The 144,179-nt window shown below is 38.6% G+C and overlaps 1 protein-coding gene across 3 annotated transcripts; it reads right to left on the minus strand.

The window, feature by feature from the left end:
• Nucleotides 1-14,396: 14,396 nt before the first annotated feature.
• On the minus strand, nt 14,397-102,768 carry ADAMTS20 (ADAM metallopeptidase with thrombospondin type 1 motif 20). 3 transcript variants are annotated; one of them, XM_061361186.1, is made up of 39 exons: nt 102,557-102,768; nt 101,905-102,251; nt 89,564-89,720; nt 85,832-86,091; nt 78,940-79,023; nt 78,091-78,215; nt 77,588-77,628; nt 77,177-77,282; nt 75,985-76,131; nt 75,202-75,343; nt 73,788-73,892; nt 64,196-64,341; nt 62,716-62,897; nt 62,483-62,619; nt 61,276-61,369; nt 57,371-57,466; nt 55,949-56,115; nt 55,712-55,841; nt 54,513-54,639; nt 53,617-53,827; nt 52,933-53,097; nt 52,133-52,297; nt 51,454-51,576; nt 50,252-50,359; nt 49,358-49,522; nt 48,843-49,133; nt 48,359-48,520; nt 47,192-47,368; nt 28,189-28,356; nt 26,976-27,149; nt 24,294-24,464; nt 23,716-23,916; nt 23,452-23,581; nt 23,200-23,294; nt 23,008-23,102; nt 22,481-22,614; nt 21,669-21,760; nt 16,787-16,891; nt 14,397-16,150 (listed from the first exon to the last, which is right to left on the minus strand). In XM_061361186.1, the coding sequence occupies exons 1-39, from the start codon at nt 102,645-102,647 to the stop codon at nt 16,061-16,063; spliced, it is 5,706 nt and encodes a 1,901-aa protein (XP_061217170.1). In that variant the 5' UTR covers nt 102,648-102,768; the 3' UTR covers nt 14,397-16,060. The 3 variants fall into 3 exon arrangements, 2 of the variants coding, with proteins under 2 accessions (XP_061217170.1, XP_061217169.1); XM_061361185.1 differs by having other exon boundaries at nt 61,252-61,369; XR_009726639.1 differs by having other exon boundaries at nt 16,011-16,150; nt 21,669-21,737; nt 61,252-61,369.
• Between the last annotated feature and the right edge of the window lie 41,411 nt (nt 102,769-144,179).

Genomic DNA, 144,179 nt, shown 5'->3' on the forward strand with positions numbered 1-144,179 from the left:
TGAATAAAAATTCCCACTACTTGTCACAGTGTTTTATGTAAGCAAATCAAGCCAACACAGCATTTTCCTACACGACTACAGCACAGCTCCCCATCATTCCCATTAGTTGTATTAGTCTGGATTTACACTGCTGTCACAACTACCTAGCACTGATCACCTGACAGCAAAGCAAATATTTAAGTCTGGGTTGGTTGCAGATTTGCAGTTGGGCTGTTCTTCTCAGTTATAGTTCGTAAAATGAATGCTGCCCTTTCTGACAAGGAAGGTCTGATGACATTTTCAGGTTACCTTCCTGTGGCATTTCTCTCTGTGTTTGCTCTCCATACCCTGGCTGGTTTTACAGCTACTTCCAGCAGCAGCAGAGTGGACAAGACCATACACCGTCAGTAGGCTTGCATTTCATATTGGATGTTCAGTTTTCCAGGTTGAAGATCTGTAGAATTCCCTCTGTGTATCTGGATTTACCCACACAGCTATTTGTAAAGATTATGTCTGTCCTGGTTGGGACTGAGCCAAATATCCAAAAATCCCAAACCTTTCCTGAGCAGCATGAAACAGCAGAGCCTTTGTTTCAGTCAGTTCACTACAGAAGGCCAGAGGAAATTCAATTAGGAGAAAAATATTCCTTGTGCTTGTGTATCATCATCATATATTTGTCTTCTTCCTCCTGTTCTACCAATTGCTATGGGCTATGCTGGTATACAAGCTATACACCAGCTGAGGATTTGTTTTAGTAAATCCCTTTTGGGTTTACACTCCAGCAGGGCCTGTGCCAGTGACTATCTCTGACAGGCCAGAAGAGATAGGAACTGTAATTGATTGTACCCCTGAGAGCTTTTCTTCCTGTTTGTCTGGGTGTGTGTGTGCGAGAATGAGAGAGAGACTGTCTTTTATCTTTTGCCAGAAGTGGCTTTAATCCAGCACTGAGATTTTCTTCTTCACTCATGCTCCCAAATGCAGCAACATTTCATATTTGCAGGGTGGGATCGGCAAAAGGCAGCCTCAGAGAACATCTTGCTCTGGAAATTTCAGAAGGCAGCCCTTTTCCTTTACAAGAGAGGTGAGGGAGGCAGCAGAAGCAATGGCAGAGCTCAGTTCTGAAGGCACAGAGGGAACGGCACTGCCACACCTAGCTGTGACTCTGCCATGATCATAGAATCATAGAATAGTTAGGGTTGGAAAGGACCTGAAGATCATCAAGTTCCAACCCCCCTGCCATGGGCAGGAGCACCTCGCTCTAAACCATGTTACCCAAGGCCTCGTCCAGCCTGGCCTTGAACACTGCCAGGGATGGAGCATTCACAACCTCCCTGGACGACCCATTCCAGTGCCTCACCACCCTAACAGGAAAGAATTTTTCCTTATATCCAATCTAAACTTCCCCTGTTTAAGTTTGAACCCCTTACCCCTTGTCCTATCACTACAGTCCCTAATGAAGAGTCCATCCCCAGCATCCCTATATGCCCCCTTCAGATACTGGAAGGCGATGAAGGGCTCTGGCAGCAGAGCTCTGCCAGATCCTGCTGAGGTAGCTGGAGAGGTCACAGCTCACCCCCTCTCTGCTCCTCTAATTTCCTTTTCCCTCCGGAAGTCCCCATCCCAGCCTACAGGATGCTGGGAACGGAGCAGGCTGCTTTCACACCCAACCTGCGAGATGGTATGAGGAGGGTGGTCTTCTCTCCATGCTGCAAAGTGCAGTGGAAGGATGTGAGCTGATTCCCCTCTGCTGTGTCTGCCCCAGAGGCCATGGTGTTTGGAGAGGTGTGCCATCCCTCATCCCATCCCTGCTCTCCTCACCATCGTTCCCTGAAGCTTGGAGGCTGCAGTTGCCTGTTGGCTTGCAAAAGAAGCTCATAACATGTATCCCCCAGACTGTAGATGTCTGTCTTCCTCTTCTAGTTGGATTATTCTTGTTAGCAATTTGTAGCCCAAGCAGATCTGTGCTGACAGAAACCGATATGAGGAATACCATCTGCGGGAAGTGAACAGACTATGTATTATGCTGTCTTACAGTGGGAAAGGAATAATGGTCAAAAAATATTTGGCCACATTTTTGGATAAAGTAGTGGCACAGAACTCAGGACATTCATGTCTTTTCCTGATTCTGGTCCAATTTTACTCTATAGTTGTCTTAAAATCTCACAAACTGAGTAATTACAAATCACACATTCTTAGTGCCTGTAGATTAGGATCACAGAATCAGTCTTAGCATAGCCCAGATTGGAAGGGACTTAAAGGATCATCTGGTCCAGCCTTCTATGGGAAAGGCTGACTAGATGAGATTATCTAGCACCCTGTCCAATTGCGTCTTGAAAACCTCCAGTGATGGGGACTCTACCATGTCCTGGAGAGGTTTTTCCAGTGAACGATTGTTCTCACTGTAAAAAGTGTCTTCCTTATATCAATATAAAAACTCTCCTGGTGCCAGTTGTACCTGTTGTCCCTTGGCCCTGTTTTACCCTGTGGCTCCTCAAGGAGAAAGAGCCTCCAGCCTCCATTCTCTTTGCAGTTGCTCTTTAAGTACTGGAATATTGTGATGAGGTGCTAACCCACACTGAGCTGTGTCTTCTTAAGGGAGCACTTCTCAAGTGCTTTCATTCCCATTATCCAGATCATACTGAAAAGGCTGAACAGGAATATTAAGAGTTGCTTCCAGGGTGGACGAATGTGGATGGTGACCAGCAAGAGTAAGGATTGTGAGCAATAAGGCAAGATCCATCCAGTGTCTAGTAAATAGACACTGGATGGATCTTTAAGTAAACTTAAACAGGGGAAGTTTAGATTGGATATAAGGAGGAAATTCTTTCCTGTTAAGGTGGTGAGGCACTGAAATAGGTTGCCCAGGGAGGTTGTGAATGCTCCATCCCTGGCAGTGCTCAAGGCCAGGTTGGACAAGGCCTTGGGTGAGATGGTTTAGTGTGAGGTGTCCCTGCCCATGGCAGGGGGGTTGGAACTTGATGATCTTAAGGTCCTTCCCAACCCTAACTATTCTATGATTCTATGATTCTAATAGTGGCATCTTCAAGGACCAACACCAAACCAATGCACTTCAGCATCTTTATTAAAAGTCTGGATAACTGAATGAGATGGGCTCTTATAGGTCTACAGATATCAATTTCCCTTATATTCGGTACTTGTGAAACTAGGTTTGATGTACTTTGTTCGGTTTCGGTCCTTTTCAGTACAAGAAAGACGTTGTCAAAGTTAAGCAAGTGGAGTGGAGCCACTAAGCTGCTCAGGGGCTATAGCATGATGTATATAAGGAGACACTAGGGGAGCTGGGCTTGTTCACTCCAGGGAAGAGATGGCTTTATGGGGACCTTAATGTCTACAAAAACTTAATGGGGGTATAAAGAAAAAGAAACCATACTCTTTTTGGAAGTATGTAAGGCAGCAGACACAGATTGCAATACAGAATATTCAAATTAGATAGTAAGATATGTAGAGTTTCCCCACTATGAGGGTAGTTAAACTCTGAAAAAGGGTGCCCAGAGACTGTAGAACCTCCATGGTCTTAAGGTTTTTTCCAACCCTAACCATTCTATGATTGTATGTTCAAAACTCAACTATGGGATGAGATCCTGAGCAACCTGATCTAGTTGGCCTTCTATTTAGAAAGACAGCTAAGATTGGGGGGATGGGGTTCTGCATTTTCTGTGCAATTTTTCATTCATAGATGAAGATTTTTCCCCCTCATTGCTGTATAGGGCCAAAAAAACCAGTCCCTGTGGGGCCTGACTCAGTCATCTGAGGATGTTTTTTCTTCTACAATAACATTTTATTGCTTCTGTTAATGAAGAAAACCCCCACAATGAGTGTGTTAAATGCCCTGCAGAGGCCTAAATAAATTTTATCAGTCTTCAAACATTTATCAACCAACCTCATTTTGTTTAAACATCCGTGTTAAAATAGCTTGAAAAATGATGCTAGGTGAGTCTGACAAGCCATTTTCCATAAAACCCTATCAACTAGCATGGCTGATACCATTCTGCTGCAAAGAGAACTCTTTATCAGTAACTCTGATGTTTTGCCAAGGGTTGACACTAAGCCCAGAAGCCTGTTTTCAGATCACTGTATTTATGCCTTTAAAATAAGGGCACACAAATGAGCTTACTTGCAGGCTTCTGGAAACGTAAGCCAAAACTTTCCCAGTTGAGTGCCAAAGACCGCACGTTTGAATAATGTCTGCAAAGGCCATGGGAATGGCAGATGCTTAAAATTAGGTCATGTTTATTTATACGTTGAACATGGGTTTAGGCATCTAACTTCTTATATGAAAATTATGTAAGTGTGAAAAGCCCACTTCCAGACAAACACGGTTCTGCTTGTGATCATCTGCTTTGCTTATATGTAAAAACCTGCCAAAAGTGGGTGTAGGCAGCAGGAACTCGTTCAACACGACCATGCCGGCAGGGAAGGGCAGGGTTTCCTCCACCGCCAAGTGTCAAAGGCAGCATCAGACAAGAGCAGAGGTGTGGAACAATGTGCAACATGAAGATACACCTGCATGGGAATTTGCCACGGAGCAGGTCTGGTATGGCATTTGAAGAAAGAGACAGAGAGGGAGAGATGGTGACAGGGAGAATAACCCTTAAAATCAGAATTCAAGTGGTAAGTCCTGCCAAGTCCTACTAAACTACTGCTGCTAAGGGTAGGGCTGTCTCTGAGTTCAAAGAATCTCACCTGCTGCCATCAAAGTGTGCTGTTCCAACAGGCTACATCCCATCTCCCAGAGTAGGAGCTAAACCCTTCTATAAGAAATCCAACTGAATCTCATATGTGGTATTACAAATCACAAGTGCGTCCTAATCAGCCTGTGTCAGCTGTGGCCAAAACCCATAGGAAAGAATTTCATAGCAAATATCTTTGTAGTCCTGAGGTCCAGAGGTGAGATTTTGAAGACAAATCTATCTAAGTACATGCCTCAGCAGGACTGATTTTCCTGGGCTGTCTGGTGTGCTCATGTGGGTGCATCATGTCTAATAGCCAAACAGGCTTGTTCAAAACAAGCTGGGCGTCCCTGCACAGCCCTGCTTTATCACATAAGCTTTGCATCTAACACTAGCTCCTGAATGTGTAAGTAATTTTTAAATGATACTTCTGGCCAGAAATGGAACATATTTAGACACCAAATTAAGATTTAAACCACTGGGAATTAGATGTCTAAACACCTTTGAAAATCTGGTCCTGTCTTTCAAGTCACCGAAAGACATGTGTAACTCTTAGCCAAAGGACTAGTCTGATCTTGCCATCTATTGATAGAAACCCACAGCTACAGCTGGGAATGTATTTTCTTTACTATCTCTTCCAAGCACCTGAAAGGCTGGAGCCATTCAGTCTTATAGAAATCAGCTCCTGTCTTCACCAAAATGAAGAGCTGGTATTTACAGGGCATTTGTATTGTGCCTTGACAGGCTAGAAAAAAACAGGCTTTGTCTCCTTTATTGTTTCTAAAACAATAGAAGCAACTGTTTCTAATATTGAACAGTACATTCACTCTTCAAACACAAGCAGTTTATAATGTGGGATGTCCGCTCCATCTCCAGGGCCCAGTTTGAGGGCACAATTCTTCAGTGCAGGCCACTTTCAGGTTTCTCGACTCAATTGCTCAAAGAAGCAAGCAGCCCAAACTGATAATAGTTAAGGGAAAAAGAAAAAAAAAGAAAAAGAAAGGAAGTCTAATAAACTATTATGCAACTAAGGGTAGGGGAGGTGGTTCCCAGCCCTCCTGGGCTTCCCAGGCTTCAGTTCTTCCCTACCATATTTGTTCCTGGCCTTGCCTCTGGAGAGCATGCACCTGCTCTACAGTGGTCACCTTTCTTATGCCTAAGTTTCCAAGCCGTTTTTTTCATGCTTACTTCAGAAAGGAAAAAAAGATGGACTATAAGACCTCACACACAAAAAAATCATTGATGGAGGGAGAAGAAGCAGTCTGGCAAAGGGATGGATCAGAAGGAATAAAAATGCTTTTCCTTCTCCAACATCCTAGGGAACTTGTGACTCCTAATGTGGGAGGACTGAAACTTGCTATGGAGTCCTGAAGTTAATTTAAAATGGAATCGGCAAAGTACTTGAAAGAATGAACCTCTGCCAAACAATTAAGTTATTAAAATATGGCCCAAGTACGTTATACAAGCAGAGTTTAATACAACTGCATGGTAAGAAAATATATGGAGTCGCTAAGTCTGCATGTACTACAAATCAAAGGCTGTGTAATTAGAATTATTTTGTCACCATCTTGTGGGACATTAGGGTAACATCTGGCGTGCTCCTGATTTTAGCTTGTGGGTCCAATATGTGCTGAAGAAAAAGGTGAGGAAGTGATTGCTCTGAATATTACACTGGTGTCAGCCCACACAGTACTGTAAAATGGGCATTATAAAGCTCCTGAAGTTTTACTGTGCTGCTGAGCAAACCTTCCCTTTTGCAGGCCAAATATTGCTCCCAAAGGCTGTATGCAGATTCTCACGAAAGTTGGCGCAATGAAGGGGGAAAAGAAATCAGATTGCTGACATAAACAGTTATGTCTTCTCTGAGAATGTCTCTGTTTCAGCCATCTGATTTCAGATGGTTTCCTTAAGCCCTCATTTATTACTTCAAGTTCAGAAACTGCGCCTAGTCTGAAGATGATTGGGAAATAAACTCCCTCTCTCCATCGGTCCAAGCAGTTGGTGTCTGATGCAAACTTTTCTGGGTAAATGTGAACCAGATGTTCCCCAGTCCTAACTTGTGAACTTCTGTCCCGGGTTTCTAACCAGAGTTAGTGTGAGCTGATCGGAGAGCTGCACCGCAGCAAGGGGCTCTCTGGGTAGACACTGCTACAGACACAGGTTCAAAGAGCTGCTGCAGAGCTCCTCCCTCCCTCCACCTCCACCAAAGCACAGAGCATGCTCTTTCCAGCACACAAAACAGATCTGTAGTGAACAAACATGCCACACTCTGGGTTCCCAAGAGATGTGCCGAGCCTGCACAGGCTCATCATGGCAATCTCTCTGTGCCAGCTCTGCCCATGGACACCTTACAACCAGCCCTCCTGCTGATGCCCTGTTAGCCAAGGACGTCGTATCTGAGAGGTCTGTGATAGAGGAATCTGAAGTCAGGTTCTATTTCCCAGCTGTTAATAAAATTTCCCCTGGAATAAAAGTCGAGGAGCTGGCGCCACTTTGTATTATTCAAAACCACAAACTTCCTCTCCCTCACAATCTGCCAAAATTACAGAATCTTTTGCAACTTCTTGAAAATTCAGATGCGTTCCTCACGTGAGCATCCCCCTGCTTCAAAATGCACCCAGGGAAAACCAGTGATCCAATTTAGCGTTGCTGCTAATGAGGAGAGGGAAGGGTGATGGTGCCCCAGCACAACTGCTCCATGCATGGGAACATACTAGTGTTTCATCCTCCCCTGCCTCCCATGTTTCTTGGTATTGTTTTGGCCTGTACAGACAGTATGCAGGCACATTTGGGAGCAGCACGTGCCAGAGGCTCCCTGCAGGAAGCAGCCTTGTCTCAGTGGTTTATACCTATAGACATATGTAGATGGGCTATGCTGTGCCATGAGTTAGTAGGGTAGATGTAGCCATGAAGGCAAGGTTTTATTTGATGTCTGGCAATGCTTGTTTAATATTTCTTGTCTGGATAGCCATATTTCCTTGTTAAGAAGTACCTTTGACTGTAATGTAGGTATGTAGGGAGCTGGATGGGAAATCATCAAACTGGTAATTTGATGATATCATCAAACTTTCATCTAGGTGATCTCCCACTTTTTAATAGCATATGTTACCTTATGCCTTTCACTCTTCAGTGTGTTAGCAGTCATCCTGCCCTGAGGCCTCTGTTTGTATAGGACATTATAAAATAAACCATTGATGTCAGCTGAAGCTTCTTGTTATTACAGTGATGAACTTGTGAAATTTGTTGCAGGTAACAAATGCTAAGAACAGTCAAAACCCCTAAACCAGACATTTTGAGATTTGAAGAAGACATCTCTCATATTTGATTTGCCTTACTATTCCCAGTAGGCTGAAAGGCAGGTGGCTTCTGGACTTCAGCAAGACAGAAGGAGATCTATCCTGTGTAGACACAGCAGACATCCCAGTGCCAAGCTTTGGAGATGCCCTGCCATGTTGTGTGAGCCACAGCTGCACCACGGGACATCCAGGCTTCTTGATGCTCCTGCAGAAAGAGATAGAGCTTGGTTATGAGACTGATAGATCAGGGTTTCTGGGGAACCAGCTACCACATTGCCTCTAGGTGATGGTGAGACATGAGCTCCACACTGACACTGAAATCCACACAGGAGGGAAGCAGCTCCCTCCTTCACTGCTCATGAACAGACGATCAGCATGCTATCACTGGAACAAGGACTGGGTCTATGAGGTGAATGAGGAAAACAAAATCTCCTACCAGCTGAACAAGCAGGGGGTTTATATATGGAAGGGAGATTCATTGACATGGTCCTTAATTCAGCAATTAGGAACATGCTCGTCTTCGGCAGAAGATCTAGGTTTGAGACCATTATCTACTAGTTGCAGCTATATAGGGAGGACTGTCTGCCTTCTGAATGCCAAGAGATTATATTAATGTCCTCATATCTAATATTCTGGTATTTTTAGCCCAAACTTCACATGGCAGTGATCACATCATTTAGCTTTGGCATATATGGTAAAGGCAGTGTGAATTAGCAGCACAGTATACAACTAGATAGATCTTTAAAGCAAAATATGTCCTTAGATTTGCATGCAAATTCTACTTTCAGAGTGATTTTAGTGTAGCTATGGGGAATTTAAAAAGCAGCATTTCCAATACAACAGAAACTCTGAATAGCAACTCCTGGTCAAAAAAAAATGCTATAAAAGTTTCTGTTACAACATTTCTCCCGTATTCCTATTAGTAATAGTATATTATGCAAAATAACCACGTGCTTTGTCCTGGACAAAATACTAGAAGAAGACACATGGCCGGGAACAAACACTCGAAAAACCCCTGAGGTCTCAAGCATGTGGAACTGTATCCCCACCCTAGATCCATGCACCAGTGCAGAATTACACACATATTACTGGGATTCAGTGAAGGGCTAGAAATACACTCTGCTATGGTGACTTGTGGGATCAGAGCCAGAAGTCTTTTATTGCACTGAACAGTGGCCACACCAGTTCACAGAGGGGGTTTTGGTAATGTAACGTAATATACTAAGTTACAAAAAAACCCAGAGCTTTGTGAAGTTGCATCTCATGCTTGTGCCAGCTTCTGCCTTCTGGCATGGAAAATGCCACTGGCTTATAAGGAGTGTGTATGTGGGGAATGGGTAGAAATATTTAAATACGTGGTTGGTTGAATGTGTGTTTCAACAGCAATAACTTACAAATATGATACCTCACTTTGCTCAGCAAGTAAAGCAGAAAGAAGAGATTTTGAAGAACTAAGTTCTCCAGAAGATGGTTGTTTTGGTTAGAACCATCAGGCTCACCCAAAGGTTATTAAACAGTGTTTGTGGTACACAGAGAGAAGACGCTGCACAGAACAGAATTGCCTTTAGATATATTTTTGATTAAAATTCTATCATTCTTACAGCTTCTGTATAATCTGTTCTGGCTGTAACAACACAACAACACTCACGAGGTGTCCCTGCCCATGGCAGGGGGGTTGGAACTTGATGATCTTAAGGACCTTTCCAACCCTAACTATCCTATGATTCTATTCTATGATTCTATAACAAGGGTGGGGGTTTTGGTTGCACCAAGATTTTCGGGTACCCAGAAGCTTGTTTCCATTTTAGAGGTTTTCCTCCCTGTCCCTCTGCTTAACCAAAGCTGTAAGTTACTGCTGGGAAGAGCATTCCAGAGTTCTCTTCCTTCACTCCTATGAAAATATTCTGAACATTGAATTTCATATGAAGCAATGCTGTCGACAGCTGGCCGGGCAAACACATTGCAGGAGGGCGTGCTTCCAACCCAAAGAAAATCTCCCTTTTTTCATGCCTATCTATCTTCATTCTCCATAGATCTATCTCAAAATAATCCCTCTGAGTCAATATTTGACAGCATAATACCAAAAATATACCCAGCCACATAAGAAAGAGCAGCAATGAATATCTAATCCTGGCGTGGGAGGGGGGATGTTAGAAGCAAAATAATGTCCTTTTCCCCTGTGCACTTCCTAGCACTGCTTTTATGTTAACACACACGTTGTGTGTTTTCCCTTTGAGGCAGCAACTATGAATTTACTTTTCTTTTTCCCTTCCCTCCCAGAAGTTGCAAGCAGGAACTTAGTTAACGAACTGGGGACAATTAGTCTTCTAGCAAAAGTAGTAATAAACTCGAGACAGAAAACAATAATTGAAGGGCAAAAGAAATCTGAGTTAAATACCTTGTAAACCCTGATGAAAGGGGCTACTGGTGGCAGCTTGCTTAGCCCTGAGTTGCAGACCTTCCAGGAACACACATACTAACAGGGCTGCTGCTTTCTTTACTGAGGTGTTAAATAAATGTTCCTACAAAAAATCTTGGGTTTTTTTGCAAGACACTTTAAATACAGAGCACTAAAAAGGAACTTTCTGCCCCTTGGTTTTACAAGCCGAATTTCAGTTTGCATTCTGTACAACCACACTTTTAATTACTCCAGCTTCCAGAGGAACATCAAAACACTCCCAGAGAATGATGAACTGACCATGAATGTCATTACCACGATCAATGACTGACCGCCAGAGACAACTGAAGTGCAAAAAAGGGTTTCATGCTACCAGGCATAAATATATGCTGGTGCTATGAATCATTCTAGCCTTTTGCATATAGAAAATTCATGAGCTCTCCTTGAATGTTTATTGCTTCTGTAAATCAAGACTGTAAAATAAGACCATACAGTGATTTCAAAAAGAGTCTTTCAGTATTCATTAATGTAGGGCTTTGCTTTCCAAAATGAAATAGTAATGATGTGCAAGGCAGAAATATCTTGTTTTATTTCAGCTACTCAGAGACAGCGAGTGGTTCTCTGCCATTTACAGCACGGGCTCTCCTTGTTGCATGCTTTGCTTAATTATACAAATCAGATTTGGAAAACATATGTGGACAAGAATATTTTATTGCAGGAACACAGATAAAACACACAGATTAAAGAAGGAAACATTTGTTCATTAAAAAGGAAAAGGTTCTGGATGGCAGCACAGAATCAGACATCAGACAAATGAATGCATGCACAGCTGTTCATGTTTAAAGGCAGAATATAGACATAAATACAGTTAGATCTTTGCTCTGCTCTGCTGCTAGAGTATTTTTATACCATCAATTCAAAGGAATATCTGTCATAAGTGAACACAAGGAGAAATTTATCAGAAACAGAGCACAGATTGCTTCTCTAAAGCCAGGATAAACAAAGCCCAGAGAAGCCTCTCAAGCTATGGTATTGCAAAATAAACTTAATTGTGCAAAAGCAAACCACCTTCTGAGGATGAAAAGATTAAATGTCAGATTCAGCTGCAAGTCAGGTAGCTTGTTCTTCTGTTTGAATAAAACACGGGTGATTTTCCCCTGCTTTCATCACAGTTCCTGCTCTGTCTGAAGGAAAGCCAGTATTGTGAAGCAGGAATGTGCTTCCAAAGCAGTACTTCACTTTTTCTATGATGTAGTCAGCCTATTTCCAAAGCACACCAGAGAGAAGAAGAGAGGCTGATGAGGCCCTGTCAAAGTTTTTTAATGCTTAGATTCAATGAGACCATTCTGAAGATCACGAAGGCTCAGGAAAAGGTGGTCAGGTACTACCGCAGAGCAAAGCAGGTCAAGAGAGAACATGAGCTGTTCATAGGATACAAATGCTTCCCTAGGGTTGAGAATCTGTCGCCTGGAGGGCATCAACTGTATGGATTCTGCCACGTTGATCTCCAGTCATACTTTTAACTGCATTAAGATACCACGTAACTGTTTAAAACACTAGTAAGCCTTTGGTATTTCATGGTTCAATTTCTACAAAAGTAGAAATATGGAAATCTATTCTATCATGATGTTAATTTTTGGAAAAGGTCCTGATGGGCTTCTTTAGAGTGCAGTTGGGAATTGTTCCAATTTATAAATAAGGCCAATATGGATTAACTACCAACACGGAATACTATGAAATATCAACAAAGATCTTTATATATGATGCTCATTTTAATATTCATTCCCTATTTAAATATTCAGGTATCTTTGCACATAGCATTCTTGTTCTCTATTTTTAGAGTTAAGGTTTAAGTATTACAGCATATTTCTGTTCTACTTCTAATTCAAGTTCAGTTTTGATAGCCACAGAACATCAAGTTTTCGCAGATCTATTCTTTATGGAAGCTCTCTTCACTAAACTCATCTAAAGCCCTGCAACACTTGGAGAACAGCAATATTTTACTCATATTCTGAATTTCTCAGGGATCTCAGTGTAATTGCAAAAAATTGCAGAGATGAAACCCCCTCCTTGACTATTTTATTTCAAATAGTCAACAAAACCAAGAAGTTGTGCTAAACATATTCCAGTTTACAGGGGTAAAAGAAAAACCCCAAAGCTTTCCCTCATTTTTTTGAGTATGTCTTGAGTATTATGATCTTTCAGTTAGATAAGAAACATACATGACCATCCACCAGTAACCTGTCTAAACCCATACACGTGCTGAAATCACACAGTCATAGCTCTTTCCATGAGCATAGGGGGATCACCTGTTTGTACAACACACATGTTCTGGCTCAAGCACCTGCTTTTCTCTACAGGAAGAGTGGCACAGCAAAGCATGCCAGGATGAATTCAGCTAGGATGGAGACCTGTTAGTGGATCCAGAGACAGGGTTTCTGGGTTTCCAGCTCCTCTGCTACCTCCAAGATATAAACTTTGGGGAAATGCGGGTAGAAGACATCAAGATCATGTCTTCATCAAGAGATGTCACAAGTACACCATTTCATATCACATCAAGCGACATTTTGTTATGTAAATGTGAGCAACAAGGTCTTATACATGTAGTACATCTTCAGCATTCAATATTCAGATAAACCCTAAATGTGTGTGTGTGTGTGTGTGTGTGTTACACACAAGTAAGCGAGTGCAGTTGTGTCACCTAATATTTGATGATGTCATTAAAGGGATTGAAAATGTCCTAGAAGACGTCTAGCACTGCATTGTTGCAATCATATTTAACTATTACCATTCCCTAATTATTACTTCCTCTGTATGGAATAGTGACAGAACGGTTCAGCATTTCATTTCCTCGGCATCTGCCAAGGGTGGAGAACTCGCTGGGTGCTACCAGCCATGGGCAGCTCTGCACGCTCGGATCCACGAGGTGGAGCTCGCAGCACTCTCATGGAGCACCCTAGTGCTCTGGCAGCATCTCGCCGGCTCAGTGGGACGGAAATCCACAGCAATGTCAGTTAAAGGAGATGGAAACATCATCCTGCGCTGTAGAACCCATGATGCTCATTTTATTGCATGGACCTTGAGCCATGTCAACATCATCAAGTCTTCACCAAATCATCATCAAAATATCATCACATTCTTCAGGACTGATCATCAGGCTCATGTTCTTCTTAAATTGCCCTTGGGATGAAAATAAGTTGAAATGGGGTGACTGACTACACCCTTTTTCTCAACAAAATCAAAATCCTCCCACAAGGAATTCCCAAAATGCCAGAACACACAAGTACTTCCTCCCTACATTAGGGCTGAAACTGCAAAGCAGCAATAAGAGAAAGAAAAGATTGAAAAAACTACAATACAACACAGGGCTGTTTTATGCAGAAGTTGGTGTTGGGCCATGGAGTTTGTTTTCTATACAATTATAGAAAATCGATGTTTACTCAAAAATCACTACCATTACCCAATGAAAACATGTTGTATTCAATATTGGGTTAGAAGTCACTTTTTTGAGTGTCTTTTCAGTAGATTTTCAGACTGATTTTGTGCCAGCAGAGTTAAATGTTTTCTAGCCCTTAACTGGAGTTCAGGGGTGAAGAGAAAATGGTCCTCCTGGGGACGGCAACTGCAGCTCCCCTTCTGCCAAAGTAGGTGTCAAGGGACCGTACTATAAAGGAATTTATCTCAATTTAGCACAAGGAAGATTATTTCAGATTTCTACATTATTTCAGTGAACAATGTACAGGTCAAGCTCCCAGGAAAGGTATAAGTGAATATGGGGGGTCAACTAGAAAGAGCACACAGACATGGAGTTCATACCTCTGAAGTAGGATTTGTTACCATGGAAAATACTCCTGTGACTATAACCTCCTTGTGTGGCAGTTATTCCAGTGTAAATCCATGCATATTACTGTAAAGAGGTACTAAGAATGTACTTATTCTGTGCATAAATGAGTTGAAATGTTTTTATAACATTCTGTACTAAGCATTTCATACCAAAACCAAAGAAACAAAAAAAGGCAAAATACTCTGGTGCCATTCACACAAGCACATTTATTATATAAATATTTTATAAATTACAAGATTTTAATTACAAATGTAAACATTTCTAGGAAAATAACATTTTTGTATTCTTATTAATGTTTACAACTAATAAAAGGCACATAGTGCAAAAATACATTTCTGATGCAGAGATCACAAGATAATTACCTACATGTGTTATCTAAAAAGTAGCTGCTTACACTTCTGTGGTACAGTATTGTTTGTAATTAATACATATTGCTAATTCCTCCCTAACTCTTTGTGGGTAAAAGTACAATATAGCTGCCATTTGACCTACCGATTGTACTGGCATTCAAAACAAGTATTTGGTTTACAGAATGCATATTGTCAGAAGAAGCATGTACAGTTCTCTGGTACATAATTTATGTTATCTTGCATGTAGAAAACTTTGCTCTGAATACCTGAGAGTTGGCCCTGAAATGTATTATCTTTATAGGCATATATTTCTGCACTTCTGAACTGTACAGGAATACAAACCAACAAATTAAAGAGATAGACTGTTTTTTAAACCTTGAAACTTTCCATCTGCTTACTTTTCTGGAAGAAAGAATTTTAACTAGAAGATGTTAGAGCTGTATTTACAAACACTGAAAAATCAAACCGAACCAAAGATGGACACCAAAAATACTGCAGGGCTTGATGCTGCCTCTGCCCAGGGTTTTCACTAAGGTTATTGAAAACCATGTTGAATTGGAATATAAGAGGGGCACACACTACCGCCTTTACTAAGATGCCATTGGCCAGTATAAAGGAGTAAGGTGGAGATAGAAAGTGTCTAAGTAAATATATATTCATAGAACCACATACAAGATGCTACAGTAAACCGAATACACTGCTTTTACAGTATACTTGGACGAGAGAGGAGGATTGAAAATCAGGTTTCCAAGCCAATTGTTTCCTTATTTTCTTTTCCTGTAACCACAACAAAACTAAGCCTAGATGTTTAACATGCTATAGAGACTACAGAGGTTAAACCACACTTCTCGGGATTACTGCTAGTATTTGAGCACCACAAAGAATATAATGAATGGGATAGGGAAAAAATATGCTTTTACTGACAGAGGAACATACAGATCTAGAGAAATTGTCTCAAGTATGTTGGCTATATACTTTCCTGCTGTAAGTCGTTGACAGATAATTCCTAAAAGGTTTCACAAAATTAGAAGTGTTTGAGTGTTTGAGTGCCTTCTCTACATAGCAATAACTCTTCCCTTTCTGTATTTTAGTACAGTTGATCAAGAAAACCAGTAGAGAATAAATTTTACTGAATACTGTAAAAAGAACTGGCACTGATTAGTTGCAGGTGAAATATTAAGATTTTGGTACAATTTAGAGTGTTTCTCATGGTAGTAACCTCAGTGCCATTTACTTGCTAATATATGCTGCACATTGAATGAATGCCTCTCTATTAAAACCTGAAGGTTTGTGATTGTGATTTATGCTCTTGCTAGCCCACAAACAGGTAATACATCCCTGAATAAATACTGAAGAAAACAGGACTCCTTAGTAGTGAGCATTACAGCAATGAGCGTTACAGAGATAAAAGAATTACTATATATATATATATACACAGCACCTACAATTTGCACCTACATGGCAGATGTCCCTCCTTTGATGCTCTTACCACATCTGAGCTCTCACTGTATTTCAAGTTGGAGACCAATAATTGTGTTAGGAATACATTTTCCACAAAATCCTCCACATCTTCCATATATTTTAGTACCATCCTGGGAAACAGAGAGAACAGTCAACCAACAAACGCAACTGAAGTCACAGTTGTGCAAAAAAGCTATTGACAAATTGTACCTACAAATACTAAACCAAAACACTTCATCAGATTAGCCAAACTGACACAAAGGTCCTGTAACGGCACTGCCCTACACCTTCTTTCTCAGCTTACCATCCAATGTTGTCTTAAACTGTGCATACTTCCCATTCTTGAACAATTTGGTTCCCCACACATATCAAGTTGGAGGTAAGCAATCCATAAGGGTACTCTGTAACAGTTTATCTTTAATAAAATGCTTTTGGGGGGTGTGTGGGTTTGGGTTTTTTGTTGGTTTGGGATTTTTTATGTATTATTGATATCTTCAAAACTTCTAATGAATCTGATTAATATAACAATAGGCTCTTAAAATCAGTAAGAGGAGGGCAGGCAGGCAGTGATGATCTGGACTAGATCCTGGGCAGTGTAATTAAACATAGTTTTTTCATTACTTCTGGAAGAAGACTTAGATGAGTCAGAGACCTTGGGCACTACTTTTGGTTCACAATTAGCTTTCACTTGAATCTCATCACCTGCACCTCTGGAGGCATGATATTCAAGTCGTAAGAGCAGGTAAAGGAAAACAACATTGACTTACATGGGATTTGTGTATGTCAGCAGTTGCATAGTTGCCCTGAGCAATCCACCTGACTGTATTGGATAATCTCAGACCCGTACCAGCCAAGTTAATGCTGAACTGTCCCTAATAAAACAAACAAACAAAAAAGGCAGAAGGTAAAATACAGAACTGACAAACAGAGCGCAAAACACTAAAACACTTCACATTGGCATATCTGCACATATCACTAAGGGTATATCTAGATAGACATTAAGTACTCGCAAGTGTGTATTTAATCTGGTTTAGTTAAACTGCACTGTAACCCAGACATATCTGCGGGACAGACACACAAACAAGCCATTCTGTTGCAAGTGCCACTTGTGCATCAGCTGATCTGTAGCATCTGTCTGCAGTCTGAATACAGAAATAACATCAGACAATTCTTTTAGCCTGATGCCTACATATTAAATTTTAGTTTACAAAATGTACAAACTTGCAACATGCAAGAACTAAGTACTTTTACTGAAGTGCCTGAACTTTTTGGACATAAGATGGTAGGGACCTATTTGTGTTTGGAAATTACAGACAATCATTTCTTAGCCATCCAGTTCTCTAATTTTTGCAAGTGCTCTGGCCAAGCATCATCATCACCCATTTCTTTTTGAGTATAACAAATAACATGATTGAACAGGAACATATATGTAGGTTAAAACAAATAAACTCATTGCTAAATGAAATGTTTCACAATGCAAATCACTCATAACAATTTATGGATTCTAAAGTATTTGCATACGCAAAACCACTCTCTTTTAAGATTAGCATTAAAACAGAATCAGTTCATATGAGAATAAGAAATACATTAAAAGCAACATGCATGGTAAATGCCTTGGTAAATCTACTGGGGTACAGAAAATGATGAAATCATGAAACTGCATTCACACCAGTGCAATGCATTGGAAAGAAGTACTGCCTCCACAAACAGCCAAATGGTCAGTTGAGGCAGCACTGCAGTCAGAAAACTGCTGCACGCTTCCATACAATTCACTGAAGGCCTGAATTTCTGTTTCCAAACCTAGTTAAAATTGCCAAATCCTGAGATCAAAGCTTTAGCAAAGATGTTTCTACTACATAAGGTAACTTCTGTATTTTATTGCTCAATATTGTCATAGTCAGATATATTTATATATGAATGTGTATGTGGGTATATGTATGTGTGCATGCATTAAAGTACAGTGTTCAGCCTTTATTCTTGTGATTCACTGGAAATCCTTCATTAAAATAAATCAATATTGTAAGGTTTGATATGGAGATTTGTTTAGAGAGCACTTCAGTGTAAAATTGCTGTGTTTATAGCACTCATATACTCAAGATGAGCTAATATATGGATAGGGTAGGTTGCTCTTCAAGTGCCAAAAAAAGGGGAAGATTTCCATTTAATGAATAAAGCATCTGGAAGAAATTCAGATAAATGGTGTGGAATGCTTTCCACAATTAATAGGACTGAACTCCACTCACAGTGGTATCATTTGGTAAAAATAAATGAGAAGTGCTATGTACAATTATAATAACAGCTTAACAGCTCTCTGACGTGTCATGCAGCATACTCAAGGCCAGGAACAGATTTCAAAGTCTGATAGTGGAGGAATGGAGGCCTTTTTACTGCATTAAAACTGTTAGCTTCAGTGCAGATCTTACAGATGGAAGTGTGTAAGTGCAAAGTCATGTAAGCAGGATGACTTCCCAACAGAAGTAACAGATTGCAAGTAGATTTGTACTGTACTAAGCTCAAAGAATCCGCATGTTGAAGGTATGCAATACTGCAACTGTTTTTTGCCAGGGGTCTGCCTAACTTAGGCACTTCATTTGTAACTAAATTGCACATAAGGATAACAGGAAGGGATTCTATAGGTACGTAGCAAATAAAAAACAGACTAGGGACAACATAGGCCCCCTCAGGAAGCTCTCGGGAGAACTAGCTACACAGGATTTGGAGAAGGCTGAGGTTCTGAATGACTTCTTTGCCTCGGTCTTCACTGGCAAAGGCTCTGACCGCACCACCCAAGTCTTGAAAGGCAGAAGCAGGGCTGTGAGAATGAAGACCTCGGGCCCACTGTAGGAGAGGATCTGGTTCGAGACCATCCTAAGAACCTGAAGGTCCACAAGTCCATGGAACCTGATGAAATCCATCCGCAGGTCCTGAAGGAGCTGGCGAATGAAGTTGCTAAGCCGCTGGCCATCATATTTGAAAAATCATGGCAGTCAGGTGAAGTTCCCAACGACTGGAAAAAGGGAAATATAACCCCCATTTTCAAGAAGGGGAAAATGGATGACCCGGGGAATTACAGACCAGTCAGTCTCACCTCTGTGCCTGGCAAAATCTTGGAGCAGATTCTCCTGGAAGGCATGCTAAGGCACATGAAAAACAAGGTGCTTGGTGACAGCCAGCATGGCTTCACTAAGGGGAAATCCTGCCTGACCAATTTGGTGGCCTTCTATGATGGGGCTACAGAACTGATGGACAGCGGTAGAGCAGTTGATGTCATCTACCTGGATTTGTGTAAAGCGTTTGACACTGTCCCACACGACATCCTTGTCTCTAAATTGGAGAGACATCAATTTGATGAATGGACCACTCAGTGGATAAAGAACTGGCTGGATGGCCGCACACAAAGAGTTGTGGTCAATGGCTCAATGTCCAGCTGGAGACCAGTAACGAGTGGTGTCCCTCAGGGATTGGTGTTGGGACCGGTCTTGTTCAACATCTTTGTCGCTGACATGGACAGTGGGATTGAGTGCGCCCTCAGCAAGTTTGCCGATGACACCAAGCTGTGTGGTTCGGTTGATACGCTGGAGGGAAGGAATGCCATCCAGAGGGACCTTGACACGCTTGTGAGGTGGGCTGATGCCAACCTCATGAAGTTTAACCATGCCAAGTGCAAGGTCCTACACCTGGGTCGGAGCAATCCCAGGCACAGCTACAGGCTGGGCAGAGAAGAGATTCAGAGCAGCCCTGCGGAGAAGGACTTGGGGGTGCTGGTCGATGAGAAAATGAACATGAGCCGGCTTCAGTGTGCACTTGCAGCCCAGAAAGCCAACCGTATCCTGGGCTGCATCAAAAGGAGCGTGACCAGCAGGTCGAAGGAGGTGATCCTGCCCCTCTACTCTGCTCTCCTGAGACCTCACTTGGAGTATTGTGTGCAGTTCTGGTGTCCTCAACATAAAAAGGACATGGAACTGTTGGAACAAGTCCAGAGGAGGGCCACGAGGATGATCAGGGGACTGGAGCACCTCCTGTATGAAGACAGGCTGTTCAGCCTGGAGAAGAGAAGGCTGCGTGGAGACCTCATAGCAGCCTTCCAGTATCTGAAGGGGGCCTATAGGGATGCTGGGGATGGACTCTTCATTAGGGACTGTAGTGACAGGACAAGGGGTAATGGGTTAAAACTTACAGCGGGGAAGTTTAGATTGGATATAAGGTGTAAGTTCTTTCCTGTTAGGGTGGTGAGGCACTGGAATAGGCTGCCCAGGGAGGTTGTGAATGCTCCACCCCTGGCAGTGTTCAAGACCAGGTTGGAAGAAGCCTTGGGTGAGATGGTTTAGTGTGAGGTGTCCCTGCGCATAGCAGGAGGGGTGGAACTTGATGATCTTAAGGTCCTTTCCAACCCTAACTATTCTATGATTCTATAAATCGTCTCTAGCTGCCCTTGAATACATCCACCCCTGTAGCCTGTCTGAAGTTGAAGCACCTAGGATAGATGGACAGCAGGGATTCACTTCTATGCAAGTCTGAGCTAGTCAGTTTTATCCCCCTTTTAAAGGGAGCTACAGAAAAAGAAATATGCACTTCCAGAGGACAGCTGACCTCCCCCTAAGGCATTTAATAGGGTAAGACTAGCCAGACTGCTTTCTAGGACTCCCATTTCTGCCAACGGACTCCAAAGGCCACCTAGGTTGACTGGTTCAGACTAGGGCTATGGCTGCATTTTAGTAAGGACACTGCAGTATGATCATACCTATAAAAGAAAATATTGAGTTAGAAAGCCCAATGTCTGTACACAGGGGGGGTTTACTTTGGACTAACTCTCATCTAGACCCATAGATCAAGTCCGCATTAGCAGTTAGAGTGCCTTAAGATCCTTTTTCTGGAGCTCATTGTTTGGTTTAATTTCATCCAAAAGACATTGTTCATGTTTTTCAAAATTGCTCTGTGATGTGAACCCACAAACAGTAAAATGGGACAATACAGAGATTAATTTAAAAAGCACCATCCAATCCAAACTAAAACACTAATGTAAAGACACTGATGGATGTACGCATTTTAAATTATGCTGCCCAACAGGATTATACTGATAAATAGGTAGCCTTCAGAGATAGGAAACATTGGGAGAGAAACAAAGACAAGAAAAATTCTACAGGATTACAGGAAAGGAATTTTCCTCCTCTTCCTTCCTCACTGGTGGAGAACAAAGATTGAGAAGAGGTTAGGGGAAACAAAGGATACATCAAGTGCAGAGGGAAGGAGAGCAATACAGGAAATACATTGAAAGCCGTGTATACATAGATGAAGCCTAGAGGGAAAGTGTGGACCAAACCACTTCCCTCTCCCCATTACCATTATGTAGGATTGTACATTATTATGTATAATTGTACATTATCTACCCTATTGCATTACATTAATGCTAGGAAATATATTTAATGCATGTACTATGCTTATTATTGTACACCTGGGCATACCCACTAAAGGATGGAGAGATGGTGCAACAGGAGAGAGTAAGGAAAAAAATACCTATTACTGTAGTACACAGATTAGACAGAACAGCATATTGGTTTAGAGCCTTACAGTTCTAAACCAGACACACAGATTATTTCCCCACCCACACTTTTACATGCACATTTCAAGGAGATAAGAAATCATACGTACCTGTGGACATCTGGCAGCACTGTAGCAGTCTCCAGCTGTAGCAAAAGGAACTGCTCTCCCAAGTATAGTCTGAGCAAAAAGAAAATCTGTGGCTAGAAGACAGAAAATTACTCAAAGCTGAATCTGCTGCTTTAGAAGTTCAGGTGAAAACAGTGTGAAAAGGCATAAAGATGGGGAAGGAGGGTTGGTTTGGTTTGCATTGGGTGGTGGGGGTTTTGTTTGTTTTTTGGAGGGGCTTTTTCATGTGTTTTGGTTCAGTTTTTTAGAAACTACATTTTAAATAGTCCATTTTGGTTAATGCGACATCAGTTCAACAAGCCCGGTTCTCTTTCTGAGATAGGAGGGGGATTAAGAGGAGGATGGGTGTGCACATGGACACAGCTCCAAGTGAGCTGGTTGTGGGACACCTTGCCACCTTCAGGGGTGGCAGGGGCTTGAAAGTGCTGCAAGGTTCCCTGTCCATTTAGTCTGTCTGCCAACAACTAAGAAGGGACTAAGTACAGCATAGGAAGACTTTCCCAAGAAATATATTTCAGGGACTAAAAGGAAACAGAGTAATGGTAACAAGACCTTAGAAACTGAGGCTAGATTACATATAAAACATGAATTTGTAAGCTTTGTGACACTTGCCTGCTTGGGACAAACTAACAAGGGAAGAGGCGGCAGTTTCTCTTTCTTTGATTTCCATTTACTTCCTACAGGAAATCAGAATTTACTTTGCCCAAAACTGCACAACTGGATCTATAATTGGGTCAAAGTGGTAATTTGGTATTCATGACCATGAAGTCTCAATAGAATGCCAAAATGCTTACTTTTTATTTGCATGGAAGCTACATCAAGTCTTATTTTGCTAAAAATTGTGAAGCCAGCTGCAAGGTAATCATTCCGACAGGCGCAGTCCTGCCTTCTGCTTCCATTGAAAGGACATTCATATGGATTTTGCAGCCTAAAGAATAGAAAAGATTTTTTTCCTTTTGACATTTTTCCATAACATAACTTTATAGTGGAAAATAATTGCATTGCACTATGCCACATAAGTATACTAAACAGCTACCAAACAAGAAGCTCAGCTATTAATCTTGGCTGAACTGAAACACTAATATGGATTGAAGCCATTTCTACTCTGGTCAAGATAGAATTTTTCAATAATCATTTAGTGCAATTAACACAATTTCAGCTTTGAAGTATTCATATTTCTGCATGTGTGTTTATGTGCCTGAATATTCAAAACAGAAAACCAAGGAAAAAGGTTCTACTCATCTGTTCTCAAAAAAGTATTATTTTATTCTCTTTGGGAGGCATAAATGCACTTCATAAAGTTACAAAGCCACTTTTTTACCTGAGTCCATATACTTCAGAAAAGTTGTCTGCTTCACCTTTTACCAATGTCAAATATTCTTTGGGATTCTCTAAGTGCATGCCTGAGCAATAAATCTGGAAAAGGAAATACAACCCTTAGCAAGATCTTTATTAGAACAGTATTGTTTCATAAAAATATGTGCTCATAAAAAATCATTAATATTAAGATTACCTTTATCATCCTTCCCTTAATGTTAAGTAGGTATTCACCATCCTTTCTAATCCCTTTTTTAATCTGGATATCTTTGCAGGTGGTATGAATTTCACCTTCAAGACGAATGATTAAATCGTATTAATATTTCATGAATAGAACTTAGGTGAGGACTTCATTTTGCATAATTGTTCTCCAAACATATTTATAGCTTTTATAGAAGTAATCCGGAAAAAACATTAATAAGAGCTGAAAATTACAGCTGTCACTTACATTCTTCTTCATGGCAGACCTTTCTGGCATCTGGTTTTAAATGTGCCAGGCACAAGTCACTGGATAAGCCATTTTCAGTCATACATTCTACGGTTCTCTCCTTTACCCCCACTCCACAAGACACTGAGCACTAGACAGAGATAGACATGAACAGTTAGTTTAGAAGGTAGTAAATAATTAACATAATTATGCCAGCAAATTAGTCATGGCATTCATTTCTGTTTAAGGCAACTATCAAAAATGAGCTTGCACATCTATACTCACTTTGGTCCACTTCCCCACTCTCCAGGTAGCTGCTTGTGAACATCCTTTGATATTACATTTGTAAATGTAGGGGGATGGCTCTACTGGGCATTCTCGGTACATTACAGCTTGAAGGCCATGGACGTGCTGATTTTGAACAGAATGGATTCCAACACAGTATGTGAACCTCTGCTGGTAGCCAAGTCCACAGCTGGCTGAGCACTAGAATATATGCACAGTTATTATTTCTATGGAAACTGAAGCTTTCTGCAGCTTTGCAATTACAGATAAGTCAGCTGCGATCCTTGCTTTGGCAAAAACATCTCATCTGATTGATGGGTGCCACCTCGGAGCTGGTACATCGGTGTGCTTCAAAGTGAAGGTCTACAACAGTTATGCAGGTAAGGGGATGGAAAAAGTTTACATACCCATGTTCAGATGAAAATACACTTCTTTGGTTTTGCTCTGCACACAGAGTATACACATTACAATATTAACACTATTGTATTAGCAATATAGCAATATTGCTAATTATTAGCAATATAACATTCATAATTGGAAAGTTATATAAAAGATGTGCAAGCAGTATTTTTTTTTACCTGGGACAGTTCTCCTGTAAACACAACATATTTAGAGGGAGGTATCCTGCAGTTTTTGGTTGATGGAGGCTTTGTGGCAGGATCACAGAAGCTTTCATCTACTTGGAGTTGTTTTTCATCCACACACTTCACCTTGCGGTATATTTCCTTTCTTCTATATGATGCCAAGCACTGAGAATGAGAAAAAACAGTCACAGTTTTTGTACTTAAACTAGCCATTTACAGAACAAAGTTATTTGTAAAACCCAGACAGCAGCACCTTTTATGACATCTGCTATCAGAGTCAGACTGAATTATCCACTGTATCAAAATCACTTACTTTGTTTTCAAAGTTCAGGTACCTCTAATGGTCTGAAAAAGCAGTAGTGTATAATAACACGACACTGTAACTGTTGGATGAGACAGAGGAGAAAATGAAAATGTCAAGCTAAGATTATAGGTTGAGTGTAAAAGCTCCTCAGCTAAAGGAATATTACACTGATAAGAGAAAACAAAACTGCCTATTAATGAAACAATGCCAGCTTTGGGCATCCCTGCCTGTTGAGCCTATGCCTTTGCCCTGAGTGTCCTCAGACCTCTCCCCATGGCAAGCTGGTGGGATGGAGAGTCACCACAGTTCTGCTAGGACAGGATGAGAATAACAAACCATTAGAAGACCTATCAAGGTCTGACACAGAGATCAAATCTGTTGTTCAAATTGTATTATTGACTCAAAGAAGCAACTTGAAGCACAAAATCCAGGTGTTGTACAGAAAAACAGCCCTGCCAGATGAAATCTCCAACTTTATTGGGTTGGGTCTTGAAAACCTCAGAGGATGGAGACTGAAATTCCCTGTTTCTCAGCCTGTTTTACTGCCTGAACTGTCCTCATAGAGAAAATGCTTTTCAGAATATTTGATTTGAACCTCTTCGGCTTCTTTGGCTTCATCTTACTCCTGTTGCCTCTTGCCTTCCCACCATACACTATGGAAAGCCTGGCTCCATCTTCTTGGTAACATTAACCCTTTAAGAAACCTATTCACTCAGAGAATGAAAATGTGTGGATTTGTACCAGGAGGTTGTGTGGATATAGTTGGCTGGTGCAACCTACAGAAACCCCTGATCTTTCAATGGCATGCAGAAGCTCAGAATATTAGGCACACAAGGAATGACCCGGTCATGAGCTAATGGGGACAAGTAGAAGAATCTTCTTCATCATAAAATCAGAAAATATCTCAAGTTGGAAGAGACCCGTAAGGATCATCAAGTCCAGCTATGCTTTATACATTAGTCTTTATATGGTAGGAGAATGCTGGCTGCCGCTATCAGCCTGCCTCCCAGCTGCAAGCTGGAGAAATTCCAGATCTGGAATGTTTTCTGCTATTCTGTGACTGGTGAGGCGAGGAAATGACACATGAGCACTCAGAGCTGAGACAGCTGGGCAGAATATTGCAAGTCTGGTGGAGAAAGCACTGCACCAGGAGAGGAGTACAGATGGGTAAACACTTGAACCACTATTAATACTATATATAAAGATCTACATATGAATCTAGTGAGAGAAGGGAACTGAACACAGGAATTCCAAGCCAAAAGCAATATCCATGTAGAAGAAGTTATGAAGATGTAGTGAAACACAAAGTATTTGTAGTGGAAAACTCCAAATACCCAGTTGGAATATACAAATGTTGTACAGGAAAGGAAAATTCACCCTCATTCTGTGCAAGTGTGCATTTGTGCTAAAAGGTCATTCTGATCCACTTCCACTAATTCCTGATTTTAGTAGCTTCATATAAGGACACTTGGAAGAAATACATACTGTTAACTTCCCGTCATTATAGTTTAACAAAGGGACATGTAAATCTAAACTGCATGAATACAATCCAGATTTTGCAGAGCACCAACGAATTATCTGTATGTTATCAGTGGTCACTTCTACAGCATTATGTCCCCGAGACTTTTGAATCTTCATTGTCAAACTTCCAGGGGGGTTTCCCTGAGCAATTTAACAGTGCAGATTATTAGGATGCCACAACTGCACAAGCTGGGTTTTGTTCCATGTTACAGTAAGAGTCAGGCTCTTCTGCGCATCCTTTCACATGTTACACAAAGATCAAGTTTATGTGTATGTTTGTGTGTTTGGATACATGGATACAAAAGTCACTAAATTTTTAGCATGTAGAAAACAGTCATCACATCTGATGACATACTTGGTAGGAGAATGATGAGTTTTATTTTGCTTCTTATCTTTTCTGGTAATATTCTATGTTAATCTTCATGAAAACACTGCTGACCAAAGGTTTTACCTCCCAGGTTTTTACTTCCAGCTGACATTTCATTTATATTTCTGTTCATAAAAAGTGATTTTTTTAGTGGCATTTCATAATTAGGTTCTATTAGACATTTTATGCACTATGTAAGAACTCTGTATTCAAATTACATGGTGTTATCAATACTGACTTGCTCAGAACTCTGCAGAGCTTTTGTCTACAAGTGAAGAGAAGCAAATCCTGTATAAGAGAGTAAACAAAGCCTTTGACATTTTTTTAGCACTCATTTTAGTTTTGCATGCTTGACCTTCAAGATATCCATCATAGACACTTGCTATTCTGCAACTTAACAGCTCTTAGATATGGATCCAAACAGGGAGGGGGAAGAAAAAACACATCACTCAGTTACTTCACACAAGTTGAAAGCCTTACTTACCTCTTGCCATTCATCTGCCAACCACTGGTACTGCACACATGCAGGCAGCCAGCAGTGCCTCCTGCTAGCGGGCCGGGTGTCATGATTACACATTGCTTCATTCACTTGACCCAGGCCCTTCAGCAGACAGTAGATGTCCCTTTGCTGAATGCCTACTCCACAGGACACTGAGCACTAAAATTGTCAAAATTAGTTATGTCAGTGTGAAACAAGACAGTGCCCAGTAGGTGGCATGGTTGCCAGTATTACAAGTTCATAGGTTATTACTTAAAATATAGCTCCCAGCCCCTACCACACTCGTGTTTCACGGTACGTGAAGAAATTTATGCTGAAATTGTAAAACTACAATTAAAATAAAAATTTGTAAGAAGTATGGAAAATAAATGCACATGAGCTACCTGGACCTAATTTAAAAATCTACTGTTTGAATTTACAAGGTAAATTGAAGAGAATCCCAAGTACCTATACAGTCCAACGTTCAGATAGCCAAATGCTTTCAGTTTTCATATCTATTTAGTTTCAATTAATTTAAAAGAAAGAAAAATAAAATATAATAGACCATTTGCTAATTTGTGTATTTAATTGTGATGTGCATAAAACCCCTAACCCATCCTGACAATTATTTCTATTGATGCACTGTGCCATGAATCATAGAACCATAGAATAGTTAGGGTTGGAAAGGACCTTAAGATCATCAAGTTCCAACCCCTTTGCCATGGGCAGGGACACCTCACATTAAACCATGTCACCCAAGGCCTTGTCCAACCGAGCCTTGAACTCAGCCAAGGATGGAGCATTCAAAACTTCCCTGGTCAACCCATTCCAGTGCCTCACCACCCTAACAGGAAAGAATTTCCTCCTTATATCCAATCTAAACTTCCCCTGTTTAAGTTTTAACCCATTACCCCTTGTTCTGTCACTACAGTCCCTAATGAAGAATCCCTCCCCAGCATCCCTATAGGCCCCCTTCAGATACTGGAAGGCTGCTATGAGGTCTCCACGCAGCCTTCTCTTCTCCAGGCTGAACAGTCCGAACTTTCTCAGCCGATCTTCATACGGGAGGTGCTCCAGTCCCCTGATCATCCTCGTGGCCCTCCTCTGGACTTGTTCCAACAGGTCCATGTCCTTTTTATGTTGAGGATACCAGAATTCCAGAATATGCTCTTGTCTTTTACTTTCATAGGGAACGTTAATTACAGCAGAGTTTACATACCTCTTTCCATCTGCTGGCCTTCCAAGCAGGACATCTTCCAGCTCTACATATTTTGTATGTCCGTGGTTTTTTCAGATGCCTGCAGTTTCCTTCTTCTATTTTAGCTTGGAAGCTATTAAAACAATGCACATCACGAAACTTCAAACCTTTTCCACAGGAAACAGAACACTGAAAAGAGAAGTGTATTTCAGTACTTCATGAAAAATCTCTAATGAGAAAAGCTGAAGCAGCTTTGGCCTTTCTCAAAATGGACTATATAGGAATATGTTTCTGTACTATGACTGTATTATGGCACAGTATCTACAGGACGTATCTAAAATTTCTGTGTTAGCTCTTGTTTACTGAATGTTACTGATCAGATGCAAAACATCTCTCATGTCTTTTTAATTCTTTGATGTTGTTATTGACAAATACCTGAGCTCAGCCATCCATATCCACGCATGAGACAGACTGATATGAAGATCTCACAAGAACATGCTCTAGTAGTCTTCTTTCTAGTACACACATCACTATTTTCATGCAAACATGATGCTTATCGTAAGCATTAAAGAAAGGAAAATACCTAATCATGGGTGTGCATGTTTCTGGCTGGCACCTCCCTTCCATGAGCTTTGGGTATCTTGTTGTATGAGATAAAGAGGCAAGAGAAGAGGTATAGACACTTCAGGTTCGGGTGCAGTCCTTGGTCTTGCATACTATAGATACTGGGGCATGGTCTTGCCTGTGACCCCAGTATCCTGTTTCCTCCAGAAACAGGACACATACATACAGGCTCTAGGACCTCCTTCCCTTCATCTTAAACCCAGTGGGCTGCAGTGGGTGCGAATCCCACCCCAGCAGTACACGCTAGCTATGATGAGAGCATGTCTGACAGATCAGTCTCTTTTGGTGAAAGGGCCATTCCTCTGCTAAAGTGCTTGACTGCTGTGAGGCTTCTGTGAGGGCTGACTTTCATTCTTCAAATCAAGACTCTCTTATTCACCTGCCAAGCAGAGCTGCAGGTTCTAGGGAAAGTTCAGTCAACCAAGGAACATCATCCTGTCAAACAGCTTTGATCAATGGACACAGTTCCTTTTCTGTCTGGAAAGAACACATGCCTCATTTGTTCTAGATTTCCTCCCTACTTTATTTTACACTTTATTCCTAAACAATCAGGGAGAAAATGAATATTAAAACCACAATTTCTAAGTGGATGTGTAAAAGGGATATAAACATAGACTTTCTCCAAAAACAACAAGAGATTTCCTTTTAATGTAGCATTTTCATCTTGGTCTCTAGCAATAAACACTAACTTAACCAAGCACTTTTCAACACACGTATCTTCCATTTTCACGAAATGAAGCTCGGTGCATACAGCTTTCAGAACAAAACCTGGCAAATATTAGACAGACAACAGCTGGAGAAAATTTGTTAAAATACAGACCAAGCAGCTACAATAAATGAACCTGTGAAGTTTTTCGCTATGCTTTGCTAAAGAGAAACTCAGCTAACTCACTTGTCCTCAATACCACAGGGATTCCTACGTGCCCTTGAACATTATATGTGTAATCTTAAAGGATTCATTGAAACTACCAATGTGTTTAAAAACACATCTTTGTGGAATAAAGCAATAGATTTAATTTATCACAGTATGATGGATAGCATGCTTCTCTTATAAATAACATAGTATGTAATATACTATAAACTATAATTGTATTTGAAACAAGGTAAGAGCACAGATTTGGCCACAACTTGCTTTTTACACACCTGCTCTACAATTCCAGTAAACAGAATGTTTGCTTCTAAATTAAATCTTTTTATTATCAGCAAAGCCTTTCAATTTATCATTTTAAAATATGATTCATGTCTTTTTACAATTTATGTTTCATTAATTTAGGAACTACTGTAAGATAGGAAGATAACAAAATTACCCAAAACTTTTATCTATGAATAACAGAGGTCAGAAAACTTCAAATTCTGCTAACCATATAATTATAAAAGCCTTTCATAAAACTCAGCTCTGAATTCAAAGGATTTTATTATCAAAGCAGGCAAGACAACATGTAGGCATGAAAACTAAAATACTGATATTATCTTGATAATTCATTCTATTCTTCCTTACAGTTTTAGGACATTTTTCCTGAGGAATTTCAATCATAAAATGTAAACATAAAGGATCCATAAATTCTGGAGAATCTTCCTTTTTATTCTTCAATCACATGTAAATGAAGTGCAGCACAGAGTTACTTAACATCCCCCTATGAGGTGTTGGAAAACACCATATACCCCTCCCTCTTCAATGGCTTTCCTCTGTGGAGGAAGCACCACCTAGGCTCCAGAGGGCTATCAGGCAGAGAGAGAAGCCTTCTAGTCTTCCTGGGGGCAGCATTCCAGGCTAAGAACTGCAACCAAAAGTGGTGTCCTAGGAAGTCTCCACTTGAGGAAATGAGGCTACCACGCCACAAAATCTTATCACAGCACAGAATGATAGCACTCTTTCATTTCTCATTGCCCTCAACATTAAGACAGCACTTTTCAGTGTATACATATTTGTTTATAAAGCTACCTTTTATTCCACAAAAATGAGATTATTGTACAGGGCTAATAGCTACTAGTAGTATAGAATAAGCCCCAAAATCTCTTATCCTGCATCTCAGTCTTTTAAAGATGTTCCAATAATATCTCCACCCATTACATACAACATACACATTTACTTCTGCACAGACAGAGCATTTCTGTATATAAATTTGCTATCTTACTCTTTCACATATTCATCTAGTTACAGATCTGATCTTGTGTTTCCACGTATCTAGACCTCCTGTTGAGTAGATCTTACTCTGAAAAAAGAAACTTCACTGTGAAAGAAGTAATTCACCAGTAACCTAATACCACGGGTTTCAATTTATGAACTTTTAAAGTTGCTGTGGTTTTTGTTGTTGTATTGTGATTTGTTTGTTTGTTGTAAGTCATGAAAGTACACTGAAGCTTAATTTGTTAGGTAATGTGTGGTCATTGTTTCAAAGTACCAGGACTGAAAGATCCTGATACTTTTAAAAGCTAAAACCCCTTAGACATTAAGCAGCCATAAACCTCTGCTTAAATACAATTACCCAAACTTCAAATCTCCAAATTAAGAAGATATTTCTTTAACACATGGAAATGCTAATGAACTCACGGTAGATGCAGATAACCCAGGATCATTAGTGAACAGTTCAAGTGAATATATGTTCAGGAGAGTACTGCAGGTACAGTATTCTCCTGCAATTGGTCAGATTCTGGCTTCAACCCTTAGCATAGCATGCTGGAACATCTATTCTAGGTCATGTTTGCCTAGAGAGGTTGGACCAGATGACCCTTGAGGTTCTTTCTAACCAGGTATTCCTATGATTCTATAATAACACATAAAAATAGTTCTTTTAAGGGACCATTTCCTTCCAGAATGCTATGGTACCAGATGCAGGCAGGTTCAGCTGTGTTCTTTACTGGATAGTGACCCACCTTCAGCAAGAGAAATGAAGCCTACTTCTGTCCAATACAGCTTCTCATTGGTGACTCGTGGCAGGTAGATAAGCATTGCCTCCCCTCCAGCACAAGGAACAAATACCAAAGAAAGGAAACCAAGTCTCTCAAATGCTGAATCAAAAGCTTTAATCAATATAAAGTGAGGGATGCCTCTCAACTTTTCTATAAGGGCAGAGGACAGCTCCTTCTCAGTTATTTGAATGAGTAATGTAAGTTCCATAGATGATCCCGGAGTGGTACTCCCAAGTGGCTAAAGGCATCTAAGCACAGATTGCAGGGACTTGTCTTGCACTGACCTCTATCCCTGCCATCAGTGTTTTCCTTAGAGATCTGCATTTTGCACACACTGACCTAAGACACCTGCCTAACTTTCTTTCAGCTTTGGATCATCAAAGTGATGCGTGCACAAGTGAGTCACTTGTACAGAAGTGAGGCCTTATGCTGTGCTCTGTGTCCTTTGTGTCCTTTTAGTGCATCTAACTGGTTGTGCATTTCTTGTAAGACTAAATTTCACCCTTCACAAGCCCATGTTCCTTCTTGTAGCTTCTAACGCCTTATTGCACACTCTCTGTGGAATATGGTCCTCTCATTGCTTGGTGCTCACCCTATTGTGTGAGATGCTTTGGTAGTAATCTTCCCAAGACTTAACTCTCCTGACTGGGGAAAGTACAACTGCATTTAACTCTCTTGCTGCTTCACCTCCTTCCATTCAAACTTGGACATGGGCAAGAACAATGTAGTCACTGTGACTCAATGCATATACAGCTTGGCTTCGCTTGTATGACATCCCATACAATTGGAGCCTTATGAAATGTATGTTTTCCACATATTTTCTGTAGTTTGCATGTGTAGGAAAAAAATCCATAAAAACTTTAAATCTCAAAGGAAATATGACCGTTTCATTAAAACAGTGCAAGTTGAAAAAACCATCCTGTAACAGTTTTACACAGAAAATCTAGCACTTGTCTCAACATTGGCTAAAGTAATATTTCCCATATGTCAGGTTCTTTTAAAAACATAAATCTACAGAAAAAGCTGGATTTGATTACTATTGTTCAAAGTCATTCCATAATGCTGGTAACTAGGATTCATCTGTTTGGGTTTCTTTCATAGTAATAAATCCTGTGAGGATCAGCCTGACAGAACCCCTGGTGTTTCCTATGGTACAGACGGACTCTCAGACAGGTATGCCTATCATCAGTTCCTGCCAACTTAAGGCTCTTTCTGCAGCTGATATGCAGAGTTCCATTCAAAGCTTTTAAACTCATTTGCTATTGTTATTATTTCATTGAGAAGTTGAAGATCTTGGATTATTTGGTGGATTTTGCCCCAAATTTCTTTTCTTTCAAGGGGGTGTCTTGTGTAGGTTTGCTGATATCTCAGTGGACTCCTGGATACTCAAAACACCAGTAAATGGAAAACATATAATAGTTTCTCTTGTATTCATATTAGATACACAGAGACTTAAAATACAAATGACTGTGACCACAAGCAATATGATAACTGCTGGATTTGGTTTGAATAGAGTTAATTTTCTTCATAGTAGCTTGTACAGTGAACAGGCTTGGGGTGCACAAAAGGTTTGAAGGGGACATGGCTGGGACAGATAACCATGGGATATCCCAGACCGTGATATGTGCAGCAATAAAATCTATAGGGAAGAACAAAGAGGAGACGTTCAGAGGATGGCATTTGTCTTCCCAAGTAACCATTACAGATGATGAATCCCTGTTCTCCTTGAGATGGCTGAACACCTGCCTGCCCATGGGAAGTGGTGAATGAATCCCCTGTCTTGCTTTGCTTGTCTAAGCTCTTTTAAAACCATGCTAGAAGTAGACTAGGACCTGCTACTGCACAAGACACTAATAAAACATTACTTGGAGCATTAGTTAGTTGAGAGTTACTTCAACTTTCAATTTGCCATATTAGAACTAGCTTTTCATGGGCCTGCCCTCTCCCTGTTAGGTACATCTCCCCAGGGGTCCTTGCAGTGCTTGAGCATCAAATAGGCATTTTTCAGCTAAAAGTATTCAAAAACCTGTCCTTTCCTTTAAGTACGCAGACTACTACCAAGAAGCAACACAGACTTTATAATGAAGGTCCTACTGAATTCTTTGATTCAGAGTCAGTAATTCTTCATGAAAACAAGTACAAATACTTGTGCAATTAGCTAAAGCATTCAGAATGACCAAACATTCTATCACTCTTGGGAAAGAGTGGATTGAGCTCCAAGAGGTATGTAATTTACTGTTACATATAAGTGTCACCTATGTTAGCTACAGGTTACACTAAAGATATTTTTAAGTCACTTCATTGAGCACAGCTTAATTTCAAAAGTTCAGTGTTGTATCACCTTCTTCTGGTGTTCAGAAAATGTCTTGATTTGATTAAGTCCTTGCAGTTCCAGTCTGTAAGTCCATTTTGACACTTTTCTAACTGTTTTTGCAGCTACAGTGATGGAAGTGAGGAAGGCCAGGCTAAGGAGGACTCAGACTTCATCCAATCCATGACAGTGCTCAGAGTTTAGATGGGCTATACTTTGACCATTCCTGACAGCAGTTTGTCTTCAATGACAGGGATGCTGCAGCCTCTCTTGCATGAGTTCCTCCACTGCAAAACCAACCTTATACTTAGTAAAAGTATCTTAGGATTTAATGACAATATCTCTTGCTGTTAAATAAGATGATTACTTCCCATTCTACCCTCAGCAGACTTAGAAACACTCACCTGATATAACCACCGATTATGTTTTGAAAGAATATCTCATCCAGTCCGTTTCTTCTATATACTTGCTCTTGAAAAACACAGCTATCCCAGCCTTTCCTCCAAGTGTCCTACCGTTCATGCTGCTGTCCTCTCAACCCTCCAACTGTCTGCATGGGTTTTTTGATGTGGATGCATCCAACCAAGACTGTATGCTGTGTATCAGCTGATGCACTAGACACAAGATGCCATAAAAGCATATACCCAGCAGCATATACCCAGTATTACTCTTCTTTGTTCAAGCTCTTTGTGCCTTTTTAGAGTTCTAGACAACATTTGGAAGGTAAGCTCTAGAATTACAAACTACTTTCTGCAGTAATATTTACAATCATGCTGCAAACGTCATGGGATCTTTGAGGTAAATTAATAATCAATGCAATTTCCTCCTGTAAGTGTGAACTGCATCTCTGCTCGGGCTGTGATACTACCCCCTGATCCAAACATAGAATCATAGAATAGTTAGGGTTGGAAAGGACCTTAAGATCATCAAGTTCCAACCCCCCTGCCATGGGCAGGGACACCTCACACTAAACCATATCACCCAAGGCCTCGTCCAACCTGGCCTTGAACACTGCCAGGGATGGATCATTCACAACCTCCCTGGGCAACACATTCCAGTGCCTCACCACCCTAACAGGAAAGAATTTCCTCCTTATATCCAATCTAAACTTCCCCTGTTTAAGTTTTAACTCATTACCCCTTGTCCTGTCACTACTGTCACCACTCACTGAAGAGTCCATCCCCAGCATCCCTATAGCCCCCCCTTCAGATACTGGAAGGCTGCTACAAGGTCTCCATGCAGCCTTCTCTTCTCCAGGCTGAACAGCCCCAACTTTCTCAGCCTATGATGACATTCCTACCACACAATTTGACTGGATCTCTAAGCTCAGTAAGTTTGTTTTTTTTAATTATTTAAACCAAGCAAGACTGTATTCTAATGACCAAATGCACTGCCAGCAGAGCCCAGTGAGTTCCACCATGTCCCCTTCTCTCAAGCAGATAATAACTGCTGAGTGGTGTCTACTTGTAGAAAGCTCCTAAATAGCCTCCACAGTTACTGCAAATTCCTCTCTCTGTTGCCTTTGCATGAGGAAATAAAAGCACCCATTGAATCTGTTTGACCTCTTGTGCATCAAAATGTAAAAGGTAAGGGGGAAAGACATGATAGGGCTTCCAAGGAAGGACCTGGTCATATGTTTCATTTGTGCTATGCTTGAGGTAATGGATAGTGCTTTGCAATGTCAGAGAGGCCAGATTAACAGGCTTATTTGCAAATCTAAGTAGAATGCATAAATGAAATTCTGCAGATGATCATTAGTGGAATTTGAAGGGTTCTGGTTTCGATTTTTCCAACAGCTGCACAGAGTATTGCTGTTCATCTGCTCTCCAGGCATACTGCTGTTTTGCTGAGTGGGCTCCCTCATTAAGGTTACTGCCAGGTGCACAGGGCAAAAAAATTCCAACCATGTGGTGGCAACTTTAAATATCAGCTAAATTCCTCTGTAGCATCATCAGCCCACTGCTGCCTAAAGCCTGGCACCCTTTTTGATGCCAACTACAGAGCATCTGAAAAACATGCTCAGCTCCCCACCTACCGCGATACTCAGCCAGGCTTCACTTTGCTATGTATTGCCAACCTGTCCATATACATCCCATAATGACCCTGTAAGCTTTTCCAGTCAGCAACCTTCTCTTTGTTTTACCTACATAACACACTTAATATGATTTGACCTTCAAACAAGCTTTTAGCTATTACAGTAACATAAGAAAAATGCAACAGCCAAAACAGCTACAACATTATGTAAGCAATTGTAGGATTTGGCTTCTACACTACCTGTATCTTTAGATCCTGGTGGATATTCAGTTATATCCTGCCACAAAGCCTGAAAACTGATGCCAGGTAAAAACCTCAAGCTTTAGGGGGACTGAGAACTGATAAATAAAACAAAAGCCTTTCATAAAAGTTCACTGTAAAGCCTGAAAAATACTAATCACATAATTCAGAAAGCAAAATCTGGGCCTAAGCAATATTCAAGCCTAAGTTTCATAACAAGGAAACAAATTTGACTCAAATCCTGGACAAGAGTATAGTCAATATGGCATACAGGGAGAAGACTATCATCCTCCCATTTTCTGCAAGAGTATAACCCAAGGCATTAGAAAACAATTACGTTGTATTCCATGTTGTGGCAAAGCCATTTCTCATGGATTATGGAGATATTAGTGTGTTGATGAAAGGCTGTGTGGCCCAGGGGAAGAGGAGGAAAATAAGGTGAAATAAACAGTGGCAAAAATACATGAAAGGCTGGAAAGAGAGGGAAATTCTTCACAGAAAATTAGTATCATACTTTATTGGACTCAAACATGAATAGTTGGGTCAAAGCCCAAAATTAGACTCAGTTATCCTGACTGGTTGTCCCCAGAAATTATTTTCTTTGGGGTTTCAGCTTCCCTGGAAGAAGAGCTCATGGTCAGACACATCAATAACCTAACATAGAACCATCTACCGGTGGCAAGCATGCTAACTCTGCTACATAACAGCATCAGTGACATGAAAATACCTTGTGCAAATTGAAGATATTTTGTGTTTCTGTTAATGTCTACTTGCTACTTTAACAAACAATAATCACAATTTCATGAGTTCTCCTTCAACATTTCGTATCTCATTTAACATTTCCTTTTATGGGTCCCATTTCATCTCTCAATTACAGTGAAAATTGTATAGTTGTTCTTCCTGCCTTACTTGCTTTTGATTTGAATCCATTGCATCTGGTAACCACCTGATAATCAGAAATGTAACAGGTATTTCTGCCTCCTTTCAGCAGCCATTTGGTAGGCTCTGCGTTGCAGTTTAAGCCCAGCCGGCAACCCAGAACCACGCAGGTGCTCGCTCACTCCTCCCGCTTCCTTCCCCCCACTCCTGGAGGGATGGGGAGGATAATAGAGGATAAGAGCAGTCCAGTAACTAAGGTATAACACAAACCACTGCTGCTACCACCAATAATAACAATGATAAGGGAAATAACAAGGGAAGAGAATACAGCTGCTCACCACCCATCGACCGATACCCAGCCTGACCCCAGCAGTGACCTAGCCCTTCCAGGTAACTGCCTCCAGTTCTACATCCTGGGCCTGACGTGCTGTGGTATGGAATACCTCTTTGGCTAGTTTGGGTCAGGTGTCCTGTCCCTTCTTCCTCCTGGCTTCCCCTCCTCCCTGGCAGAGCATGAGACTCAGAAAGTCCTTGGTCAGAGTAAACATTACTGAGCAGCAGCTAAAATCATCGGTGTTATCAGCGCTGTTCTCGGGCTGAAAGTCAAAACCACAGCACTGCACCAGCTACTAAGGAGGAGAAAAATGACTGCTACTGCTGAACCCAGGATACTTTGCTACTTCATGTACAGGTGTTAAGCGTCACTGAAGGGTTTGCATGTACCTTTGCTAAGACCTTCAGCATCAGCCCTCATTCTAGCAACTCTATCATTGTAGTTAATGACAGTATATATATATGTATATATATATATAAGCACTGTAAAGTATGACCAGCTTATTAATTTCTGGGAGGGAGGGAACAGATAAATTACATTGCTCAGCCAGTATTCAATGTACCTGGTACATGTACCTAACTTTTATCACGTTTCAGCTGAACGATATATACAACAGACAGCTGAGGCAAGTCACAATTAGAAATACAGAACAGTGGCAAACTAAAACCAAACAACAACAACAAAAAAACCCCATAACAAACAAAACCCATAAAACAACACACCAGACAATTCTGCCTTACCTTTCCTTCTGAAATCAGTGGCAAACAGGAACAGAGGTAGACCCTCACTAGGTCTTTCTGAAAATCTTAATCTACATCTATAAATTTGTGTCTAATTTACAAAATGAAAAGTAATCCTGCTCTTTGTCTTTGATACATCCCAGAAACTATTTGGTACAGGTACTTTTACCATTACAACACTGCAGATGACAATTGCTGGCTTGGCCAGGCTTCAGCAAGTCTCATCTTTCTTTATTCTACATTTATGTAACACTAGTAATACCTTTCAGCAATTACATGAAGGCAGGAACACTGGAGACAAAGTGAACAAAGTGCAAGCATCAGGAAAGAAGGGAGGTAGAAATGGAGATAGGAGACCTCAGGGAAATCCAGTATAAGCAAATAAAATGCAGGGTTTTTTACCCTCTGTTTCCAATAAATGGATAAATTTCTGAACTCATTTCCCAAGCAGAGAAAAACACATGCATCTGTGTCCATCGAGCAGTTATGTTCAGAAATCTCCAAGAAAACCAAACAGCAATCTAAAGTGAATCCATTGTTATTTCAAACAACTGGACACAGTTTAAAAGAGTGCATCAGAGGGAGGATAGCCTCCTGCCTCTTGTGAAGCTTTGGAAAACTGAACAAATGCCTGGGAACAACTTAATCTGCATTTTCACTAAAAGTAATGTTCTCCCCTTGAGAGTGACATTTGATTCACAGATCTTCACAATAAAAGTTGGACCATATTTTTAACATGATGAAGGATCTCTGGTATGGAAGCTATATCTGCATAACCAAAAGCATTGCACAGAAAAATAAAGCATTTGTATATTTTCTTTCCATAATTTAAATATATGGATTCTTTTTTTTTTTTTTATCCAAAGAAATAATCTTCCAATTAACCGATCACAAAAGTAACTAGAGATAATGCTATCTTACAATGATAGACCAATTAGTTTTAGCCAAATTCGCAAAAACCTCAAGATAAGCAGAAGAAACAGTGGATCCCAGCAACTGCAATCTCTGGTTTATCATTTCTAATCACGCTAGCAGCAGTAAAACAGTAGCTTGGAAGTTAAAGGAATAACTAATAGATGAGCTCTGTCAGCGTCTGTGCTCTAGAGCAAAGTATCATTTCACTTATTTGATTAAAAGCTAAGGTGTTGTATTTGAACTTTAAAGAAAACTGGAAATTAATATATACTGCAGTGATATAGTATTGTCAGAGATTTTTCAAAACTTAGAAGTATGCAAAAATATAACTTTATGGCACTTAACTAAGTGGCAACTAAATAATAAAAATAACGCAAATTATTTTAAATAGGGATTGAGGGCAAAAACATGCGTAGATTTTAGGTCAAGAATACAACATTTTACCTACCTTCACATGTTGAATTCCAATTTGTTTTCAACCTAAGACATTCTCCTGCGTATTTTCCATTTATTTTCTTTCAAAGAAAGGACTACAAGTCCCATAATAGAGAACTACGGAACATTTTGTTCATTTCCTAACCTGTATCAGGTAACCAAAATATTGGTGTATTCACCTTCACGAATGTTAGGAAATGCCAGTATTCTGAGATACGTTTAACATCTTTTAAATTTGGGTCTCAAAAACCACTTTGAACCAGCATTTATGAGTTGTGACCTGGGGTTTTCAAAATTGCCGCATATATTAAGGCAGCTCAGAATGATTTTCACATGGATCTGACCATGCAGAACCCTTCAGCTTTTCTGAAGGTTCTAACTGCAAAAAAAAGAAATGAATATATCAGTAGCTTCACATTCCTTTCGCTTTCATTAAATGGCTCTATGTATTTAGGAATGGTGGTTAGGCCCACCTGCCTTTTTCACCTTCCGATATTCTGGGAGGTTTTTGTTTGTTTGTGGGGATTTTCTTTGGTTGGTTTGGTTTTTACTTTGACTTACTTTTACTTGTCCTCTTTCTAAATGGAGCGTCTGAAAGCTCTTCAAACCTCGTCATGCAAAAGTGTTCCAGTAATGTACAAAAATATGTCTTTAAGATTAAGAGCTGAGAATTATGTTATGATACTCAATTTTCTCTATCTTTTGCGAGGGACTAAGTTGGAACAGGACTGGGCCATAAATTTACAGCTCCAACAAAAGGTTCAACAGCCAGTATCTTTAAGCTTTATCACCAAAGATTATGTGCCAAGTCCCTATTCCAGTCCACTGACATCAGATGCTGCTTTTATCGTTAACAATATTCATATATTTTTTTCCCTGTTCAAGTGTAAGGGCTCCCCCGATAAAAACAATGTCACTAAAATATCACACCAAGTTCACTGCAACATGAAGATTACTCAGTGGTAAAACCCCCTCACTTTCAGAAGAAGTGGTTAGTTTCCACCCTTTCTCCCCCCCCTCCTTTTTTTTTATTCTTTAAGGACTTGAAACATTAGCATTCCTTAATAAAAGACACATTAAATATAAAGACAAAGCCACACAACATGCATAAAAAAGAAGGTTAAAATGCAACTGTATTTCACAGACACAAGTCACAGTCATTAAAATAAATTATCACACATACATTAGAACTTATTTATTATTTCAAGCTATACAGGCAACATAGCACCAATAAGGATAAATTTCCTCTAAGCTTGATGAACAGTACTCAAATATTTGTTTTTTGAATTTCGGAAATAAGTATCTTGTTTCATTCTTACCAGGATTACCCTAAACGAAATCCACTATCCCAACTCTGGTTTATGACATTATTTGGGTAGTGACATATGTTATCAGTTCTCTCTGAAAAGGTCCCTCCCATTTCCAAAGCTTTTAAAAATGAACAGCATATGCTAACACGAAGATTTCAGCCAGTGGGATATTAAATAAGTGTGCTGTATCGGTAATGAGGTATTCTGAAGTTCGACATTAGCCAGCAGCAGAAGTAGAGGTAAAAGACTGAAGCTGGTTTTGAAAACCAAGTTCACAGGTTCTTAATTCCCTTTTAATATAAAAGATTATCTTTAAAGATATAAATACTTTTTACACATAGAAAAACTGAATGAAGGCACTTATCATACATAGCAAGTTTTTTTTCATTAAAATGAAAACAAGTAAATATTTTACTTAGGCAACTTTGGGCTGCTTCTGCTCCTGCAGAAGTCAATGGCATGCCTGGCAGTAACAACACTGGAAGGGGACTGGGATGTCAGTTCTAAAAAAACAAGCTTATATTTATTAAAAGTAGTAGTAGATTTCTTCCACTAGTGCAAAGACGGAATTACACTGAAATTATACTGGAGCAACTACAATGGAAACTGAAGAACTAGAAAAACATTACACTATGTGTCTGCAGGGTAATATGTAGTAGCTGTAAGATATTTCTGACATTTGAAGGTAAATTAGAAGATGAGCAGATCCACCCTTTTTATGCCTGTTTTCTCTGGAATCACAAGTAATATGTATGAAATTACAGAAAAATACTAAGAGTGAAGTTATAAAAAAATAAATCCTTATTTTACCAACATTTCAGACAATCAAAATATAATTCTCTTCTATAAGGATCAAGTCTTGCCTGTATTACTAACCATAAAGACACCTCAGCACAATCTGCACGATTCTGTTTCTACAGAAGTCAGAATCATTCTTAACCTCTGGTTTTGTGGGACTTCTTTTTTAATATTATTTGAACAGTTAGTGAAACACTTGTCTGTGATACTTAATTTTTTGACTAACAACAAATTAGCATTGAGACAACTAGCTTGTTGCCAGTATTTTGTTCTTTCAATAGTGTTAGAACAATGCAAAACTACTCTGCACAAGTACTGTTCTTGGGAAAGTTGTGTATGTCCACTTTTAATCCAAGATCCCTTTAATTACAGAAGGTATCTTTAAAGCCATTAATTCAGAAAAGAATTCACAGTTACTATCTGACTTCACAACTGGTATATGGTAAAATTTTAGGACAAACTTCATAAGTCCTAACTTTAAAAAGGACTGGATGTATCACAGCTCAACTCACAATACAGATGTGAAGTAAGAGCATAAGGCGAAACATGCTAAGAAAAGAAAGTGCTAATGACTGTGCTACAATTAAATCACACTGGAGAGTATAAATCTTCTTCCATTAGTATTCAAATAAAATTACAAATGTAGACGTTTTCAAGAAAATCTAACAGAAAATAAAATCCTCAATATGGACCATAACTTTACTACACTCTGAACCATATCTGGTACTGCTTATCAACAAAGCTGTACAATGACCATATGTGAAACTGTTCTGATGAGGAAAGCATAATACCTCAAAGAGACTGAGGTGAAGCTGAGTGTGCTACAGAGCAAAGGCATAACCGCTCACTTTTGTGGCAATACTTGTTACGTTCAAGTTACAGCAGATTCCTGTGCTGCATCTTCTCAGATAAGACATGCACACAGTAACCTAGCTGTTTTCAAATGTGTTGTGAAGACAATAGGCTACTGCAATAAGCTTTAGGTAACACCCATTTACAACCTGGATTCAGTAATCCAGGTATGCATTCTTCCTAAAGGAGTGAGAAAGGGTAAGAAGCAAACATTTATTTCAAGTTATGACACACCTGGTTAAAATGTCTCTGATAAAATTTAGTTTGTTATCCACACTCATACAATAGATAACACTAGCTGCCTAAGCAGGAAACCTGATGTTTGACTACCTGCCTTTCCAAGCCTTTTGGTAAGCACTGAAAAATTAGGAGGGGGCAAAAATAAAATCAAACTCCTATTAAAATCCTTGTCATCCAAAAACGCAAAGAAACTTTCATCAATATGGGAAGCTGGAAGGTATTGTCATGGTATATATGAATAACCTATTTTATTTCTCCAGTGTAATTCCTCCTCACACTCCATAAAACCTTTAAGAAAATATATAAACTGAAAGGTCATAAAAGCATATTATGTACCAGGAATTTTGAGAAACTTACACTTTTTTCTATTGCGCAGCAACAACCTAGGAGCCATAGAAAAAAAGACTAGAAAGGAAGACAGGACCATTTAACCAAGAGATAAATACAAAATTCTTAAAAGAAACTGAGCTAAAAAGGGGAAGCTTTAGTTAGTAGTCAAATACAATCCTTGAAGTGAAGGCATCACAGAAAACCTCCATTAAGAAAAGCATATTAGACGAGTAGAAGAGTTACCTCCCGTTGACCAGCAGAAAGAAGAGTAAAAAAAATGTATGTTCACATTAAAAGTTTTGCCCAGGTAGCAGGCCACAGCTTTGGCCCTGGGTATTTCCTAACTTGCTACTGTGTGTCTAATTATTTCCCAAACAAGTACTGCTAAAAGTAGTATTTTGTTCTCTAGAACAGAATACTAGAAAAGCTACTTCACATTGGTGCTACACATGAGAACTTTGCAAGATTGTATGTGTCCTTCAGATTGTATCTGCACCCTGCATCTGAAGATTTGTTGTATCTAAACACAACCACTGATCCAACCAACAGTTGATTTGGTTACATTCCCACATAGCTTTTGTCAGGTAACAGATGATTGTTTGGCTAAGAATACAAAAGCACATGGATAGAGGAAATACTGCACAAAGGAAAAAAAGAAAGACTAGTATGGAAAGTAACAAAGCATCATTCTTGAACTCAATTTAGATAGATTATTCTAACACCCTTCTAGCACAAAATTGTTGTACCTAGTCATTATAGTTCTGTTTTAAAACCTTATGATATCTTTGTGAATTTGCAATACTGTCTTTTTTAATGCTTTAAGTAAAAAACAAATTCTTACCATTAGGGTCAGAAAACCTGAACCTCTCTGATGAAAACCAATACAATAAACCAGAGGTCTTATTGCATGGACTAAACACAAACCCCCAGTAATAATGGTTTGTCGAAATAAGGAATACAGTAAAAGTCTATACTAGAACAAAGTATTCTTAGCCAGCTGTCAGAATGCTATGGAATTTTGCTTGACATTATACAATGTGGCATATGGTTTCCATACTTCTTAGCTTGTAATTTATTCATTCTTTCATGAAGTTTTGGATCATTGCCTCAATCCCTTCACTAATGAAACTAGAGCAGTCTAAAAGAAAAATATCCAAGATATATGGGCCAAATTTACTGGTGGTGCAATTCCATTAAAATAAGCAGCTATATTTACCTCAACTATTATTTAACTTAGAAATATATCATTAGTATGTATATACAAAAATACATACGTCTATATTGTAGTTCTGATATATTAAAGAAGAGATAATGTACTTAGATACGTATCAACTAGGCAATGAAATCTTGAAATAGGACACTATAAAGTGTAACAGCCCATAACTGCTAAATCGCAGAAAGCATCAACCAGACTTCTGGCTTCAAATTATAAACAGAGCCTTTCTTGCAACTGCCCTATCATGCATTTACAAGATATGATTTATTTTAATTATGTTCTGTAAAATGAATCAAAACCTGAAAGAAATTTACGTACAAGGCATATTGCTAGAATTCTGTCCTCAAATACATAGTGATAGCTAGCAGAAGAAATTAGAATGCCCCAATATGGAAGACAGCATAAAAGATGCTAACAATTGATAAACTAGGTCCTTCTCTATGGTTCATCAGGTCTTTGACTCAGGATTCTGTATGAGTCTTAGCTAATTTGACTTTTCCCTGAATCTATTTCCACTGGAATCTAAATCCAGAATAATCTGTAAGTGAATCTTTTAGTTCAGACATGGTTTACACAAAGCTATATAAGAATAAGGAAAATGTTTTTTAAGCAATTTTGATAGCCATTTCTGAACTGAAAGGGCCAGGCAGGGCCAGTATTTAGGAGGCTAAGGAGTTGTTCTAGGTAAAGCGATTGCTCAGAAATTCCCTTCCTTCTATTCTCCCTCTCCACCTATTACATTTGTATCATGCATGACAGAATTAAAAGATGGCAGGATCTATTATGGCAAATTACACACCATATTGGAAGCTGCCAATTTCAGTTTTTACTTACACAGTGGAATTTCACTAGTAGGCATAAAAGTGTAATGTACTGCTGTCCAGACACATAAATACTACTTAATACTGATCAAAACTAGAAATAGTGGTTTTTATGGTTCTTGATGTCTTTACAGAGAAGGGATTAAGTGCAGATAGGACATGCTTGATGTCTCCAGCCTCCAGACAGTGTCCAGTCATTAACAGTCCCCTATTCTGGAACCTATTATACGTTAGAAAGGCGTAAGATAGGCAAAGCCATGATCTATTGATGAACTACCACATCACTAATGAACACATCATAGATGAAGGCTAAACAAAGCTGTCTGTGCTAGGTTACAACAGTTTCTGTGACTAAAACTTCTACTGCCCTTTCATAATAGTTGTCATCGAAGAAATTTTGCGTTGCTCAAACAGCAACAAAAATTAACTGAAGTTTGTGCGATGACAGTGTTCAAACCAGCTAAACTACAAAAAAAAGTGATAGCATATTTTGTATGTGAGCCTGCTTTTATTTCCTGAATCTGCTACCTTTTTTTCTGCACAACACCATGTGATAGTATGATGAAAGTAAAACTATTACTGAATAACCAGAGCTTGCAATAATACATAAAAAAGAGGCCACAAACTCTCTCTGATTATGGGGTTCCATTCTAAACCTAAGCTTTGAAGGATTAAAATGGCTTTTTATGTCAACTGAGATATAAACCAACATGAAAATCTTGCAAAATTAAGCCAGGTTTACAAGACATTACGATGTATCTATTAATGCAGGACAAACTATGGGGATGAACAGGCTGTGAAGAATTTTGAATCTGAAAGGAAAACATTAAGTTCAAAGGCAACTGTGTGCTGAAAGCCCTACTTGTCTTAGTACCCGAAGTACCTCAACTCAGATTAGCAAGTGACTACTAATTATTTGCCTAATATCTAAATAAGATTCTCTGGTGTCTGTTAAACACAAACACAAAACTCTGTTTTGCACAGTGGAAGAAAGAGATAACTGTGGTAAATTAGTAATTCAAGCTTTCATTTTAGTCTATTTGCAACAAATTTTATAATATTTTTAAAAGCACAAAGAAGTATTTTAAGTTGAAATTGGACAAGATTTAAAAAATTATTCCATGTTAATTCAAAGAACCAAAATATGTAATTTTACCATTAAGAAAAAAAAAATTCAAATAGAACTGTTGCCCTAGCCCATCTCCCAGAGCTGTTAATGAGAGGCTTTTAACTGATTCTGATGGAATCAGGACTGGATCCAACCTCCTTTGACTGCCATTATTCTCCTTAGAATTAAGCACAATAATAAATATTGTCAAATTCAGAGCTTGGGGAAATATAATGTACTCTATAATGTAGAGCTTACTATGATTGCTTAATATGTTAATAATCTGCTAGTGGCAATTTGAACGATTAATAGTGATTACTGCAGGCATTTTTGCACATTAATAGACAGTGACATGTAGACAATAACATATTATAGTTACATACATAATTATACAAAGACAGCTTTAGTCACTGTTTTAAAATCACAAATATAAACTTTTATGCACAAATGTACAAGTAACATGGAGCAAGATGTCTGATGACAGTGTGATATACATGCATGAGTTATTTTATACTTAAATATACTATTAGAAAAAGTTATGCACAAAAAGATTTTTTTTACAAATATAAATATGTAGATAATACTACATTATAAATAACAGCATATACTTTAAAATTTAAACACAGATCAAATCACAAGCCTTCAAAATAGAACAAACTATTAGGTATTGCTTTCGGCTATGATGATTTCTGGTAATTTTCAAAACATTCCCTATGTTTTACAGAGCATGAAACTGTTCCCACTGAAGTAAATGGCTGTTTCCCATTTAATTCAATGACTGCAGGAACAATAAAACTACACAGACTATATTCCACATACATTATTATTTCACTGTTACCAAATAAAATAGTAAGTTTTAAAAGGCCTGGGGAAATGGAGTGACAGAAAGAACAAGAAAGCGAAAAATATTAGTGAATGCTATCGTACCGATTTCCATGGTCCCCGATGCCATGAAACATCACCAGGGCAAGAATGCACATTACATTGTGCCATATTAGGTGGCTTGTCTAGAATTTCACAGTTTTGATCACCCAACATTTGGCCAGTAGGAAGCTGACAAATCACCAGTCTTGTCTTTATTCCATCTCCACAAGTTTGAGTACACTGCAACAGAGAATTTCATATGCAAGGTCTTTGTTGAGAGAGTCATCACATACTATTAAATCAAAAAGATACAGCAATATCAGTACATGTCATTATTTACTAAGTCTATTTCACACTCCCTGGACATTCAATTCAAGAATAAGGACTTATAGTCTAATCTCATAAAATGAAAAGAATTCACCAAAATGTTTACCAAACTACATTTTAATAGTTTATCAAGTGACTTTCTATAAAATGCTTCAGTTACAATCTCTAATCTCAAAGTGAAGTACCCATTTGTGAGAATAAATTTGCATATATACTATTTGCGCTTGCTAGGAGAAAAAATGGAAATTGGTCCTAAACCAAATTTTTCTTGCCAGAAAACAGAAAACTCAGACACTGGGCACACTTTCTCATAGTCTAACTTCTACAGACTAAATATGTAATACTTAGATTCTAATTTCTAATGAGGTATTAAAAGCAATTTGATCAAAAGTGAGCATGTTCTAATAGTTTATAGCTTCGCACTGTATTTCAGAGTCATCTTTTAGATGCATGATCCTATCTTCATACTTTTGATTTGTAAGTACAACCCAGTAGATACTACTATTTGCAGTTACTCTAGGCAGTATTCATGAAACTTGATGTAATAGCATTTCTTTATAGCATCTTTCACTCTTTTTTAACTTGATCAACAATTTCACTGCAGGTTTTCTGCATACAATTCATCTATTTGTAACATAAAATAATTCCATCTCTCAAAATACAAGACACTACTGCAAAACATCCTGAGCCTCACGTAATACTTACAACTTTTGGATGTGTATTTACACTATTCATATTTACACTATAGTTGAATTTCATCAAAGAACAAAGTTCACATAATGAGGTTGAAAATCATTCTTTTTAAGTGAGTAACAAAATGCAGTTTACAATCAAATAATTATGTTACTATTTCTAAGTTTATGTAGTAAATAATGATTCCCTTTGAAAGTGAAATGATCTTACTTCTCCCCAGTTCCCATAGTTCCATCGTGGGCAGGGTCCAGAATCACAGTGTCTTGACTCTGGAGGTTTTGTTGCCTCATCACAGTAACTAGCACTTCTTCCTTCCTCATCTTGACATACTACCACTCGATGGTGAAATCCACCTGCACAAGTACTAGAGCACTACCAAAACATGCAAACATATGTATCACCATTGCTTAATCAGAAAAATATCAAATATGTCAATTACAACAATTTTATTATTTTTAATGTTAACTAGCAAAACTGCAATCTGCAAATAAAAATTTCTACTAGTAGCATTACTAGTACTAGAAGTATTACTTTGAAATCACAGAAAACTTACATTTTTAATTTATTTTCATAATAATAAAAATATTTTTTAAATACACATGCTTCTCTTTTGACCAAATCTGTACTATAATAGCATTTCTAGAAGTGTTAACACATATGTGAGAGAATAAACATATTAAAAATGAATTCTTACTGCTCCCCAGGGTCCAGTTCTCCATTGATATCCTCCCATTGAGGGACGGTTCCACTGGTTTATGTTGTCTTGTGGGTGGTGCACCGGAAGGTAACCTATTTCTGGAACATGGCTTGGATGGTCATGTGTTTTTGGAATATGATGATAAACTGCTGGACATGATGGCATGTTACATTCTTGTTCTTTGGAAGGTCGACTTTCAGGATCACAGTAATTCTCATCGATTTGTTGATGATAGTTGACACAGATAACTTGTCTTGTTACTATCCCACTATCACACGTAACTGTGCACTGACCAAAAATAAACCCGAAGTTTATGACAGAACACTGATAATTAATAACCAAAGAAATTTATATTTACTTCTGACAATAAGAAACATGTATTTTGTTTTTTTCAAGGGATACAATTTCAATCACACTTGCACTGAATATGAAGCCCCAGTCTCTAACTAGAACCTCTGGCCAATAACGTAAATAAGACACATTAAAAAATAATAATCACTATTAATACTTACAGGGGACCAATTTCCAACTTGCCACTCTCCACATGGGCTAAAGCAGCTTGAAATTTCAGCTGGTCGTGGTAAATGAGCACAGAGAGATTCATCTGCTATTCCTCCATGAGCATCTCTACAACTCACATAGCGAGCACGATCGCCCTTCCCACAGGATGCAGAGCACTGTTAGAGAATAATCCAAGCTCATCGCACTTTAGGAGGCCAAAACAAGTTCATGCAAGCATCTAAAATACTAACTTAACTTAGCATCAGCTTGACTTCAGAATTAAACACTGAGAACCAGATTTCCATCTCACACTGATAGAGCCGTGCATTCAGGAAGCAAACTGAAATATTGGTGGATGGTTTAAGGTTTTACATCATTGTCAAGTAAAACTTACTTTCATCACTATCAAAATTAAAAACTCTTCTATTAAGCAGTTTGTGCAAAAACTATTTTTCATAATCTTTATTTTAAAAATTAGGCAAAACTAGACCTATAAAGACCCAAACTGTTTAACATTGCTATTCACAGAAAAGATGTAAATCTTATTTTAGAATACTCAGATACTGATCAATTATTAAAAAAAAAAAACATTTCCTTGCATACTCTCAATCATATGAAAGCTATTTTGCTCAAAACCCCAGCTCCTAGAACCCTGTTTTTTTCCCCTCCTTATTTTTCCTGTCTACATTTGAAGCATACAGAATTTGCTGGGAGAATCTTGCTCCTCCTTAAGAAACAGGTTCTTCAAAGAATATCAGAATTCCTTTAAAATTTATCACTAACAGATTTCAGTCTGATATTTTTCAGACTGAGAACTTTTTATTTATGAATGAGAACTTTATGGAAAAATGGCAAAAGGAATGGAGGACCGCTCTGTAAGGTGTGAATGCTACTACACTACTTACTGGGGTCCACGATCCGTATCTCCATTGGGTAGCCTTCCCCACATGAACTAGAGGAGATGATGTAGTCCATAATTCTGTATTTTCTGGGCAAGAGGGCAATTCACACTCCTGTGAGGGTGAGAGAAAAACCTTTTAAGGTAAACATTTTGGAAGACCCAAATGCAAAGCAAATGGCTCCCGTAGAGAGAGATCTTACTATTACAATGAGCCAGCACTAATTAACAGGGAAATACCATATTCTAATTTATCCCTGGTGTTATTCAAAGGCTTTTTATTGAATTGTTTTGTTTCAAATCAAGATGCAAAGAAAATGTATTTGATATTAAAACTGTATTATTAATAACTAATAATATTTGAATTTGGAGAAAAAACTGTGTTGGGCAGCTTGCTGGAGACAACAGGCATAGATATTACGGTCTCCTGTTTCACAGCCACATGCTATACAGAAGAATTGACTGAAGACAGTGGCTGTTCTGTCCCATTCTTTATACCTACAGCTACTGAGAACACAAAATTGCCCAGTTTCAGTCAACAACCAGACAGGTACTTCAATTCAAAATACAAAGCATACTCAAACCCAGTGTTTTCACGTGCAAGTGGAAATAAATTTATAGCAATTACTTGGCTTTTATATTTTAAAATCTTTTTCTTACCTCTTCCCCTTGAGACAAGAAGAAGAGTATGCCCCCAAGGAGGTACATGGTTACCAGCTTAGCTGGATATAAATGAGAACCATATTAACACCATACTGAATCATAATTCATGACTACACATTTTGGAATTAGTAGTATTCCAACATCTAAAGCTCTTTTCAAGTAACCATGTCATTCTTTTAAAAACTATATACAAGCAGAATTTTAGAGAATACCAAGCCAGTCAGGTGCTCTTATTAAGCACTGTGGCAGGCAGACTCCTTATAATATTCTACATGTTGGAGCTTCCCCCCTGCCAAATAATCAAAAGCCTTTGGACCCTTTTCAATCATATACCAAATTTTCAAATCTCCAATCTCCAAATTACTCTTTCACTTAATTCACTAGGCCGAATTTGAAATTCAGGACAAAATAACAGACAGATTCAGTACTTTTTTTCCTCATTTTAGAACTAATTTCCTGCAAGTTCCCTTGGTCACTAGACAATACTTATATTTAGATGTTTTTAAGTAAAAAGTACAATCAACAGAAAAGCATTTTTCAACTTACTTGGTTATCTCTAGGACGAGTAGCAGCATTGCATTCCCTGTCATCATCCAAAATAACTGCATAATTCGCAGTAACACATTTGACAGCACGCATCTGGTATCCATGGCCACATGTCACAGCACACTGTTAAAGTCAGTAATTTCACACACTTTAAATATATGAACTAGTAATAATTATTTTTTAATTATTATTTTATTTTTAAACTCTTTCTAGAACGAACAGGGATTACTGCTGGGATGTCGTTAACTTTCTCCATTGCAGACTATATGTTGCTTAAACTGTGTCCATAACACAACAATATTTTGGCTATTGCTGAATCAAAAGATTACTTGAAAGCAATGGGACATTATATTAGGCATTAGCGTGATTATCTCTAATGTGACAAACTAACATATAAGAAAATCTGAGTGGTTTGCTATCTACATTTTCATTATTCTGGAGATGCAATATATTAATGTGTAAAAGTATCTCTGATATTAAGGCTCAGTGTCAATGACTTAGGCATTTAACTTACATGCGTATTCCTAAATTACAGCTTAGATCGCCAATAGGACAAAGAAATACATGAATACAACTGAAGTAATGGCTTAAGATACAATTAAAGTGTTTAAAAGATACTGTTTTGTGATCAGTCAGCCTGAACTAGAAAACAAGACGCCAGGAATCCTTCTGTACTCACTGATCCCCAAGGCCCTACTTGCCAAGATGCACATTCATGAAGTTCACATGGTGTTATTGATTCTGGTCTATCATTTGGATTACAGAAATCATCTCTCAGCTGTTCATCATTAAGTTGGCACCATACTTGACGATGTTTCATTCCTTTGCCACATGTCACGGGACACTGTAAAATTATTACACCTATCAGTTTGTAAAGACATGCATCAGCATTGGCTTCACTTTCTTTTAGTAATCTGTTGGATTTTAAAGATCACATAAATAACAAAAATGTTCCATGCATGTAACTAGTCAAATAAAACTAGTTATTTTATGAACTCTCAATTTCATGTAAACATCAACCCAAATGCTAATACAAAGGAATCACTATTAAGTTTCTAAAGTTTAAAAATATGAGTGCATACATTACAGCTTTCACAAGGAAAAAAGTTTAAGCGCTCCATGATTTTTTTGTACCCATACAATCTATAATAAAACAGAATTCTGTTCTCCAGTTGGTTGGACGGTTCTCATTGCTTTATAAAAAATGAAGGTAGGCATATTACTGTACAGATTTACTCTAAGTAGCTTCACTTTGTGATCTTAACATAACAAAATATCAGAGTAAAATAAACTCTGAGTGGTTTTCAGAAGTTCTCATTATTTGTACATCTGGGATGTGTATCAGCTAAATCCCAGGACTCCAGAATTTTTGTTATCATGTGCCCCAAAACAGCCAAAACAAAAAACCCCAACACTTAAGGCTGATTCTTTTAATATCGATGAGAAGGATGAAAAGTGTCTTCAGTTTTACTTTATTACCTCACTCCATCCACTAACAGACCAGCTTGGACATAAGAATTCATTGCAGCTCTGTGTTACAAGTCTTGAAAGTCCCTGGCATTCTCTGTCAGGAAGATGACGACCCAAATTGTTCATACAAAATGCTTCTCTGGTTCTGACACCTCTCTCACAGCTCCTAGAACACTGTGATGTATAGACAATATTATGAAACGGGAAACACAACACAATAAAACCAGGTCACAATACATAACCAATCTTAAAGGTGAAGACATTATTGATTGTGTTTGACAAATGTGTCTTATATTTAATCCACAGACTGCTCATGCACATGAGACAAATTTGGCACTCTGTTTAGTAGTTCCAAGATAAAACTCTTTAGTGAAGGTTAAAGTACTTATTCCTTTTCTCTAAAATACCCTCAGAACTTAATTATTAAGACTTTAAATAAAATATAACACCTTTAACCACCAGATCTTCTCTGCTGACTTCCAAAACCAAGCTGCAAACAATTTAGCTACGTTTCTTACAAAAGTGTGACGAAGCCGCTTAAATACGAAGATTGGTATTAGCTTAGCAACTCCTACAATGCTGCACTTGTCAAAAACTATTTTAGTTACTTAATCTAAAATGTTATAGAAATAAAAATTTTATTTGAACTAACCAGAACTATAATGGTACAATTATAAGGTTCTGAATTTGTACCTCTGACCATTCTGTGTAGTGCCAACTTGTTAACATACAGTCACCGTGGCAGGGCTCCCTACTTGGTGGTTTCTGCTGATCAGCGCAGTACTTTTCATCAACTGGAGCACTGAGTCCTTTTGAAATAGAGTACTTCATGCAGTGGATCTCTATAGACCGATACCCTGGGCCACACTTTGATGTGCAGTCACTTTTGCCAACACTGTGCCACCTATAAGAACAAACTGTTATAGAAAGCTAACTATGTTTTAAAAAATAAGATCACAGCAAATAAAGCATTTGGGGCATGTGCTAAGAATTGTCATGTTAATACAGATATACATTTTAGGGAACAGACAAAACTCTAAAATCTATCTCATGACTGGAATTTTCATATCAATATGAAATAATTTGACTCATAGGCTTAAAAAACACCTTTTTAAATTCGAAAGAACTTTTGTCTTAATCTCCTAGGTGACTTTGAAAAACATAAGCTATAATTCTAACTGTCCATCCTTTGAACACTTCAGTGTGGGCTTTCTTGGGGTACAAAACACAAACTTGCTTCAAATTAGATCCAGTTGTGGCTACAGTTCTGGTGAAAAACGTAAACTGCCCCAGATATACAAGGTTTTGAGTCAGGATATATAAGACTCATAATCCTAACAAAACACTTTTTACTTTACCAACAAAAATTAGAAAAGCACACTAATTCTACATAGATTCAGAGGTGGAATCATAATGCATAAATCCATTATGTGAACAGATTCGAGGAAAGGAAAAAGCCGCAGGAGAGACGAAGGAGGTAGAGAGGAGGGACAGGGCATAAATCAGTCTGTATTACTTTGTTGCAATCTCGTATCAACAAAAACAAGTTAAGACCACAACAGCTCCACCAGTTAGGAACCTCTTTTTACCTTAATTCACACTCTGTATTACACTCCTCAAAAACATCTGGTACAGTGGGTATAAGTTCACATCTTTGATCAGACACTACTACATGATCACTTTTACGTATGCATGTCATTCTTCTTCTTCGAATACCTTGAAAAGGAATCAAAGCAAATAATGGGCTAAAATAAAGAGTGTTTTTTTACACTAATAGATTCCATTCATCCTGTAAGAACTACCTCTTTATACAACCTAATAATTGTATAGAGGAGATTCTGCACAACATGTTGCTGACTACATTCCAGGTGGGAACAACCTTGTCCCGGTCAGTCCTGCCATTTCCCAGCTGTACTACAATAGTTTTACAAGGATATCAACTTCCAGAAAACTGCAATGAGCAACAGTCTGTTTACTCAGCAGGCTAACTACTCCAAAACACATCACATCTGTCCTTTTCTAATTGTCAAATTTGCAAACCACCATGTTAACTTAGAGATTATGATCCTTTTCTTTAAGGAAGGAGAAAACTGGATCACAGTGTACCTAAAAGATCTGAAGTGCTGGGAGAAGTACCACAGCTGACACATGCTGAGCTTCTCTAACATGTAAGTATGTCTACAGCCTGACTCAAAACCAGAAGAAACTCACCATCACAAATATACAGGCTAGTAGGAGTACCTATAAAAAATCTGTGTAAATACACTTCATATATATATTTCATACATATTGTGGTTTTATTTTGACACTGGAATGGCCTGTAGAATAACAGATATATTTTAAAATGTATCTTTAAATAGCTTTACCCCACGCAGTAGATAACCAAAAAAGAAAAATAAATATATATGAAAGATACTAGACAAATCAGTGGCCATCTGGAAATAGGATAACAGAAGTCTAATACATATTAGTAGGAATACAACACCATTTTCTAATGATGCATTAGACCTGAGTCAGCTGGTGTTTTTTTTATAAACCAATCCTAAATAGGCAAAAGAAAGGAATACAAATGCAGTTTTCAGTATAGAATTCCACTGCATGAATGCTGAAAATAGTAAAACAAAAGCAAAATCTATTCCTGCCCTTAAAGGCTCTGCACACCTAAAGTTTACTGACAGCACTGAGTTCCTTCCTTACAAGTACAGATGAAAAATCCAAGTACTTAAGACTAGTCCCTTTGTAAATGCTGTAAGGTCTTTGGTTCTGGTGACAAAATAATTCACAGTACCTTGGCACATCCTGCTACAGTCTTGCCAGGGTCCGTAAGGATCCCACGTATACAGATCGCTTCTGTCTTCTATTGGGATATTGAAGGAATAACGCACATCAGGGTTGTATAAATTCCCTACACACAAAACCTTAATTGAGATAAAACGATAGCTGTTTTTCAGTGAATTTGAACATAAATTTATGAAGAGAATGTTCATGTAGCAAAGTTTTAAACATGAAAAAAGTAAACGCACACCTGTAAGGTTAGCTCTTCTTCGACTCTGTCAGTGCTGTTAATTCGTTCTATTGTATGGTTTGAACCACTGTACTCAAAAATGGCTCCTTGTATATTGATTTCTCTTTTTGACATGCTCACAACAAAATTTCCATTCAAGAGAAAATTTCCATGAATATCAGATAAAGCTAAAAGTTAAAACAAAATACTGGAAATAAAACATCTATTTAATTAAAGGGTTCTAACAATGAAAACTCTTAATACTATAATCTTCTCATCAACACTTAGCTTTATTTTAGTCCATGTGCAATACTTTAAAGTTATATCAAACAGTTTCTAATGCATTAATTCAATCCTAACCATTGTTAACTTTCACCTGAGCAGTTGTCATGGATTTCTCTGTAATAACAACACAACTTCAATAGCATTCGTTCTGCTGAAAGGTTGACTGCGCATGCAGTCAACTTTTAAATTTGGTTAGGTTCTCCTACTGTAGCAGGAAACAATTATTATCTGTACTTCTGGCCTATTCTATAGTCCAAGTTCTTGTATTTGCTAGAGCTACTTTTAGTGTAGTGGCTTTTTAAAGTAAAAACAAATTATTAATAATTTATAATAATAATATAATGACAAATTTACATTACTAAAGATTACTAACAAATTAAAAATGAAATTTAAAAATAAAGTAAAATTTTTAGTAAAGGAATGCTATCAGGCTTTACTACCTTTGAAATGGTAGCTAGTATCAGGGGGTGAGGGTTGTTTCTGTGTCCTGCAAGACGCATGTGCAACAACAGGGCAAATGGGCAAGGAAAACATATGGAAAACTCTGAGGTTTGTTGAATAGGATAGTAACAAAACAAGAGACAAAATCAAAAATGCACTCATATTCTTTTATAGATATAATGTAAGTACTATGAAAGAGAATGGCCAAGATTCTTGGTACAATGTGCTTATGAATTTTTGTTCCTCTCGCATACTTGCAAATCTGTAAACGTGATCTTTATACTCAGACATGATAGAAAAAAAGAAACGGAGACAAACTAGTAAGTTTGCTGAAGGTCAGACTGCTTCATTTGTAAAACGAAGTATATGCTTCCAAGATTTAAAATCATACATTCCTTCACTATTCCTGATTTCACTTGTAGAGTTTTAATTAACATTGACAGAACAAAGTAAAAAATTGACAAAGTCATGCAATGTTCTACGATTTCTATTCTCTGACAAATGAACACACGCATTCAAGAATTAGAAATCTAACAACATCTCACTCATTTGTCTGAAAACTAGTATCTACAGAGAGACTCATGCAAATGATGATTCAATGTAATCAGGTATTTGCTCTAAAGACTTTTACCAGATTTCTGATAATACATGCCTAGAGATGAGCTCTGGTAAGAGCATAAAATGTATTTATCAATGTTATACACAGGAGGCTTTTACCTAGGTAGTTGTCATCTTCTGGTTTCCCTGAGTAGCTGTGCTGCCGAATATCAATGTTTGTTGCTCCTTTGGGAATATTTACTACAACATTGTAACCTGCAATATAATTATTCACAAATTAATTCTATATAAAAATAGTCAAATACTAGTAAATACAAACTTATAACTAGTTTTATTCACAAAACCCTGCAGTACACCAGTGACAACTGCTGCTGACTGCCCGCTTCTTTTAGGAAAGGAAATGTGACTATCATCATTAATATGAAGTTTCTTTGTTGGTGGTTTTTGTTTTGTTTTTGAATCAGTTAACTGATCTTTGATTTTCATAACTCTTCAAAGTTCATTCCTGTGCTCAGGAATGTGAATTCAATTCTTCACCAATAACATGAGTCCAACCTACTCAGAAAAATCTCTAGAGAGCAGCCCTACTCCAGAAACCAGTCAAGTATAGCAAGTGGAACTCAAGACACCTCCTCACAATTTAGCCACAAAACTTTTCTACAATAAAATGAACAAATTGCTTAATATGACATATGCTGACTCCCTGATGATACAGTCCAGGTAGCTTTTCTCACAGCACTCAGAAGGAGTCCTAAACACTCAAATACCGCAGTATCGCAGACCACACACATAGGTAAATATATTAGATAAACTAGCCATGCTTGATCCACATTCTGATACTTAAAATGTTACCCTAGTGCTCTCCCTTCAAAATACAGATGATTCACAGATAAGTCACCACTACCTCTGACTACTATAATGGTAGCCTTGTTGTAATGTAACAAAATACCATCAATATCTACTTTTTAAAAACGGTTGCTCTGCACATAAGCATAGGTTTAAAAAAAGCTGTTTCTCACAGATGCTACTCACAAATTCAAAAGAATTCTTATGTCTAAGAAAAAACTGAGTGTGGCAAAAATTGAAGAGAAATAACAAACAAAAACATGCAGTCTGATGTGTTAATATAAACTTAGCTAAATTTTCCTATTTTTCTGTGTTTAACAGTCTTGCCATGATTTAACTTTAGTTACTTGGCAAACCTCTGCAAGTAAAGATTTAAGTGGCAATATTCTGTTCAAATTGTGTTGGGTTTGGCTGGGATAGAGTTAATTTTCTTCATAGTAGCTAGTATAGGGCTACATTTTGGATTTGTGCTGGAAACAGTGTTGATAACACAGGGATGTTTTAACTACTGCTGAGCAGTGCTCAGGTATCCTCAAGACCTTTTCTGCTCCTCGTCCCACCCCACCAGAGAGCAGGTTGGGGGTGCCCATGGAGCTGGGAAGGGAAACAGCCGGGGCAGCTGACCCCAACTTACCAAAGGGATGTTCCATATCATATAGTATTGTGCTCAGCACATAAAGCTGGGAGAAGATGGAAGGAAGGGATATTTGTAGTGATGGCATTTGTCTTTCCAAGTAACCACTACACATGATAGAACCCTGCTGTCCTGAAGATGGTTGAACACCATGGGAAGTGGTGAATGAATTCCTTGGTGTGCTTTGCTTGCATGTGCGGCTTTTGCTTTACCTATTAAACTGTCTTTAACCCAACACATGAGTTTTTTCACTTCTACTCTTCAAATTCTCTCCCCAGTCCTGCTGGGGGGTGGGGTGGGGTGTGTAAGTGGGCAGCTGTGTGGTGCTTAGTTGCCATCTGGGGTTAAATTATGCCAAATTTCATAATTCATTAACTTCCCAGTGACTTTTAATCTATAAAACCAATACCATGTATTTAAATGAACATTTAACCTAATCACAGGTCCACCGCATTTACCAGCTGGGGGCAGCACTGCAATTTAAAATTGACCCACTGCATGCTCTAGATAAATACAGCGGTCAATCTTCTGATTTATTGCAAAGAAAACCAAAAGACACTCAAAAAAGCCCCTCATTTTATATTGAAGACCTTGTAGTAACAGACTGACAAAAGACAAAATATGCGAGGAAACTATAAACAAAACTGCATAACACATTGTCAGTGATAGGAAAATAGTAAAGGCACTGAAAATTATCACTTTCCAGGAAATTCTTAGATATTCTAATTTTATGCAATAATAATAGCCAAATAATAAATGTGTACATAATTAGGTTACCATTTCCTAAACTGGGAGCTAAATAAGGTAGCATTTCACTGCAATGAATTTCTAATAATTGTTTAACTGGTGCTTAAACACTGAATTACAACTTTATAACTGTATGACTACAAGCATGTACCACAGGCTGCTATTGTCTAATTCCAAATTTTGCCTTAGTAAAATGACTCATGTCAGTATAGAAAGGGACTAGATGAAGTTAAAAGAATAAGATTAAGAGCATGGATTTTGGCATACTTATTTTGTGATCCTAATTCAGAACCCTTTTGGAAAACAACATTTCCTCAGACAATATTTCCAGTCATTAGTCTAGGGATGTCACAGAACTCCCATGGACACTGAAGTTTTAGTGATCAGCTGACTACAGCCTCTTCTTTGCATTGCTGCACACCTGTGTGATAATCCCAAAGGTTACACATACTGTCCAGCAGTATAATTCACTATCATTTTTATATGCTATAATTCCAATTGAACTTAATTTAAAACATTTAACTATGCTAAAAACCAAAATAATAAAGTAAGGTTTTCCTCATCCCAAAATGTGTCAGGTTTTTTCCCCTCCAGCTTCAGTAAAAAGGAACTAAGTCTGTGACAACGCAGAAAGTGACATTCTCAACCATATTTGTGTAAGTGGAAGTTTTATGCAAGTCACCATCATCAAATGTATTCGTGACAAAATTCATGTGCTCCTATAAACATAAAGGTCTTTCACAGTGGTGGGAAACATAAACACTGACAGCCCTTTACTCAGAATTATTAAAATCATACATTCTTTTCCCTTAGTGTTTTGACTGCATGTTCAGAAATCCAGTCTCTAACAGCTGATTGTGTCTTCTTTGAGGTTCTTGGGAGAGACACAAAAAGGGACATGCATTTCTATGGGAAGGGTAGCTATATCCAACCTTTACAGTTTTTGGTACTTTTGCTTGGCTCAAGCCCTCTGCCAGGAAAAGAAAATAACAAAAATAAATTTGTTTGACCAACAATTCCTTTGTTCTATAAAGATCCTACTTGGCAGCTCTCCAGGTATCATTTTCACTTGGCCTGAGGTCTCTTTCAACCAGTGAAGTGGCATGAAGGAGCATTTAGGAATCTGTTATTAACCCGGAGACTTCTGTCCATGTTCTACACTCTTAACCACTTAACTGCACTGCTAATCACATACAATAAATAGTCTCTCCATACCTCTCAGAGAGGACTACAGATAGAACTACCAGTAGCTCTATTAAAGAAACTGAATCGAAGAACTAGGAATCACCAGGATTACTCAGAATTTTCTCATTCACTGCATGCCAATGAAGAGGAAAGAATATAAACATTGCTGACAATATTCTCTGGAAAAAGAAAGCTCACATTTCACAGGCTATCTTTTTCACTGCAGGAAAAAAGGGACCTCATCAGCTGCTCACAGCACAGACTTCTTGCTATCTCTTTACACAACCAAAAGGAGACATTGGAATAACTCCTTCAGCTGCATCGTTTCAGATGAGAGAATGTGAAGTAGGAAGCATTCCTCCTTTCAAAATACTTTTACGCTCACGGTATATTCTATTCATGTCTTTCATTTTGACCTTAAAGCAGTATGGCTTTTTCACCTTTAATAGGTTAGTATGCCAGTGTTTGCCTCCGCACCCTTGAGAGGGCATGTGACCGAAAATCAGAGAAACTTTTGTTGACAGCAGCCCTAAAGAGCATACATCCTCAAATGTAAAACATCATTTCTAAGCCATACTGAAATGTGCATTAAGATTAAAACAAAACAAAACAAAACAAACAAACATACCATAACGAGCACTGTTGAAAGTACCTGCAAGAGTCTTACATGAAGAATTATCACCACCACAGATTCCACATTTGTCTCTCTTTGCCTTGGAATTCAAAACATGATCACAGCCTGCTTGCTACAAAATAAATGAATAAATGAAAAATTACAATAGCCCTGTGTCACTCAGCTCAATAATACAATAAAAACAAAAAACGTAAGCTTCCCACTCCCCCAAAACATTCTTATTCACTGTGTATATCTGGTCTTCCTTCATGAAAAGCATTCTATTATTTTGGGTGCTGTGATGTAAGGGTAAAACACAATAGTGCTGCTGTACTAAGAATGTAGTCAAAGTCCAAATACACGTAGCATGTCAAGAACTGTAAAAGAATATGTAACGGTATGTAAAGATTTGGTATTTAAAAAAAAACAGTATAGTGTATACAATTTAAGTTAAATTTAGATTAAAAAGTCTTGGAACCCCAAAAGCAGTATATATGTGCACATAGTCATCATTTCTTTTAAAGTCTGCCATTACTGCAAAAGAAGCAAAAGAATACACTGAGACTATACTGGTTAAACTAGCACAAGTACCATTTTTGTTTATGTATCTTTACTTAAACATCCCTTTTTAAAAAATTATGAAAAACTGGAAATTCTCTGCTATCTCTTCTTTCCTCTTGCTTCAATGCCATAAGAAAGCTACATTTTTAACTCATCATAAATTTACTCAGTTTCACTGCAACCTGCAAAACCTCAGCTTGACAAAAGTTGAGTTGTTAAGAAAGACTTGTTGTTAAGCAAAGAATGCTTAAAGGATCCCTTTCAAGGGTCAGTTCCTTCTGACTTTGCAATGAAATAATACAGACATAACGTATCTCCCTTGGATTTTATACTTTTTTGCTTTGATAGCAGAAATATGATGGCAACAAACATGCAGCGTGTTTCTTTCCTCCCTTTATGGCAATATCAGATCAGTTTCTCTTTGCTCACTTGCACAATATTAACTCTCTCACATATGAGGCTTAATGAGGAAAGACTGTGGATTTTCAGATTCAACTGTTTGTTCTTCACTTAATTGCCTCCACTTCCAGATCTTTAATTTGGTAGGGATTAAAATCAGTTTAAGTAAATTCAAAACATCTTGCTTTACATGTTTTCAGTAATGGTTATTTGGATGAATATTTAATATCTCATTTACCATCTGCTAAAATTGATTTTAAAAATTAATAAGTTTAGATTTAAATACCCTGCATAAGCCTTGAACACAAAGGTCATTGGTTTCTGCTCCACAGGGAGTACCATCAGCAACTCTGTCCTTCAGCTGATAGTAGGAAGTTGTTCCAGAAACTCGGCAAAAAAGTTTACAGCGATCTTTCATAGAAACTGGAAAGAAAATCCAACAGGTTTCTTGTCTATTTAAAAATTTTAATTAAAGTAACATTTATATTTCATTTAGTGAAAAAATTTACAATCACTTACTACCACTGTACTTCGGAAGCCAGCGAACAGCAGATGTAAGACCGTTGATATTAAAGTGTTTGCCATCAAATTCAGAGCACTGTTGCTCCCGGAAGTCTTTTTTGCCTTTTGGACATGAATCAGTATTACACGATCGAAACTTCATCCTGCGGCCAACACAGTATTTTCCTCCACTTCTTGGTCTAACAAAAATAGGTAAATGTAAAACACTTTCTAAAACTGCAGCTTTCCATGGAAAGCAGCTTGAGTCACTGATTTGAAGGGGAAAATCTCACACAGCATTCTGCCATCTGTTACTGACTTTGCCCACAGACACTCTCATCTTCTATTGCACTGTGTATACATTTATACCCAAGAGAAGGAAATAAAAAGTCCATGTAAAATACTACTGCTGAGGTAGGTGGTAATAAGATGTTTATTAATGTCTATTACATTTGTATTTCTCCTACAGTCATAATTGGTTTTGTCTGGGAAAAAAAGCATTATTAACACTTTTACGAATGTAGCTGAGAGTACAGCCCTATTTCTACAGAAGCAGCACCTCCTTCAGTAAGTTGAAAATATTTCACAGGGTGACAGAGAAAGAAGACAGAGTTTGGAGTAGTCCTTAATATCAGTTTCAGTTTGAGGATCAGAAGAACTAAAAAGGGAAAACTGCGGAAAACAGCCTCCCTATATACTGTAAAGTCTAAAACCCATTTCCTAATTCTTATAAATCCCACTACACATTAATTCAGTATTACTTAGGTTCCTGGGGAGGAAGAAAACCCAAACAAAAACCAACCAAAAAAAGGCATATTGATACTATCAGTTGCTACAGACTGACAGAGGCATATCTAATGGGAATCTAGCCTACCACCTCTTATTCATCAGAGGAAATAAAATAACCTGGGGTAGTTTGATTGAGGTTCATTTATCCCACTGATAATATCAAGATGACATAACTTCCTAGAAAACCCCTGAAACTACTCAGGCTGTAGCTATAGTTCTTTTTCTGGAGAAGTTCTCATTGATTTTTATTACAAAGAATGAAACCCACACTGAATTATTCAGTCAGTGGAAGCTTATCATAAAGGTGAAAAAGCCTTAAATCAAAGCAAACCAAGTGTTTCACTAAAAATTTTACTAAGCAATGTATCTATTTCTTCTTGAAGCTTTAACTCCAAAGAAAGCATCTCAATGTTTAATGGAACTCTCAGCATTTAGAGTAAGGCTAGAAAAAAAGACCCTGACAAAGTAAGACTGTAGAAATACCTATAAATATGAATGATACAGCTGAGAGATGAGTAATCTAAAAGTTCTCTGCATATTAGAGTCTGTTGACTTATCTCTCTTTTCAAACATGGCTGAAACAAGCATTTTTTATTGGTGCTTTGACCTAATTTGCACAACCCACAATACCTTCAATTTGTTTTGAACCAATCCATTAGATCAGAATATCTTCATTATGCAGTAATGTACAACAACAAAAAAAACATACTCTGGCCTATTACACAGTCTGATGCTGCTCTTGATTCCACCTCCACAAGTTCTTGAACACGAGCTGTAAGGTCCCCATGGACCCCACTCTCCATCTACAGGACGCATCTCCATTTCTCTGCTCACACAAATTCCATGGCGGCAATGCTGCACAGTTGACAAAGAGAATACAATTTATGAATCAAGCAACAGGTTACTGTATATTTTAGGCACAGAAAGAACAAAATTTAAGAGCTCACTGTTCTTAATCTCAGTTTGGAGATGTTCAAATTCCTTTAAGATATCTTAACGAATTTCCAAAATGCTGTCTAGAGTTGTTTGCTTTTTATGAAAGCTCCTGGATGCTGAATATATTTTAGGGCTTGTCACTTTATCAAATGCCTATATAAAAATCTCAAAATCCTTGAATTTCTGATGTTTTTGTAATTCCTAGAGCAAGATACTAAACTGCAATGTCTATTCTGTTACTTCAAATTTTAGTCTTGATGAAAAACTACCTAAAAATTCACCTAAAGGTGAAGTATTATTTCATCTGCTGGGATTTACACTATTCAAACAAACATTGTAATACTATTCTGTTGTAGTCACGTCAGTTCTCCACCACCCTGTATCTGCAAACTATTATTATTAATTGAAAGTGTAATTATTAGCTTTTTATTTGTTCCCAGAAGAATCAAGTGATCAGTCCTTTGCTTCTCAGTATTTGTTATCGAAGTCCCTGACTCTGCAAATATTTATCCACTTCAGCGATTACTCAAAAATGTACATGACTAAAAAGTCTAAATGAGAATCTTATGATTGGTGCATGTGTGACTTTTTTCAAAGAACCTGCAGGAATTACCAGCACTAATCCTATTGATGACTTATGGCATCTGGAATTCTAATTCGCCTGTATGCTTTAGAAAATCCCAAGTGGTGTATTTGATCACAGCATAGTGGAATAGCTTACATACTAAACCAGGATATTTACAAGATACGAAAATGTCAGCACTGTATCTCCTGCTGAATTCTGTGTGGATAATGTGTCCTCAACTTTGTCCTTGACTCCATACACACTCTGAAGCATCAAAGACTGCCCGCATCTGGAGACAAGACACTGGTCAGAATTGACTACACAGGGTCAGTGCTCACACACAATAGAGAGAATTCTTTATTTTAGATGACTGTTTGCAGACTCAGGATTAGACTGATCATTAGGTTTGTTGTCAGGACAGATTCTCCTAATTGTATTGACAGGGAGTGGCTTATTCCATCTTTCCCTGTAATACATAGATGGATCACTCACTAGAATCATCAGAACAGATTACTTCAACTCAACTGCTTGTTATTTCTGAAGCTTAGGCTTTCCCTCTGTGACACAAAACAGCTTTGAATTAGCTTAAAGTCTAGAAGGATTTTGGTAACCAAAGTCTCTGGCACATAAAGAGACTTTAAGAACTCTGACACACAGAAAATAAATTAACTCAAAGATTCCACCGTTTTTTAAAACTAATTTAATGTTACATGTAATTTTCTTAATGGTTATTATAATGTTATAAATTTATTGTAGGAACTATCAATTAACATAGATTTTGCTGAAAACACAGAAATTACTTGTGCAGTCTTTCTGAATATACCTGAATGGCACGAAACTCAAATGTTCAGTGATTTTTATCAATACATAAAATAATTCCTAGATGCAACATTTTACTAATTTGCATATGCTTTTATTATATTGATACTTACACTCATATGTTAACAATCATTTTGCTCTCAAAATAAGACTTTGTCACAGAATCAGATTTTCTTCTGAGTTCTGCCTAATCCAACTTGGTGATAAAATTGACTGCATGTATAATCCTTCACCATACCAACTTTCACGCATGGGCCATACCTTTTAAACCTTGAATGTCTTCCTCTAAGAATATGACCATTCATGGTGATTTTCGAGCTCAAAGTAAACACAGAATGAAAGCTACATCATCCTGTCATACACTATTTAAATGATCCAGCAAATTAGCCAGATCATCACTTGATTCTAAGACTAATGGCTTAACTTAACACCAGAGAAACCATTATTTCACTGCATATCTGCATATGATTTCTCATTGCAGTGCTTACTGTTAGTATTTATTATTTTTTTCAAGATGCCTTTAGAGTACCTTTGTACCCAAGCCTTCTATTACCTATCATCTACCTAGCAATAAGACATAGACTTTTACATAGTGCAGCCATAAGATAAGTATGAAGAAACATTAAGGATGTGCCCTTCCAAGAACTGTGATTAGCATCTTGGGAAGTATTTTTTTATTACTATAGGCTAAAGAGTCTAAGTTCCCCTTCACAAAATGAATACTGCAGCTAAATATGGGACAGTGACCTAGCGTTTAGGTTCTTCCATCCACAGAAACATTTACAGTAACTTGAAGGGAGATTTCAGGAAAAGACAAGAGTTGTAAAATGAAATTTTATACCCACAACAGCATTATTCTGATCCATAAAAATGCAAAGCACATGTTCACATCTGGGATTTTATAGCTTATTAAACAAACTTGTCTCAGCTATTATTGTGCTGCATTCCTACAGAAGCAACATGATGAAGTCACAGTAGAAAACTCCAGCACCAGACATATTCCAGATGTTCCTCTATGCTTGCTTGAATCATTGCTTCACTGAGAATATTGAGATTTACAGAACTTTTATAAAATTAAATATTATTGCTAACAATTTTTTTCCTACATTTGTTATGGCATATATAATGTATGCATTAAGTAAAACAGGTATTACTCCTAAATCCAAACAGTGATTGCAAGTGGCAACTCTGTTCTAGTCACAGTCAACAGTTGGTTTTCTATCAAAAACACAAAACTTCTGACCTAAATCCACATTTGGGTTAGAATGTGGATTATATTATATAGGTTGGGTTAGAATGTGGATTATATCTCTGAAGATATATATTACATATATATTATATCTTATATCTTCAGAGATGAGAAGGAGGGTTAATGATTCAAATTTGGGATCAATAAACCTACAGGTACCTAGATTTATACTGAGTAGTCACCTGCTTATAATAAGCAGTTTGACTCTTACCTATGGATTGAACTATAATGTGATAAACTCATTTCAGGTACTTCCAACTTTCCTTATAGCTAATTAAACTTACTAAATTCCCAGAAAAGTAATTTTGGAAGAAATTAATAATGTGTTAATTGCCAGGCTATGATTCTACAATTCTATGAATGAAGAAGAGTAACAGATGGATGCAAGGGAAAAGGACTCCAAGTTCACTCTTACTGCCTGTATTTTCCATACTACTCCCAGACGTTTTTTGAAGATGGGGCAAAGACTGCAACATAGATGCTCAGTGTATGAGAACACAATTTCATGCATTGGAGCCCCATGTAGCATTGCAGGAAAAGTGGCTTAAAAAACTAATAATCTATTTCCAGACATCAGCACGTTTCCACAGGTACTACTGATAGCTGCTGGTGCTTCTAAAAGGAAAGATGATTGAACACTGAAGACAAACATGAGGAGAAATTGAAAATGACAAAGCATTACAGAAGTGGACACAATGGTCTGTATTTTCCCTTCCAAATATCCTATTCTATTGCTCTGATTTCTTTTTGCCCTACAAAATACAATTTCTTCACCCCTGATATCCTGACAGGGTTCTGAGAATGACTATGAGCCAGTGAATAGCACAGGAAGAGAAAGCTGTAGTGGATTGAACATGGGAAAGGAAAACACGCATAGCTGGTCCCACAAAACAGGTTAAAACTAAACACAGTGCTGCAGCACAAGACCAGTTTGCTATGAAGCATCTGGCCTGTAGCTGATGCCTGAGCATGAACTGTCTTAAAGTAGATTCTAATCATGTAGAGCTGGGAAAGAAGCATCAATCTGAAGTTACACAGATTCAGCACATAACCATATGAGTAGGGAGTAAAGATGATAACATCCACTCAGATGAATGCCAACGACATAAATCTGAAAGCTGTTTTTTTCTGGCTGTATTTATGCCTATTGGTGTTCCCATTCATTCACTTGAATGAATGTACTGCTACAGACCTCAATCTGCCTTGTCTGCTGCAAGTGGATGTAAGGAAACATTTAGCTGCATATTTGACCTATGGTCTCCATCTTTTTCCTTTAATACACACTAGTCAAGAAAGCACATTGCTCAAAGAATCTAGACAAAAAGTGGGGCATTGAGCATATAAAGACAGCAAAATAGACTGGCTAGTAAAATGACTAATGACTATACAAGATAAGAAATGGAGCTTACAGAAATGTCTAAGTCGCAACTATGGTAACTCGGGTCCCTGTAGCACAGATTCTCACACAAGTCTACAGTTAATACTCAGATATTACCTACAAAACCCAAAATACTGTAATAAATTTTTCAACATTTTAATATTTTTTTGGTGAAAAAAAATCTGTGCATTTTATTTCTCCCTTGATACAGAAAACTTTAAATCTTTCTCAAATCACATCTCATCAGGAAAGTATTTCACAGAAAAATCCCTGTTTATAGCAAAATTCTTGGTTTGAGCCCTTAAATATACTCCACTCTGCTTTTGCAGTTGAAAAGACCCACTGCTGCTTCCCAGATGGTGAGCATATCCCTCTATCACCCAACTCTGCTAAAATCCATCCAAATTTTTCATACTTACTTACATATATATACCTATAATTAATTATGCTTTTAGGTTAACCATCTTCATGGATTATATTTATAAGGTAGTCAAGCAATGCAATGATTTTAAAAGAAACCAATACATGGGTAATAACCTACCAACTGAAGTACAGCACTTACTTCAGAATCAGACTCATACTTTTACTGATCAAAGCAATTTTTTGTCGGTCTGCATCTCCACTCCCAGTCATCCCTGTATCCCTCTCTTGATGTGGCTATAAAGGGACTAGGATGAAATCTTAATTCACTCAGTAGCTATTCTAGATAGTTTTAGAGACACTAGCTCGATATACAATATATCTATAGTGAATAGAAGTAAGAAACACTTCTCTAAAGGCACATACTTTCCAATGAAACTGTGATTTGTATCATGTGGATTTCTTCTTGCTGCTAAGCAGCTTTTTCTGCCATTTGTATGTCCAGTGTTTAAGTAGCAAAATAACACTGTGAAGAACAGTTCCAGGACATGGAAAGGTTTGGGTCAGAATCACACAGATACTTCTTACCTGTTCCTTCCAATGTCCAAGGAATTAATTGAATATGAGCCTATTTGTGTAGTGCTCAGGAATCCAGGCAGGATCCCAGTGCAATTCTTTTAAGTGTATCAAAAAATAATTATTAAAAAAGACATTAAAATATTGGGTATTTTCATTGTTATTTTCATTGCCAAAAAAAAGACTTGTTCCGAGAATGCCACTCCTAGAAGAGAGATGGTTTCACTAACTACTCTTCTTTGGAGGTTTTGGGTTTGTTTGGCTCAGTTGTGCATCACCAACTACAACAGATGAGTTAACCATTACTGGAATATCACATAAACTACAATGCTAAAAACTGCATCACTTCATTTTACAGAAGCCATGATTCTGAGCCAGGTGTAAGCTGGAGATAGATATGTGTAAGGAGAATTTGTCTATCAGTTGGCTTGTAACCAATTTGCTTACACATAATAGTGTAGATCTTTCTTTTTCATAATACCACAACTTACTACTCCTTTTAATTCTACCCACTAATAGTTTTTTGTTGCTGTTTGTTTTGTCTGGGGCTTTGGGGGAGGAAGATGGGGGTATTCTAAAATAGGAACAGAGATGCCAACATGCCAAAACCTGAATTACTCTCCAAACTCACTACTTTGGAATTTCAGAAAGAGAGGAAAAAACACCACCAAAACTTCCTAAGATTCCTACGCTCAAGGTAAGGAGAAATCTGTCTACTATCCCAGCATAGAAGTGCAAGTAAATTCCTCACTGCAGAAACCCTTGACTAGAACAGTCTCCCCCCAAGTAAAAAAAATAGGTAGCAAAAGAAAAGAAATCAACTGAAAGCATAATCCAAGCAGATGATACCAAGAGCCTGCTGGTCCACAGAAATTTCCAAGTACAAAGAAATTTATGACTAGGATGCAATAGGGAAATCTAAGAGGAAGTGAAGCAAAAAGATCTGCTCCAAGTTGTTCACATTTTCTAAACTTCCATTAAATTAATTCCTACCTGGAGCGTGATGGTAACTAGAATTACAATAGTTAAGATCAGGAAGCCAGGCTAATTAAAGCAGTCCAGCTGCTGTCCTAATGGAAAATAACTCTCTTGTACATCTTGTAATACATAGGGGCCTCTGGTATCTTGGTCCTCAACACAGTATATAAATACTGTTATTCTCATGATTCATTGTGTCTTAAATTTGTACATATAGTTTATACCATCATAACTAAAATTACAACCATGTATACAAAATTCGTTGTGGCATCCAGTGAGCTGGCTACTTTTGACTAATCATACAGTTCTTAATTCCAAAGATACTCCCATGGTAGCTTTGATTACTGAGATAAGGCAGAAAAAAAGCACTAATAATTTACTATTTTTCATGCCATTGTTCCTCATTAAACAATAAAAATAATATTTTAATAAAAATGTATATTGTAGTTATATACTTGTATTTAGGAAAACAATTCAGGAATGCGTACCTTTATATTTAATAATATCTCTCACAAAGAATATCAGAAACACTTTCAAGCAGTGACTAATGTAGCCCTATGCTGTGTAGAAATTCACCCCTGCAAAACTAGTAAATGTTTACATATAACATGCCTCCATATATGTAGATATATTCACTATCATTTTGTCTCTGAAGTACCAACTAGGCCAAAGAATTTAAAAGCTGCATGCTCTACTTCAGGGAAGGTCTGCATGTTAGAAGAGCTGGCGGACACTTCTAATTCCTACAGATATTTGTGAAACCAAATAGGCATACAAAAACCACCGGAAGCAATGAGACACAAAGTGAGTTATCAAGGGAGTGACAAACTGTTCTCAGAAGCAGCAGGACTGCTCCTTATAGGCTACTGTCAGTCCTAAGCACTCAGAATTTGTAAAAAGAGGAGATGAAGAGAAATTTTCAGGTTCTTCAGCAGAAGCCAGTCAAGCAAATAGAATTAATTTTTGCAGGTAACTCCAAGATGAACAAAGTACAGTTCGATCAGCTCAAAGAAATTTGACTAGACAGCAAATTGAAGTAAAAGTGAAATGTTCGAATTCCCAAGAATGTATTTTCTTTATTGTCTATAAGACTGAAATGTTAGGCTGCATTTTCCTTTTAACATTTTAATAAAATGCTACCCCTACCTACTGCTAAGATTATATATATAAAGAAGTCACTGAGCTCTACAGGCACCATAACATATACAATTTCAAAATACATGCATTGATATTATTATCTGATATTATTATTATCTATTATTAGTAGATTTTATCTTCTTGTATTTTTAGAGAAGGAAATCTACAAGGCCTATTAGAGCATCCATAGAGCAAGATCTGCTAACTAGACACAACCTGAAGAATAACTGAAGATCACAGTGAAAATAAACTCACATGTCAAATCTAAACTTAAAAAGTTGATACTAACATTACAAATGAATTAAATGGATCTTTTTCTGTACACATTACAGCAAAACTGCTGCAAATGCCAAATACAAATTTACTTAGCTTGCTGGTAAATATTAATTACAATGACTAGTCTCCATGTCTCATTCCCACTAACATCAACAGAAACTTGCTAACTGAGCTTGAAAGGAGCTGTCTCTTAGACAGGAACAGATGACAATTTGTCAGATTAATTGCTGTTCTTTCTTACATCTTGCAGAGGTAATGACTGTAATTAGCTCTTCACTTGCCAGAGAAAACTGGTTTCACTGCAGTAATTGCATAAAATAGGTTTTTGTATTCTTATATAAAAGGAGTCCTCTGATGTTGGCAAATTAGAGTCAATTGAACTAAAGATTACACATGAAGTTTATATAAAGACAAACTTCCTTTCTGATCAGTGACTGACTGAAAAATGGGTTAAACATTAAAACACCAGCTGCATGCACAGGATTAATCAAACAAATCTTCCACTGAAACCTTCAAATAACTTTTCCTAATCTTGCCAGAGAGAAAGAAACCATTTGAGACAGTTTACCCACTAAATTATAATCCATTAAGACAGTATTTTCAAATTTCTCACTTCTACTGTCTTACTAAATAAGGGGGAAAAAAATCTGTAAAGATTAAAAGCTATTGGGGGAAACGTAGTAATGACTGAGTGAAATGTAGCAGCCTTTTATATACAGAAATTAGACTAGATATTTTTTAATCATCTTTGAACCTATAAAACTCTCAAAAGGAGTTAACCTTGCTTCCACAGGCTGTGACACTGACAAAATTCACTACTATTAAAAATAGCTCAATAATAAATCAGCCATACTTAAGATAATCACTGTCATATCTGAGTATGTAAAAAAAACCAACAAATTCTGAAGTATTTATTCTCATAATCCCCTGAGAGGTAAGAAAATAATTCTGTTTGCTTTTGGTGAACTTAGACATGGAGAAGTCAAAACTAGATCAGCAAAAAACTTGAGCACCTAATTTCTGTTCACTTCCCAAACTACATACAAATCCAAAACAATAGCCCTCAAATCTTCACTAGCTCTGGCTTCAAGTAGCCTCCACCACTACTTCTATTTCTATTAAGGTTCTCTAAGTGTCTTGACTATGTCTGCTAATTAGATATTAATGACCCTATGGACAGTCCAAGAAAAGCTGTATCATTTAAGGATATAGAACAAGATCTGCATTCAAAAACTACCTAGCAGATAAGGAAGTAGTGAACTGCACTCTCATCACCCAGTCTTTGCCAAATAAAACAATAAGCAAACGTGACAAAGTATTCAGTCCATACCTCATAAAGCCAGGCAGTCCTAAGCATTAGAGAAGAGCTTTTTAGCACTGAACAGATCCAAGTACCCTGAATAATTCTGTAATAGTCAAGACAGTATATGAATGCAAGTTATGTGTGGTTACAACTCTTACTGAAGTAGGCGAAGAGGTACTGATATATGCTTTCATATTTTGTCTGAAACAGATACAATGCACAAACAACTACTGAAACCAAGATTCTAATCCAAAAACTCCCTCTTTCCAGAAAAGTGTATTCCTGTATCTAAGTTCTCATACATAATTTATTGTGGTTCAGTGAAACAGCATCAACACAACAAACTGGGGGTAACACTCTGTTGAGATTTTTGTTTTCAGGAATTTCAACTGTGGACCACTACTGATAAATAAAAACCACAATGTGGTATGAATGATCTGAACTTTTCAATCAGAAGAAAAGATGGCAACTTTGCCCTGAGGTCTTCCGCCTATTTTTAGTCAACGTGGTATCTGTAAACTTTTATAATTATTCTGAACAGACAACATATGCTATTTATATCACATTACAGGACCCTAAAAAACTGCAGATAAAGTCAGGTAGATACTGTTCACACCATCAGTACACTACAGGCGCAGTACTGCCACACAGTGAGCACTGATCTTTTTTATCTACATCAACAATTTTACCATATGCAAGCATCAAGAAGCAAATCAAAGCTTACCATTCCGACACCACAAACAGTTCCATCAGCCAAAGGCATGTGCTGAGTACGACAACCCTTGTGAACACCTTCTGTGCTTGTGCACCATAAGCGTTTGCATTGTTTCTAAAAAGAAAACAAGATTACTTTTTTTGTACCTGTAACATCTTTTTAGACATTAGTTGAATATTTGTATTGTTTTCTTATACTGTGTGGGGTTCGTGTTTGCCATTAGTAGTACAGTTTTTCACAGATAAAACCTCACCAAACCAAAATGGATTTTTCTTAAGGCCAGGTAGGAATGTGGAAAATTTGAAACTGATCCCATTAGAAATAATAGATAACTTCATTTTCTAATCCAGTAGAAAATTCAATTAAAAAAAGGATGCAATAGATTACAGTTGATACTATGCAATACTTAGGAAAAACTCTAACTCGAATTCCTCTTAAAAATATGGTGACTAGAAAATTAAGAAAACCTCCTTTTCAAACTGTTAAAAGACTCTTAATGGACAGGTAGCCTTTATGGATTACAAAATTTACAAAGCAGTCTTCAGTTACACCTTCTTCAGGTCTTTCAATCCCCTTTTACTTTTCTATATTCCCGTGAGGCTGGACTCCTCCTAAATATTTTACCTCACAAAAATTTCATTCAATCTGAAACTGATCCTGAATTCCCTCCTTTAAATAGCTCTAACAAGCCATGCAATACTAGTAAGGGTATTTGAAACTTGGTCCAAAATCTACATGACATCTCGACAGTAATGAACAAAGCCATAATGTTATATTTGTGTTTAATTCATACTGTAGTGACCACATTAGGTTTTCAAAATACTACTTAATTTTCAGTATTCATCTACTCAAGTTTTCTTTTCCGGATCCCAATTTTGCTTTAAATAAATTTTTGGTTCAGTACACAAAATGTAACAGGCATGAAAATCTAGGCAAAATCTAACAGGCATGAAAATATTTTTGACTTTTCAACAAAGTAGAGGAAATCTACTCTCTGGACCAAATATTTAGAACAAACATCTGAATTAATATATTAACTCTCAAGTTATATTTTTTTTAAAAAGCACTAGATGAAGCAGGTAAGAAAGAGTAAGAGAGATGGCTACAATCTGAAAACATCTGTAGAAAGTATTGAAATCGCTCCCCTTCAGTAGTTGCAGGAAGCCTTAATTTATGCAGGTTTAGATCCATTAAAGGCATTATAATCACATTCACAGGTGTGCAAATCAAAATTAATGCATCGTACTTTTTAATTCTGTGTATTTCTAGCATATGGAGCTGTGATGCTCTCCACTGCACTCTCTACCCTTCACCTTGACATATTTCAGTATAAAATTCTTCCAAAACCATGAATAATGAGATTTCATTTCTAAACCCACCATTCAGTAATTTTTTAGATGAACATGATGTGTTGTTCACTCACCAGATATGGGCACACTTGTGACCCAAGACCAAACATGAGTTCACACTGCTTGTTGACATCATACACTGACCCAGGCAGCTGAGAGGAAAGACCATATATTCTTCCACTAGGTTTGTCTAGGAGGCATTCACCGTAACCAGTACTGTTGCAAGAACAGGAATAAAATGTGAGTTGAGTAGGAACCTACTCAATCAACACTCACACATGCATATCTCAGTGAAGTTATGGATTTGCATTACTACCTGCCTATATAATTAATTAAAATTTATGAAATATACTAGGTCACCTGATTTTCCTTTATTGTATTTTGCATTAAATCCACATAACAAAGCTTCAGTTTTTTTGCCTGCTGGCTGTCATTTCTCATTTTCACATTCTTACATGAAAAAAAGAGATGGTACTGCCTAAAGTTTACCTAGATCTTATTTAAAAAAAAAAAAAAAATCCAAAAATAAAGTGTGCCTATTCTGACTTACTAAAATCATACTAAAGATAGTTTCAATAATTAACATCACTGGGTGGAAAAAAAAATAAATCTTCTTAGCTTTACATGTTGAGCACAGCTTTAACAAAGTCATGAATCATCCAAACTGTTAAATACATGTATTTTTCTGGACAACTGAGGCCCTACAAGTCAATCATTAAGCCTAAGAACAGCACAAAACCAGTATTTAAGCAATAACTTTAAAATACTCCTCAGTAATACAAGGAATTGGAAGACAAAACAAACTGACAACAAAAACAAAACCAAACCCAAACCCATAGCATTATATTGATACTTACTCAAGAAATTCAGTGATGTATTTCTGACTGCATTTTGACCAGGTCCATGGACTTGTATGGTAATTTAAAGTTGGAGCCATCACATGGTATTGATGTTTAATCCCAGCTTCTTTACACTTAAAACTGTCATCATGAGGCACATTAAATCTAAAAACCAAACCAGACAAAATCCCAAATTCAGCAATAATTAATTGAAACTCTCTTTGTTGTAGCAGAAAATGCTTGAGGTTTGAGTTTGAGAATGCCTTAAAATTTAACAGGAGATAGTATGACTATCTGACACCATGGCAACAGGCATCTTCAAAATGCCTTACAATATTCTCTCCTTATCCAAAATGCTCCTAATTCCAGGCACAACAGAATTTTACAGTTACATATTTCTTTAGCTCACCAGAAAAATTCCAGTGTTCCCAGAGTATGCTGCTTTGAATGAACAACTTGTCTCCTCAGCTGATTATACAGGACATCACTAGACTGCCCAATATTCACATCGTAACTCTTTCTATTCAGTAACAAAAGCAAACTACAGAGCACATCAAAATCATATTTATGCAACTAACACGTTTTCTTATTTTATATCTAAGTACCATGACAAATGGAAGGTATCTAAAAGAACTTCAGGTACATGAAAATCAATCAGCTAGCTACTGAGTCTGTAACATTACCATTACCTACAGTGTCATGCCACATTGAGCTAGAATAAAGCACCCTTCTGCCATCACTGATGAGGTATGCTTCATAAAATAAAATGCTGTCATCTCCTCTTATTTTTCTGTGTAAAGTATTTCTCTTTGTGTTCCTTTACTTGTATTCTGAAGGGATCGACCACAAGGAGAATATTTCTATATTATATTAACGATTATTTTTTCTTAATAGTAAAGTCCTGTAAGGGCTAGAATGCAGCTGGTGTTATCAGGATTATGTTGCTTAGCTAATACATCTGTCCCAGCTTATATGACAAAAGGAGAGAAGACAGCTCGCCAGTACTTCCCATAATTCAAGATATTATAAAATTCACTTTCTCTACAGCCAGGTGGGGGAGAGTTGGCTCACTGCAAGAGGCAAAAATAGAAACTCTTCTAAAAGGATTTACCAGACTGCACCCTCTTAAAAACATAGCGCTCATCACTAGAAATTGGTCATATTCAAAAGGGAATAAAATAAAAATACTTACTAGGAAACAGATACTTACACGTGTCCAAGTTCATGTGCTATAGTAAAAGCAGCACTCAAGCCATTTTCTTCGCTTATGGAACAGCTGCGTAGTGGGTCACACATCGTACCTAGCTCTGCCAAACCTGCAAAATTGCATCCTTATACAAAAGCTTAACAGAATGAATTTTCACTTAGAAGTGACCTTATGTACGGTACCCAAGTTGAAAGTCACACATCAACTATGCAGCAAATTTACACAAAACAAACCACCTGGCAGCAAAGTATGTGCCAGGGCAGAAGAGCACTGAGAAGTTGATTTTTTTTGTCTGTGTCACTTACATTTTGCATCTATTTTCTGATTTATTCCTAACTGATTTTTTGTCCCTACAGTGAGATTCTCATATATTTTCTGTTATAAAATCATATTGATTAAAAAAGAACAACTCACCAAGAGTATCACACTTCTCTCTTGCTCTGCAGATATCCTCCCTTGAAGAAAAAGAAAAATATTTAAACTGTTATCAAATAAAAGAACATTTTTAAAGTATTTCACTGTTGCTATATAAATTACAGCAATTGCAAATCTCTCTTACAGTCCGTTCGAACAATTTGTGTTCTTTTGAAAGTAATTTAAATTCACCAGACTAAGCTCACTGTATTGATTTATATTTAGCTTGCAAACAAAAAAATCCAAATACTAAGTTATTTCTCTAAAATGCAGAAGGGAGATCAAGCATGAAATGCTGCTGAAAAATGTGCAGATGCCAGTATACTTGAAATGACCTTATGTAGTGGACCATCTGTCAAAATAACAGTGTAAAATTCAGGACAAATATCAAACAGTTTGAAGTGCTGGAGTTTGTCCAACTTGAACAATAGGGTGGTACGGAATGGAAAAAGCAAAAGAGAGAATAGATTTCAGTGAATGAACACCAGAACCAGATACTGTACCTAGTGATAAGAACAGCAGTGTCATGATGAGAAGGGTGAGCATCATCCAAAGTGTTTTGTGCTTGCTGCCATAAGCAAAAATTATGAAGCGTGGTAGCCGCATTAAAAGTGATAGCTGGTCCTTCCTAAAAAGAGATGGCAAAAAAATAAATAAATTAATATTAATGCATTTGCACTCATTACTTTGTTATTTGTGTCCCTAACCTCCAAAACAGTAACTGTGGATGGAAAGGAAGTCGTAAGGACTCAATGCAAGAGTTCACTCACGCACATTTGTAGGATCAAATCTTAATTTCACTATGAGTCATCGGTCATGAGAATTCATTATTTTAACCAATGTTTATGAGCATCTACCATGTGTTAAATACTAAAAAAAAAAAACAATGAAAAAAGCCAACAGAGGTATTTATGATAAATAAATTTAAATATATGTATTTGAAAAGTGAAAACTTCTTACAATCTTAAAATATTATTTGTCAGGGTTGAAAACCCTCGATCAAAATCCTTTATTAAAGCTGTCAGTTCCTTGTTATGTTTCCATGCTTATAACCACAATTTATATATCAGCTTTCATATGGTATCTAATGTATGTCCAGTCAACAGGAGGTGCTAATAGAGACATGGGGAAATACAGGCATTCATAAAGTCTCTGCACTTAAGCCCACATTTGACATTTACAGTCCTATTTAAAAAAAAAACAAAAAACAAACAAAACCAAAACCATTTATAATTAAAGAAAATATTTTGTATTTAAAAATGAAAAGTTTCAAACTTTGGAATTACAATGCTAATTCATATGTTTTGTTTTTTCTATTCAAAATAAATCTTTTTTATATTTATTTTTCCTACCTGTTCATTGTGAATTACAATTAATTTTACAATAACTATATTTATAAGATTTCCAATACTTGCATCTTTATAGATTGCTGCGACCTAAAGAGAAAAGAGTCAGATTAGAATACAAAATTCATCTGATAAACCATATATCTTTCTGTCATGCAAACAGGTTATCAAAGAAAAACAAGTTGCTACACAACAGATGCCTCACGCATCCATCCGTACCTTTCCACCCAAGCATATGATGACAAACCCAAAGTAGCTGTTCAGTTTTTAATACTCACACAGCTATAAACTATATTCATTACCAAACATTTAGACACCATGTCTAGTACACTGTAAAACCTGTAGGTCATTGGTAAAATATCAAAGAACAAAAGTAATGCTACATAAACCAACTTAGACCTATGCAGACAATTTGTAGAATCACTATATAAAATATTAGAGGATTTTAGAAAGCAGCTTTGGACCAGTATGTCTTTGCCCTTGCCTTTAATGGAAACTGGACTGAGTTGTAAACCTATACTGATAATATACACAACACACACAAATGATCCTTTCCTCATTTATAAAATTTGTATTTACATACCCAACAGGCTTTTTTTTACGTAATTTTTCAGCCAGTAAAGGTCACGATTCAATTCCATACACTAAAGTAACCCATTTTCAATGTTATTCTTCTCTAAAAGCAATAAAAAAGGTTATTCATTCTCAATAACTTCAGACATCCAATCCATATGCCTTCTACAATTTCGCTTAAAGCAGACCTATCTAAGCAAGATTTGCCACCAAACATGGAGGTACTGGCTTTCCTCCGTCCTGGCTTGTGCCAAAGCTGCAAGGCTACACAAGTGAGAAAATCAAGAACCGATCCAGCTGAAAACAAATTCTTTTTTCTTTTTTTTTGTATCATGTTATAATGCTCAACATGATCTCATTCCTGGCATCAGCTCCTCTGACACAGGTGCTGACAGAGGGAAAGGTGCATAAGAACTGACTTCTTTCGAAAGCAGCCTACACTTGAACTGGCTCAAATTTCTTATGAAATTACAGCCTTGCTGTGTATGAATCCTATGTACCTGAGACCAAGTAATTCTGTTATAAGCTGGAACTGACAGAGTATTGGCTCCCAACTCAAACCCTCCTTTTCTCTAAAATGGAGAGAACATAATGCACAGCATTGTCCTTCATTCTTTTATTGATACACAAGCTGGAAATAGAGGATTTGATAAGGGCAAGGAAGGAGATGCAGTTTCAGAACCCATGTGGAGAGCACATTTCAGAGCAGCACAGGTATTGTCTGCTTTCCTCTATATGGTCTCTGTTTTTGGTTACTGACCAGCAATTGTCCAATTATTCTCAGGTAAAAATAAGGAGCATCTCTCAAAGGAAGAGTTCAATTAGGCATAGACACATTCAAACACCTTTACCCAAGAAAACGCGCCTCTAAAACCTCAAGCACTATTTAGACAAAAAGTGTTACCTGATTTTGAATCTACCATTTTGCTACTATTGAAACCACTTTTAAACTGCCACAAACTACTGAGCTCATAATGTCTTCTTATAGTTTCAGGTCCACTTGGATAAACAGTCATTTTTGACTGACAGTCAACAATCCTTGAATGAACTGTTGTCTTAGGTAAGCTTGTGCTAAACATACAAGTAACACTACTCCTATTAACTTCACATTTGAGTTCAAGTATGGATCCCTTGTCTCATGGGAACTTGTCATGATCTCCAAACGTTTAGTTATTACCACTGCTTTCAAAAGATCAGAAATCAAGATGCTGTGTTGATAATGATATACCCTTATGTAATGGTTCTGGCTGGCATAATTTTCTTCATAGTAGCTAGTATGGGGCTATGCTATGGATTTGTGCTGAAAACAGTGCAAATACTGGGATGATTTGGTTATTGCTAAGTAGAGATTACATAGTGACAAGGCCTCTTCTGCTCCCCATCCTATCCTACCAGCAAAGGGGCTTGGGGTGCACAAGGAACTGAGAGGGATCACAGCCAGGACAGCTGATTCCAACTGACTTAAGGGATATTCAATCCTGTATGGCATCATGCTCAGCATATAAAGCTGGGGGAACAAGGAAGAAGGAGGGGATGTTCATAGTGATGGCATTTGTCTTCCCAAGTAACTGTTATGTGTGATGGAGCCCTGCTCTCCTTGAGATGGCTGAACACCTGCCTGACCACGGGAAGGGGTAAGTGAATTCCTTATCTTGCTTTATGCGAGCACCTTCCACTTTACCTGTTAAGCTGTCTTTATCCTAGTGAATGAATTTTCTCACTTTTACTTTTCCACTTCCCTCCCCCATCCTGCTGAGGGGAAGGAAGGAAGCAGCAGGGTGGTGCTTAGATGCTGGCTGGGGTTAAATCACACCTTACTAATGAAAGAAGCTATATTCTGCAGGCTAGCTGAACGCATGTGAAGAGAAATATTCTGCAGTTGAAAGCCACAAACCAAACCTGAAGTTTTACCTTGGGAACTGTACAGGCTAAAAATCATCAACTGAGACCTCAAATGACAGACCAATGCAGGGAATGATAAAAGATCTGGAATATGAATTTATTAACTTTAGTGGAAGAAAAAAGGTGTAAGTAGCCCCTGCTCCTGCATTCTATAGAGACCTCTTCCACTGCCCTCTTATTGGAAGCAGCAAAGACAAGGAATGATGAAACGAGATAGGAATTTGATAGAATACACCATTTCTTTACAATTTCCAGATTTATTTGCTTTACAGTGATCTAAATCCAGTCTTCGGAGAAGTAGAAGGTAACAGCTAAGACAAAAGGAAATTAGTTTCAAGAGATTTCTCAGACTCCTAAAACCGGAATCCATACCACAGAACAGTTCAGACTGCACAGCAACAAAAGAAGAAAAAAAAAAAAAAATCAAGCTAGGTACCCTTCACTGGAAGAATCCCAGCTTTCATTTCCATGGAATTCCCAAAGACTAAGTCAGATCTTGTCATCACCACAGCTGTGGCTGCCAGATGAGTAGAAGCAACTTGGTCACAACAAAGTTCAGTTTCTCTTGATATCCCTGTTGTAACTGTCCATTAAAAAGGGACTGTAAATTGTGGCAAAATGTCCTATTCAGAAAAGTGGCTAATAAACAACACAATGTGCAGTACAAGTTAGGACCATACCTTGATGAAAATTAAAAATACCAGCTTTTAATACCATGTTATAAATGGCACTATACAATGCCATTTTCTGATTCCAGTCTCACTGCAAGTTAAATGACCTAACTTGATGCTGTCTCAATCCTCTCCTTGAATGCATGGCTGCCCCCTCCCGTGCTCCAACTCTAGCATTCACATGACTAGGCAGTCAGCCAAGTTCATGATCTGAGCTGGCCAACACAGCCCTACCACAGGTGGTTTTGCATGTCAAGTTTTCTTTTCAGAAAGGCAAGATTACATTTTCTTGCTGCAAGCAGACTAATAGCAGACCAAGAAGTTTTTTACTACCAAGCTAACTGTGTAAGCAGCACATTTCTTGAAAAGATATCAATAATCAGGTACCTGGCTCAGAAAATGAGGACAGTACCTTAAAATGTATCATGGAACCAGACTTGATGAGGTTTTGGTGCTTTTACAGTAAATTCCAGTGTCTTAACGAATTATTCCAGTTGCTAAGATCAAGCCTTTGTGTTAGGGACTTTGAACTGTTTAGAACATAATGTGCCTAAAAGAGAGTCCTCCAGCTATTAAGTCTAAGGCGGTACTTACTGCCTGCTCTGCTGATGCAATGCTTGGAGGAACAAGAAAGAACACTGTAGGTTAAGCAATCACAGATTTCTTTATTTTACTTATCATTTCACATTTAATAATGCAACTCTATTGTATTTCAATACAAAAGTTTTTATAAAGTCCTATGACAAAGGTATTCTTTGTTCTCTTAAATACATCTTTCCATCACAACTAGTATTTCCAAGACAGAGTGTGAATACTGTGAATACTCAACTTGCCAAGATTTATGCAATTTTGAAGAGATGAGAAAATACATTCCAGTTCAGTGGGATTACTTACATGCTGAGAGTTAAGCCTTTGCAGGTTGAATTGGATAAGTGACAAGACACTTAAAACCCTACAAATATTTAGCAGTATATTTCATTTCTTATTTTCCACTCATAAAACAATATCCTATAGAAGCAAACTTACTTTGCTTGCTCTGTGGATGCCAATATAAAAAAGAAGAAAAAAAGAAGAAAGAAAAATGGCCCAGGATTTCAAAGGTTCTTCTGGGAGCTGGATGTCTAAGTTTCATTAAAATTTAATGGGATTTACATGCTAAAACTTTTTAGGCTTCTTTAAAATCCAGCCAAAACTGAATATCCTTAAAAGTTTCAGAATGCTTATAAAAGTAGAGTATAATACTTGATTCATTTAAAAAGCCAGCAATATGACACAATACCTCGTAACAGGATGTTATGGGGGTTAACAGGATGTTAATGGCTGCTTGACCAGACACAAGTACCAGTTAAATTTAATAATCAAAGTTATCTGTACATTGGCAGAGAAGATAAAATTTAAGTTGCACTTATTCCCTTCATGGTAATCAAATCAGACTAATAATGGTTCTACTTCAAACACTAATAGGCTGTGGGTCAAGAAATGACCCACCTGCATATTGATGACTTCTAATACAGATTACATAGCAAAGACTGCTAATCATTTGTTTTCCTACTCTTCATATTATTAACAGTTTACTGGAAAAAAAAAAAAAACAACAAACAAAACAAAGAAACCAAAACCCAAACCTACTATGGGGAAGGAGAAGGACGAGTAAAGAAGAGACTGAAGACTATATCTTCATATGCGTTATTTGATTTCAGAAATACATATGTGAGTAGAGAGTTGGACAAGATGACTTTCAAAGGTCCCTTTACAACTTCAAGAAGTGATGTGAGCAGAGATACGTATTCAGGGGTGGGGATTGTGAAGAAAATCTTTCAGAATTATGATCTGAATTTATATTAAAAACCTGCATTTATAGCAATTAACAATTTCTAGAACGAACAACTTAAACTTTTGTTTCAAGATTACCTTCAGAAGTAGCAGTTGTACATGTGGAATAAGAGCTGTCAGAAGATGCCAGCTATGCCTTACTATTTTGCTGTGGTATTCAAAGATTATAGAAGTAGCATCTTATTGCATGCCACTACCTCAGAGCCAGCCCTAAGCCCTAGTTTCATAGCATAGATAAGTAAGCACAAGAATGAAGTCACAAGCTTTTCAGCAAAGAACTGGTATTCTTTCACTCACACGTATATTTTAAATGCTATATCTTAAAAACAGTTCATATATAGACTCTCTTCAGCAGCAATTATACAATGCATACCCTATTAATCTAGTAGAAGTCCAATTATGTAAGTAAAAAGAGAGAAGAAACATTTCCCTGTAAAGAATAGTGGTTGAATATACGACATCTGCAGATGCAGGACCAATGTTTGTTCTGAAGAAAGAAGGTTGGGAATAACACTAGCTATAATCACAACAGTGCCTCATAAAAATTACATAATAAATGTTCTCTTCTATCTTATTGTAAAGTTTTTTCAAAAACAGCTTCTATTTTCAAATGATGATTTAACCATTACATTTGGTTCTTGGTACAGCTCTGGATTATAAAGTAACTTTATGAAAAATGTCATCTTTGGCATCAGTTGTTTCCAGAATAATTCCAAATTGAGTCTGTATTTTAAGTTGAAGAAAAATCCACCTTTCAACACAGATTTTTTTCTATAATACATCTACTTTCAGATCTTTACACTGCTACCAGTAAAAAAAATAAATCAGAAGACTTAATCAAATTAAAGTATGCTAATCTCCCTTAAAATTTCATTATTTCTGTTATAAAGCAATAAAAGAAAATTCCATCTTCTAAATTTAGGTGCCTATATCTGTGTAATAGGTGACAGCACCTCTACTGCCATTAGCTGGAGAGGTAGACTGGTGAGCAGAACTCAGTTCAGTTGCCTAAATACACATTATCTAGTGTCATGTCAGATGCTATAAGTTATCTATACAGAACTGACAGATACGACACATGACCCACGTGAGTCTTGTACACCTCTGAAGCAGCAGTTGAGGCCAAGTCAAATGTTCTATGGCATCCTAAATGGCCGTAGACACTTATATAAAGCAAATCAACTGATCTCAGTGGAAGCTAGGAAGCTATTCTATTCATCCTAAAGTAGATGTCTATAACTGGTTAAGCAACTAGTTCTCTTATTTAAAGCATATCTCTACAGATACCTGTATGTAGGTGTTTTAATTCGCCCAATATTAGATGCAGTTTCATACAAATTAAGCTTCTTAAGCTTAAGGGAAGGACAGAAATCTAGAAATAATTATTATGCAGACTATTTTAGCAGCCTTTTCCTAAAAGAATAGTTAAACAGACGTCACAATAACCCTTTGATTTTACAGAGCTTATTTTACTAGATCCTGAATCAATACAAGAAATGACTTTCGGTTCAAGAGAGAATTCACCACAGAAAGAGCTCAACTAAATGACACCAACTCAAAGTCTGACCCATACTAATTTGAAATTACTGGAAAAGTTAGGATTATTATAAACAAGCATTTGTTCACAATGCCTTTTAACCTCTGCCTACTGCAATATATTCATACGTTTAACTCACTGAAGCATAAGAATTCTTCAGGATTCAGGAAATAGGTCACACCATTTCAGCTACACTTACTGCATTAAATTTAAAAGATCTTTAATTTGAAATTTGGGCCCTACTTTTCTTTAATATTTTATGGGACCTCTTTCTTCTAATACAGATTTGAGTCAAAACACAAGACAAGGAGGTTGCAGAAGAGAAAATGACAAAACAGAAATAGCTGAAATTGGTAATACTTATGAGCTTAAGTTTACTTACTATTGACATCAATGTTAGTACGTAGTGTTGTAAATTCTGTCCATGGTGATGAACCATTTTGGTGTCAGCTGTAACCATCACTTCTACATATCTTGGATAGGAAAGAAAACGTTTTTTCCTGGAATGTGGATTGCCACCATCCTCTATAGACAGGTTATTTAAAGCATACTCTAAACTGAGCGACTTCTGTAAAACGTTGCTCTCTCCATTTAAACTGCTGAAGGCTGGATGTAGTAAAGTGCTGCTCTTCAATTCTTTTTCTGTGAAGTAAGAGAAGTTTTACTGTTGAATGCAGCTTCTAAATCTAAAGAGACATAGGCAAAAGGCTGTCCAAAATAGACAATATAAACTGCTATTTATGATCTCACTTCCAAGAGAACCAGTCAAGAATTAAAAAAAAACAAAAACAAAAAAAAATGGAAGGCTGTAATAGGAACACCACATTAGACATCTTGTACACACAGTTCTATCATATATGGATTCTTGTTAAATATTAGTTAAGAGATAGCAGTATTATATTTTATAATCCAAACAGGTAGGCTGGAAGGAGGTAAATACTGCAGCTTAAGCAGTGCAATGAAGGAAGCAAGTTAATTAAACAAAACGCATACTTTTACACACAAACCTTTGACACCAACAGAACCAACCAAAACAAACCATCAAAAGACTAGGCTTGAGAACTGAATTCAAGCCCCTATTCATATAAATATGGAGATACTTCACAAGGAAGTATGCATCAAAAGCCCACAGTGACTTCCTTGACAGCTTTGTTAATATCCATTACATAGGATCAGATTCTAAAGGCAATATAGAATCCCCTCAGATACCTCCAAACTAAGTACTGTAATACTTCCAATTATGCTGTACAGTCCAGCCACCAAAGGCTTCTGATGCTTGACATATAAAATCTATGCATTGAACAGGGAGTCATCTTAGCAATAGCCCACATTAACAGAGAAGCATATCTAAATTCTCCAGAACTTAAGCACCTAACTAGACACCTCAGTCCCCTCAGAACAAACCTCCACTGTCTTTCTGGAGGTTTCCTTTTAAAAATGGCTGCCAAAGGATATCTGTCTCCTAATTCTTTTAAAAATTCTAAGCATATTAGATGTGTTGCAACTCAATGAAGAGAACTGGCTGAAGCAATCTCATAAGCACGTTAACTACCAGGTCACAAAAGATATCTGAGATTTCAGAGTACTGGCAAAATGAGAAACAACATCTATATTTAAAGTGGGAGTTTACAGACAACCTGAATTTGTGGACTAGCCATGATAAATTCAATACCAGAACAAGTAAAGTTAATTTTGTTTATTAAAGAAACCAACAAGTGGATGAGGAATAGCTGTCATATTTGTGAAAAATTTCTTATGGCAAACTTAGATGAGCTTCTCTGTATTAAAGAAAGAGGACTATGAAGCAGATGTCCTATCGTGACTTCAGTAAGGCTTGCGCTAGCGTTTCCAGTTAGTTTTTCATCAGCAAGTTAGTTTTGAAGAAACTAGCACAAAGTGAGGAAAAGATTAGTTGGACAATTTAAGAAGTAATTATCATGGTCCAATGTCAAACTAAAAACATGTACTGAATGCTCACCTCTCCATATCCTCTGTCAAGGTTTACTTAACTAATCATAGAGAAACTCTCATGATCATAAGTATTGCTAGATGTATTCTGTTCCTCCCTCCTTGAAGGGAGGATATGAATAACTAGGCAAGACTAGCATTAAAGGACACAAATCTTCAGAAGGTCAAAAATATAACAACACAAGGTTTTTCTCCATTAACATTTCTGCAACTCCACTCACCCAAAAATGACAGTAATCTGTGCCTTACGACCTTTTGCAGTTGCTCCAATAAATGGAAAAGAGGAAAATTGACCATATTCTTAACGCTTGGAGCTTTTTTCTCACTAGGTTGCTCATATTAATAGAATTTTCATACACAACATAGGAAAAAGAAAAACAGAACAACAAACCACACAACAAACTGAAAGACCACTACTTTGGTTCAGTACATATTATCCATCATTAAAAAAGAATCAGGAATAACAACACTTGCTTGATTTTCAAACAAAGTACTAAGCCCTTGTTCTGCAATGACAATCAATGAATAGATAGCATCACCTTCCTAAAACTTTTCACTACAACCTTTTGAATGCAAGATGATCATAACTGTTGCTTTCTGGCCTTAGTATCTATGGAAAAGTAGAATTCTCAACATACTGTTTCTGAGTATAAAATATGCCTTAAGAATTCTATGATTTTTTCAAAATTCAAAAATCAGTAGGCACCCAAGCAACTGGGTGTTTTGCAATTTATACTTTCAAACATCTGAACAGATATTCTTTAAGAAAATGTTGAAATCTTATTATTTTCCTTTTCTTCAGCTAACCATACTAATGCCCTCAGCCTTGCTTAAACATTCCAGAAGTGCAAGTACATTCAAAATGCATAAACACAGATTTCAATCTCACAAAAGATGCAGAATCTTAATTAGACAGGATGTTTTTAAACACCAAGCAGAACCAAATATAAGCTGCTTTGTCCTACTGTGAATCTCCACCCAGTTGTGTTTTCTTTCAAGCCAAATAAACCAAGCCTGTATGCTTCATTCAAAAAACCCCCCCCAAAAAAAAAAGAAAACAAAAAAAAAACCAACCCAAACAAGAAAACAAACAAAAAACAGAAAGGGGGCATTTATATCACTAGGCTTCAAAAAAATTTGTTTCCAACATGATGAAAAACACTTTTAAATAGCACTAGTACAATAGTAAACGTTAAGAAGTGCATTGCTCAAACAGGATCTTCAAAGGCTTCTACATCGTTATATCCCAAAGTAGATGGTATCTCAGTGTTTAGAATGACTCTATGGATACCTACAATTTCAAATAAATCTTTTCTAATCCCACTCTTTTGTCTAGTTACTGTACTTTGATGGTAACTGCAGGTGCCTTTCTCACATCACACTATTTTCCAATTATAAAGATGCATGCAGAACTGTGAAAAACAACTATTGTACATTTTCTGTTAAAAAACTAAAAACCATGTTATTTTAAAGCACAGTGCTTTCTACTTACTGCTTCATGGTATTAACAAAGCTTTTTTGTCTTTCTATTCCCTTTCAGTGCATACATTCTCACTCTTAAGTTACTCTGCTTAATGATTAACCTATATACTGTGAGTCTATGAAAGTACAATCATACACTTGTTATATATCCTAATAGTATGTGACAAGTGCATTGCAGATTAGTCCACTTTATTTTAAGTAAAACTAATGATGAACATGCAATATGAATAAGTTATTAAAACACTCATAAGGACAAAAATCTACATTAATGGGTAACATTAAATACTCCCACTAATAAGGAAGACAGATGTCCTGTATTATCCATTAGACTTGCACTAAGTTCATTAACTTTCATGAATATAAGCAACAACAACTTCTGCAGATTTACTCCCTAAAAGTTTATATATGGGATGTAGGTGTAACGTAAACCCATAGAGAAGTTCTTGCAATATCATTCTTAATTTTTTTTTAAACATGCACATTTTGTCCTACATTTGAATTAGCCACAAGCAGAAAAAATAAGAAGAAATGGCTGCCAAGCTTCCATGTAGCTTCTAATGGAACAATCTGGAGATGAATATTTTTGACAAAAATTAACTCTTTAAATTTTTTAAACATCTGACAGTTGAAAAAGGTCACATTAAAATCTAAAGTATGACTATACCTGAAACTTCACAAGGTTTATGAGATTTCTGATATTTAAGTTCTTCATGCCTGTATATAAGATGTGGTTTGTTATGCTCATCTTCATGTTCACCTCCATCCGCTTTCATCAGAGGTTCTAAAAAATATTCACCATCATGTGCCTTAAAGGTGCCCATCTGAAAGTAAGAGAAGTAATTGATTTATTTTCCACTAAAAATATTGATATAAATATCATTTTCATTGAAATAATTACATAAATTTGCACTTGAGACAGGAAGCTTCAGTACAATGGGGAGATGGAAGCCTGAAGGTAAGGCAAAGAGAAATTTGCTTTCAGAGACTTGTCTCACCAAAATAACTCATAACAGACTACTCTGTGTATTAACAATGTATCACAGGTAATCACTATGCAGTTAATAAAACAAAAGGGTAACAAACTTAGAGAATCTAGGTATAAGCAAGCAGGACCAGCCAGGAAATGTGCAAAGCCACAAAGATGATTAAGGGAGTGGCACATCTCCCTTATGAGGAGGCTGAGGGAGCTGGGTCTCTTTAGCTTGGAGACTGAGGGGTGACCTCATCAATGTTTACCAATATGTAAAGGGTGAGTGTCAGGATGATGGAGCTAGGTTTTTTTCAGCGATGTGCAGTGATAGGACAAGGGGCAAGGGGGGTAAACTGGAGCATAGGAGGTTCCATATGAACATCAGGAAAAACTTCTTTACTGTGAGAGTGACAGAGCACTGGAACAGGTTGCCCAGGGGGGTTGTGGAGTCTCCTATGTTGGAGATATTCAAGGCCCGCCTGGACAAGTTCCTGTGTGATGTACTCTAGGTTACCCTGCTCTTGCGGGGGGGTTGGACTAGATGATCTTTTGAGATCCCTTCCAACCCTTGGGATTCTGTGAAAAGCAGAGGCCATCAAGAAATTAAGGAATTGATTGCTGTCCAAATTCTAGACTGGTTTGTCACCGTCTATCCTTTTACATAACGTATATAGTATTGTATTGTGACCATAGATTAGAAACAGTGTTAACCCAATATTCCTTTTTAAAGGCTTCAAAACAAGTTCCAGGAATTCAAAGTCGACGGTTTCATTAATGCATTTTTATCCTCGATTTCACCCCCAACCTCTACAGCAGACATACATGGGTAACTATGTAATGGGAACCAAAGGAAGGTGGTTACTAACAAGAGCACTGGCACATACACAAAGAAAAAGAACAAAAATTAAGTTCCTTTCCCCCACCCCTCTACCCCGCAATCCAATTTCATATTTTGAATTAATAATTCCAATTATGAAATCATAAAGCTGAATCTCTTTTTTCTTACTGTATTTCTAACCAAATTCATAGCTTTCTATGGATTAAGAACCTTATTTCAGGACAGTAGGAGGAGAAAAAAGAACATGTAAGAATTTCATCAAATTATTTTTCAGACTTTCTGGCAACTTCCAAACTTCAACCAATTAAGCACTTAAGAGTGAGCAGGTGCACTGCATCCTGTTACCTGTTTTACCATATTATTATCAGCTGTCTGTTTAGATATAAAAGAAATAACTGATAAAATAATCTGTAATACAACAACTTTTCAATATTTCCTCAATGTATACATAGAAAAGCAAGTAATTACTACTATTAACTAGTTAGGAATACCTCCCACCAGTTGTCTACAACAAATTTTTTGCACATCCCCTATCCAAGTTGAGAATTCCTCATTATATTTTATGTGAGAAAGACCAAAGGATAAGCAATGCAAAGTGTTCTATCTAGAAAAGGTATATGATATTTATTATTTCAAACCCAAGCAGATACTGAGATTGAAACCACCAATTTAAATCCTTTAAGTTATCTATGAAGACTAAAGATGGATTTTGAACAGTTACAAATGGTTACCTTTTCATTTTCCTAACACATAGGTCTTCAAAAATTCAGTCACTAGCTATACTGTTTTATAGTTCTTCATACATTAATAAGTAATACTTAATCTGGCCACAGGTTCTGCTAATACAAATGGAGCTATTACTGTGAGCTAGGTGCACAATGAAAAGGGCTGTGAGATCCAAATTAAAAATACTTTTGGTAAAACCAAATAAAGCAAAGTCACTTAGATGTACAGAGGCAGGTTGTTGAAACAGGAGCCCGAGCATTTGCAGGAAATGAAATCAGAAATAAACTGGATTAACTTATCATCTACAGATGCCTCTCAAATCATATAACAAGAAATCTGCCTGAAGCATTCTATTTCTGTTTTCAGATAAAGAGGTAAAAGTACATTTAAAAGATCTCTTCAGTAGAAGTGGAGTACAAAATTGAAAACAGTCTCTTACACATCATAAATAAGTGGTCCAAAGAGGGAGTGCTACCCAGGACTCTGCATATGCCTAGATTTGAGGAAATTTATGAGAAAACCCACATGAGAAAGATTATTTATTTCTTGGATTTAAAATACTCTGGATAAGTTAGACACTTTACATTAAATCAAGGTTCAATGGATCAACACAGCTACTCACTATATATGGTATGTCTTAGTGCTTTAAAGTGGCTTAAAACTGAATAGTCTTAATCAATGCATTTGCTCTGTTCCAAGAGTAGTAGAAATAAATATTGCAGAAGTTATGGTTAAAGTATGTACCATACCCACATACAAATTATATCTTTGTGTATAATGGCAACTTCATAGGACACATGGAAAACATAAGGGATATATAGCAGGCTTCAGAAGCATGGAATTAATCTTAATACGTCCAACAGCAAAATTGGAAAGGTTTCAGAAAAATGCCAAAGAACAACTGAAAGTTCTGGAAAACACAACTCAACTGGCAGACTCCTCCCAGGTAAGCTCTGCTCCTGGGCTCAAGTATTTTTCATGCCCTTATGGTATGGCTTCTTAACTCAAACTCAAAAACCTGCAAGTAGCTTACAGCAAGAATACTTTCATGGTCAAAGTAAATCACTAAATCCCTTCCTTTATAATATTCTCTTTTTCCCCTCTCCTCCCTCCCCATTGTGTAAGTTCAAACCTCTTCAGAATCATGTGAGGCCTTCACCTTTTTCTTCCTGCTCCACTGTTGCAATGTTTTCTAGTGAAAGCCTTAAGAAGCATAGCATAGTTACTGAAGAAAAAGGTACTAAAGGTTATCTGATCATGGTACACTGCCAACATCTAGAATATATATTCCATATATATATTTCTGATATTTCAGAAATATCATTTCTGAAACATTATATTATATCATATATATTTCAGAATATATATTTCTGATAGAAGATAATTCAGTTAGAAACAAGAGGCAGTGGTTGTGAGCTAATGTATTAATTAAAACTAGAACTAATATAATAGAAATAGGAAAATAGTAATAAAATAACAAATATACTAGCTAAGCAGCAGGGAAGAAAAATCTAGCAATTAATAAGTATTTCCTGGTGGAACACCCCTGCAGAAGTGACTGAAAGCAGTGTATTTTAAGTTCTTCAAGAAATGGAATAAAATGCTAAACAGCTATTACAGGGGAATTTCATTTTAAGTGTAACTGTGATCTAAATACTTCTCCTTGCAAAGTCTGTCATGTTAAGATTTCATGAGCAGACTGTAATCACACCTTTAGCACACCTAATCACACCTTGACCAGAACTGATGAGGAATCCACTTATGGTCAGAAATGTCTCAGTACGGAAAAGCATCTACTCACTGATTAAGTAAAATTACAGAATTCCAGACCGGAATCTAAATCCCACATAAACTCCTAAAGCAATTTTACCCATTTGTATATTTGGCTGATATCCAATCTAGCCATACTGATAACTGTAGGAGTGGATCCCGCATCCTTACTGCCAAGTTACATTCATTCAAGAACACACACACACACACACAAAAACCCAAACAAACATATTTCCATATTTTCCTTTTGCATAATGCATAGGGGAAAGAATATTCTTGCCGGAAGTGTAAAACCTGGCATTAGGTATTCTGAACATCACTTTGTAAGGCTATTCTATGCAAGAAAGTCCGACTGAAACCTAGTAAAAATGGTATTCCTGGAGTTTCTAAATACAGATGTAACAACAGACTGGCTACATAGCAGAGTATTTGGGAGAATGTTGCAGGAACAATCTCAAAGACAGCTGGAAAGAGTTCATGGCAATTACCAAGAGTCACAGGAGTGGAAGGGAGAGAGGGGCAATTTAATTACTTTTACCTTTATATACAATTCACAATGAATGAACTAGACAAGTCAATTAAAAATTATGCATGACAGCTTTTTTTCATAGATATATACATGGAGATTTCATTATGGAAAAGGCAGATATTCTGCAATGCCTGTTGAAACTGGTTAAACAAAATGCATATATACATAAATGGTGGTATACGTAGTGGTGGCAAATGGTACCACATGTAGTTAGTGACCAGTCACTAGTGGTGTCTCTCAAGACTCAGTGTTAGGGCCAGTATTGTTTAGTACCCTCACTGATGATCTGGATGAGGGGACTGACTGCACCCTCAGTAAATTTGCAGACAACACCAAACTGGCTGCGATTGTTGATCTGCTGAAGGCCAGGAAGGCTCTGCAGAGGGATCTGGACAGGTTGGATCAATGGGCTGTGGCCAATGGTATGAGGTTCAAGAGGGCAAAGTGCCAGGTCCTGCATTTGGGCCACATAATCCCATGCAACACTACAGACTTGGGGAAGAGTAGCTGGAAAGCTGGTTGGTGCTAATGGACCTGGGGGTGCTGACTGACAGCAACTGAACAGGAGCCAGCCTGTTCCCAGGCAGCCAAGAAGACTGGCAACATCCTGGCCTGTATTAGAAACAGTGTGGCCAGCAGGGCCAGGGCAGTGATCATCCCCCTGTACTTGGACTGGTGAGGCTGCACCTTGAATCCTGTGTTCCGTTCTGGGCCCCTCACTACAAGAAACACATTGAGGTGCTACAGCAGGCTCCAGAGGAGGGCAACAAAGCTGGTATAGCATCTGGAGAGTAAGTCTTATGAGGACCAGCTGAGGGACCTGGGGTTGTTTAGCCTGAAGAGAAGGCTCAGGGGGGACCTTATCGCCCTCTACAACTACCTGAAAGGAGGTTGTAGTGCGGTAGGGGTTGGTCTCTTCCCCCAGATAATAGGTGATAGGACAAGAGGTAACAGCCTCAAGCTGCACCAGGGGAGGTTTAGATTAGATGGGAAAAACCTCTTCACAGACAGGGCTATCAGGTATTGGAACAGGCTGCCCAGGGCAATGGCAGAAATGTTCAAAAACCATGCAGACGAGGCCCTCAGTGAGATGGTTTAGTGGTGGTCTTGGCAGTCCCAGGGTAATGGTTGGACTTGAAGATCTTAAAAGTCTTTTCCAACCAAGCTGATTCTATGATAAACAAGCTTTTTGTTTGGTTGGGGGGTTCTGGGAGGGAGGGAGTTGTTGGCTTTGATTTCTGGTTTTTAGGTTTGGGCATTTTTTAACATCATCGAGCAAACTTTTCTCACAGAATACAGACCTAGGGGATCCATATGCTTAATTCTGAAGGAAACTCCATCATATAATCTTGTCTGTCTCAGTAAATGTCAAGCAAATTTACATTTGCAACTTATCTCTCTTTGAAGAGAACTTCCTAGCTTTGATGTTTTTAAGTACATGCAGAACCTCCTTTCTCTTTTACTGAGAGACGAATAGCTCCATGAAGTCCTTTTAACCTCACATGTGCCATCAGGCAGTTACCATTTAAGTACATGCAAACTGTGAGATTTTCACCTGGTTTAGTCAACAACAGTAAGGTACCTTGAGCACTTTTGTCAGTGCGCGTATACCCAAACGGTAAGAACTGTTCTCAGTGTCTGACTTTGCTACCATAACCTATTTTCTACATGAGTGTATGTCTGAAATGGAATGACAACTATTGCTGACACATTATCTTATGTGGGAAGCCTATTTATTCCCCAAGCGTACAAAGTTTCCCCAAGATCCATGATGGCTAACTGTTGACTGCTACCTGGGGCTGGAAGCATTAACTTCAGACCCAAAAAAAAACAAACAAAACCCACCAAAAATAAACACACCATTTTTCACACAACTTCAGGAATTTAGTTCACCTAGTGACAGCAAAGGGCTCCTATCACTCTTGTTCACGTACCTTCTGTAAGTTTAATGCTTATATATATATATAAAGTAAATCCAAATCCAACTTCTGGTGGCTGTCCACAGCTTTCCAGGAAATTCACCTGTGTCACAAAGCCAAAATGACAAAAAAAGAATGTGGCTCTATGAAGGCAGCGGTTACAAACAGGCTGCAGCCATGGAAATTTTACCAGATAAATTTGTGTGGTAAACAGAAGGTACTCAATTGTCTGCAGGGAAGGCAGCCACCAGACACAGGATGTGTGCAAAACGCAGCCCAGTGACAACTAAGCGCCCTTCACATAAAAGGTGACATAAGCATGTCCTAGTCTAACAAACAATTCACGCAGAATTACCAGTCAGAAGTCAGACACACAGGCAGATCCTAATGCTTCCCACAGACATTTTCGGTAACAGATCATTCAGCTGCACAATTCACAACCCCATGCATTCTATCAATCTGCAATTACCATCTGTATTTCTTAATCTGTGCTGGTCCATGTGTAAAAGCACAGTCTCTATGGAAATACTTTCTGGAAAAACAGAGGTGTAAAGAGCTTGGGGAAAATGTACTGTGGATGTTTTTGTAACAGCTGCAGAGGAGACCTAAGCTGTTTTACTATTTTATAACAAACAGCATGGTGAACAGAGATCTTGCCAATACAGGCAGAAACTGACTCAAGGATACAGGGTCATGTTCCAATAAATTCAAGTGTTATGGTCTACTCTCGTATGTATATGAAAAAGACATCTAGTGCCTCTATGTGAGAAAACAAAGCGAAAGAGAGGCCAGTTAGCAATATTAAAGATATGTGAAATTCAGTCTGTGACCAGCAGAGCTAGGCTGGGAAGACTTCAGACACCTCTTACTGAGAAAATGCTAGATCAAGTGTTACAGAAGTTAAAATATTTAAAATTGGTCCTGCTTGTGAGAATACATATTAAGAAAAAGCCAACAGCAAAACAAACCAAAGTAAATGGGATAAAAATTGTAAATGAAGTTAAATCAAGAGCAAAAAAGAAAATAACCAGGAAAGAAAGCAGAAAAAAAAAAATAAAGGAAAAAGAATCAAATGAAGCAATCAAGCACAAGTATCTTTATCTAGACCTTTTCCATGCAGAGAAGGTAGAGTTCAGCCTACTTCCTGATCCTTTTTTGTTCTGTTAAGCTACAAAAACAACAGCAAAAAAGAAAGAACATTTTATCTTTTCTTTGCAAAGTAAAAGCAAACAAAAAACACAGCACTGAATTTTTTGACTGTTCTATTGCAGAGATTCAGGGCTGGAGTCTCACCTATATGACAAATGAAACAAGAACTATTAAGTGGAATTCAACACATCAGCCAGCCAGCAGCAGTAGGCCTTATTTTGCCCAAAAAAGAATTGATTGTCTTTAGTTGACATTTCAAAATTATCTTTTCCTATCTTATGATAGACTCTGGATTAAGATTAAAATGTATAAAAACATGTGTGTCTTATGGCTATTCATAAGTTTACAAATGTAACCCAAACAATGAAAAGTAATTAGCCTTTCAGATTTAGAAGGTAACTTATTTGAAATGACAGCCCATGAGTTAAAGCATTATGCCAAAGTAAGTATACCTTCCAGTTACAAGTGTTAAAGCTTTAAACTAGAGGGGTTTTCCAAAGAATTCATTGAAGTTACTAGTGCCAAGCAGCACAGAACTGAGCAGTAAATATCTGGAGTCTTTTAGCTGTACTAGATCTCCACAAGAAACCAGACGCTCGCTATGCTAGCACCAGCTTCTAGCAAGTTGTTTGGGGCTTTTTTAACCAAACAATTAAAAGCTCCATTTCATTAAAATAAATGCTAGGACTACCTACTTTTCCTTAAAAGGAACCACTGCACTCACACATAGTAGCAGGCAGAATTGTTTTTAAAATCTCTCACAAAGGTGATCCACTGACCCATATTAGTAAGCAAATAAACACAACCTCTTGTACTGAGGAAATTCTGAAGATCCACAGCCAGGTTCATATTTCTGCCATTCTCCTGACAAAAGTAAGCTTGAAGTGCAGTAAAGGAGCGTTACCAATGAGTTTTCTTGAGCTCCCAAGGAAGGAATTTGTCATGCAGACCTTGTTACGCTCCAGAAGCTACCTGAGAACAAAGCAGTCTTGCTCTCCTGGACTGCAGATAGCTATCAAAACCATGCAAGAAGAGATTTGTGTATCTTCCCGCTCCTAACTTTTGCCAGTTAGTGAACATGTGAAATTGCTCTATACACCAAAGACTGTACACACAGAAGATGTGCACTTCCTCCTTTCTTAGCTTCCCCTCTCTCACAGTAGCGCCACATAAAACACCTTTGGCATTAGGCTGTCTCCTAGCTCGCAAAAACTGACTTTAACTATCCTCAGCATCAGTCACATTCCTGACCTCCAAGAAAGAATATCAGGCTTCTCAAAGGACTAAATAAACTGTTTTTATAGCATTCACTCAGGACTAAAGAAACATAAATTAATTTAAATAAAGGTTCTTTCTTCAGGCAGGGGCCTGGTAAGAACTGAAGGCTCATTCTAGTTATAAACGGTGATAGCTCCCTCACTTTAAGATACCTTATTCACTGGTATTTCCTTGCATTTGCCAATGAACTTGTACGCCATATGTTCTCAAAAGTTAAATGATTTTTAATTTAGTTTTTACCTCTTTAATTTTGCTGACTGGATAACATTTGAGAGGTCTCTTTAGTCTACATGCGCCCAAGGACATCCTCAGCAGATTTCGTTTCCTATGTTTGTAAGAAGCTATAATTGACTAATTCAGTAAAAGCAAAAAAAAAAAGATACAGAACTTAGTAAAATAAAATCTGAAATAAAAGTATGAATTTTCAAAAGTTAAAGATGCTTCTATGTGATCAGATGCTCAACTAGGCACTCAGGCCGTCACACCAAATGACCTTCTGTCTTTGACAGCACCCCAAACTTCTCTAATTACACACTCCCTCCTCGCAATTACTACAGACTCCCTGCTGACCTTCTAACCTCCCTTTGCCATTTGCACCCCTGAACCTAGGGCATGCTCTGAAATGTAACACAACAAAACTGCATACAGGGTGTCAGGAGCCATTAAGCACTGCTCTGTGGGTACTCGGGGTTATACATGCTCTTGGCACACTCAGAGAAAGGCTTAACTGAGGGCGAAAAGGGAAAGCAGAGCTTGGGGGGAGAACACACTCAACTTGAGAATGCAAAAAAAAGGAAGGAACTTGGGAAGCAGGCTTTAAAGGAAGGCAGTGCAGAGCTTGGGGATAGATGCCTACAGGATAAAATGAAGGCAAGTACCTGGCTTCACTTCAGATCACCCAGGTACATCTTTGAAGTAACTTTTTAAATTCCCCTGTCAAGTTCCCTGTACCTTTGTATCTAAGTCCAAGTCCTTTTTTTTTTCCTCCCTAGCTTTTACAGCATCGGCCTACTGCAACTGCTCTGTAGATGCAAAGCTGGAAGGTAAAAATTATACCTAAGAGTTGAAAGCAATCTCTTGTATTTTAATTTCTGTATGTCAAGCTCAAGTTCAGCACTGAGGAAAATGGATCTTACAAAGAGAAGGGATTTTACTTTAAAAAAAAAATAAATACAGGGCTACCAAGTCACTAGTATGGTTTCTGCTGTCTCACTCACAGTAAATAGTATCCTACCTCAGCAACAGTCACACTTAATTCTTCGTATGTATTCATAGGGCATGGTGCTGTTCAATAAAAGAGCAATAACTCAATAGCTTATTTTTGCAGGTACATTTGTTGTATGCACAAAACTACAGAATCCTTAAAACCTTGAGAAAAAGTATCTTTTCCTAAGTTTTGTGGGTAGTCCCGCCTGAAGAGGGGAATGCATTCAGGGAGGACAAGATCTCTCAGGAAAATCCAACTAGTCCTCCATCTCCTTCCTTTCACATCCATTCTTCCCTCAACTCAAAAAAACACTGTCTCCTTGGCAGTCACATGAGGAGCATAACATTTACTTTGAATCCATAGGATGACAAAGAACATTATGCTGAAGGCTCTGAGCCAGGCTGGAGGATGCACTGTGCAGATACAGGAAACCAGCTGGCTATGACTGACACATCATCCCCCTCCCCAGTCCCTCCCTGGGGAACCATAAGCATGTCCCACAAAAAACAAAATGCACCAGTACCCATGCAGGGCTCTGCTTCCTCTTCCAAAAACCTCATCAGCCTCATTAATGAGGGGTAAGCAGCCACAACACTGGGTATGCTACATGCCCTCCATAAGGTTGCGTCTGCCTGGGCAGAAAGTCAAATGAGCAGTGAAGGTCCCGAGTGCACTGGGACAGCAAGGTCTTGCCTGGTGACTCAGACTCAGCTCTCTGTCAGCCACACAATGACTAAGGACATCAAGTCCAGCTGGAAGTGGCAGTGAAAGTCCACAGGGCTCATCTAGAGGAGGCAAAAGGTCAATTTAAAGGCACTCAGGGATTTCTGAATGGACACATGCATGATGCGGACTGCAATGTACGGGCAAAGGAGAGATAGACACAAGAGAAGTGAGATATTCCAACTGTTATAAAGAAGAAGGGGGTCTTGGGCTGAAGAGTTTGAGCGTATATGGTTCAAGTAATGAAAAGTGATTGCTTGCAGAGACCAATGCTCTTTACAGAATAAATGTGAGAAGTTTTCAAATCTTCTCTTTCGTAACTTTTTTTGCCTGTTTTAATTCTGTCTCTGCATATGTGCTGAAAATAATTTCTCTGAAAAATGTGTACCTATTGCACTTGAAAGTTGTTTCAACTACCTGTTATTTAGCAGTTCTCAGACTCTTCAGCACGAGACACTGAAAGTATGCCATGGTATATGAGCTTCTACTAGGAAAAAAAACCAAAGTAACCACCCCATATTTGTGACCCCCCCCCTTTCCTACTCCCTCTGTGAGTGCAACATATTGGGGTGTTAGGTATAGGTTTGAATTAGGTTTTGGATAATGCAGACAAGAGCCAAATGACAGCTCTGTTTGTACAGCAAGGTGCCTACACAAAACTGTGATGAACACAGAGCTACCGTTTTCCAATGCTTGCTCCTCCAGTAATTTACAATAACCCAAGCCTATAGACCTCAACCCAAATACAAGGTGGCATATATCCAAATACCCAAGAATAAGCACGAGACAACAGTGGTGTCTCTCACAAGTACCAATTATTTCTGATCCTCTTTTCCACCATGTGCATCACTTTCTTTTAATACACATTACATCCTCCTGCACATATCCAGCCAACTCCATTCTATTTTCTATATGCCATTAGAAAGAGACTAGAATGCAAAGTTGCATTCTTTCCACTACCCAAAAATAAAGTCTTACACCTTTACTTTTCTGTGTAACTGCAAGGAACTTGGACAACCTCAATGTTAATTCACAGTAATATTTGCAACACCATATTTTTACAGTATGCATGTCACACATGCTCACTCTCAGCATGTCAACAATGATGTGATAAAGCAGTAGGTATTAGTCTTGTTGGTCCTACACACAAAACCGTAAGATTTAGCAACACAGTACAACTGTTCTGTGCTACTAACAGTTGTGTGCTACTATTTCTCCATTCTAGCTTCAGAAGAATGCTACATAAGAATGCTATCAAGGGCTAAGTAAAGAATGTATATTGATGCAGTTTTGATTTGTTTGATAAATTCAGTTCTTGAGAAGCATTTTATAGATACACTCCCACTTAAGTTGGCTGGAAGCTTCCCATTCACTTTGAACAGAAACGTGATTAGAGAGCAACACTACACACTAATACACAATACTACATAACACACCTCTACAGCACTGCTGAAAGCAGAGGAAGAAAAAATATCAACACCAGTTCTTCTCTCGCCATCTCAAGCCCCATTATTCATCCCTCATAACCACACAGTATCTATAAAAGCCACAAACACATAACTGATGCTGACTAACGGCATCATTTTATCTAAACAATAGCTTACTGTTTTTCTGAAGCATGTTTTTTTCCTCTGCTATAATGCTCTTGGTGTCAGGAGTTACATCAACCAATCCTATTACAGGCCAGCAACAGATCCTTTGAAAGCAGCATTTGTATATCCCACCAAAAAGTATCATCACGACAGCAAGCTGCTGATGCCAAGATATTTTATGACCAACTACTTGGAGTAATGCCCTAGAATTTCCAGCTCAGCTCTGTGGCAAAGGCATCCCACTACATTTCCTTCAGGGAAGAGAATATGAATGGAGACACGAGGCAGTAACCAACATGCTTACCAAGCCACCGCAGATGCTGAAGACAGCCATGTGCGTCTCCTGTGCATTGACATGCCCACGGTAGAAACAGTGGCGCAAATCAGGGGAGGACTGCTTCTGCGGGGCCCCTACGTGGACCACAGTGTACTGAGCAGCAACAAAGCCTGCATCAGCACTCAGGTTGAGCTGGAAGACCTGCCCGTATGCACTGAGCTGGTAATGAGTTCTGAAAGCAACGGGCTCCAGTGGTGCCTCCAAGCTCCTTTTTCTCCTGCTGAAGTGATGCGTGTGAGGGAAGACTTCTCCAAACTCATTCACTCGGACAGGTGTGATGATTTCATAGGAGGAGAGCTGCTTCACTAAGGTCTCTGCAACAGAGAGCAAGAGACTCAGCCTTGTGCATCAGCACACCAGGAACCTCCGCACGGCTCCCGGCGCTGCACTAGCCAGGGGTGCAGTGACAGGAGGGGGCACTGAGGGCTGCCTCCAGCACACCCAGCGACAGCCCGCTTCAGCCGCCCCGGCCCTGCCACCCCCATCGGCCGCCCCGCTTCCCGCCCCGCGAGGAAACGCTCCCTCCTGCCCGCCCGCGGCGGCTGCCCCGCAGGGCACAGCGCCTGCCGCAGGGCCAAGACCCCCGGGGCAGTCGCCGCCTTTGTTGCCGCTTGTTTACCTTGTCCCGGGTGGAAGCGGACTCCCCGCGCCTCAGCGACGAGCGGGGAGAGGAGGCACACCAGACCCGCCAGCCACCTCGCCACACGCATGGCTCGCTCCGCGGCGGGCGAGCCCGCAGCGCCCCCGGGGTCGCTGCCTCAGCAGCCGTCGGCAGACTCCGCATCGCGCGGCTCCTCCATGCTCCCCACCTCACTGTCCCGCTGCCTCCGCGCTCCCCTCACACGGGAAGCCGCCCTTCGCTCCCCCTGCTCCCAGCCCCGCGCCCCCAACTCGCTCTCCGCCGCCGAGGTGGGCGGCCCTTCCCGCCCCTCCCTCCGCCTCCCTTGCCCCTGCCCCGCCGCGGGCGGGAGGGGAGAAGGTGCCCAGCTACCCTCGGGAGGAGACCATTCCCGCAGCAGCGCTTCACGGAGCGGGCCGAGGCGCCCGGCCCGCCCCGGGGCAGGACCTGGCCAATGGCGGAGGGCAGCCCCGGTGCACCGCCTCTCCCCCGCTCACCGCCCGCCCGCCCGGGCCGGGCCCACAGCAGCGGCGGAGCCGTCAGGAGGAGGCTGGGGGGGGTATCCAGCGCCTCATCGCGCCGGCTGTCACCCCTTGTCTGGTGTAGAGCTCGAGGGAGGTGTCATTGAAGAGAAAAAATGGACTTTCGAAAAGCCTGGCAATGCCCAATTCGCCCTGAGGAGCGCAAAGGCAGAGCTGCGAGGTCCGGGGGCGTCCCCTCGCCCACAGGCACCCGCCGGTCACTGTCCCCTGCAAGGCGGCTCCAGGGTGACGGCGCTTCCACACACAGCTTCGCAGGAAGGAGATCTCAAGGCCGGGTCTGACACCATGGTGTCGACAGACTGGGCTTGTTTTGTTTGAACACGGGGTCCCCTGCTAGGTTATTCTGTCCGGGCAAAGTCTCCATAGAACTGCTTGTACCAGCACTTGGGGAGCCCTGCATCCCTTACATAAAGCCTGTGGATTATCAGCCTTACCTAACACAGGCTGTTAGGATGTCGTGCTGTGACAGGTGCTGAACAAGTACAGTGACTGCTTTTTAGGGAAAGTAAGGAGTCCTGGAACTTGTTTTAATGAAATGTAATTTTCAGTTGTTTGGTCCTCAAATCTAGTTCTTATAGTTTAAATAAACCTACCTTGAATCACCATAGAATTAGAATGGTTTGGGTTGGAAGGGACCTTAAGATGTTTTAAGTGTTAAAGGCCAGGTTGGACAGGGCTTTGAGCACCCCTGTCTAGTAGAAGGTGCTCCTGACCGTGACAAGGGGCTTGGACCCGAATGAGCTTTAAGGTCCCTTCCAACCCAAACCGTTCTTTGATTTTATGATTCTATGAACTTCAGAAATGATAACCTCTTTACTGTATGGCTAGCGGGAACAGAGTGGACAAGTGGAGCTCATCCCTCCTCTTCCTCTGATCTTATTATGGTACTAGAGGAGCTAGTGGACACTCATTCAAAAGCAGAATGACCTCAAGGATGGCCTTTGAGCTTGAAGTGCCTTTGTCTTAAGGCTGTTTCATCATCTGACTTACCTGTTATTTTAAGAATCTCATGAGATAGAAACGAGTGGGAGAAAACATGTTTTCTTCTCCTGAAATGAGGGAATGAGCTGATCAGGCTTTGGATGAAGGTGACTAGTTCTGAAAGAACCTTCACTGCCAGAGCAAAGTCCAATATTCCCTGTCAGTGTTCAGGATTGTAGAAGAGATGTCTGGATTGTTTCAAAGTCTAGGGGTATGCATCATTAGGGGGCCTATAGGGATGCTGGGGAGGAACTCTTCATTAGGGACTGTAGTGATAGGACAAGGGGTAATGGGTTAAAGCTTAAACAGGGGAAGTTTAGATTGGATATAAGGAGGAAATTCTTTCCTGTTAGGGTGGTGAGGCACTGGAATAGGTTGTCCAGGGAGGTTGTGAATGCTCCATCACTGGCTGTGTTCAAGGCCAGGTTGGACGAGGCCTTGGGTGATATGGTTTAGTGTGAGGTGTCCCTGCTCATGGCAGGGGGGTTGGAACTTGACGATCTTAAGGTCCTTTCCAAACCTAACTACTCTATGATTCTATGATAATCTTGAGAATATTAAGTCTTCTAGGGAATACTGAGTTGTCTTCTTGAATACTCTGAGGATGGCAGCTCTCAGATGCATATTAAACTGTTTTCTCTATGTGGGTCACAGATAAGAACTGTTACATGACATGGAACAAATATTTGAGATCTGAAGGCTTCTACAAAGTGAGAACAAACGAAAAGCCTATGTTTCCAAATACCATGAATATCAAAGTAATCCAACAAGAAGCAGGAATTCCAAACTATTTCTTTTAAACTGCCTACACTGGAGAATACCGACCATGACATGTAAACAAAACTCCAGTTCTCAGCACTGGGTGGTGAGAAAGACAGGAGGTGGGTGGAGAGAGCTTTATCCTCACCATCACAGAAGCATGAAGATACAGTATTCCAAGATGTCAGTATCCCAGTTGCAGAAAACTAACCCATGGGGTACTCACATAGTGGTAGAGCAAAGTTTAATGATGAATGCTTTTATTTTACTGACTGTAGTAAAATGCGTGAATAATGGGAAGAAATTAAAGGAGCAATTGTTGCACATGCCTGAGATTTCTCCAGCAAATGAGAATTAGCCCCTTTTTGAATCTCACTTGTTGAAACAGTAGAGTGCAGCAAGTTACCTCCTTCCTTAGTCAACTGAAACGGCTTGTCAGTGATTATGTAAATGGGCACTAGTTCATTAAGCATAAGCAAATACCAACTGATTAAGATTTGATGTTTCACTTATGATTTACAAAACTATTTTTCAAATAAGTTTGCAGAAGCATTAAGCATCAGGAAAGTCAGAGTTCAGTGTTCTCACTTCAAGCACAAACTTCATGGTAGCCCACTTCAAAGCAACTGTCAGCAGATGACTCAATTTTTCAACAGTTTGTATATGCATTTATGTATGCATTTCCAATATTTTAGAAAAGGCATCATTTAGTCTGAAATTTGAATATTTTCAAAACAGCAAGATTGCCTTTCTTAAATCTGATTTTAATGGGCTTAACTTTCCCTGTATTCTCCATTGGAATGGAGCACCAGCTCTTCCGTAGTAAACACTGACGGTCTAAAGATTAACTGTTTAGAGCAATTTAAAATTGACAACATTTATGTAGATTGCCAGTGTTGCTCCAGTAGCTCCTGGCAGTGTCATGGGGCTGCTGCTCAAAATCCAGTGCCAACTGAGACAATATCTTCAATTGTTTTTTCAAAGCTTCATCCTAAACAAAAAGTAAACCTACAAACGTGAAGCTCATGATTCAAGCAATGTCAGGCATTCAAAGCAAACACTTTTTCATACTTAGCAGCCGCTATGCTTTCAGAAACCACTGAAGCTCTACAGGTATTAGGGACAAGTCTGATTTTCAAATGCAAGATGGGTTAGCTGTGCAAGAGTAAAGGAGAATAACAAGGGGGTTTAGGCAGTTCTAGTAGTATTCACATTACCTGAATGGCTTTGGGCAATAACCTACGGTCATTCAACCTGACCTCTACCCATATGGCATCAGTTTGAATCTTGTGAGGAGTAAATATAATCCTGTATATCAAAGGGAGGGGTGTATTTCTCTTATGAAGAAATGTAAGTACACCAGAAAATTCAGAAAAGGTGGAAATAGTACGTTTGCTACAGCTTTAGGAGGTAGGAGTGCGGAGTTGGGCACAAGGTTGAAACTAAGCTGGAGAGTTATGGAAGCTGTTTAAAGGAGAAGAACTGCAAAAATACATAAGGAAATGCTAAAAAATAAAATTTCTAATGAGGGGCTGAGGACTGGAACAGGGACACAGAGAGACTGTGCAGTCTCCATCGTTGTAGATACTCAAAACCCAACTGGACAAGAAAACCCTGAGCAACCCGAACTGCCTTTGAAATTAGCAGGAGGTTGGCCTAGATGACCTCCAGAGGTTTCTTCCAGCGCAGATTATTCTATGATTCTATGAAGCAAAGAAAAAAGGGTTCTGGAGAAAGTTAAAGAGATTGAGGTGATGAAGAAGAAGAAAATAATTAGACCTACTGAAAGAACAGAGTGGGCAAAATCAGAAGAAACAGAAGAGGAAGAAAGGAAAGCCAACTGGGAATATTTGATAAGATTTTTCAAGGCTAGAGGTTATAGAGTGGTACAGCTCCAGCTAAGGCAGCGGAACTGCGCTGGTTTACATCTGCAAATGCAGTCCTCAGTGATGTAATGCATTCTGACTTCATTAAATCTGCATTGACATTAAAGCTTGCTATTGAACTGTTTGCCTTCAAAATGCCTCCCACATTAGTGAAGTAAATCCATCTATTTACACTGTTTATTCTTTTCACTTATCTCTTTCAGCGGATATGTTTGGAATGAAGAATGTTGTGCCAGTTACTTTGCAAGTGAATGAAATACAAGGGTATTCTGTGCTCCCTGAAACCACTGCTCACTGAAGCCTTCCTCGAGGTTTCACTAGGATTGCATGGACAAATGGAATTGCAATTCAAATATTTGCATTGTACACTTAACATGCTGCAGTAGATAAGGCTTACCAGATAAAAGAGTAGGGTGTGTAAAAATGCACATTGAGTAGTTAATGAATTTCTTCCTTAGGTTCAGTATGACCTACCACAGATTAGCTATTAAATCCTTTAACTTGGTTTTGTCTCCATTTTTTTTAAGTGGTCTTTTATAAAGTGGTTTTGACTGAAAATCACAAAGTTGGAAGCAATAACACCATAAGAGTCAGTTGCTCAGAAAAGGCAAAGGCAACATTTAATTAAGTGAAATTGCCATAAAAACTAGGATATTAACAAATTTATTTGGAAAAGAGGACTATAGGAAGTATATATTTTACTGCCTTTTATTTTATCTTGGCATTTTACTGTCTTGTGGAATACAGTTTAAATCAATCCTTCAGGCTCTTTATTTACTGTTCTTGTCAGGACACAACCCACCTCACAAATCTGCCTGGTTCGTAGCCACTTATTCATCACTTTGCCTGATGCTTATCCTGAGAAGTCCCAGAGGTTATATTTATACTGTATATACACACACCATGGAGCCACCTGATCCCTGGCATTAGATCAAGAGCAGCACTGATCAGTTCTACTGTTGTGTGAAGCAGGCTGGCCATGCCCAGACTCTGAGCCTTGCAATGGGCCTGGCTCAAAGCTTATCCCGTGGTCCTTCCCATCTGTGCCCTGCCATGCCTCCTGCACAACTCCAGCTGTAGTCAGCTGCTAAAGCTGGGCTGTTGGAGAGATGGCTGGCTGGACCGCTTCATGTGGGTGAATCAGTACTCCTTGTACAGTGGCAGCTGGGCTGTCCCTGCCTGCCCAGCCACTGCTACTGCAGGCAGCTTTGCTTTTCTCATGAAACTTGGGGTCAGCAGCATCATCCATCAAAACACTATCACAGAGACTGCCTTTCAGCAAGGACTCCGGGCATAGTCCAAATAAGTTAAAGCTGACACAGGATCAATGCTGTTTGCCCCATCCTCCCACCTAGCTCTCTCCTCCTTCATCTTACCCAGCACCATCCTGCCTGTTCCTCTGCTCCCCTCCCAGATGCCTGTGCACCCAGCAGCCCAGCTGCAGCTCCAGGAGCTACTGGGGAGGAGAAGATCTACCCATGAAACCCCCACGATACACAAGGACAACATGTATATTACACTGAATTATAAGTGTATTGTCACTGACATGAGTAAAATAGAAGCTAAATGATCATAGGGTCCAAATAAAAGGCATTTAAAATAAAATTATCATTGGTCAAGTACGAAGTAAAAAGAAACAATGCACACAGATAGAGCAGTTCTAAGGTCTTCTCTAGTGTTGAGAGTGGGATGGGAAGGTCTATAAGCATTGGAGTAGTGTATAAAGGTGAAGGTGTGAGGACAGTATGGATGCTGCGGGAGATACTCGCAGGTGAGCCAGGAAGTTAAACCTGGCATGGCCCCATCCAGCCCCGCTGGGTGGAGCTGGAGTGGACTGTCCCTTCAACCAGTCTGGTCAGTCCAAGGGGAGCCCAGGAGCTCATCAGTGGGTGCACTGTGGATACTGAGGGGACCAGGGCACTGGGAGCAATTCAAGGTGATCCTGTAGGTCAACCCACACACCCACAAAAATTAAAGGGAGTGAAATCAATGAAATTGTATAGAAAACAGTAAAAATCTGTAGGTGTTTTGAATCGTATTATAAACTGATTCAATAGTTTGATGTAATGAGCTTTTTAATTCTTAGGCTGATTCTAAAGCTATTCTGAAAAGACAAGTGCTGTCTGGGGTTTTTTCCTACAGTATGCATACATTTATGCTACTGCTTGTATTCACACTGTAACAGTTTTTGGACAATGCTGTTTTATTCTAGGCTTAATGTCTGTGCATTTACTCTTCATTAATCAAAGGTAACTGAAAGTTCATTACTTTTATATTATTTAGCATGAAGTCTTTGCCAAGTTTTATCTGATGAAATACAGGCTTACATAGAGGCTGGAAGGCACTGCATACCATGCTATGTAATTGGAACTTGCTTCCTTTAGTTCTGATTGAGATCGTGCATTATCTTAGATATGAATAATTTTGCAGTATCGTCTATAAAAACTAACTTACTGGCAAAAAGTATTACTTGCAAACAAGTAAATATGCCAGCTACTAATTTAATAAGCTTATGGTTGATTATAATGATTTCTATGTGTTATAAGAGAAGACAGGCACTTTAATATCATTACAAATCCCCTGGGAAGAAAAGTGAGGGGGCATGTGCCAGCTACAAGGTATTACACCCAGCATTGTGCAAGCACCATGGACATGCATATCAGGGCTCAGTGTCCTAGAACAGAAGCTGGCAGAGTGCTCTGTGCTTTCTACTAACCCTGGGACAGGAATCCTGCTCTGAACTTCACCCTGTCTTTGGGCTCCATCAGCACAGTGCACCTGTTGTATCAGCCAGGCGAATTTCAGCCTTCAAGGGGAGGCAAGCGTAGGCCACCACATACACGTAGAGAAGAGTACATAAGGAAAAAACCCTCTGACTTGAGATGTACAAGTGAACCCATACGAATCATTCAGAAAAATAAGAATTACTGTACTGTGTAGACAAAGGCATGTGCACTCTGCCAAAAAAGCAAGCTTGCTTTTTTTTTTTAAGTCACAAGCACACTGCAGCTGTTACTTTGGCTCAAGAGAAAGTATTCCCTACAGTAAGAGACATAGGGCCCAATTCATCTCTCATATCAACCCTGTCAGTTATGCCGGGATAATTTGGCTCACATAGCCCTCTCCTAGCTACCAGCCTTTTCCAGAGTCCCACTCTGGGTAGTCCCCTAAAATTAGCCCACAAGAGAACACAAATTTAGCATTCCAAGACAAAAACCGAAGTCATAAAATGTGAGCATCAAATTGTTAACAGCAAGTGAATTGTTCCTAATTGGGATAAGTCAAATCTGTTGCTTACCCAGTGGTACCCTGTGCCATTTAGGAATGCATGCTCTAGCAGGAACTAAACTCCTCAAAACCATAAATTTGTATTAAAATTTATGTTCATACGCATGAGCTGCACAAAGACTGCAAGGATACAGAGGCATCTCAACTTCATTCACTGTGCTAAGTGTGGCACAAAGACTGCAAGGATACAGAGGCATCTCAACTTCATTCACTGTGCTAAGTGTGGCACAAAGACTGCAAGGATACAGAGGCATCTCAACTTCATTCAGTGCGCTAAGTGTGGCTCTATAGCATGATAAAAATGATGACTTAGAGCACAACTCAGAGCATCACAAGGCATCCTCATATCACAGTGTAGTGTTTCAGGGGAAATGTGAGCTGGTTTTGCACTATTTTCACTGTTCTCACATTATAGTCATATTACGCAAATGTTGGAACATCACACATTCATGGATCTTTGTAGTATCTCACTGCACAAGATATTCCTTATTAGAACACCATTCATATATTAGAATTCCTAACTCTGACTATGCAATTGCTGAAGGCAAAAGGAGAGTGACATTGTGTATAGCATTAACAGCCAATTCTGGAGAGAGTGTATGTTTCAGGTGTTGCAAGAAAGCTTCTAGGGAAAGAGTTGCTGCCTCTCTGCCATCTGATAATGACTGAATTCACATGGCAGAAGCTACCACATTAATTCTGGGTTGTTTTTTTTTCAAATGCACAATCTTTTTAATCTTCCTTCATACACTGCTTTTCCCAGCTGGGAGGTTCATCAGAAAAATACCAAACTGACCACCAAGACAAAGGATGGATGAGGGCTTTCATGGCAAAGCAAAAGATGTATGTAAGGGACTGTGTTTATTGCACCAGGCACAAATAAGACCAACATTCAAAGTTATGGGTGGAAAAACCATTTCAGTTATATTTTCAATCTGTTTTGGAATCCATTATTCTGTAAGGCCTTGAGATGTTATATGTCCATCTTTACTAAATCTGAAAGATTATCTCCTGACAGCCAGATTGTAAATGCTGACCTTGCAGAAAGAAGTGATGCCCTAACTGGACTAATTGATTACATCTTCAGGGAATACAAATAAATTGTTATTTTTATAAATAAATCCAAATTTAATTGTTGATTTGGGCTGAATTTAGTTTTAGATTTGCAAAACTAGTGAAGGAGGGGAGTTGTTTTATCCCAGCCAGCAGTTACCTGGGGGAAAAACCCTTGTTTAATCCTATTTCTTCCAAAGCAGATTTAATCTTGTATTTCCATGAACTGTTCAGTAGAGTAAGCTGGGCATCCTTTCTTAATGGTGTTCCGTTGTATATTACATACTTTCCATATCTCTGGTGGAAAATCTGTTACAGTATAGCAGATAGATGAGCTTTCTGTTGCATGGTTTCATCTCAGTAAGGCAGCAGCGGAAAATAAGCTACAAGATCCTACATTGTTCTTGTTGAGGTCTCTGAATTGGGTTTACTGGTCGGAATTTCTTTCCTTACCACTGGAGTAATTTCATACACTTTGGGTTTGGCAGTTTGAAAGACATAGCTTGAAGGTGGAAGCTCTCCCAGTTCCATCTTTTATATTCAATGGCCAAGAACTTTGGGGGGGGGAATTAGATTCAGTCTGAACACAGGAACTAAGATAAGAAATTGGTTCAGGCACTGAACAAAAAGGTAACAACTTTATATAGCACCATGCAGGTCCCAAAATATGTGCCTTGAATATTTATGATCCTGAACAGATTTGAAGAGAAGACTGCTGAATGGACAGGTAACCAAGTGTACTAGATATGTAAGTTATGGGAGTTTGATATAGAAGTACAAGGATACTTCCATCAACACTTCAAAAACAGATTTGATAAGAGCTTACATTATTTTCCTGAGATGCCGCTATTACACTTCATGTAAGGCTTATAAAGCCACTTCCAACAAGGGAGACATTTGGCTAAAACCAGTATTTAGAGGATATGTGTGCTTTCATTCCCTCTTCTTATAAATGTTTCCATTCCCCTTCTTCTTCTAAACATTTTCATTTCTAAAACCAGATAAATATAAAGCTTCTGTACTCAATGCATTTCTTACCAGAGAATGAGAAACCCCTAGTCCCACTGTAATTTTAACATTAGTCTCCCACACATGCATAATGATAAGCCTTTTTCATTACATTTCAAGACAACAATGAACACTTTTATTCAATACTTACTAAAATTATAAGGCTGCTCCTTAATCACCTAGAGGCCTGAGAGGGACTTCTATAGCATGCGGTCTTCTTATGGGGAAATGTACATTTCCTCCTGAAAGCTGCTGCTACAAAGCATGGAACTACAGAGAACTGTATTTAGTGAGTTACCTGGAAACTAGCCACTCTTTAAGACAGTTCACATTAAATCAGTGCTCACAGGGACAAATTACACGTGGCTCTGTGATATTTGCCTTTCTGTAAAACTGTTCAGGCAGAAATAGTAGTTACAGTGATTTCTGAATGCCTGCCTGTTTATGTTTCCAGAAGAAACAGTCTACATCCTAATTTATACATAATGAGATTTTATTATTACGATATTATGCCATCCTTCATGGCGCGGCATCTTCTTGCCAGTTAACCCTATATAAAACAAGTACAAATTGAGTAAAAAAAAATAGAAATCTAAAGTAAATTTAGGATTTGGATTTGGTAGGGAACCCAACTAAATTATGAGTAAGAAAAGCATCATTCTTAAATCCTGAGTCATCAGTTTCTGAATTCTTTAATTCGTAATTGCAGCACTTTGAGCTAGCTAAAATTAGCAGAATATTCCCAGGGAAACCCCTAGATTAAAATACAGTTTACAGAAATGGTTACAATCTTGTCCCTAGTATGTGAAAACATCATCTGAATTCCAGCTCTATTCCCTAGAGCAGGTGGTAGTAGGAAATAATCCGATACAATGATCCCAAGTTAGCAGGTGATGGCATCAGTCAGGCTTTTCATAAAAAAATAATCAGCCTCATCAGAAAGATTAACACTAAATACAGAAAAACACAATTCCTCAGCATGCATTTTAGTGAGTCATTTCACAAATAATATAACTAGTTATGGTGGCGCAAAAATAAGTGAGGGCCCCATCTTAATTCAGAACTCTATGTCACTATACACATCAGTGCTGCTTGCTTATTTTCCTCAGGATTGTTTTTTAACACTCACTCTATAATTTGCTCTCTAAAATTAGTGTAAAGATACTGTCGAACATCCATCACCCTGTGATCCTTCCTTCATCAGACTTGGTGGATCTGTGCCTGCAGATTTCTCTGCTCTCAGATTGTCATGAATGACCATGTTGGTTACACTCTCCCTACATGTGTTGCTCTCCATGCATTGCAATGAGAAAATGTTACTTTAAAGTATGCAATCATATTTCTTTGATGAAGTAATGCCATGTGCTCAGTTCTTCTCCATTTCTGAACAACATTTTCATTTATAGAGTTTATGACTTTTTCTCCTTTCTAGCAGTTCATTTGCTGAGATATATTCAGTACATATTCCCACAGAGAAACAGATTTACAAGATGCAGTAGATGATAAAGCTGTAAGAGTTTCTTATGTGTAATGCATTTTCTGAAAAACCCAAACGAATGAACAAAAAAAACAACTTTGTTTTCAATAATGAAGTTCCTTTAAACTTCTGTTTCTTAAGGATCTTGCTGGTAAATGCACTCTTTTTTTTAAACAAATGTCCATATACACATTGTTCTTATCACTGAGTCAAGGCTGTCCACTATGCTTAGCATTAGTTGGGGGTTTAACTCATAAATATGGCCATTAGATACAGTCTTTCCGATTTTGAAACATTTTGCTTTCAGTTTTCTCAGAAACATGCTAGGGAGAATTATGTTCCCTAGTTGCTGAAAGATAATTTTTGTTAATAGATGGAAACTTTTCCTACGGATTTTAGCAGTCTACTTGGACACACATAGCTTGCGTTAGTGAATGCCCTAACAATATGCTCTTGTCTGCACTCAGTAATGCATTATATAATACTTCAGGCGTAGTAAAAGACTCACTCAGAAATACGGCAAGCACATTATCTATCTGGGACTAGAAATTAAACCATGTTGCTTGCATAACGCTACTATTATTTCTGTATCTTACTCCTGCTTGGAAAATAATTATCTCTTTCCCCATTTAAAGAACACCCAGGACCAAACATTTGTGTGAATTGTACTGTGTGTGCCTAGTGAACTCAGCCACCTTTGTCTGGTATCTCTTCATTCTCATTCATAGGCAGACATGTAAAACCTTGCAGAGAGACACTCAAATAAAATATCTGTGTATAGATATCTGTAACTTTACTACAATGTCTTAGAGATTAAAACTATTAGCTGCAAAGACTGGCTGTGACTGACTGTTAATCAGATATCTGCCTTACTTGGGAAAAATAAATGATTAAATACCTAGAACTCAATGTCTATAACTGCAGGAAAAAGCCTACAGGCAACAGATACATTCCCTGCTTGACATACTAAATGTGACTATATTAAGAAGACCTCTTATGGTTTAGTAGTTAACAATAAGAACTGTTCATCACACATATAGAAGGTGGTCTTATCAGTTTAGTTTTATGGAGCTTGTTGTTTCATCTTTGCTTAACTTCTTCCCTCTAGTTTTCCATCTTCTGTTATAAAATCTTCCAGTTTATGAAAATGCTTCTGGCTATACACTTGCAAGTTACATTCACCACTAACAGTATCACTTTTGTATCATAATGTTTTTAGATTTGTGTAATGCATCAAAATATAAAATAAAATGCAAAACATAGGAAAAACTGAAATTACATTAGATTTCTTTTTAAACTTAGAGATTCTGCTAGGTAGCATTATCATGTTAAATACTCTGGACCTCAGTTTTTACACTTGCCATATAGGTGGATATACTTCCCATATAAGTCATAAAGATGGAGGTAACAGCAGACAGCTTCAAATTAAAATGAAATTGTCCTAAAGTTAAAGAACTATAAAATGGTGTCCTTTTTCAAGAGGTTTTAAAGTAAAAGCAGACCAAATGTCGTGTATCCAACATGGATTCTTGCCAAGAAAATAGCCTGGCAGGAGATTAGAGAAGATCACCTTCTCACAGCAGTTAGACCAGTGACCTGCCAGAATCCTGGTAAGTGTATTGACACCAGGCAGGAGGTGAAGAACAGGCACAGAGCCACTGGCCATCCACATCAGAGACAAGAGGGCAGAAGGCCTGGCAGGACCACAGGATTATTCTTCTTCACCCTTATTAGAAAGCAGAGCAGGCTCAATGAAGCAAATATTTCTTTCCAGATTTTCAGGTACTGGAAACTGATTCATGGACTTTCTTCTTATTTGGAACTTGATTTGCTGCTGGCAAATATGCAGAAAGTTAAGCTTCTCATGGTGAAATCCTTTGTGCAAAGGGAAATAGCTATGAGCACTCATCTAAGAACATACTCAGAGGTATTTTGGCCTGAAAAAATCCTGCTGGCATTTTGGCAGCTCTCTCCTTAGATACCAAGATAGAGGAGCGACATGCAACTGTTTGTTCTGGGAGCAGATGATGCCAAGTCCTGCCAAACCCAAGGACTCTCTGTCCTCCTCTCATATAAGCCCAGAAATGGAACGGGCAAACACTTATGCTGGGGGACCTCCAGACTGGAATCACCAAGGAGAGCAGGAGTCAGAACAAATGCAGTACAGCACAGTCCTCTTCCCACTGCAGACACTAAGCTTCAGGGCCAACTAAAAGCAGTGACAGTGAGCAACAGCTTTGGGATCCAGCCAGAAGGGCATATGTAATAGAGTCTGGTTTAGGTGGTGTATACAGTCATGATTCACAGCACAGCTAAAAAACATGCCTTACGTTTCCCTCAGATAATCTGCAGGACTCATAGAGCAATGACAACTGAGTCTTCTGTCATCTTACAGCAGAAATATTGATGAGATGTAGTGTGAATAAATAACTTTTCCTACATCAATGCAAGGTTGTTTGTAATTGTAGACTTTCAATCACTAAAGAGAGCTACACCATATATAATAGAAATGCAGAGGAAACAGCTTATTATTTCCAAATGTTGACATTAAACAGCTGCTTTATTAATATCTACTTTTATCTATCATTTTTTAGTGCAGGGAGGGAGACTATCTTGGTTGCTGTAACTTTACAAGTGGCTTGGCTGTATCAAAATCTGACCTGCAGGTCAAGTCTGCTTCTGTTAGGATATGCCAAAAAGCACTTTAATAAGAGGAGATGAACAATGAATGTCAGAAATCAAACTTCTCTAGCAAAAACTGCTGTACACTAAGCAATCCAAAACCAACCTGATTAAATGTGAAGCTGCGAGTGGCTCCTATGAGAGTGGGCAGTGGGGGAAGACTGCAAGAAGCCCCTGCCTCATTTCGAGTGGCCTGCTAGAGACTCAGGCATTGCATTCCTCTCTCAACAGCTCAGGCGGTGCTCGCTGTTAGTCTCCTCTAAGGGTTCCTGTTCACTTAACTGGACAGACATCTCCTGTTTCACTCTCTGATTGTGCCTCCCAGAGCAAGCAGCAGCTATAAATAGGTGTTACTGTAAGCCTCACCCTCCCTATGGACTTTCATCGATGGGACAGATCCAGCAGCACAAGTAGGAACTTGATGGGGCCAGTGCTGCTCTTGGCGACATCAGCAGCAGTTCTACAGCTAACATCAGGGACCACGGGGTTGATTAAGTGTGAAAGAATCCTAAAAGCACTCTTGTGTTTTTCAGTGTTAATAGTGTATTTTTACATTAACACAAATTAACACAAAACCAGTTAACAAAAGCAGGTGTAGTTTCACCAAAGCAGGAAATTTTGATCATTGTTTAAAATTCAACTCTATTCTTAGTCTATTATAAATCTTAAAAAATAGAAGTGTTTCAGCCTTTTACAAAGATATTAAACTGGTTCTTAGAATTATATTTAATTTTAAAATATATTTTAATTTTTAAGAATTGCATACTATACGTAGTTCTTAAAATGGTACATCAAGAAGTATTTAAAGACATTCTTCTGGCTAAAATATTAAATATGGAGGAAAAGGTTTATTACTTCAAGGTTTTTTTGAAGGACCAGAAATTTATACTTATTTCTAAAAATTGGTATTTTAATATATTTTAAAAAATAATACATTTTAACACATTTTAAATTACTTTGCAATAGATCTATGACTTCCTCAAATGCCATCAAACTGTCTGAAAAGTTAAAAATATTACTGTTGAATGTGATTTATTTTAGTCTTATTTAGTTATCTGCGTTGGATGAAATGTAAATTGCTTGGTACACATGAAGAGATACAAACATTGCAATATGTTTCAGTTGTGAAGATGTGCATGATGTTCTCAGTTACAGAGTCTTTTTAATGAAAAAATGTTGGGATAATGGAGAATGTGTGTTTGGGATCAAGGGCCCACACAATTATGTTTTCCATTTGATTGATCTCTAATATCATTGAAGTGTCAACTAAGTATTTGAGCACTGTGACTCAAAATTCCTGGCACACCAAAGCGTATGAGAGACTTGCCGCAGACTTACAAGTTGCCAGATATTCCCATTTCAACAAAGTGCTGTCCGTGTCTTCTGAGATGCTGCTCACCTTGAAACCCAGCAATCTCAGTGGGATTCAGGGATGCAGCATTTCTCCATGAAAGCCCAGCACCTTGCAGTGCCGGGTTCACACTGTGAATGTGTGTGATGGTGGTGCTCATACATGCCAAAGTCGTATAAGAACTTAAGCCACTTTACGAAGTAATTAAACATTTGGGTGGGAGAGCTACCACTACAGCTATCCGTTAAAACAGCACACAGATGTTGCACAGGGCTTGTACAAACCTGTGCCTGTGAACAAATGAAAAGCTTTTAAGATCACAGAGGAGTTTTTGAAGTTAAAAATTAGCCATGATTACATACACAATAACCTGACACTTCTTTTACACTTCTGTAAAATAAAGCGCTGTCAAGAAGAAATAAAGTACCCTGAAGAAATGCCAGAACATCTTTACACTTCCTTAAAACGTGCGTCCAAAGCTGCTAAAAGTTGATTATTGAAGGTTATCTCTTACTGAAAGAGAACTGTTTGTTGTCGTGTTGATTGACAATAAATGTCAGACAAATGTAAGACAAAATTACTTGCAGTGCTGTAGGAAAGATTAAATTATACAAATTATACAGCCTCATTTTTTAACTTATGACCACCAAGTATACTAAAGCTAGTTTTAATGAACATCTACTAGTGTTAAAATATATTAAGATAAATGTACAAAAGCATTCATTACAAGTATTTTGATTTCTTAACTGTGACTAAGCATTTAATTAGTGGAATGTGCTTTATTGTGATCCCATTTCCTTACATTTTTCCCCTGTTCTCCTGAGTCAAAGACAGCTCGAAGCCTCTTAGCACTGTGAAGCAAAGTGGAATGAAAGTGATGGATGATATAACTATTTACCTTGATTTAATTCAGTTTACTGGATAAATACTGAGCCAACCACTGCTTGCTGCAAGCAGATCCAAATGGTGTCACCGCACACTGGCCTGTCTGGGGTTTGCACAATCAAGTGGAGTAGAAAACGGGACTAGGGAGGAGAGAACTCCTCAGAGGCATTCTCATTATTCCCATTTCAGCTCCTAACAGAGCTGGGGGCTTTTTTCTGAAAGAAGAAAAAAAAAAGAGAAGATAGATTTTCCAAGTTATTATTTTGCACTGTAATAAACCAAGTGCCAGAAGAAGTCGTATGTGCAATCTGATCAGCAGGGACGCTGCAAGGGAATAAAGCAAATTCAATTTGGAGAAAACCTATAGAGGATCTAGGTTGTAAATTGTGGAAGGCTCTAGTTCAGTCTGATTTTTCAGAGGTTTATAATTTGCCAGAATCTAGGAGAATGCCAAGGCCAGTCCACTATGGCCTGTGCTATGTCTTTGTTCCAAGAAACATTTTCTTTTCATAAGCAGCATTTTTGCTGCAGGTACAAAACAACTCACTATTTTTATAACCTATTATCAGAGATGGCTACAATATACTGCAGTAATATTTTCAAATATGATAAACCCAAAGTCTGGTAAAGTTATGAACAAAGACAACAGGATCCTGCAAATGTCACTTTGCACAAGCTCAATTCTAAGCGATCATAGGAGTCCTATGTACCATAGCTGCTTAACATCACTGGAAAGTAACTAAAGAACTATTTGATATTTGGAACTTTATACTAGCAGACGCTTTAGGAAAACAGCAACCAAAAAAAAAAGACAAGGCTGTCTGCATATTCTTAAACATGTGCCAGCTGGTTCTTTCCCACTTCTTAAGAGAGGACATAAAAGCCAGACCTGTCTCTTTTTTATCTCCATGGACCAGGAGACTGAGATGATCTGTCAAGATCTAGACACTGAAAAGCTACATACATCAAGTGTCAGTACTCAGTCTGACTGCTGAGATTGACCTTCCTCTGCTAAGGCCTTTCCAAAGCAATAGAGTAAATGTAGGATGTATGAACAAAAGACCATGCTAGTGAGCAAACTCAGGTTATTATAACTTGTGATGTGGGATCAACTTGTGAACACAAGCCAAGAATTCCTTTCTTTTTTTTTCCTTTTTCCCATGGTAAAAGCACTTTTATTTGAAAATATCCATCCCTTACAACAAGCAAGTTACAGAAGCACATTTATCCTTGTCTGCGCAACTGGGAATTAGACTTCTGGCCAAATTCAGTGTTAGAATTTGCAGCCCAAATTTCACCTGCCAGTATGTAAATCTTGTCTGGATTACAGCAGCCACATTCATCAATACTTGAGCAGTAAACACACTGGATTTCTCTGTAGTAACATTTTAACAGAAAAATGATGAACTATACTCACACTGATTTCATGCAGACAAAAGTTAGACTAAGATGTCTTTGATTAATAAAAATAAATTGAATATGTAAGGTCAGCAACAGGGGTGAAGAATATTTTTCAACTCATTTGCTTAGATTCCAGCTGGATAAACCATTATAATCTTACTGATTTAACTAGGGAAAACCAGTGGTCACCTCTGTCAGTGGCATACGGATACAATTCTCGATGTTTTAGGACTGGAACCACAGACAATATTATCCTCAGTTCTAGACAACAGTTTGTGGAAACCAGACTTTCTGGTGCAGCTAAACTATTCTGCAGAAAAGACAAGGGCATGAGTGCCAAAGTAATTAGACACTCCTCTTGGAGCTTAACAAGGCTAAGGCTGTGGGGGAATGCTTGGTCCCGAGTACTACTTGGAAGAGACTCAGAGCTGTTGTGCATTGGGCAATGTTGTTGGTGCCTGCAAAGGCATTATTTAAGGACGTCATATCACAGCCCTGCTCTAACTGTTCTAACTTTTCACTTCTAGAAAGTTGGGGCAAATATAGTACAGTTGCAAGACATCCACAGACTGAGAGATACTTGCCCTCTGAAGAAAATCCTAAGATAAGAACATCCTGTGGATGAGCTGGAGCAAAGAAGCCAAAGGATCAAGATTTAGGACTGCTGGCTCTCACAACAGCTGTAGTTTGGAATCCACTGTATAAAGATTTAACATGTCTTATTCATACCTTATTTATTTCACTGTTGCCCTTAAGTTTTTAATATATTCCCTTAGCAGGTGCCTATGTATTCTTAGTTATCCAAATGTATGTATGTGTGTGTTATATTTTCCATCCCCTTTGGTAAGGAGAATATACTTCTCCTTTATGAAATAGATAACTGAATTTGGATCTTAACCTATTTTTAACAAAGCAGCAGTTCATGGTGGGTATTACCGCACATGCATACTAGAAGCCAAGTGCCAAATACTCCTGCTCAATTTCTCTAACAGCTGAAAGAAATAGTTTTTTAAAATATTCTGATAACAGCTGAATGGCTTTCCTTCAAAATTCTGTATTGAGGGAGATATGTAAGTTTGTAGACCAAGAAAATCAAGAAAAAACACTGTAAACAGAGACTTAAGACATAAAGTGGTATCTGAACTATAACTGTAGCATCCCCTGAGAGTAAATAAGTTCCCCGGTTACAACAGTAATAATACTGCATACTTAGATATCATGTTCCATCCAGGGATTTAAAAACTGCTTCAGCAAAATATTAATCATCACAACTTTCCTGATGAATAGTTGTCATTATCCTCATTTCAGAGATCAAAACACTGTAACACATCATGAGTTAAATGACTTGCTTAGCCTCACTCAAGAAATCCATAGCAGAGCCATGAAACGTGTCCAGATATGAGGACTTCACATTTTAAACTGTCAGTCTAAAGCCTTGCACTTCAAATGCAACGTGCTTTTGTATTTGATCTTTGTCCAGAACTTCAAACTTTATTTAAGCTCTCAGTTTAAAGTCTTACCATTCATATGCTATGTGGCTCACAAGAAAATGCTGTTAACACAGTTGGAGACTTTGTCTGAACGTTAAGTTGAGCATACCTTTCCCACAAATGTCTTTAGCTAAATCATCAACACCTTGTTATTGTATCACTTACCACAGTGTGTGTGGATCTCAGAAATGGTGTTAAAGCCATGAGAGTGAAGTATGTGGCTTTACATTCTTTAGAGAGCTATATTAGTTTGTACTGCCATCCTGGGCGAGATCACTTTCGCACCCCTCACTGAATGTGCCAGAGATTATGCGAGGCATGTGCTCTGAGGAAGAATGTGCTTCGGCGAGATCCAAATCCATGATTTTAATGGTTGCAGTTCTGTGCTCCGGTATGACACATACAGAGATAGTTATGTCCCACTTCCCTTCCAACTGTCGAGGATTAGAACTGCAGCAAAGCAGGTCTTCTAATCCTGCAGTGTTTCTGTTGAAAAATACCCAAGACTCGTCTAGTTGTCATGCTTGCTAGACACACAGTGGAATCATGGTCTGCTACTTTTGTTTTCTTTCCTGAATAACAATGCACTCCTGTTTGCCTAGAAATAGGCATATGTAAAAGAAGTATTCTTGAGTTTTCAGACCCGCAGATGTTGTGCTTTATTTAGCAGCTTTCAGAACAAATTTGAGTTGCCAGTCCTGGAAGTTCATTGTCTGAATTCTGTCATCAGAGTAACTGGTTCCATAAGGAAACGGAAACCTCTGAAATGGTGAGGACTGAAATTCATCAGACTAAAACATTGGGACAACAGGAAAACAAGTGGAATTCTGGTAGAACTTTCACCTTTTTTATTACAGCAATGCTAAATACAAACTTGCCCATATAAACATGAGATATCTTGTCACACCTTAACTGTACCATTATTTTAAGTGATTAACAAGAAGACACAGGGGTAAGTTCATTTTTCCCTTTCATGTCATGAGGCATCAATACAAAAGATTGATAGAAAAATATAAGAGAATACCCAAAGTGTATTATATTGAATGTAAGTTAATGATCACACTTCAACAGCACTTAAAGGACATCTTGCCCTGGCAAGGTTTGCAACAGGAACTAGTAACAGCAAATAAACTCAGGGGGTCAAGTAACTGATAAGATTTGCATGTGTTTGATTCACTCCAAGCATTCATGCAAAACAGCAATCCTAGAAATTGTCTCAGAAGCTGTTATTGATACATTTGCACATCATTGAGTAGACATTCAAACCCATTTCCTAAATTTTTCTTACACACAGGCACTGACAGTAATGAACACATCTTCACAGGTGACTGTAGAGAACATGCTTACTATATCCCATTAAAAATATCCCAACTAGAAAAACGTGTATGAGTACCAGAGCCAATAGATGAATATTTAATTCCACTGCAATGCAAAATGAAGGGCTCCAAATTTAATGATGCACATGGCACACTAATAGGCAGTTATAATAGTGCTACTGTCCACAGAGGAGAAGACTTCAGATGAAACCAGTCCCAACATAAAGAATATGGGGACAATATCCTGCTTCCATAGGACTTCCTTACCAAGATTCTGAAGAATGGCTATTACGGATTACACAGTAACATAAACAGAGTTGCAAAACTGAGTGTCAGATAATTTCTTTATTTATTTGTATTTCATAGAGTCACAGAATTGTTTGTGTTGGAAGGACCTTAAATATCATCTTGTTCCAACCATCTCTGCCATGGGCAAAGACACCTTCCACTAAACCAGATTGCTCAAAGCCCCATCCAACCTGGCCTTGAACACTTCCAGGGATGGGGCGTCTACAACTTCTTGGGGCAACATGTTCCAGTGTCTCACCACCCTCCTAGTGAACCATTTCTTCCTAATATCTAATCCAAATCTCCCCTCTATCAGTTTCAAGCCATTCCCCCTTGTCCTATCACTACCTGCCCTTGTAAGAAGTCCTTCTCCTTGTGCAGATTTGAGTTTCTTCCAAAAGGCAAGCTCTCACAAAGTCAACAGAGAGAAGAAATGAAGTGTTACCTGGCAGTAATTCTAATTAGGAGCTCTGGATACTACTAATTCTGGATACTACTTTTACCAAATGTGAGGTTTTCTTGAGATGTGCTTTTTGGACAAGTTCAAACTCTCCAGGAAATGAGATGGTCCTGGGTAGAAATGACTTCGATAGGGACACTAAGCAAGATCCTAAACTGCCTTTGGGATCACTACACCGTGCAGTGCAGTGGATGGGTGGATGGGTGATGTCATTGGATGATTACTCACTGGCACTAATTGACGCATCACCTCTTTGGGAACAGAGGTTTGCTGTTAGCGATTTATAACACAGAGATATAAGAGGCTTGTTTGGTGCAATAATCTCTCCAACATGCAGCAGATTTAGGAATATCCCTGAGAGCCTCCCTGGGGAAGTCTTTTGACACTGGCTTTTGAGGGCATCTCTAAAGAAGCCATGCAACAACAGCCCTGTCAGTCTCTGGGGGTCTCCTTGGTTGCTCTGGTAACATTCGACAATCACTGAACTTCTTTCTTCCCCCTAAAGGCAAGGAAGGGGAAATCCCAACATCCTGCAACTGGAAGAAAATAGCAAACTAATTCCAATGTGCTCATGAGCACCAAAAGGCCCCTTGTCTGGCTGACCCACAGTCCTCGTTATCACCCTTTATGAGATGAAACTATGGGCCCTCTGTGGGCCCTACAATTTTGAATGAAATTTGCCTACAAGAGCATAGCACTTTACTGTTATGTGCAAAAAATACAACCATGGCTCTACAGAACAGCAGACCATAGTGTTGCATGCCCTTTCTGGCTGGCAGTTGTTGGCAGAACAAAACTATCTGCAATCTTTTCCACAGCTGCAAAGTACTCTTTGTGTATTCATTCATCCAGGATGTAATGCTATTCAAAATGCAGAATTCATTTCTCATTTAAAGTATTGTATCTTTTGGACCATTAATTCCACTGTTGAAATATCCCATCAGTTACCTAAGCAACAAGGTGTAGCAGGCGTATGCACCTTTTCAAGGACTAATTTTCAGATAGTTTCAGTTTATTCTGTAAGTGTACTGCTGTAGAAAGCATGCATGATGTTTAAATGATTTCAAATGGCATTAAATTATTTGGCCACAACCTGCAGAACTGTGTTCAAGCCAGAAGCGTTGTGATTTATTGAGAGACAATAGAGGTCACAAATGTTTTGTGACGACTGGAGCCCTTCAGTTTGAGGCTGAGATTCCCTGCATTCCTTTTATCCCAGAAATGTAACATTTGGGAATTCAGGGTGCCTGTCATAGTGTACAACACAATGTGGCATACAAATATCTCGTGTGAAAAAATCCCACCAACGTCAGCCTCTTTACTGCCATCCAGAGGCAATATAGAACCAATATTAATAATAACTACTTATAAGCACCACCCTAGAGACAGAAAAACTCTGAAGAATATAATTGCCTAAAGCTGATGAGAAAGCAAACAGAAATGATAGAAGGTATTGCACACATTGCATTCCAACAGAAAATGGCTAAAAGGGCAATGATGAATTTGAAATAAGATTAAAGATTGTGTGATATTAGGATTTTACCAGCATGAATTTGGGATTTGTACCAGCTCACATGACTGAAGCAAAAAAGGGATTATGAAAGGTATTTCAATCATGTGCCAATAAGATCTCCAGGTCACACCACATTTTATTCCTTTACCTTTAAGTATTGCCATCAGTAGTGTCTGCATAATACCGTACAATGTAATGTGTGCTGTTCAGTGTCCCTTCCAAGAGCTTAGCTAGGGGAGAAAAATCCACTGAGTTGGATTCCTGCCGAAACAGAAGTGTTATAAACTGAAAAGTACAGTTTTGCTTTGGGCATATCCTGGAAGTCCATGAATTTGCAAGGGACTCATCTACAATGGCTTGGTAAATTTCCATGTTAGCTGAGCAACACTGGTGTGCTGAGGGTGCTTTTTCGTACCATGGCAGGTAAAAAAAGGTGCTTTTATCAGGTCTTTCACACTGTATTTTAAACTGGCTAGTTTGAAATCCAGAAAATTTTCAAAACTTCACTTAATTCTCCATACTTGTAGAATTATAGAATCATAGAATAGTTAGGGTTGGAAAGGACCTTAAGATCATCAAGTTCCAATCCCCCTGCCATGGGCAGGGACACCTCGCTCTAAACCATATCACCCAAGGCCTCTTCCAACCTGGCCTTGAACACTGCCAGGGATGGAGCATTTACAACTTCCTTGGGCAACCCATTCCAGTGCCTCACCACCCTAACAGGAAAGAATTTCCTCCTTATATCCAATCTAAACTTCCCCTGTTTAAGTTTTAACCCATTACCCCTTGTCCTATCACTACAGTCCCTAATGAAGAGTCCCTCCCCAGCATCCCTATAGGCCCCCTTCAGATACTGGAAGGCTGCTATGAGGTCTCCACGCAGCCTTCTCTTCTCCAGGCTGAACAGCCCCAGCTTTCTCAGCCGATCTTCATACAGGAGGTGCTCCAGTCCCCTGATCATCCTCGTGGCCCTCCTCTGGACTTGTTCCAACAGTTCCATGTCCTTTTTATGTTGAGGACACCAGAACTGCACACAATACTCCAAGTCTCACTCCAGGTCTCATGAGAGAAGTCTCACAGTGGGAGTTCAATTTGTTCATGCTTTAAACGCATCCATCTTTCCAAGCAACCAAACAACAGCAATAGATAGCTTAAAATACTTTCATGTTTCTGCTTGTGAAACTACACTCACCATTTGTTATTTGGTGCCCTATTTGCAGAAACTGCCTCTTCACCTGCACAGTGCACCCCTGGCCTCTGCTTGTGCGGTCTAGCCTGCTGCAACACTGGCTTTTTCAGTCTTTTCACTCTAAAAGACTAAGCAGAATTTTCTCCCTCCTTCCGGAAGCAGCCCCCACACAGACATAAGCAAGGCTGAAAAGATGAAGTTAGCCTTACACAGGCTTTTTTTACTGGGTCAGTTCAACATTACTGATTTCACTGACCTTCCCACAGAATCTCACAAACTTTGCTTCTCTTTCCTAACTTACAGTATAATAGGGCATTAAAGTAGCTTTCTCTGAAGAAGCGGTTCAAATGCACTGAACTGACAATAAAAACAACGAACAATGTCATAGAAGTGGTTTGGGAGTTAAAACATTGCACAGATGTTTAAGCAAATAACTGCTGCTGTTAGGAAGAAGGTCCCTTCTAAGTTATGGGTTAATAATTTGGACAAAAGTGTTATCTTAAAGTTGAATTAGACTCCATTTTGGTACTGATATTGCCATATCTGAACCCTAGAAGTGCAAAATACAAATCCAACAGCTTAAGGGCATCTTAATGTCAGTTTAAGAGTTCCAGCTCAAATGGAGAGTCCTCTACCCTGTGAATGTGAACCACAGGCGTGAGGGTGCCCAGGGAGGGGCAGGCATGGGGGCCTTCCCCTGTGCCATCATTGCTCAACAGGTTTGGCAGAGTATGCCCATTTCAAGGCAGCATTGAGGAACTGAGGAACAGCACAGACTGACACCCTGTGCCGGAGGAGTCTGAAAACCTTGTAAGGAGGACAAATCTGGAAAGGACATAACCACCCCTCCCGGGGAATTTCACAGTGGCAGAAGTGTTGCACAGTGCCAGGCACAGTTTTGGCTGCTGAGATGGATCTCAGCTGAAGCTAAACTGCAACAGCACCTAGGACCACAAATTTAAAACTACCCTGTTCCACCTAAGGATGTCTCTTCTGTGAGTGCCGTGCAGACATCCCTTATGTTGTGTAAGGGGCCATTTAAATTTTGGAACTTATATGCACGCTTACATGCCTGTGGGCTTGTAGTCCATGATAGTATCTCACTTGTAAATATGTTAGCATAAAGTATAAGATTCAGTTACAAAATAGTCTGCAAATAAATGGGTAAAGATAAATCATATGTACAATAAGTATGTAAGAACCTGTTCTTCAAAGCTTATATGGATGTTAGAGGTTCTCACAGGTATAAAAATAAGATTATGGGCATATTGATAGTTCAGAATGTAAATGGTTGACATATGCTGTTCAATACATACCGTAATACTTTATTTTAAACTACTGATGGTAAAAGCATGAGGGAGGGGAAGAGGACTTCTGTTTCACTTATTTGTCTTTTCCATACTACTTGTAGTAAGAACAGCTATAGGTATAGGAAAGGCACATAGTTATGAGCATGATGTGGTGTAAACCTATGAAAACAAAGAAACTCATATTACTGGGAATCTCTTTCAGCACAGTCTGTTGAGCCTTAATAGTGGCAGCAAAAAACTCCTAACAAGGGTAATCTTTCTTGACTGATTACTACAATGCTTAGTTATAAGGAGATGAGTTAAGGAGTCTTTTGTGGTGTTAGCCTTCATAATATCTACCTCTCTGAGGCTGAGTAAAACCTTTCAGGTTTTCCAAAGACAGTTTTGATGCCTTAATTGCTATCTTTTTTTTTTTCTTCTGGGCTAATTAACATCAGTTCACAAGAATCTCCTGCAAGACATTGTAAAACATCACTTGTTAAAGAGATTGTGGGGCTTGCTCTTGACAAATGTGAAGTGACATTCTGCCGGTGTCTTTTGTGAGATCATATAAAGGAGCTGGTTCATCTACCAGGAAAAGAAAGAAAATCCCACCAGGAACCAGTGAAAAAGACAATGCTCATCATACAGAGTCGCAGGGCTAAGTAAATGGTTCACACGTCTTGCTCACATGAGATGAAAGGGAGCGAATCTGAATTCATTTTACATTTGATCACAGACAAGGAATTCTCCAGATCAAAGTGTGCCATAATAATGAAGACTAACTAAATGCAACTAGATCCAAAAACATCTGTCAGGGGTTTGATGTCTAAAAATGGAAATCCTTTATATTAATGTGTTATTAGATAACCACATGAGAACTGAAAGACTCTTGAAGTCTCATTTTGGTTTTGCATATTGTGGTTGAGAAAATTCAGCTAACGTAACCCCCCAAATAAAGCTAACACATTGAGAGAAAAGAGAGGGACATGGAACGATGGGTCTCCAACCTCTGTTCTCCTTGTCTGTGATCAGGCACTATGTTAAAAAAGGCTAGCTGCAGAAGTGCTGGTGACCTGAATAAAACATATCAGCAGCATAGGAAATGAGGTTTATGGTTGTAATCCAATTTTCACTGGGCAAGGCTGCACATCACAAAAACCTTCTCTACAATTAGCACTAATTGGCAACTTTTTTGGCAGTCTCTTTACAGAGGCCAAAAATTGAATGGACATGGAGATTAAACTGCCCTTTCACTCCTAGGCATTCTGTGTTTGAGCAACAGCTGAGGTTTATCAGCATGGCAATGTGGAAAAAGGCAGCATTTCTGACTGAGCTGTACCTGTTCTAGGGATGAGCAAATCTCACTCTTCAGGGCTGCCAAAGCAACATATACATGCTAATTAAGTTACAGCAGAAGACTGAAAACATTGTTTTACCTCTTCATTTGAATGTGCTTAAAAGATAATGAATATTTGACAATGAAATGAAAAAAGTACAGGAAATCAAGCTCTGCAGAAGCGAACAAGTTTGTCTTTTTGATGGGAGACACATGTGTGTGCAGAAAGCAGCATTGTTTCTTTCCCTTTTCCCTCTGATCACTCATTCACTGATGCAGTGTTTTACTATAGTAGTGATGCATCTTTTTGAGCAGTCTGGATACTCAGAGAGACCGATGCCCTCTCCAGATTGCATTTGGGTTAGGGAATTTCAAACCAAGCATTTGAAATAGCTGGACCTGCACCATTCCACAGAGAAGGAGACATGTTTTGCTGCAGGCGGCCTTGCTCCTGAAAAGCTTTTTGGAAGCTGTCAGGCATTAGAGCAGCTTTTGGCTCCACAGTAGCTGGGACTTGTACTGGTGTGGAAGTGACCCTCGTATTTCTGGGTGAGTGAAGCTGTAGTGCAGCAGAGACTTTGATCCGTTACACTGCATTGCAGTTTGCAAAGAGAATCAGGGGACAGAGCAGAGTTTCTGACAGGTTACAGACTCTACCTGCTCTCTTTAATGCTGCCATTCCCAAGATGTGGTCTTTCTTATCTCAAGATGTCACAGATCTCTGCAGTTTCAAAGACATGCATGTGGTTCTGCTTCTGCTGACATCAGTTTCTGTTCTGATAACACTATTTTGATTTATTCTAGAGTATGGTCTCTGTTTACTGCTGACCTAAAGGACCTTGGATTGCTGTTATGTTGGCATGGTCTAACAGTACTAACCTCTGGAAACAGCAAGAGAGCTGTTTATCTTCATGGTGATTGCTCAACTTCACAACTTTTGTGTCATTCAGTTTTTCCAGCTCAATCTTTCATCCTTCTGACAGATTCAAATTCTCTGCTGTTCTTGCCTGACATTATTAAGCACTAATGGCATATTCAGAGAAGGCCCCAAACACTGTGCTTCTCCTGCAAGAGTTTATTGTGTTCAGAAGCACAGAACAGGCAAGCTGAGAGGACATCACTAGGCTTTCTTGTCATCTGTCAGTGTTTCCATTGCATTTTTATGGCAGAAACAACCCTTCTCGAATGGGTGTAAAATCGTGGTAGACAATGGCTTGGCAGAAACAATTAGTTGTCTCTTGCATACCAGATGTGCAGCTCTTTTTGAGGTGTTCGTCCTTTGAAAAAATGTGATTTGATATTCACTTCCATATTGCCAAGAAATATACTTTACTATCCTTATAGGCTAGAATCAATGAGATAGCAAGATAGAAAGTACCACTAATAGCAAGAGATTAATTACATAGTATTAATGTTTGCCAACAGTGTCCTACGGATTTGGTTATGAACCAAAGCTTGTGTTCAAGGATAACAGAGGGCTGCAACTTGAAAGACTGCAGATCCCACTGAACAGGCTATGGATCTTTTACACGAAGCAAGATGAAACAAGGTGTGATCTACCCTGACAAAACTTCCCTTTCAACTTTATTACACTCTCAGTTTTCTGTTAATTATTCCTTTTCTATGACTTGTTATTTTAATGGAAGATAGTCAGGAAAGGATTTTTTTCATATTATTTATCTGTATTTCTGCCAAGTTTTTCAAAGTAAAGTGAAAATATATATATATATATACAAGATATATACTGACTACAATGAAATGGCAAAATGTGCCGCATGCAGCAACAGAAGTTTCCATACTTTTCACCATAGTCTGCTTTCAAATACCAATCCCACTCTGCTTGAAGCTGTCCACATTCAGTACTCCCTGGCTTCATGTATGCTACAGGTAATGAGTACCAGTGCCAATCAGTTCTTGACCCTGAGCAGATCCACTAAAGTAAGCTAGAAGCAAACTGTTAGCAGCAAATAGCATTGTGGATAAAGATGCCTGGAACAGTTTCCAAGCTTTAAACTCCAAGCATGACTGAAACACCAGTTTCTGGAAGCGGCTGTTTGTATTGCTTTGAGTGAGTGAACCATTTTTTTATATGCACATTGTTTCAATTTAACAAAAGCTGTTAACTAAAATCTTTATTGTCCCATGGATGAGTATTATGTATGCTAGTACTCCAGGCAAGTATAAAAAAGACTTTAATGAATAGAGCTTTGTATGCTAGCAACAGTTTCCAGACTTCTGGAGGTTTGGGTCATTCTATTTGACAGTGTTTGCAGCATATTTTTAGTGTCTTCTGACAGTAAGTTAACCCATTTATTATTAAAAAATTAGATGAGCTGTTACTTAGAGCAGATTATTTTCTTAAATCAAATCAAAGTGAGCTGCTTTATAATACTGTCAGAGCAGGTAAAAAACAGAAGAAAAAAAGAAAAAGAAGGAAGATTTCCTATCCATTTTATTTATTAATTTAGACTTGTATCACACAAAGACCTACTCTGACCTCTGTGGCAGTAAATTAGATTTCCTTATATAATGCTCCCATAAGGGAATACTAGGGTGGAAAATTCTGGCTCCATGAATTCACCAGGCATTTTCATTTCAGCAAGGCCAGGATTTGACCTACCTACTGGTATGCAGATGATCCTGTTTTGTCAGGGAGGTTACACGGAGGAATGAAGTGGCTTTGCATGTGTCATGCTCTGTGTGCATTTGGTCACCATACTCCCTGAGTTCTCCCCACCTAGAAGGGCAACTGGGGCTATCTGTGTGGGGAAGGGTGAGATGTTCCCAAGGAAGCAGCTCTGAGAATGTCCCAAAACAAAACCATCTCCTTTTGCATAGTTCTGTGCCCAACGGTGTCTGAGGAAAGGAAACCCAAAGGAATTGCTTTGAAGACCCACTGCCTTCACAGCCCAAAGGCAGAAATGTCCCAGTGATTTCAAAGGAACCAGACTGGATTTTGACGGAAAACAAATCAGAAGGATCCATAGTGAAAGCATCGCTGTGGAACACATCTGTGGCTTACAGCCACCTTCCAGGTCAACAGCCTGGTTTGACTGGAAATCTCCTGGGCTACTTTTTGTTGACCTTCAGGAGGGGCTTTATTGGGATCATCTCATTGTAGGACTGACTGAAGAAGAGTGCTGAGTCTCGCAGACATTTCCTACTATTCTGAGCACCTTCCTTCTGGCTTTGCTCTAAAAATTCCTTCTCTGGTCCTTCTGCCTCTCCTCCATCTCCTTCATTTCATTCTCAGATGCTGTTTCTGTCTCCCAGAAGTTGTTCCCAAACTCCTGTACTCCAGCACAAGACACTCTAGACTCTTCCTTCTGCCATTCAGGTTCAGAAGATGTCTGCTTGCAATTCATGCTCTTTAAATGCTTCTATAAATGGGTGACTAGTGAATCTTGTGCCTCCATATTGCTGTAACTCAGCAGATGATAGTACTTTAAAACCAGCAGCTTCATGAACAAGATGGCAGAATAAACAATGTTGTAAATACCAGTGAGCACCCTAGGAAAATGCAGTGGTTGCTGCCAGCAAAACAATGTTAGTTCAATGGCTGTAGTATTCCAATGGATGCACTTTTCAGATACATATAAATAGTGATTATTTCAAATACTGAAACAGCATCACATAGGAAAATAATTAGGCAGTATTTTATTAATGTCACGTCTCTCAGTAATATTCCATTTCCATTTTCTGCATTAGCAAGCAAGCAGTTAACCTTTCAAAGGAGCAATACTAACAATAACAATAATAGAGTTCAAATGGATCAAGGAAATGATATATGATGTACTAAACTTGATTTTAATTCACGGCTTCAAGCTGCCTGGTTTTGCTCTCAATATGTTTCACATTACTGCCTGAGCTTGCTCTGAGAGTAAAAAACGAGAACTAATTCATAGTGAAGTCAAAGAGATACCACACAATATAAATATCACAATCTACTTCTTTTTAGTGTTTTGGCTGAGCTTCTGTAGAGTCTGGTGGCAAGTCAGATCATTATACAAGGGAATTTCAATTTCTGGAAATTGTTTAGGCTGGCTCTTTATTCTGGGGTCTTTGAAGGGATTTGATAGATACTCAGATAGGCACTGACATTGCCTATTTATCTGTTAGAGCACGCTTCACAGGGCAACCAATTCTATCATTCTGTTGTCTTTTTATTGACTTTCGTCATGCAGTTCTCTATTTTTAACTCTTAATCAAGGTGAACTAAACTTTTTCCAAGGGATATTCTTCAATTTTATTGAAGATTTTTACAGCACATGCTTTGCATGAGTCTTCCGGCTCCGATATTTAATTTATTTATTGACATCTCAGCGAATTCACTGTGATATCTAGAACCCCTCACTCCTCAGATATCTTTACTGTTGTGCATTGATAGAACCAATTTTCTTCTGAAAACCAAGTGTTTTTTCTTTGTGTCTCATCCCACCACTGAATTTAAATAACAAATATGGCTTAGTGAAAATTCAAAAGCCACTCAATTATTCTTTTCTTTAGTATTTCTACAGTGATCTGTGTTATGCTTCTTAACAGTTATTATAAAGCCACAATACAAAACTTGGCTCTTTTTTACTCTAAAGGACTACATCTCATGTAATTAATCCAGTAAAATGACTCATTCCACTACTAGACTCATGGCTTCTCTTCTAAGGATAAAACTGTTTACACAGGCACAACGCAGTGCAAAATATGCTCAAGAAGCAACTTCTGACAAGCAAAGAATACAGACTACTGAGTAACAATACTTGGGGTTTGCTAATTTAGAAAGAAACCTGATCTTGGCATTTTTTACCTTGTTTTTCCAACAGAATCTTTTTCTTCTGCTCCTGAAAGCTAAATATTTTCCAGTTTAATTTAATTGATTTGGGGAACATCGCTGGTTTCATTTATCTTTTTAAAAAGTTCTGGTTTGTGTCTTGAGGAAAAATATCTATAATGGATTTTTACTTATAAAATACAACTCTTACACTGAGAGCTTTCACTTTCAACAGGCCTCCAACGTTCATCTTCTGAAGATGCAATTAACTGAGTTCAAACTCTGTTGTTAAAATTGCCTCTACACCTGCGGATGAACAAATTAAGGAGGATAAGGCCCATAGGGTTTTGCTACCTACCCAGGTCTCTTCTTTAGGAGAATTTGTGGCACTACAATTGAGTTCTATGACACAAACATTTCAAAAATAGATCTGACACACTAATTTCCATTACAGGAATATTTGGACAGAGTCAGATGCACATGACACTGAAGATTTTGATGAGCCAAGCTGGTTCAAGCACTGGGAGAGCTCAGAAGCAATTTTTAACATTGTATTGGAATTTTTATTATAGTATTGTATTTTGATTTAGGCTTTACTTAAAATCTAACTTTGTACACCTTCAGCCTCTATTCAAGTTTATAGTATCTCTTTATGTAGCTTTTTCCTCCAGAAAGAGTGAAAATGAGGGGAAAAGCTGAATGCAATTGCCTGACTGCGTTACAACCTACTCATCAATAGATTACATGCCTGTAGGAAACTGAATTTACTCAGGTGCAATGTGAGTGAGAGTAGAGGAATGTGCAGTAAGGACAAGCAACTCTCATTTTGTTAAAATCACTTTTCCAAAACACCTCTTCCAGTATAACAAGGGTGCAAATAATCTATTCTTGATCTTGAGAAAGATAAATTCCTAATAGCTATTGGAAGGAAAATAGAAGATTCCAGTCATATATGAAATTACTTCTAACACAAAATATCTTGCTCTGTAAATGGTAATAGACTAAATGAGAATCCATTCATGCCCACAGCTGGATTTGCCTACTAACCTAATTTAAAGTACAAATACACTCACTGCCTTTCAGAAAAGGATTTTAACACTCTAGCTGCCCTGAACTTTATAAGTACTTCTATTAAAAAATATAAGACTTGTTTACCATCTTCCTAATGCTTTCCTTTATTACTTTATTTTAAATGTCTATATGTTGTAAAATGGAAGATCCCTCACATGAAGATTTTACGGATGTGATCGGTCACTTTGCTGCAAATAGTTGAATCACCCCTCCAGGCAGGGTCTGGAGAACAGCTGATTTCGTCTTCTTTTACAATAATAGAATCTGACATATTCTAAATAAAACTTTTAATAGTCACATTGGAGGTATTAAAGGTGCTTGCAGCTGGCAAGCTATGACAACCCGCTAGTAAGCGGAATCTGCAGCCTCACGTGCAAACTCCACTTATAAATGGAAGGTGTCCTGCTGTGCTTGTTGCCTTTTTCCTTCCTTTCCTTTTCAGATTTAGCCTTGTTGTCCAATAAACCTGCTCTGAGGCCTGGCCCTTAAGCCTACGGTGTTCTTTACAGCTCCAGCTGCAGTCTTGTGGCAATGTGTCAGCATTGTATGGGATAAAAAAGAGTCCTCTGATTCAACCTTGCAGAAAGGACATACACAATGTAAACCCACAACATATCTACTGCGCACCAAAGGGGGTTGCCAAACGATAGCAGCAGTCTGCCAAATCCTCAGAACTTTTGGCATCCAATAATAGAGACGGTGCAATAAAAGAAAATCAAGGAAGGAAATTATTAGGGAGCTGGGAAAAGGGTAAGACTTATGTCACTTTTTGCAGGGCAAACTCTTTATCCCACTTCATTAATGCAGCGATGATTGGATTGATAAAGGCTTAACTCAGAGTACATCTGTTGGACAATAGCTGCTCTTTATTTATCTCCGTTCGGTATATCAAAAAGTATAAAGAGAAGTTTACACTCTTCCTACACTCCAACCTCTCACCCCAGTCCCAGAGGCCCAGTCCCAATTTTCTTTCCCACTGTTTTGTTTCAATTAGAAAGGATATGCTCAAGTATTGCCTTTGTTCCCACTTCAGAGAGATGGTCCCTAGGACCTGCAGTAACCTCCAGCAAGAAAGATGAATAGAGCACAGTAACCCTCAGGGCACTAGTGATCCCAGAAGAAAAACATGGGAAAAGCACACATGAAACTCTTTTGTGAGTAGTATTTTTTACAAATGTGAAGAAAAAAAGTAGCTTACATCTTAAAATATGACTGTACGTACCCAGCTGAGTGATAACTGATTTATAAATATTAGTAAGTGCACATTCTATTGCTTTAGTAACATAATCAATAAAAATTGTCAGTTGGGCTTATTTTTTTGTATTTTAATATTTTTTCCAAGAAAATATACCTCTCGAGATGATGAAAGTAACACCACAAAGAAAGGTTTGAATGCTTACTCTGAACAAACCTCATGTCTTTGTACTAACCCAGAACAACCACACAGAAAATGATTACCAGTGGCACTGACTCAGCTTTGCTAAATTCTGCTCTCAGTTTACATGGCTGCATATCCCATGAATTCCAGGGGAGTCATCTGACTTTTCTGACTTCTTCTGATTTCAAAACTGTTACATGAAAAGCTAATGATGTCAGCAGAATCAGCTCAGGCTTATTTAAGTGATGGCAGAGTGTGTCGTTATAAATAAAAGCTTTCATCATGTTACATGAAACTGTGATCTCAAATTACCTCAGAACATGTGGTTTAATCCCCTTTATTCACTGGTCTTTTTATTTTCTATGTCTTCCCTCTAAGAGGTCTTCGAGATATCTGCACAGTCATTTTCATGTCCTGCTCTGCCTTTTGCTCATTCTCACCGTTCGTTTCCTTTCTACATCACACCGTTCCTGAACATCAGCGTTGACTTTTCCCCCATCCTCTCTTTCTCCCAGTTCTATCTTTCGGGTTTGTTTTCTGCTGTTTCAAAAATCTTTATTTTCACCTTTTCAGATGAAATGCTTTTTCCCAGAGCTATTTCTTTTGTCAGAATAATGACTGTTTCTGCAACAGCTGCAACACCAGGAGCAAGCATTTCCACCTGGACCAGAGGTGTCATTCCACAGCATTGTTTTGTGAGAGTGAAGTTTTAGGAGAGAAAGGACAACATCTTCTAATTGAGAGATGGGCGTGTTATCTATCAAACCGCACTAACCAACCACCCAGCTTGTTCTCTAGCACTAGTTCTACCAGGGCTGGTCCAGACCAGTTAAACCCAGTTGTATAATGGAGACAAACAGCAGATGTATGTGAACCTCAGTAACTTCCTCTCTTCATTGTTTAGAAATACTCTGAGTTAGCTTTATGCCAGTTACTGCAGTTAGATGAGAGAAAGTCAGATAGAATTAATTTATTTGACTTATCATTTTATGAATAGTGTCAAAGGAAACTCATGAACTGTAGTATTCTGCTGGTTCTCTGTAGGCGAAAAGCTAAATAGGAGCAGGCATATCACCAGGCAGTTATGAACTATTTAGATACCTGGAACTATTGTGAACTGTTTAGAAACCAGTTAGAAAACTGGAGAGGAAAGAAAATAAAACTATTTTGACAATAACTTGTGAATGATTAAAATCATTCCAACACTGAAGACTGGAAACAAGACTTACACAGTTTCATAGGAGGAATCGTCAACTAACTGTACAAAACCCCCAGGAAGGGATTCACTATATGACATGGCCTATGAGATTCACTATATGACATGGCCTATGAGATTCACTATATGACATGGCATATGAGGTTCACTATATGACATGGCATATGAGGTTCACTATATGATATGGCATATGAGGTTCACTATATGACATGGCATATGAGCGAGACCTTAGTAAAACAGAGTGATTATTTGTAAGTATTTTGCCATGAACAAAGCTCTGCCAAAAGGAAAGTAATTACAGAATAACTTTGCTTATCCATCAGAGGTGGCAGTGTATTTTCAGAAAGCTAGACGTGGGTTACCTGTAGCAAGAAGTAAACTCATTCTATCCATTTAATTCATTTCCACCTTTTAAAGCAATTGCATATGAGAAATTAAGAATGTAATTTCAGCAACCACTCTCCCACAACGTAATTGCTGTGAGGTCAAGTTTCTGACCTCAATAAATCAAAAGGACTGAAGTTTTACTGATGAACTTTTAAGGTTTCCAAAGGTTCGGTATGTAGAGTCCTTCTCAGCCACCACAGATGTTTTCTGGAGCATTCCCGTCTTTCCTGGGACGCTTTAGCCATCCTGCAAGTATCTTTGAAGTGCATCATATTTCAGAATGTGATTTCTGTTAAAGTCCATGGCCACGGTGTATTTGTACTTTTGAGAAGCGAGAGCCCTGCCTGAATCTGTGACTCCCCTCCACCCTCCATCCATGGTAGGCACCACAAACTGGTTGATAAAACACAGATTTTTCCCCCCAGAAATCTCCTGTTTGAAAAGAGGCAAACAAAGAATAGAAAATGATTATCACAATTAAGTTTTACAGATGGAAAATAGGGGGATTTTAAGTAGGAGTCTTTCACCAGAAGTCTTCTTTTCAAAAGTCCACTGCTAAGTAGGACCATGTCACCTTGGAGTCCCTGCATGGCTTATGGAGATAAAAAAGCATCATCACAAGACAATCCAATTGGCCTGTTCCAACTGTCTGTGTCAGGAGAAAATGAATCTGTACCTATAAAGAGAGCCCAGTTCAGATTAGCAGTCTGTCAGTGACTCACTGAGATTTAAATTCTATCTTCTGATGCTGTAAGGGCTGATTACTCTTGTTGCTGGTCACTTGACAGGCTGTACAGCAAGTCTAAAACAGAACCACAAACTGAAAAGATTTCTGTCGTGTCAAGCCAAACCTTCAACTGCAAGGGCAATCTCTGAATGGCAGCTTATAAAAATAACTTATATTCTCTGAGCTAGAGAAAGGAAAAGTGAGTATCTAAATAGGCAAGGATGAGGAATTGCTTCCTGATTTATATCTTTCCCTTTTTGAAAGCTCTTTTCCTTTTGTCAGGCTGGCATGTGCATGCCTTCTTTTGTGCCAAGCAAGAATTTTCAGAGAGTTCAGAACATAAATGAAAGGTCACAGAAGTATAGTTTGCTTGCACTAAATCTTCAAAGCAAAGAGGCTGCTAATCACCAAGGATGAAGTCTAGCATAGCGGAAAAGCTTGAAACAGCTTCTTCAAGAGAATGTTTTAACAATGAGACCCTTCTGAAGGAGGGGGGGACACACAATTGCATCCTTTATCTAATAATCACTACCAGCGGCTGGAATACCACCTCTTCCTTGGAGACGTGATATATCAACATTTAAAGGCAATATCAGAGGAAAAAGAACATTAACATTATTCAAAACTGAGTCTGTTCTTTGATTCCCAACATTTATCATTTCCTGAAATGATAGATGGTGATTTTTTTTTCTTTCTCTTGAGAGATTAAGATAATGCAGTTCTTTGGGTTTTGGGGCGGTTGGGGGGGGGGAGGTGTTGGATTTTTTGGGGTTTAGGGTTTTGGTTATTTTTCTGTGATGCTTCAAATCTGGAACGTTTAGCAAAAAGAGTTAAACATGGAAATAGTTCAAAAGGCTTTAAAACCAGCCAACCTCTGCCTCCCATCCTTTGCTAAGCAGGCTGCATGAGACACATCAAAGCTTCTGTGGGTGAATGTGGTAACTGTGACCCTGCGCTCCACATTCTAAGAGACAGCTAGATCCAAAAAGGAACTTGGGCACTGAACTATGTTTAAGCCTCTCAGCTGCTAACTTCACAATCACCAACTATCAGTACCTGGTCCCCAGAGTGGAATTAGGGTGGTGAGTTAGGCCCTTGGTCCTCTCGGAGGCAGTGCAGAGGAACATCAGAACACCCTGGGATGGTGCCTCGGTCCCATAACTGCCCAGCTCCCTGGCCCTTAGCTCCAACTGCACAGTGGACACTCCAGAGCCACCAGCCTGGTGCTTCTGATGCAGATATTCTATACCTTCCTAAGGTAGTAGAGGGGAGTTAGTCTTTTGTAAAGAGTTAGAGAAAAAACTATAAGGGGGGTGTTCATGGCCTTCTTTGCATGGTATCAGGATGCAAATCTTTAACATCATGGGTTACAGCCTTTCAAGAAAGGTGCTGGAAATTTTGGTTTCATTTCCACTGCACTACAGAAAAAAATATTAGGGATTTAATATTTTTTTCTTTTTTTGTGTATTCTTCTACTGTATCAATTTTTTATTGTAATGATTATTTCACTGCAGTAAAGTAAAATATATAGCTTAAAACACAGTAGAAATAAATTGTGATGTTTTATTACTAGCAACAGCTCACTTCCTCTGAAACAGATGACTGAGAAGCAATTGTAAATACCCACTGGAAATTTCTTTATTCTGGTTAGAAAGCAACTAATTATTTTTGTATAACAACAGCAGCTGAATGCCTTTGTGAAAGGCAGGAAAAGGGAGTAGAACGCCTTTCTTCTTAGATATTTAGATGTGCAGCAAATAATAACAGCTAATTTTCCTTTTCCTGATGAAAGTCAGCAATCACAGACAATTAGCTCTTCACAGACTAGACTGAAATGAAAAAGGGTCAGAGAAGAATAACAACGATCTTCAAAGTCATTCAACAATTTTCCTATGGGAAACAACTAAGCAGACAAAAACTTTCAGACTGGACATGTCCAGGGTTTGATATGGAAGTGGGCTACAAAACCTTAAGTGGCCTGGATAAGTTAACAGGGATTGACTGTTTAGTCCATTTTCTAGTAGAGAACTATGGAGTCTCAAATGAGGGAGGGAGGCTCCCAGCAAACAGGGAGGTCATTCTTCACACCACTTACGATGCTGCAGGACTTCATGCCACAAAATGTTGCAGATAAAAGTGTCCAACTGCTCCAGGGAAAGTGGAACAAATGAAACACTTCTTGATTGAGACAAGTGAAGAAACAAGTATCTGGCAAGGGATGGCCCTGAGCCACGAATTACTGGGGGTGAGGAAACTATCCTGAGGAGTTACTACTTCATTCTTAGCTTGTTTCTAATCTCTCTGGGCATCTGCTACTGTTGGATGTAGGCTACTGGGCTAGATAAGCCTGTGGTCTAACTTGGCATGGTTCCTGTGGTTTTGTGGATGAAAGCTGTGAATTCTTCTTGGTGATAAGAACAGAATCCAGATCTCCTTTACTACCTTATGAATGTCCTAGATACTAAGCGTGGTCACTCCTCCTGCTCTCAGATGTACACTGAATTATGGCCCTGACATCTCAAGTAAGCAAAGATCAGAGATGAGTGATCTTTAAGAACCTAATGCCACATATAGAAAAGAGTCTTTAAAAATATCTTGTTCATGTTAGATCTTTAAGTGTCTTGATAAAGAGTTTAAGATAAATGCAGCATTTCTAGATAACATTCCTAAATTGGAAAGAACTTCTAGTGACAGTGAGTTAATGCTTTCCTCTGCTGGAAAGGCACTCCAGGAACTGATACAATACAATCAATACATTTTCTAAAGCTTAATACTCCAAAGTCACAACGTGATCAGCAGTGGGTTTGAAAGAACTATATTACAGCTGAAAATGTAGTTCCCATAAGATCATTTAATACAAGTTCATCATTAACTGTCACTAACATAAGCAGGCACATTAGGAAAAACACAGACCTACTAGTTTTGTTTACCATAGAAGGTGACTGAAAACATTCTTCCACTGATTTTGGCATCTTGACCCCATGCTGGCCATTTAAGAAATTTTTCATAATGCCTCTGGAATAGGTTGCCCAAGGAGGTTGTGAATGCTCCATCCCTGGCAGTGTTCAAGGCCAGGTTGGACGAGGCCTTGTGTGATATGGTTTAGAGTGAGGTGTCCCTGCCCATGGCAGGGGGGTTGGAACTTGATGATCTTAAGGTCCTTTCCAACCCTAACTATTCTATGATACAATAATGAAATATTTCAATCAAGACATCTGTATGACCAGGGTCTGTAATTTTTATTTCCCTCCTGATAGAATCTCCTTTCCATACTGCATGAGTAATGTTTCAAACCCAAGTAAAAGTTTTCAACAGCATTAAATCCTTGACGTTTTAGAGAGCTGCAGGAAAAAAATAAATCTGTTTTATTGGAAGACTGTTGCCTACAAAAGCAAATTAACTCCAGGGAACTCACTCACTGTCATTCTTCCTGAGCAAAGCACACTGGTTCCTTTCCTTCTTTCCCCCTCCATTGCCACCGGTTGTCAGTGGCTGTGGTGGCATGGGTACACGGGCAGTGTCTCTGATGCATTTGCTACCAGTTGGGTACTTCTGAACTAAACTAGGTGGCAGCACTTCTCAGGCAATGTTTCCACTGTAGATTGAAGAACTGGAAGATCACAGAGCACATTCCCATGTGGGAGGCCTGGAGCAGAAAAGCAATCATAGGTATGATGCAGGTAAACACCTGCAGAAGGAGTTAAGGGCATACTTTTACATCCAAGGCTGATCATATTCCTAGGAGTCTGCCCTTATCCTCTAAGTTAAAGGAAAACGTTTTGCAAGTTAGAGATGCTGTTTAGGGACAACTCCATGGTCTCTTCAAAGACATATACATGTACATGTATAAACTGAAATTCATTATTTCATTTCATATGTTCTGGTGATGAAGGCTATTGTGTGCTTTCACAGTAGATAAAACCTACTTTCTAAAGGCATAAGACTATCTCCTTTCAGCATTCTTAATCCATTGACACTCACAGACCAAGGATTTGAGGACAATAAGAAAAAATAATAGGACAAATATAGTGTAGGTTTACTGTAAGAAAAGAGATGCAGATGGATCATTGTATTTAGTTAACTTTCTGAAGTTTGTGGCAGAGGTAATTCATACAGAGAAAGGATTTTGGAGAATGAAAAATGGTCTAAGTCCACAGTGACTTCAATATTATTGACATGAGAGCAAAATCAGGGCCAAAGCTAAGAACAGGACTCTCAGTTAGAGATAAAGGGCAAGCAGAACTTTCTTCCCCAGTGCGTACATCAGCCTTTGAAACATCAGAAACCAAAATATTGTGGCCTAACAAAATGGAGTGCCAACTCACCTCCTCCCTGCAGATCAGGTTGGGCTCCTTCTAAACCAGAGTGATACATTAAGCGAAAGTGAGCAGTGCTTTGCTGTGCTCCAGCATTAGAACAGATCAGAGGCAGCACAGGAGGCTGAACTTGGAATTAATGACAAGGGCAAAAGGAGCATCTGAGCTACCAAAATGAGTAGTTTTTGTGAACTCTTATATGTACCAAAAATATATTACTCTTTGACATCATGAGGGCAAAGAGACTGAAACTCTCTACTGCTCTCTGCATAATTTGAATGCATTTCCCCAGTTTGTGATTTAGCAATCTCTTTTCTTCACAGCTGCCTGCAATATTTGCTCATGATCTCTGCCATCTGATAGCTTTAATCTTGCCGAGATTTCCATGTTTCTCTCTAAAAGAATTCTATTTTTATTCTATTTTCCATTCTATTTCTGCTGGAGTAGTTTGTGTGTGCAAATCTTTCAGCAGATTTTATAGCCTGTTCTTTTGCATCCATAATTAAAACCAAAACTGTTACAAGAACTTGCTGCATCAGCAGGTCCCTTTCCACATGTACATCGTAGCTCTGTGGGTGGCTGCTTGCAGTATGTAGTTGCTTTATCTTGCAATCTAGAACTCTCATTCCATGTCCCCAGCAGCAGTGTAATATCCTTATATCTATTGTTTCAGCAACACCAATTCTCTGCTATGTACCCCCACAATACACTTTTCAGACAGTTTCTGGTTTCAGTATCTTCTCTAGGAACCTTAGTACTGTAAATTGTTTGAGCTCAGATGCAAATGCAGACTTTCAGAGCCAGATCCTAGGATCCAAATTCAGACATGAGAGGACATGCTCATCTTCCTTGTACCCAAGTTCTCGGGCTGCTGGGTTCATACGCCTTTCCTTGATGGATGCTAGGATGTGAAGACTTCTTACTACTTGCTCCAATGTTTTGTCCTGATAATGGATCCAGTGGGCTGAAACCAAAGTAAGAAGCTGACTGACTTTAGCTACAAAGCAAGACCTTTTATCAGCTACGTACTGCAACGCTAGCAGGAAGACAGTGTCAAGAGAGCTTCTCTTGAAGCATGTCTTTGATTTAGGCTTAGCTCAGGCTCAAAGTGTGCTGATGCTTTGGCAGGGCGCCCTGGTAGCTTGCTATTAGTTTTCATCCAGGCACTGGAAGACCACTGCTTCACTTAAAAATAATAATTCCTCCAATAATGCAGCACCACTGTCATTATCATAAAAATAATGGGGTTTTCCTAGTAAAAAACCTTACTATGCCATTCCTATTATCTTGCTTTAAGTTTACATGGGAATAGAGCTTACTAGCCTTTAACCTACGCCTACTCCCTACACATAATAATGGGTTCACATTAAGTAAATGCCAAAGAAAACGGACTTCTAACATCTTTCTGACCAGATGCTGATTTATTTTTTTATTCCTAAGTTTACTTCCTAAGTTTTCTTTTGCATTATTTTGTCTCTTTTTAATCCTCTCAGATGACGAAGTAGTCTGTTCCCATCACTGTGGCTAACCAAGTCATCAAACCAGTGACCTGTCCTTATTCTG

This window comes from Neopsephotus bourkii, unplaced genomic scaffold (genome assembly GCF_033783945.1).
Source record: "Neopsephotus bourkii isolate Nb327-2 ecotype Australia unplaced genomic scaffold, CSIRO-AGI_Nbou_v1 NB_1053, whole genome shotgun sequence".
NCBI classification, from domain to species: Eukaryota; Metazoa; Chordata; class Aves; order Psittaciformes; family Psittacidae; genus Neopsephotus; species Neopsephotus bourkii.

What these genes read in the sequence shown, in the direction of transcription:
- ADAMTS20 (XM_061361185.1), bottom strand. Translation starts at nt 102,647, where the DNA reads ATGCGTGTGGCGAGGTGGCTGGCGGGTCTGGTGTGCCTCCTCTCCCCG. An exon ending in ACTGCTGTTCTTATCACTAG is followed by an intron (nt 77,629 to 78,090) that starts GTACAGTATCTG and finishes TTTTTCTTCAAG; the next exon opens with GGAGGATATCTGCAGAGCAA. An exon ending in ACTACACAGAATGGTCAGAG is followed by an intron (nt 53,098 to 53,616) that starts GTACAAATTCAG and finishes TATACATCACAG; the next exon opens with TGTTCTAGGAGCTGTGAGAG.